Here is a 144,179-nt window from a genome sequence, read left to right as displayed (position 1 = left end):
GTGTTTGAAAGTATAACATGGATTATTAGCACTGTTCCTCCCAATGTCTAAAGAAATTCACATAACATTTTTCAAAACTACCTTAACAACTCCACCCAAAATATATACACTTGAACCCTCTATTTTTGTAATCTACTGCTACGGCATCAGCGTTATTTTCTTTTTCAAAGCCTTTGAATACATGGTTGCCTCCTAAATCCTACCTGCAACTCCATATTTGAATTTCTCCAATCAGGTTTGCACTCACGGCACTGCAACCACATTAATCAAAATCACTGATGACATTCACTAATGGCAACCAAAAACATCCCTCTTAAGACTCGTACAGTCTTTCAGAATCAACCAAGCACCCTCCTTCAATATCTATCCAGCATGTTCCAGCTAAGTGAGACTGCCCTTGATTGTATCAGTGCTTACCTATCAAAATTATAGCTGTAGAACTTACAGCAATGCCTTTACTTCCTATTACCAATTGTTACTTCTGGACTTGCCCAAGGTCCAGAAGTAGCAGTTCTTTCCCCAAAGGTTGTGCCTTGATGATCTCATCCAGAAACTCAGGTCCAAGTATTCATAGGGAAGCAGGACAGAGGTGTTGGTGGTTGGCATGGTCAAATAATCTGTCAAGGCCAGGGCAACAAAGATCCTGCCCTTTTAGTACGTACTTTCTGCTTAGCAGGTGGCCAAAAAGTCAGCACAAAGGAGAGCCAGCAACAGGAGGCAACAACCATGGCAATAGTTCCTGGTAATCAAAAGAGGCTCTGATTGGAACTGGAGAAGGAGGTGGCCAATCAGGAATACCAGGTGAAATGCTGATCTTGGAGGCAAAGATGGACACATGTCCCTACAAAGGTACCAGCCTTGCTCCTTCTTGCTCACTCATTCCATCTTATAGATTCAACAGTTTCTACTTCCCTTTAAGTGCTGCTATTCATAACTCCAAGAGACCTTAGAGCCCAGTTAGCTTTAAAACAGCTCTCAACAGCACTGTTAATTAGAAGTCTCACCTCTCCCTGGCAGCACCACACAAATCTACCTCTCTAGCACTTTTTCTACCTGTATTAAATCCTTTTATGTAGCTTTCGATGTTGCTGAGGGACTATATGAAAGCATTTCTTCTGTATTGTCAGCTTGCTTTCTTGACCCAACGCTAGCTGAGAAAGTTCCTCTCACCAAATGTTCAGAAGATCAAGATCCTTATCTAAAAATAGACTGAAGAGAGGTCTGATCTTGCCATTAAGGGATCATTTAACTGAATGTGATATCAAAGTTTGGTAATAAAATTTAAGTTAATGGGAATGAAGACATAAAACTCTCCATTGCCAGGAGTCATACTTAACATAAACAAAACCGGCTGCAGTTATTGAAGGCCAATTCCAAGTATCTCAGCCCCAGAGCCTTGCTATGTTAGGTTCCTCAGACCAGTGTTTGAGCTCCAACAGTTTCATCAATAAGCTGTCCTCCCATCACAGGGTCAGATGCCTTGGATAACAAAGCAATCTCTCCCTGCATGCTGCAAGGGTTCGGCAAGATTCCAGCTTGAGATGAGAAATGGCTGGTAACACTTGCAACACTTAAGTATCATACAATTAATGAATAGAGAGCCTTGGTCAGCCCCTTTAAGCAACAGTATGCTGCAAATTGGAAGGTCTTGCTAATGACTGCAGCTCCTGCCTAGCAATAAGGACCACTGTGATCTTAACAGCCACAGGCAAAGGTCTGTGAATGCAACTGTGTTGCAGCTCTGCCAACAGCATGGAGATAATCTCCATGATCATCTCCTGAACTCACAAATTATAACCAAAAATGAAGCAAATTCACTCTTATAATGCTGAAATAAATGGTGCCGTGGAGCCCCTTTTCACGATCTGCATGCAAACTGAGAGATGGTTGTTTGGAAAAAAGCTAACCACTGCGTACTTGGGTCTTGACTCCTCTCAGAAACTTATCTCAATCAGTCTTGAAGGTCAAGATACTCATCAAGTGCATTATTTTACCCCTCAAGCAATGATACAACTGTTTGGTAGATCTGACAGCTTCCTGCAATAAAGTCTGAAATAATGTCCCATGAAATAATGTTTTGCTATTTACTACAAATGGACCACCATGATGAAAGAGAGGACAACCAATGGGCACAGAAAATGGAAGGCTCTAACAACCAACCAATAAGTCCTTTCGGCAGCTACTTATTGAAGACTTCCTCATTTAAATTATAGCTGACTCCCTTCCTGTTGAATATATCTGTATCAAACTGTCCACCCTCAGATAACCTGCACATAAGAAAGAGCAACATTTGTATTCAATGCAACTATCAAAGCAGGATTATAAATTATTACAAAAACAAAACATCTCATAAAGGTTTGTCATCCTCACTCTGGTGTTTGCTCATTGTGCCTAATCTCATATCAGCTCTAATCCTTGTACAATCCATTTCCACAATTCAATTCCACATGTGGTGTGGAAGGCTGATATAGTTTAGTCAAAGGCAGTTAATTCCTAGAAGCTCTGGCCTGGCTGCAGGCTGTAACTGGTTAATCAGTTATTGGGTTACTGTGTGCTGTGTGTGTTGTTTTCTGGGGGAGAAGACATGGATGCTGGACTATGGTGGTGCCAAACTGTGCAGACTATAGAAGGGAGAATGAGGGGTATATTTTTCCTGGCATCCTAGTATGGATTCCTTCACTTAAGGTAAATCATTGGAATAATGCTATTGGCAATTACCTACACAGGCACCTCTCTCCATTACTGCTGGCTAATTTGACAAGGCAGCCAGGTTCTGCAGGAGAGGAGGAGGACCTCCTTATAGTTCGTTGTTTACACCAACAGCACTTTCACAAATGAACTGGAGAATGGAGGACAACATCATTGTTGTACACTACTTAAATAATTTACACTCCCATTGATGTAAGACCAAAAGTACAGACAGTGACTATGTTGGTTTATGAACCACTCTTTGTCCTGCAGACCTCGTTAAAATATACAATGACCCCACTGTTAACTTAGGGACATGCTGAGAGCTGCTGAGGATTTGATGTCATGACAGAAACTCGGCTTTTACCTTCTTATTGTTTAACTTCAGGGTTTTGTGCTAATTGCACAGCATTAGGTATGATGAGGAATTGCATGACATGATTGCAGGTCGAGTACTTTAAGGGCCATTCCAAAAATTGAATTTGCAGGAGCTTGGAACTAGAAACAAAAGAAAAAAATACTCTCAATATGGAATCAGAACAAAAACTTACCTGCCTCACATAATGTGCTATAGAGGCCATGAGGGGCCAGAAATATATATTCTTCCCAAACCATGAGAGGAATAAACCTGTTAACACAAAGAAATAATGGCTGGAGGTGACCCAGGTCAACAGGAGGAGTGTTGTGCCATATTGTGGATTCAGCGCAGCAAGCTGCTTAATGACTAAACCAGGTGTGGAAAGTTAAGTGCAGTTGCAGATTCATGCTCATCTTGCTGTGTGCACCATCCCATCACTTCGGTCTACTTGCCAGGCATACTCGGTCATATCACTCTATACATTCCCTTACTTTGCTTGTGTACCTCTTCCTTCTTTTCCCATGTGTTTCTTCATATTTCCATCCACCGCTGCCACTTGTCTTCATCCTTATTCACTTTCATCCACCCCCCACCCCGTAGTCATCTTCCCCAAGTGGTCTGCATCAATCAATCTGGTTTATGAACCACTCTTTGTCATACAAACCTTGTCAAAATATGTGCCACTACCATCATTCCTAGGATTGTTCTTTCTTTGCAGCAGTGGTTGACGTGAACACTGAGTGAAACATGATCATAATAAGTTATGAAATTTTTACCTTGGGTGGACATAAGAGATGACAATTCCTCAGAGGAATTAATTCATTCTGTTAATGTATGACTCATGATTATCATGCACCAGCTCAGAGAATAGTAGGATCAGATGATTGGATTTTCACCTGGACAGTCACACTTCACAAGTGAGTAAGAGTAAGCGATGGTTGAAGGAAGACCAATCAAAGACAGCGTTAGAGGCTGCAGCCTTCTTTAAGCTTTCCACAGCTGAGACTGATATACAGACAGGCCCTACAGACACATTGACTACATATAACGAGATCACAACACATTACAATGAAGGTCTTTTGCATAAACACAGTAATCACTAGTGGATGGATGCCTACAGCATGCCAGTGCAATCTCTGGATGCTAACATATCTGCACACCTTAAGAATTATGACAGGCAACTCAGCCTCATACTTACTACAGTGCAACACTGATTTGGCCAAATTACTCTCATACTAAGAGGAGCTAGGCCACAAGAAGGATGGTAGTGAAAGAAGATTCTATTCAAGGTATACCACTTTTCACCAATTGTTCCTCTGAACACCAAAGTCAGTACCTGACATCCTGCCTTATGTCCTACTAACTGAGTCAGCCCTTACACAGGGGCAAGTGGAAGAGCCTTTAGCAAAGTATTCATAGGCCCAAAATATTTGCTAGCCAAGGCTGTATCGGCAGCTTGTGCATGGATTCAGCAGGTTGCCTCAGTATCTGCAGAAACCAAAGAATTGCACAACATAGAAATAAGAGGGAAAGGACTGGGCAAAAAGCATTTGTTAGACACAACCTACCTCTCCCAAGAGAATTGTGCACAAGCAGCCTAACAAATGGCAGTTAAATGCTAAAACTAGCTTCTTGATAGACACGTGCTTTCCAAGTTTTCATCCCTTGCCCACACTTCTTTCCGTGTGCTCCTTAAGGTTTAAATTCCACCAGTGCTCTTAGCTCCAAAAATGACTTACAAAATTGTCACTGTATAGCTTGAATATGAAGCAGCAAATAGTAACATTTCACTCAAAATTTGAGGATTATAAATTGAAATATCATGACACTATATCTCCTTGCATTTCTTTTCTGCATGGTGCTCCAAACAGAGCACTGTGTCTCAAAGTGGAAGAACAACTGGCACAAACTGCTCATCCTTTCCAAATCATTGCTCCTGCCAGGTAAACATGTTTATGACGTATGCGCGGTCATCGTGCAATAGTATTCCAGCTACTGGTTAAATGTGGGAAGCAACACTGGTAGGAAGAACAACAAGAGCAAAAAAATTTAAAACATGCTGCGCATTTAGTTACGACTCAGTTTTCGGCTGTATTAATTTTTGTGCTATCAGAAAATGAAAATCATAATTTAATCTTTATCGTAAAAGCATATTATACATGGTTTGACTATCAAAAATCAGAAAAACAATAGCCATAAGAGTCCAAATGAACTTTTACAGTGAATAGGTGTTGCAAATGAATATTCTCCTTTGCGGTCCTAAGATCTAAAACGTATTACTATCCCTCCTAGGTCCTCGTACAGCTGGCTGTTTTATACAGCCAGATGGAGGTAGATACATTTCCCAAGTGAACAATTGTTTTCATTCTCCTCCTGTGCCACCAGAAATTATAAGTGGAAACTAAAACGCAACTAAATACCTTCAATCTACTCTTGTGATCAGTGATAAATGCAGCTCTACATGCTAAAGGTCACTGGAAGACTGCACTACAATAGACTACAGTCTGATCGTAACAGAATGTGGTTATACTGCCACCAAGAGTCATAAAATAATATTAGCAAGAGGTTTTTCAGCAACAGCACACACAGTCCAAAATTTTTAGTAACATGCAACACAGGTCTAATAATGAGAAAAAAAACGATCTCTTTTCAACACACTGGCTGATTGTATGCATGTATGTACTGTTTGAATATTAACCAGTCAGATATGTATCTATTATCCAAATGCTGAGCTATAATGCAGCCATTTTCAATTTTTGCTCCATCTAATTAATATACAAATCATTAAAATGAAACATCAACATTCAATCCCATCAGTTACACAAAAAATACATTCTATTGTGGATAAAAATAAGTGATGCTTACTTGTATAGTTTCACAACTCATTCAATGAAATGCCAAAATTAATCAACAAATATAATGATGTCCAATGTCCCTCTAACCTATTCATTAGTTCAGTGCGTCGAGCAGCATCTGTGGCGGAAAAGGAACTGCCAACGTTTCAACCCAAAATGAGGTCAGAATGTGGCAAAAATCAAGATAATCCAGCATCCAGAGATTAGATGGTGAGTTTTTTTTCCCCACTTAGTAGAGGTGTCTATAGCCAAAGGGCATATGTTTAAGGTGAGGAGTAGATTTAAATAGGATTTGAGAAAGGATTTTTTCATCCAGAGAGTGGTTGAAATCTGGATCATGCTCCCTGTGGGGGTGGTGGAGGCAGGTACTAACACAATATTTAAGAAGTATTTAAATGAGTACTTGAAACAATATGGCATAGAAGCCTATGGACTGAATGGTAAAAAATGGGATTAGTATGGATAGGTACTTCTTGGCCAACGCAGGAACTGCGGGCCAATGGTTTTTTTCTGTTCTATGTGACTCTATTACTCCCTGACTCTAAAATCCTTTTACCAACTGTTCCCATCCTTAAGTGACAGTCCCAATTTTAACAGATTTATGGATTCCATTCTGACTGTCACTTGTGATTTCTGATCAGTGCCTAATGAAATTATTAACATCAGAATTTGATGTTGTTAATTTCATTGGGAGCTTGACGTAATTTTACCTCAGTGGGAAATTTCACACAGTGGCCAACTCACAAATGATATTGGCTTCAATATAGCATGACTTATGGATTTAAATTTTACGAAGAACTCACCTCCATTAATATCGATCAATATGATTTCCATTTTTTTCTGACAATTGAATGCCAGAACTAGTTGGATCTTCAATGAGTTCTGGCATTCAACAACAGTCTCTTGCACATTTCCCATGTACCTTGATCCCCTTGGTATCCAAACATCTTTCACTTCTGAGTTCATTGCAATAGTGGTTCTGAGGAAGGGTCACTGGTCAGAAACATTGACTGGTTTCTATTTCTACAGATACTACTTCACTAGGTGAGTTCCTCCTGTGTTCTGCTTTTGTTTCAGATTTCCAGCATTTGCAGTTTTATTTGTTATCTTTCATTTCTGACTGGAATATACATGGTGAGTATGTAACCAAAGCCCTCCAGGGTAGAGAATTCCAATGATTCAAAAATATTTAAGTTTTCCTCATTTCAAAGGGCATCTTCTTATTCTGCAGCTATTCATTCTGTAACCATAAGTCCCAGTCAAGGAACACATCATCCCAGCAATTATATATAACTATAATATATATAATTGCTAGGATGATGTGTTCCTTGTTGGTGGTCGGGGCCAACATGATAGGGTCATTTAAGAGACTCTTAGAGAGGCACATGGATGAAAGAAAATAGATGGTTATGGGAGGTGAAGTAGAGGGGGGAGAGATTGAATGTGGATAAGGTTTATAATAGGTTGGCACAACATTGTGGGCCGAAGGGCCTGTACTGTGCTGTACTGTTCTACTATCTATGTAATCAGATCACTTTTGTATGCCCTGTTTAAAACATTGACCAAATTTATTTAATCTTTCTTCATAGAACAATCTACAGCCCATTTCAGGAATCAGCTCACTAAATCCCTTGCTGTAACCCCTCAAACTCAAATATATCCATTCTCATGAAGAACAAAATTGTACACAATACTCCAGGTGTGGTCAGTAAAATTTACGGATCTGTAAAGACATGTTAAATGGGGTTTCCCTCCAAATTACACTCCAGCTTGCAGCTTGGAAATATAACTGTCAATGTCACTACACCTAAATCCTGGAGCTCCTTCCCAACAATACAGTGGGAGTACCTTCACTAGAACAGGTCATGCTGTTAGGAAGGCAGCTCACTACTTCTCTCCCGAGGGTTATTGAGGATGAGCACTAATTGCTGGCCTTGCCAGTGACACCTTCATTTCACAAATAAATTTTAAGAAATCTGTGGTGCATAGCAAACTAACATGTCTTCTCAAGAACCCATCACTGCAAGAGATTTTACACATTAATACACTGCAAAACCCTTCCTCCATACATTCTGTGATGGTAGAGTGCACAAAGTATGATATGTTTGTCATGAATGCAGTTCAGTGGTCAGTAATGGTCTGGGGGAGACTGCCCTGGGTGGGGGTGGGAGAGGAGCAGGCAGTCAGTCTGAGGGGGAAATAGGACTGGTGTGGGTTAAGCACTATACAGAGATTCACAATCAGCTCCAAGGGGCATATTGAGACTGAAATCAGGTTCAGGGAGTCGGAGACACGACCAGGTGCATCAGGTGGAGGACTCAGAGAGAGCCATCACAATAGTTATGCTTTTAACTTGACAGGAATGTTGGTGACTTGCCAGTGCTTAACTCAATGGCCTGACACCTACTCAGGAGGCTTCCCTTTATCTGACAATAAGCCAGGCTATACATGCTGAAAGACCTGCTTCTGCATGAGTAGGTCACATGTGTTTGCAGGTTGTGTGCACCTGGATGAAAATCACTGAAGTGGCATCTGGTGTGCACCACAAGCCGCTGGATGCCATGCCACATGCCTGAACACCTCTTGTGCATTTACAAATGAAATACATGAGGGATGCAGGAGGAAAATCAGGAACCTCAATCACACACAATGTCTATGATTTTCTGAACATTTCCTTCAAAAATTCAGTTGCATGGCACACATAAATATTGAGTTATGTTCCAGAATTCTTAAGTCTATATATTTATTCTTATTCTTCAATCCTCTTATAATAAAGGATGGCATACCTTTCATTGTTGCTTGGTGTAACTGGATGCTAACATACTGTGATTCATACTCAAGGACATCAAATCTCTCAACATCAAAATTTCCCAGTCTGTCACCATTTAGAGAATATTCTGCTTTTCTCTTTCTCCTACTAGTGTGGATAACTTCATTTTTCTTCACATTATATTCTGCCTGTCTCATTCTTGCCTCATCATTTGGTCTGTCTCCAGCACTCTGTAGTCTATGCTTCCTTCTGCAGATCATTTCCCACTAAGCTTTGTATCACAAAGAAATTGTACATGTTCTGAAGTAAGGTTTAGGTCTGAATCATTAGCTCTGTTTTTCTTTCCAAATATGCTTCCTAACCTGCTGAGTGTTTCCAGCATTTTTGTTTTTACTTCAGATTTCCAGCATCTGCAATTCTTTTGATTCTCATTTTTATATATGCCTTACTTGATTCTTAATTAAGTCACTGATTCAATTGTAAGTAATTGAGGCACGAGCAATGTTTCTTGCATTCCAAATATACCACAGAACTTCCAATTCCTTTTCATTGTCATTTCTTTGTCTTACTCATAGAATAAGCAATCTCAACTCATTATGGATACTGTTTTTGCCTCTTCATTCAGGAAAGAGGAAAAGCTGCAAGATCTGCAGCCTCAGCAACACAGAAAGACGCAGTTGAGATGTGGTGAGGAAGTTTGATCATTGAAGGCCTTAGCCAGCATGCTTTCTGCAAACCATGTGAACTAGAACTCTGTTGCAAAAGCAAACTCACAAAGTCATTGTCGGTGGCAATACTCAGGATGCAGAATGCTTACGTCATACAAGAATGCAACACTCAGGCTGAAAACAGATTTTGTTATACTTAAATAAAAACATAAAATGCTGGAAACACTCAGCAGGACAGGCAGCAGAGCTTCCAGTAGTTTCTGATTTTATTTCAGATTTCCAGCATCTGCAGATTTTTTGTTGAGTTTCCCCATACTTAGCAGAAACGTTATGTAAAATTATCAATACACACATACAGCTACTTGAGCTACTTGATGGTAGTATTTTGGAGTGATGGAACATCTATCTATGCTGGCCTCAACTCCTCTTTCCCAATACCTCTCTATTCCTCTATCTATCAAATATTTATCCATCTCCACTTCAAAAACTCATAATGATCCAGCTTCCATCATCAGCCAAGGCAAAGAATTCCAGAGATTCACCACATTCTGCAAGAAGATACTTCTACATACCTCAGTTTTAAATACCAGTCCCCTATCTTGTAGTTACGTCTCCTTGTTTGAGACTCTCCCACTAATGAAAACATCCCACCATCTACCCTGTCAAGTTTACTTAGGATCGTATATGATTAAGTGCCATCCCTCATTCATCTAAAGTCCAAGGAATACAGGCCCAAACTACTTAGTTTCTCTTGGTAGGACAACCCTCTCATCCTATTAATTAGCCTGGTGAATCTCTTTTCTACTGCCTCCAATGTTACTATGTTTTGTTTAGGTAAGGGGACCAAAACTGTATTCCAGGTGAGGCCTCACCAACATCCTGAACAATGGTAACAAAACTTCTCTATTTTTAAACTCCAACCCCTTTGCAACAAAGGCCAGGATGCCATTTGCTTTCTTAACTGCTCATTGGACCTGCCTGTTAGTTTTTTGTGATTCATGCATTAGAACACCTACAGTGTGTCCCTCTGTACTTCACTCATTTGCAATCTCTCTCCACTTAGATAATAATTTTCCTTTTCATTTCTCTTACTGAAGTTCATGACCTCACACTTCCCCGCATTAAACTCTATTTGCAGTCTTGCTCAATCTATCTGCATCCTATTGCAGAATTACAGTATCCTCATCAAAACATACTCTTCCACCTATTTTCATATCAGCAGCAAACTTGGAAATCTTACATACTGTTCCATCCTCCAGGTCATTAATGTGGGTTAAAAGTTGATCTCTGGAGTATTCCACTAGTTAATCCTTCCAGTCTCAAGAGGACTCATTTATTCCAAATGTCTGTTTTCTATGAGACAGCCAGTTTTTAATCAATTCTAACACATTTCCTCCAATAGCATTGGCTTATAATTTATACACTAGTCTCTTATGTGGCACTTTGTCAAATGCTTTGTCAAAGAGGATCAAGTCAGAATTCTTCTAGCATAACATTCAGCCTCCTACCATGAGGGCTTCTCCAACCAATTAGAAGAGGAAGGGTGGAAACCAGGTATTGTTACAGTTGCAGTAACAGCTAATGTGAGTCCTCCAGCAGGATTCCAACTAAGCATTATAAAGATGATTCCAATTATACAGAATCATAACCATGCAATGTAAAAAGAAACCATGAGAGCACAAAACAAAAATAAAGACAAACCAATCCATTGCACAATAAAATAGTTTCTACAATGGATAAAATAGATTCATTGGAAAATTAAAGATTTAAACTAAGCAAAAAGGGTTAAATGCCACAGAGAAACTTTCCATAACCAAAAATTTATTTCTGTTAGCTCAAAGCTCTCAATCAATGCTCTGAAAAACTCTGCTCAACATTCTGATGGCAATGTTCCTAAACCTATATGAGTATACATGTATCCTGAGGGATTTTAGAAAAAACGGTTTTTGCAGCTTAGGCCACATACAGTTATTAGGATTGGCTCAGAAATATAATAACATTGGAAAAAAAACAAACAGCATTGGGAAAATGTTGTCATAATACTAAATTATTATATAAATATAAAAGGAACTATATCCGTGAAATATTTGCTTCCAGAACATCCCTAGATGATAACTTTACTGTATTGTTCTTATTCCTGAGAGATCCATAACAAAATCAGATACGTCACATCAACACATGAATCAAACTGTAAATGCATGTACATGTTAGAAGCAAAGCTATGTTCCTGGGAAAATGTACTGCAGGATCATAGAAGTGCAGTTTTCACTCATAAGCTGTAATTGGTTGTGTAAATTGTTTTCTGGAAAATAAACATCAAAATTACATTTATTTGATGAGGCTAGCTTTTTATATTTTGTACTTGAAACATTTACTGAGAACTACTATATTTCTATTTCATGCTGTGCTGTAGCTTCTATTAGAGGTACTTGGTCAATCTACATGATTGCTATTAAAAGCAATTAGTAACAAGTCACTATCATGTTCAAAAGCAAAATATTATTTGAAAGGAAATTGCCTGACACCATGATTAACTCTCTTTATTATTTTGGTCTCAAATGTTTTTTTTCCAAACATAAAACATTTTATTGAACATTTTGTGTTATTTTAATATTTAGAAGACATTTTTAAATAATCACCCACAATAATAACATTGGATTGCAGTGTAAAATAATTCAATTAACTATGCCCTTATGTGAAACCTTTTACAAGCTATTTTGAGGAAATGTTCTTGTTAAAAGCAGATTGTTACCAAGCACTTGATATTCCAGATATTGCAATTTTCAATAACTGCAAAAAGTTGTAATTTATTGTAAGTATAGTTTCAATCAATTCAAAGAAAACATAGTTTTCACATGATTTGACTAATTCACAAGGTCCTGCACATTTATGGAGATGTCTTAAATATGATATGTTAGCATATACAGCTATTGATGTATATGAAAGAACTAGAAAATAGTGTCTAACCTTCTATCAAAAGATGCAAGGGCAATTTCTCAGAGGAGAGTGAAAACGAGAACTTCTCAGACTTGCTACATGATAAATTGAATGTCAGATGCAGCAATACCATGAGCAATGTGTGTAACAAATTATGATATACATCCTATATTAGAATTTTGCATACATCAGTTATCATTATAGGAGCAGGAGTAGGCCATATAAGCCTTAAAGCCCATCCCACCTTCAATAAAATCAGAAATGATCCACTATTTCAAGTCAATATTTCAATCCATCCCCAAATTTCTCTATTCCTTTATCATTCAAAACTCTTTCAATCTAATTTTTGAATATAATCAATGACTGAGAATCTGCAGCCCTCTGCAGTACAAAATTCTACAGATTGACAACCCTCCGCCCTCATCTTCCTCCTACTTAATCCCTTAGTTTGAGACAATGATGAGAATTAGAAGGCATAAGTAATTTGCCCTTGCTTGTCAATGGCTTTTAAATCCACTCTTTACCATCTGGATTGTTGCAATTTACAGAGGAAAACCAACTGGAACCCTTGCAACAAGGTTCTGTCTGCTAAAATGCCTTTTGCAACATAATAATGTTGTGTCAGACACCCAAATAAGCTTCAACAAAAATATAAGCAGAGAAAGCACCTGATGCCTGGCCAAGTCACACCCACTGCCCTGATGCAGGGATTCGACCTGAAATGTCAGCAATTCCTTTCTCCCCACGGATGCTGCTCAACCTGCTGAGTTCTTCCAGCAGTTTGTTTTTTACTCTGGATTCCAGCATCTCTTGTGTTTCCACTGCCTTAGTTGGAATTGTGATATCTGTCAGTCTAAACGCTTCTGGCATCCAAAAGCATACAAAATGTAATTGATTTTAAAATCCCAAAATGAAAACACTTAAAACATTAAAAATTTTAATTAACAATTACTTAACTTAATCTCACAGAAGTGTTCCCTTCCATCAAAACTAATAATAAAACAAACCTTGTACCTCGACCAATCTAGCACAAAATCTTTGTGCAGTTTGCTCTCAATGAGTGAGGAATTATCACATTCGCATATTCCCACACTGCAGTGTCAAATCAAGCCTGAAGATATCTATGTCCACACCAAAATCCTAAAGTTGTTCATAGTTAAATGGGGAAATGTCAGCAGCCACATTGGAAAACCCCAATATTTACCCATATCTCCTGGTTCCAGATTCTTCAAACACCCACCCCAAGATCATATACATTTCAAAAAGGTCACCTTTCATTCTTCTAAACTACAGTGAATATTGCTCCATCATACTTCATTTCTTCTTCCAGGGTAGAATTCTTGAACAAATTACCATTCAAAATGAGGAGGCATTAGATGTCTTAGCAGGCTTAGAGGTGCCTAGATCACAAGATCACAAGACAGGAGCAGAAGTAGGCCTTTCAGCCCATTGAGTCTGCTCCATGAGCTAAATTAATACTATTCCTATCTAGCCCTAATTTCCGTCCCTTTCCCCATATCCCTTGATACCTTGACTAATTAGATACCTATTAATCAATACCTATAAATCCCCAATATCTGATGAGACGTATCCCAGGATGCTTTGGAAGGCAAAGGGGAAGAGTGGTGCAGTTCTGACAAAAATTTTCAAATCTTCTTTCTCCATAGAAGAGGTGCCAGATGACTGGAGGACAACAAATGTGGTACCCTTTTTCAAGAAGGGCAGCAGAAATAAACCAGGTAATTATAGGCCAGTGAATCTAACACCAGTGGAAGACCAATTATTGGAAAAAAAATCTTTTTGGAAGGACAGGATTATTTGCACTCAGAGAGATTAATTAAAATAGTCAAAATGGCTTGGTGAAGGGAGATCCTGTATGGCTAATTTGAGGTAGCTCAGTGTGTTGGTGGGGGTAGTGCGGTGGTGTAATTAGTATTCCTGCATATTGATGTAGTCTACATGGACTTCTGCAAGGCCTTTGACAAGTTCCTACCTGACAGACTGGTACAAAAGGTAAAAACCCAAGGGATGCAGCACACATTAGCAAATTGCATTCACATATCGGTTGGTGATAGGAGGCAGAAGTGACGTTAAGAGATATTTTTGCAATTGGGAGCCTGTGACCAAATGCTAAGAAAATGTGTGTTGTTGATAGTGAAGAGGATAGTCTCTGACTGTAGAAGGATATTGATGAATTGTTAGATGGGAGGAGCAATGGCAGGTGAAATTTAATCCTTAAAAATATGAGATGATATATTTTGGGAAGACTAATTAGGGTAGGATATACATAATGAAGGATAGGATATGTCCAAGAATCCCTGAAGACAGCAGCACAAGTAGGTAAGGTGTTTCAGAAGGCATACAGGATACGTGCCTTCATTGGTCAGGGCAAAGACTAAAGGAGCAGGGAGATGACAACAACTATGTAAACCATTAGTTAGTCCACATATGGACCACCGTATGCAGTTCTGGTCACCACACTACAGGTAAGATGTAATGGCACTGGAGAGGGCATTCACCGGGATATTGCCTGGGGTGGGGTTTCTAAGCATAGTCTTGGTTTGTTTTCCTTGAATAAAAAAAGGCTGATCGGGATCAATAACCAGAAAGCATGGGTTTAAGGTAAGGGATAAGAGATTAAGGGGGGATTTGAGGATGATTTATTTTTCCCAAAGGGTGATTGAAATCTGAAACACACTGCCTGAGGAGGTGATGGAGGGAGATACTCTCACAACACTTATGAAGTATTTAGATGAACATTTGAAACACCATGGCAGAGAAGGCTATGGGCCATGTGCTGGAAAATAGGATTAGTATAGTCACTATTTGATGACCGGGATGGGCGTAGTGAGCTTAAGTTAAAAATTATACTTGTCTGCTGTTCTTCCTACCAAAATAAACAGTATCACATTTTCACATATCTTATTCCATTTGCCAACTTAATACCCACTCATTTAACTCATTTGATATCCCTTTGCAAACTCTTAATGACCCCTCAAAGTTCCCTTTCCCACATAACTTTGTATTATAAGCAAGACTGGATACACTTCAAATTTTATATTCATCTAAGTCATTGGGATGGGCAATGCTGATGGCTAGTAAATTATTTCACAGAGAACCAGTGCCTTGGTGTGCTACTCACATAAGTACATTCCCAACTAAAGTGCAGAGGTACAGAATGCACTGGAGGCCTGATGCAAGTGTATGTGACTTCTACTCAGCTCTGAGACTTACCACTCTGAATCTAGGGGCAATTCATAACTCAGAGTGAAGGGGAGGGATATACTTCTAGCCCCTCAACAGCACAAAATTCATTGAAAAGATAAACAAAGTTAAGTGGTTTGTTTTTTTCTTAATTTATTCTAATTTAATGTTATAATTAATTGCATCAGTTAAATGGGTTGTCAAATAATTGATTTTTTTACATTTTTATTAATAATTTTTTAATAATTTAGAATTTTTCCAACTGTTTCTGAATGCCTTGGATCTTCAGAACAACCACAGCAGGGTGTTGAAAGCCATGCAACTGCAAATAATTAGCGCAACTACAGGACTAGTGGAGGGCAGGTGGTGGGAGGCAGGGGCTGACAGTTGACACAAAGTATAAGTCAGATTCAGTGCATACCTATTGATAGTGCATACTTATTGGTATAGATTGTAAATAGCTAAAGGTCCAGCACTGATGCTTGTCATATCCACCCTCCCAGTAGAAGTATACCAACTTGAACTTGATCCATTAATTCCCTATGTCTTCTGCTCTTTATCCTGTTTTCCAATTATGTTATCCCAAACTCCTTCCTTGAACTCTTATTTTAGTTAGCTACGTTTTATGCAATAGCTAATCAAATGCCTTTAGAAAATCTAGATAGATTTCACATACCTTCTCATCTTTACCTACCATGCTAGTTATAATTTTGAAAATGTAGTAGATTAATTCACTTCACATAAAACCACATGATAATTCTCTAGGTGTGTTACGTATCAAGAATATTCATCTTAATGCATAGCATATGCACATTCCTAATTTTGGTAGTAGAGAAATCATACTAACAAGAATTTCTCAATGAGAACAAGCCTAGATAAATATATTATCACAAAAACTTAAAGAAACTGCAACAAAGATCCCTTAAGACTTATGTTGCAAACATAACTGAATGACTCCCACAATTTTGTAAACAATTAGAAATGAGACATGGGAAAATAAGCCTCACTATACCTACCAAGTTCTCCTTGTGGTTCTAAGTTTTAGAAACTCATGATAGGTGGAGGTGTGGCACATTTAGTATAGGTGTCTGAGATGAGGGATAAATCTGATAACCCCTAATACAGCCACTGCAATCACAAAACATGGTTGACCTGTATCCATTCAACCCAATGCAGGCAGCTCACAAAATTCATGTTGCAAGCTCATCAAGATGCTTTTAGAATCCAGCTGTCACTAACCCTCCACTATTAATTGCATTAGAGTTGGAATGGGTGATAATTCTATGTGTGGCCTGCATTGGCTAAGCCAAGCCTGTATCGCCTCAAGCCAGAATGAACATCTTAAAGGGGAATTACATTTCAGCTGGAGGTGATAGTGGAAGTTGAAGTGATGATTGCAATGTGCTGAAAGACACCTAACAAAACATTGGAGAGAGCTGACCACCATCCCCCTGCTCCGCCCCCCTCATTTCCAAAGTTGTGCTGGGCTGGATGTCTTGGTAAGCAAGGTGATAAAGAGGAAATATGCTCTATATTCAGAGGAAACCACCTGCAGCCACACACTCAAAAAGAAATGAGAGGAAAAAGCTGTGAAGGACAATATCAAGAGTCAAGCCCTGAGGACTTGGATGCAATGTCACAATAAATTCAACAAGTGCACCCACATAGATAAGGTCTGTGAATGAGTCTTCAAAGTTCATATCCACCAACTCCACCACTGGTCTCAGACACAACTGAATGTGCTATACCTCCATCAGTCTTGTATCATGAGCCTCAAGCAATTAGTATCCACACCCAGCTTTCATATGCTCCACCTCAATCTTCCTTCTACATCTTAAAAGCTTTTACACACTGCAGGATTTGCATTTGGTGAGTCACCAGGAAAGAGTGACCTGCAGCCAAGGCTAGGAAAAAGGATAGCCCAAGTGCCAAGGGTTGAAGTTACAAGCTTGACCCCCTTTTGGATATTAAAGCTGTAAGTGTTTTAAATATCTCTGAGTGTCTCTGGCATTCAGGAGGAGTCCCGCAGTGGAGTGCAGATTTTCCAAGACTGGCAACCTGCTGAAAAGTTCAGGACTTTCAGTTTCACTTCAGAGTTCCAAACTTCCCCATGGTTAATAACTAAAAGCTTGTACTTCTGAAGGGACCTGCTGGCTTTTAAGTAGAAGAGCTAAGCCATTGTGTTAGCTGAAGAATTTATCTCCAATATGGAAGCAATAATATCACATCAACTTTGAGTACTCATTAGTTCCATAATCTGCTGATTCACATACATTTGACAGGCATTAACACCATATTTGCTAATATCCCTGCCAATGTAATTTATGTTATGAAAATAAAAATCAGAATATTTTAGTAATCATGTCTCCCAAAGAATGGGTATGGCTGGTGCCAAGTCTTTTGTGTGTTAGTTTGAATAATTAAGCATAAAAAAATGTTATATTTGGATACAACTCTATAATTACAAATTCCAATTTTACATTTATATTGAACAAGCCTATGAAAACTATTCAAACTTAATCTTACTCTTCTCCAGTGGAGGCAATGAATTGTCAAAACTGAACAGATGTAACATAAAAGTGAACACTGCAATCAGAATGGAAATATCAAAATAATTACAAAATGTGTGACTTTAAAATAGAGGATGATTTAACAACCACTTACCTTCACCTTCACACCCCCCCCCACCCAATTATCTCTTGTTATTTAACCCTAGACACCTATACGTATGTACACCGCCATAAAATATTAACTTGTAGAAATATAAGAAACAAGATAAACCAATTTTTTTCAAACCCCAACCTTTCACCTTTTGGTGTGCAATGCGAAGGAGATCTACTAATATATTACAAATGCACAAATAACAAAAAACTAAAACTGATATAACCAACAAAGATGAGAAAGTTTTGTTTAGGGTAGCACAGTAGCACAGTTGTTAGTGCTGCTGACTCTCAGCTCCAGGGACACAGTTCGGCCCTGAACTCAGATGCTATCTGTGAGGACTTTAAACATTCTCTTTGTGATCTGCAAATTCTCCCATTTCGTCCCACAGCCCAAAGACATAATGGCAGATTAATTGACTTTTGAAAATTACGCATTCGTAGTTTCATGGTAAAAGGAACCCAAGAGGAATTGATGGGCATGTATGAGAGAAAATAAGTTGCAGAGAAATAAGTGGAGCAGAAATGGGACCAATGGGATCATTCTTTAGGAGCTGGCATGGACCCAAAGGGCCAAATGGTCTCTTTCTGTGTCATTGTAGGTATAAGAAAACAAAAAAATTACTAATGCTGCATGCTATTCCTCTTTTGTTATTCATATTTCAAAATCTGGACATCACTGGCAAGGCCAACATTTATAGTCTCCATCTTTAATTGCCCTTGAAATGAGTGGCTTGCTGGGTGAATTTCACAGTGCATTTAGAGACAATCATGTAGGGTAGGTCTGGAGTCACATATAGGTGAGACCTAGTAAGGGTGGCAGATATCCTCCCCTGAGGGACATCAGGACAATCCAGTGGTTTTTGCAACAATTATTATTAAGCTGAATTGAATTTTTCCCCAAATTTCAGGTTATGAACCAAATTTAGATTTCACAGTCAACATAAGGGATTTGAACTCAGGTTTCTGGATTGTTGAATCCAAGTTTCTATATAAGTATCTGATAATTTAACTGCTGCACCATCAACATAGCTGATGTATCTGCTGTAAAATTCTGTGCCATAAAACCCATCGTCACCATACTTCTAAATGCCTTGTGGCTAAAATAATCTTGACAGTGGTTCATAGTGTTCTCTTAGTCTATATCATCTTACTTTCTTAAATCAAGGGGTGAAATACACTATCAGTTCAAGGCACAATTTGATCTTAGAAACCAGCCATCCATTGCTACTTGCTATGTCAACTGATACCAGCAAGGACATAACACATTTCTATGCTGAAAGTTCTGCCCTCACAATTCATTCTGTCTTTCTGTGCTACCGACAATCCTCAGATCAAATTTACTGAGAGATTGCTCCTCATCACAGTGTTTCTTGCTAAAATCTGTCATTAGTTATAAAATCATATATATAAATGCTCATGGCATGCTGATATACCTGCATCCTTGTATTCTACATGGGACTAAATGTATTTTTCCAGATAATGCATTGATAAATAGAACGTAAAGAATTTAATATATGGTTAGCAGCTCACTGGTGTTTAGTAGAAGTCTCAACAGTCAACTCATTTTATTTCATAAGAAATTCTGAAAACAGCATGTTGAACAGGCATCAGAGCTGCAAGGAAGAACCAAATAGGATTTGCATATGGGAACAATGAATACAAAAGCAAGGAGGTGATGATAAATCTGTACAAGATATTGAAAATTTTGTGGTTTTGGACACCCTTGATGGAAAGAATATTGCAGCCATAGAAACCATGCAATATAGTTCCACTAGAATAATATAAAAGATGAAAAGATATATAGATTCACTAAAAGAGAAAAGTTTATGTGGAGAATCTAATACAGATATTCAAAGTTCTAAAGTGGTAGACACTAAAAGTTTGGTTCAACTGGTTGATAAATTAGTAAAAAGGTGCGGATTTCAGGTTTAATATTTTAAAAACCAACAGCAAGAAAGATTAAAGGAACATTTTTCATACATAATGTTGTTAGTTTTCAAGATTCATTATCAGAAGCAATTATTTAGGCCAAGTTACCCACTAACAGGGCACCACATAAACACATTAAAAGAAGAGAATTATTAAAAAAGTGGGCAGACAGCAAAATGTGAGATGAATACAGTTAACTCCAATGTGCATGATGGCTTCATGCTGAAATCTTTAGAAATTGTTTTCTGGCAGTGATCTCAGATTGCAAAAATATATCCATCACTAACATCATAACAAAATTAGTTTTCAATATCCTAAATTTTAAAAACAGTACCATGTCAATTTTTGAAGCAAATAAACTGCAGATGCTGGAAATCAAAACAGAAACTGTCTGAAATACTTAATGAGTCAGATAGAGTCTGTGGAGAAAGAAACAGAGTCATCTGTAGCCCGTCACCAAAAATGGAAAAATGAGAAAAGAAGCATGTTTTAAATGGTACGGGGGGGGGGGGGGGGTGGGCGCAGGTGGCATGGGAAGAGAGAGGGAGAACACAGGAAATATCTGTGATAGGGTCGAGACCAAGAATGTCCAGGTAACAATTATTTTTGGTGCTGGCAGTTAAAGAGAGAAAAGAAACAAAAGAACATTTTGGAACTGTCAGATATAGAGCTGATCATTGACATGACCTTGTTTCTCTCTCCACAGATGCTGTCTGTGTGTATTTCAGTTATTTTCTGTTTTTACTTCATCATACAATTTTGTTCATGTGTTAAGTAATAAAATTCTGTTACATCCAGAATTAAAGAATCATTACAGCACAGAAGGAAGGCACTCAGCACATTAAACCCATAACATCATTTTTAAGACTAATCTAGTCTGTCCTATTCTATGGCTCTTAAACTTGTTGCCATATGATGCACTGGAATAAAATACATATTTGTTAGAATGAGTTGGGTAATGTGGTTGTTGTCCTGTAGAATGGTATAAGAAGTAATAATAAAAATCAAAAATTTCAAAAATATTAAGTATCAGAAAATTAATTGAACCAGCTACATAAATATTGAGGCTAAAGGATCAAGTCAGAGGCTAGATATTTGATGTTAAGTAAGTCATCTCCTGATTTCCCAAAGCTGTTCTCCATTTACAAGGCAAATGAGGAGTGTGATCCTGTGTGAATGCACCTTCAACAAAATACAAGTTAAGCATTGTCCAGAACAAAGTAGCCACTAGATTGGCACCATTCATCACCCCAAACATTAATTCCCTCTATTACCAGTATACCCTGGCTATATTATGACTAAATATGCACTGTGTTAACTTGTCGATACTTATTCAAAGGAACCTTCCAAATCCTCAATATCCACTACATTGAAAGGAATAGGTACATAGGACACCAAAACCTACAAGTATTCCTCCAGGTCAACTACCATGGTGATTTGAAAATATCCAACCTTTCCAGCACTGGACTAAATCAAACTCCTGGGCCTCCCTGCCTAACAGCACTGTGGAAGTAACATACACTACATGAAATACTTTGGTTCAAGATGGCAGCTCACCAGCTCTTTCTTATAAGCAATTAAGAATGGGCATGTAATGCTGAACTTGCAAGGATGCCCATATCTCATCTGGAGGAATAAAAAAGAGTCATAATCCCTTAACCTTATTTTACTTGTAATGTGGACTGATAACAAATAATTGCATCTATTTGCACAACAGACCTTCATAATTTTATTTTTTCATCATGATTAGAATGGAATAGCAAGTTACATTTCCAATTTGCAGATGACCAAAATTACGAGTTAGAGAGTGCAGGACACTATGTAGATGGAAGCAGGAAATTACAAAAGGGATGTAGGGAGTCTCAGTAGATAAAAAAATGGCAGGCGGAGTTCAATGTGAGAAGTGTAAGGTCATCTGCTTTGGAAATATCTATTTTCTTAATGGTGAGAGATTAGGAGCTAGATAATTAAAGGGATTTCAGTATCATTAATAATTGGTTCACAGATTAATAAAACATAATCATTTATTGCCAGTGGAATTTAATACAAAAGAAAGGCATGCCTGGAACTAGGCATCACTGTTTAAAAGCAAATGGTTGCCCAAATAGAACAGAGATAAGGTAAAATTATTTTTCTCAGGGGATCATAAGTCTTTGGATCTCTCTTCCTCAAAGGATTGTGGAAGCAGAGTCTATGAATATTTTTAAGACAGAGGTGGATAGATACTTGATAAGCAAGGGGGTAAAAGGTTACCAATGGGAGACAGGGATGCGGAGCTGAGCTTACAATCAGAGCAGCCATGATCTTACTAAATAGTGGAGCAAGCTTGAGAGGTCAATTGGCCTAGTCCTGCTCCTAATTTGAATGTTTGTATGTAGAATAATAGAATTAGAACTTAAGATTGAGGATATAAAATTTCAGTTACATAAAACTTTAATTAAAATACATAGGGTTTAGTTTAGCTTTAGGCACAAAACCTGAGGAAGGTTGTACAAATTTACCTTGCATTCTTTTCTGTTTTGAAGATTACTGGGTGATCTAATCAATGGACTTGGTAAACTAAATATAGAGATACAATTTCCGCTTGTGGGTAAACTGACATAAGGAGCCCAATATTAAAAACAAGAAGTCCACTGAGAGTTAAATCAGAAATCACATTGTCAAAGACAGGTTTAGGTAACTCCTTCTCAAAAAACGTTCTCTGAAACTAAGTGAATATTTAAACTTTCAAACAGGGATTGATACTTTTCTTAGATTAGAGTTTCATCCAATACAGAACAAAGAAGGATAAATAGTGTGGAGGTACAGATCAGCAAAGATCAATTTGAATAGTGAAACAGACTCAAAAGGAAAATGACCTATTCCTGTTTCTATTAGGTAGGCTTTGCTTTAAAGGCTATTTTCTGTGCCATGTAGCAGCAACAGAATAACACAATATTTTACATTAGGTTAATCTTGTGCTAAATCACATAATAGAAAATCTCAATTCATCCACCACTTTCTTTCTCTCAGATTCTTAGGCAGTCCAATAGTAAGAGCCTACTATAACTAAAAAGGAAAGGGAATTCACTATAACATGAATTTAACCATAGAAATACAAAAATAACTCATAATAATCCAATAATCAAATAATTCAATGGCTTCATTCCTGTTATCAGCCAAGAAGATAAAAAAAGAAATATCATAAAGTATACCAACATGCTTCACTACAGTCTATTAATTCCTGGTTATTTTTCAATGGTCCAAAATCAGTTTCAAAAAATCTATCAGTAAGCAATAGTCTCCATTAGGTAATCTAAAATTAAGTTCAAGATTCCATTTTTTACATAGAACTAGAGAAATAATAGCAAAACCTGTGGAATTTACATCTTACAACATAACTGGTCTTTGGAATTTAAAACACATTTTTCAAGAAAAGCACATTAAAAATAACCCAAGAATAACTGAAAAATTACTTTAATACCTCAATAAAAATAACACAATTCAAAATGTTCTCAGGGAACAGGGTTCTTAGCTCTAGGCGATTGGATAATGGCTAAAGAAAGTATATAGGTTGTCACTTCAGATTAGAGACCTGTGCCTCTGTGTTTCACTGAATGAAAGACATGTCTGGTAATATCAGGTACAAATATGAATTTAATAAAAAATATAGAATAAGACATGTGCACATTATACATTATACTGTATATATCCTGAATAAAGGACAAAATACCCATACAGAGCAACAAAATAACATGGTTCAGTTACTACTGTTGTTATCACCTATATTTTATATTTTAATCATATTCTTGAAGGACTCCTGTACAAAGCAAACCTCTAGGGTATGCAATAATTCCAGTGTAAGAACCCTGACCATTTGTGCTTTATTTTACATCGAGACAAATTAGCAGTAAAATAAAACTGAAGCACCGCACTCATTTTCCTTCTTCAGTTTTGGATTCTTCATTAAACAAAATTGAAGGTTTTTGTATTCCTTCCTTGCTCTTAATGGCTTCAGTCTTAATGAGTCACCATTAAATTGACTAGTTCCACAATTTCATTGTGAATGGTTTCATAGATTGACAATACTCATTCAAATTGCTCAATAAAATAGTACAGATCTCATTCTTCACATACCTTAGCTCCTTTTGGAGCCTTGGTAGCATCCATATGACCCCAGTAATGGATTTAAAAGCAATCATTTGAGCTCAATTCAACGTGTAAAAATTACATAAAGTTCTTCTTAGTCAATTTGTTTTTCCCACCCTTCCAATATTTTGAATTTTTGCAGATGACATTATTTTTTCAATAAAAACAACTGATTTCAAAATGCTGCTCTGAACAAAACACCATAAACTGTTTATGACTAACTGTCATGTTCTTAATTAAAACAATAAATCCAGAACACAATATTTGTGCAGCCTCTCATTTGATCTTTGCCACTTGCTGTCCTCTACTTAAGTTGCTATGTTACCACTGAAAACTATCAGGCACTCAGCAAAAGAGGAGCTTCTGTAACACTGTTAGATTTTAAAGCATATGAAATAGCATTTAAAATAAAATGACAAAAATATGACACTATCCTTTTTGGTCATGATTAATTCAGTTTAAGTGTTAACATTTGTCATGAAATAATGTTGATCTAAATAACTGCCTCAGTTATTTTTCAATGGAAGGATTTAGCATTGATTAATTTGCCTCTGTCAATAGAACATAATTGATAAAATGTCATCTAAAATACATTGACAACTATAGCCACAGGATTATTATATGTGATATAAACACAATCATCCAAAATGACTGCAATGGGGCTATTGTACAATATCCTAGAAGATAAACACAGCATTTAAAAATATTTGTTTTATTTAAAAAAAACTAATAGGAATAGAATAGGCATAATTCCAGGACATCAAAATAACATCAAATAAAATAAAATAAAATTCTTTAACACTTTGGATATACCTTTGCATTTATTTGTTGAGTGTAGCAATTGCCATATTTACTGCATCTGAATTAGACTTCACTGGATTGTAATATGTAAAATGGACGAAGCATATTTGCCCAGAAATTCAATAGATAAAGCTGCTATTTTAGCATTATGCAATTGAAAATTATTTCATGCCCCCCACACACCCCTCAACTCTCTCTCCACAGTGAAATTCATTAACAACTACTCCTGGTCACTCCACATCACTCCAGAAATTTCACCATGCTCTGCCAGCTGTGAGTTATCATTGTGCCCAAGTCATATGCTCTGCATTAGAAATGCAGGGGATGACAACATTTCACACACAATGTCCTTGGATAGCCCAATATCATGCAGTCCTGGGACAACCACAGCCTACCACAGCCTAAATTTAACATAGAGCATAGAACAACACAGTGCAGCACAGGAATAGGCCCTTCAGCCCACTATGTTGTGCTGAACTAAATAAGCTAATGACACCTAATACCTTCTGCCTGCACATGGTCCATATCCCTCCATTCTCTGCATATTCATGTGCCTATCTAAGAACCTTTCAGACACCTCTATTGTATCTGACTCCACCACTACCCCAGCAGTGCATTCCAGGCACCCACCACTCTCTGTGTAAAAATCTATGCCTCTCACAATGTTATAAACTTCTACCAGGTCTCCCCTCAGCCTTCCCCACTCCAGAGAAAACAACCCTAGCTTGTCCAACCTCTCTTTATAGCACATGCCTTCTAATCCAGGCAGTATCCTGGCAAACCCTCTCCATAGCTTCTATGTCTTTCCTATAATGGGGCAACCAAAATTGAATGCAATATTTCAGATGCAGTGTAACCAGATTTTTATACAGCTACAACATAACTTCCCGAATCTTGTACTCAATGCCTTGACTAATAAAGGCAAGCATGCCATGCTCCTTCTTTATCATCCTATCGATTCGTGTGGCCACTTTCAGGGAGCTATGGACTTGGACCTCAAGATCCTTCTGTACATCAGTGTTGTTAAGGGTCCTGCCATTAACTGTGTACTTCCCTTTTAATTTGATCTCCCAAAGTGCAACACCTCACACTTCCCAGATTAAACTCCACTTTGAGCCCCCATTCTGCACCCCATTGACTGCAGTGCAAATCCTGATTTCTAAGCAGGCTACCCAGTATCCCCAGCCCCTGAACCTCTGATTCCACAACACTGTAGTGCCACACAACACATTTTTAGTTCCAAGAACATGTACCACCCTGCATATGGTCTTGGACCTAGTGCAGAGACGGAGCTTTCAGCAAAAAGTCAACAATGGAAATGATTATAGAGTCATACAGCACAGAAACAGATCCATTGGCCCACTGTGTCCATGGTGGCCATCAAGTACCCATTTATACGAATCCCATTTTCTAGCCCTTGCTCTGTAGTCTTTGATACCTCAGTGAATCAAGTGCTCATCTGAATAGTTCTTAAATGTGATGAGAGTGCCTGTCTGCACTATTCCCTCAAGCAGCACATTCCAGATACCAATCATCCTCTGGATGAAAAAAATTCTTCCCATATTGTATCTAAATTACCTATTCCTTACCTTAAACCTACACCCTCTGGTCATAGACACCTCTGTTGAGAGGAAAAGTTTCTTACAATCTACCCTATCTATGCCTCTCATAATTTTGTATACCTTTATCAGTTTCCCCCCTCAGCCACTTCCACTCCAAGGAAAACAAACCCAACCTATCCAGTCTCTCCTCATAACAGAGATGCTCCATCCCAGGCAACATCTTGGTGGACCTCCTCTGCACCCTCTCCAGTTCAATCTCAGTCTTCCTGAAGTGTGGTGACCAGAAATACACATAATTTTCCAGCTACAGCTACTAATATTTTGTATAGCTGTATCATAACCTCCTTGCTCTTATATTCTATGCCCATATGCCTTCTTAACTACCTGGATGACACAGTAGAACAGCAGTTAGTGCTACAGTTGCACAGCTCCAGTGACCCGGGTTCAATCCTGACCTTGGGTACTATCTCTGTGGAGTTTGTATGTTCTCCCTGTGACCCACGTGGGTTTCCTTTGGGTGCTCCCACTTCCTCCCACATCCCAAAGACAAATGATTATTTAATTGGTGTCTGTAAATTGTAAATGATTATTTAATTGGTGACAGTATAGGTGTGTGGCAGGAGAATTGGCGGGAATTGATGAGCATATGAGAGAGAATAGGTCACAGGGAAATAAGTGGGGGAATAGAATCAATAGAAATGCTTTAAGGGCTGGCAAAGACTTGCTGGCTTCCTTCTGTGTTATAAGAAAATATCAAAATATCAAATATCACCTTATCTATCTGTACTGCCACTTTCAGGGACACTTAAACTAGTATACCATGGTCTCTCTGCTCCTCAATACTCCACAGGGCACTACCATTCATTGTGTATGTCCTACCTTTATTAATCCTTTCAAAATGTATCATCTCACACTTATCTGGATTAAATTCCATTTGCCATTGCTCTGGCTATCTTACCAATTCATCAATATTACCCAAAAGCCTAGGACTATCCTTCTCACTATTAACAACACAACCAATTTTCATGTCAACTGTGAATTTAATAATTGTGGTACACCACTGCTCACAGGCTTCCATCACACCATCATCCTCTACTTCTTATTTCTAAGCCAATTTTGAATCCATTTAGGCACCTTGCCTCTAATCTTTTGATGCTCCACTGCAACACCCATCTGGCACACTCTTTGGGGTATACCAATAGTATTGGGCAATTCTTTCTTCAGTAAAACTATTAGTTTCCTTTCTATTAAAATTTAGAAGAGCCTACAATACCATCTTTAGTTTGTTAGGCTGTTTAAGATACTCATGTGATGTCTTTCAAGTCATTTGTACACATTGACATAAAATATCTCTCTTAGATATATAGGCATTTGACAGGATGAAAATCAACAGGATGGAGAGATAATTCAATGATGCGTAAAGATATGTGGCATATTCCACTAGTGCTAAGGTTTCAACTTCAATAAACTGGATATGTCAGTTATAAGAAAATATACATCCTGCCATCTTTATAACTTTATAGATAGCTCCAGAAAATTCTTCAACTCTTTTCATCTGGCATTGCTAGTATTACAGTCTGAATGATCAACATATTTGCCATCTCTCAGGTGAACATCAGGAGCTGGACAGTAAGCACTTAATACAAAAAGCATAATCCAAATACTGCCAATGTAAGGTCTGTATTTGAAAATTTTAGTAAGCTATTAAATCAATTCAGTGTTGAAAATAAAAAAAAATTAGAAAGGGTAATTTGGTCACGTTAAGTAGCAGCCAGGTGTAAAGATGTATGTTATTTTATTTGTTCTCTTCACCATACTCCATGAATTGGAGATGAGCTCTTCCTTTTAAATAAGTTATATTAAAGCTAATGGCACTTCCTATTTTAATGCTTTGATCATAAAAGAATATACTTAAGTTACAATTTATTTCAATAAGGATTATTATAACTATGCCCATTACCAAAGTCCAGATTTATTGTAATTGGTGAAGGAGCACTGGGCAACTTGACCTATCCCATTTCATTTTGGAGAGCAATCCTCTGAAAAGCAATCCATATCCCTACATTTATTTTCTTCAAGTATTTATCTCCAGGGCCTCATTTCCATGCTTTTATTCTTTTGCCTTGCTGAAAATGGAAGGTGGCTTTGCATTCTATACTTTCAAATGCACAGATTCCATTTGTTTATTTTATGCTTGTACCATGTATCTGCATACTACATTTAAAGTATCTGTTGACCTTATTTGATGAAATAATTAATGTTTGTTTTATTCATCTAGAGGTACACTGAAAGTATCATGTTGCTTACATTCAGTGAAGTTGATATGATCTTTGAAACTGTGTGTCATCTCATTCCAAACTCAAAATATTCCACTGGATGACTGCACAATCTTAGGTTGCATTTCCTCAGTATATGAAGCAGACTGTGCCTAAATGCAGTAAGACTTAGACAATATTCAGGCATAAATTGATAAGTGACAAGACAATTGGACTAAGACCTCCTTCCGATTGGAAACAAGGTGATGACAAACAAGCAGAGCCCAGAAATCCTTCTACACAATTTTGAAAAAGTCCAGTACAGTTGAAAACAGGCTTTCCCTGGCATTGTGGCATATTGTTCTCCTTCCTGGACATCTTTAGCTCCCGACTCTTCAATAGAAACCTTCCTTCTGCCTTAACACCCTTCTTCCAATGTCAAATTCACACAAATGATCTCAATGATAGTGCTTTCACTTCCAATGTGATTTTCAAACTCAATGGAATGAAAAACTTCAATCGTTATTTAAACACAGAGCCACCAGATTTTACTGAGCCCGTTTCCCATGAGATCAAAAAGAGCTAATGTTCAGATGGCAATCTTTGTCCCCACTGAAATCTGGATCTCCTGCAACCTCAAATACAACATGTATGCCTTGACTGATTTCCCCATGGAAGTCAAGGCCACAGCCACTCTTAGCTTCCCACCTGCCGACCTGTACGACATCTCACTGATTGTTGTTTGCTGCTGAATTAAGGGATCCCCTAAACTCCATACTCAAAGATAGGAGGCTTCATTTACTTTTCCTTCTGACCATAGGAGCTACCTTGCTCAGAGTGAGCAAGGAAAGTTGCCTGCATTCAGACTTCCTCAAAGTGCAGGCATTTAGAGACTGTACTCATGTTCTTTTGAAGATCTCCCTGGCTACCTCCAACCAGAAATCCCATGTTGTAGTTCCAGAATGTCTTATGTCCCAGCATTCTGCAGGGATTATTTTTCACCAGCCCATCCAGATCCATCTGACCCCCTCTCATCATTCCAGTGTGCATTCATTCAAAAGTAATATTACCTTGTAACTAAAAGGGTGTTGCTTCTATTGCAGTATGCCTGTTTAAAAGCCGATTGGAGATATTGCATCTGCAAAGCTATGTCAGAATCAGAATCAGGTTTATTATCACTGACGTATGTCATGAAATTTGTTGTTTTGCGGCAGCAGTATAGTGCAAGACATAAAAATTACTATAAGTTACAAAACTAAATTAAATAGTGCAGAAGAGGAATAATGAAGTAGTATTCATGGGTTCATGGACCGTTAAGAAATCTGATGGCAGAGAGGAAGAAGTTGTTCCTGAAACGTTGAGTGTGGGTCTTCAGTTGTGGGCCAACAGTTGTGAAAACTAGCTGTGCTGAAAATGAAAATTATTCAGGGAAACCCAACATTACAGATCTGTGATCCTCACAATTGAAAATCTTGATCTTTATGAACTTTCACAAACAACATTTGGATAGTTGCTGCTGCTGAGGCAACAAAATTCAATTCCATTTGCTACTCCTTGGCAAATGAAACAACCCATGACTGCCTGCAGCAAGACTTAGTAAGCATATAGGCATGAGCCGATAAGTAACAAATAACATTCACACCCCAAAAGTGCCAGGCAATAACCATCTCCAATAAGAGAGAGCCTAACCACCTACCACTGACATTCAATGACATTACTATTATCAAGACCCCACCTTCAACATTGACTAGAAATATAATTGGCCTGCCACATAAATACTGGACTACAAGAGCAGGTCAGAGGCTGGGTATCCTGCAGCAAGTGACTCCTCACACCCCAAAATCTTTCCACTATATTAAAGGCATAAGTTCAGGATCATGATGGAATAGTCTCTACTCATCTGGATGAGTGCAGCTCCAACAACTCTCAAAAAGCTTGACACCATTCTGGACAAAGCAGCACACTTTATTGTCTCCCTATCAACCATCCTAATTAATCATTCCCTTCACCACCTACACAGTGGCTGCAATACATACCATCTACAAAATGCACTGCAGTTACTCACCTATATTTCTCCAACAGCAGGCCTAACCTCAAGATCTTTACCACCAAGAGGGACAAGGGCCTCAGGTACATGGGAACACCACCAAGTCCCAAGGTTCCTCTCCAAGTCACACACTGTGCTGCTCTAGAAACATATCACTGGTCTTCATCTTTGCTCCTTACTCAACAAACACTGGGAGTACCTTCACCAAAAGGACTGCAGTGGTTGAAGAAGATGGTTCAATGCTACATTCTCAATGACAATTAGGGACGAACAATAATTGCTGCCCTGGCCAGAAATGCCCAAATCATGATAAAAATATGAAAAAAGAACAAGTACAAGGTAGGAAATATTAACATTATCAAAAAGGTGGACTTCCTGATATCAGTAGTAGTAAATTATTGGAAGGTGTTCTGAGAGATCAGGTGTACAAGTATTTGGACAGCCAAGGGCTGATTAAGGATAGTCAGCATGGCTTTGTGTGTGTAGATCGTGTTTAACGAATCTTGTAGACTTTTTCAAGGAGGTTACCAAGAAAGTAGATGAAGGAAAGGCTGTAGATGTTGTATACATGGACTTCAGTAAGGCCTTTGACAAGATCCCACATGGGAGGTTAGTTCAGAAGGTTCAGACACTAGGTATTCATGGAGACGTTGTAAACCGGATTTGAAATTGGCTGTGTGGAAGAAGACAGAGAGTGGTAGTGGATAACTGTTTCTCAGACTGGAGGCCTGTGACTAGTGATGTGCCTCAGGGATCTGTGCTGGGTCCATTGTTGTTTGTTGTCTATATCAATGATCTAGATGATAATGTGGTAAATTGGATCAGCAAGTTTGCTGATGACACTAAGATTGGAGGCATTGTGGACAGCGAGGAAGAATTTCAAAGCTTGCAGAGAGATCTGGACCAACTGGAAAAATGGGCCAGAAAATGGCAGATGGAATTTAATGCAGACAAGTGTGAGGTGTTACATTTTGGAAGGACAAATCAAGGCAGGACCTACACAGTAAATGGTAGGGCACTGAGGAGTGCGGAGGAACAAAGGGATCTGGGAGTTCAGATATATAATTCCCTAAAAGTGGCGTTACAGGTAGACAGGGTTGTAAAGAAGGCTTTTGGCATCCTGGCATTCATAAATCAAAGTATTGAATATAGGAGTTGGGATGTTATGGTGAGGTTGTATAAGACATTGGTGAGGCCAAATTTGGAGTATTGTGTGCAGTTCTGGTCACTTAACTATAGGAAGGATATCAGTAAGATTGAAAGAGTGCAGAGAAGATTTACTACAATGTTGCCGGGTCTTCAAGAGTTGAGTTACAGGGAAAGCTTGACCAGGTTGGAACTTTATTCCTTGGAGCGCAGAAGAATAAGGGGAGCTTTGACAGAGGTTTACAAAATTATGAGGGGTATAGACAGAGTAAATGCGAGTAGGCTCTTTCCACATAGATTAGGAGAGATAAGTACGAGAGGACATGGCTTTAGGGTGAAAGGGGAAAGATTTAGAGGGAACATTAAGGGGAACTTCTTCACTCAGAGAGTAGTGGGAGTATGGAACGAGCTGCCATCTGACGTGATAAGTGTGGGCTCATTCTTAAGTTTTAAGAATAAATTGGATAGATACATGGATGGAAGAGGTCTGGAGGGTTATGGACTGGGTGCAGGTCAATGGGACTAACGGAATAAAGTTTCAGCACAGACGAGAAGGACTGAATGGCCTGTTTTCTGTGCTGTAGTGTTCTATGGTTCTATGGTTCTATGGATGTAATTCATAGCAGCTGTTACATGGACAAGTGACAATTACTACCTGCAATCTCATTATTGTTCTCATCACAAAAGCCAGAATGACTCAACCTGCAGTTACTTTTAGTGTCAGTGTCATTTTCAGCAGAAAGGGACAAAGCCTCCTTTCCCCTTACCAAGTTTCTGGGAACCCCAAAATGAGTGAAATTGGCAGCTCACAGACATCAGTAAAGATGTAAAATTTGGATGTTACAATTAGCTTCAGCATCAAAGACATAATAATCCAGATTTAATATATGTTCTGAATTATCATTTGAAAAATTATACATTCTGCTTTTGTGGTTACTGTTTGTATCATTCACTGAAAAAGCAGCTTTCTCTACAATTTATGTCATAATGAAAGGGAATGAACCCCAGTAGGAACTGACTGATTTGCATTATACTGTATATGCCAACTTCATGACGACAAATAAGTTTTAAAGTTTATTTTGTGAATTAAGAACTCAACTAATTTTTTTCAACATTTTTTCTACTATCCCACAAATTTGCAGTCTAAGAATCCATCAACATTGTTAGGTTTTGTTTAACATTTTGTGACATTACAAATTAAAAATATTTACTAATACCTAATCCTTAACTGCTTTTTTCCATCTGTTCTAACATTGTAAATCCAGCAAGTATTCCCCTGAGTAATTCTGTGTAAGTAAAATTACTAACAGTTCTTCATGATGTGTGGAACAGCAATACCTTAACCTGAACTTACCCCCATGCCCTGCAACTTTATATTAAAACATCACCATTTTAAAAACCTAGTGTCTGAAGAAGATTGCCACAAGAATCTTTCAGATTCAATAAGACTCCGCTAATCTGCCCATTAACATCTGTCTACAATCCAAGAAAAGTCAGAGAATAAGCTCTTATATGAACAAATGCTATTAACAAAATGGCCTTAATCTTAGTCAACATTAAGTATTTCACATAAATAAATAGGTTTATTTATCAGAATTGTGATTACATGGCAATTTATTGGTTTTGATATTGTTTGTTTGTTGAATGAGCACTAAACATAATAATTTGAAAAATTAAATATATTAACAAAATACATGTATTGTCATGGTGTGACATTCCACTGTTCCAGAAACATTTACAAGAAATATGTGCCATTGAACTGTGACTTTTATTAAAATAAAACACAAAATCAGTGAGTAGTACAAGCCTGTTTCTACCCTTCTCTTTGGTCACTGTACTTCTGAGTTTCATATCATCATGCCCAGGTCCAGGATATCAACTTGCATCAAAAGAGCATCGGTCCTAATTCCAGCCCCTGATAACTGTCTTCCATTCTGATAAACAACCATTCACATTATTCCCTACTTTCTGTTCCTTAGCCAATTTTGTATCCATGCTGCTACTGTCCTTTCAATCCCATGATCTTCATTTGAGCTAAGAGCTCTGTTATGTGTCAAACCCCTTTTTAAAATCCATGCACACAACATCAATCACACAATTCTCATTAGCACTCTCCACAATTTCACCAAAGATTTCAATTATTAGTCTAACAAAATTTGTTTTTTTAATAAATCCATGATGTCTTTCATTGATGAGCCTTTTTTTTTACAGATGTTAAATAATATCTTCCCATTTTATTGTCCGTTAGTAAGTCAAAGGTTGTCACTGATTGATGCACAATTCATACATTAGCCAAGTCCACCTGCCTTGGCTAACTTCCATTTTCACTTATGCATTAGAGCAGTGGTTTTCAACCTTTTTCATGCTGTGGCCCCCCAGAACATGTCCTTGTTAGATGGTGGACCCCCAAAGCCCACAGAATCAAACAATCAATAATTCATGCATACATCACTTAAATTACTGCACATAGGCCCTATTGAAATAGTGACTATTTCAATCACCGATAATTACCAGCAGTGTCTTTCAGTGTTCAGTTCAATGTGAAGGTTGTGCCTGTTTTGCGCTGCAGAGTTCGTCCAAACGTGGTGGTATGTGTGACAAACATACATGTATGTCATCCTCAATATTCAGTCTTAATCTGTATTTGGTTTTCATGGCAGTGACTTCAGAAAATGCTATTTTGCACAAGTAAGTGGTTGCAAATGGTAACAGAACATTGACGGCTTTGCCGGACAGCAGTGGATACTCCTGGGAACATGCTATCCAGAATGACAACAGTGACATTCGGTTGAACTGCAAGCACAAAGTCCTGTCAGATGACAGTTCAGCCAATTCTTCTTGTTCACGTCCAGTTAAATCAGTAAGCATGCATTCAAACGGATTTCGAATCCAATCAAACATGCTCATGTCATAGTCGCCGAAATATTCATGGAAATAATGTGACAGCTGTTGAATATGGTTCAAAACGGTGCTCGCAATGGCCTCTGTCTTAGTCTTGTTCACTGTCAGAAAGTCAGCCAGCAACAGAAACATATCATAGACGCCTTGCTCGTATCTCCCCTTCCAGATACGGAGTTTTTTCTGGAAGGCATTGATTTTGTCATGCGTTTTCAGAACATTTGAGCCAGGTCCTTGCAACAATAGATTCAAGCTGTTCAAAATGTTGAAAATATCTGCAAGATAAGCTAATCTGGCAACCCATATCTCATCTGTCAAGAACTGTGCCAATGATCCGTTATGCCCATTTAGAAAAATGAGCATTTCATCTTGCAATTCATATACACGGTGCACAACGTGGCCTCATGACAGCCATCTGACTTCTGTATGTAGCAACAAATGCTTATGCTCGGCTTCCATTTCACGGCATATGTTTTCAAACGAACGATGATTGAGCGGCCTGGCTTTGATAAAGTTAATGATTTTAATGCACATGGAAAACACATTTGCAAGATTTTCATCCATATCCTTTGCAGCCAAAGCCTCACAGTGAATCATGCAGTGGGTTGCAGCTACATGTGGAGCTACTTCTTTCACTCGTGCAACTAGACCCGACTTCCGTCCCATCATTGCAGCAGCACCATCTGTGCATACTCCAATACACTGCATTCACACCAATGCACAAAAAAGCGTCAAACACACGGAAAAGTTCTTCACCGGTTGTACACCCTGGGAGCACCTTGCAAAACAAAAAGTCTTCCAAAGCCTCTCCTTCCCAGCAATATTGAACATAAACCAACAACTGCGCAGCAATGGCAACATCAGTACTTTCATCAAGCTGAATCGCAAATCTGACTTGCTGAAGACGTGCTATCAGCTGGCTCTGTATATCTTCCACCATATCGTCAATTCTTCTGCTTACTGTGTTATCAGACAGTGGAATGGCTTTCAGTTTTTGACTGGATTCTTTTCCCAGTACAACTTCACACATATCTACTGCTGCAAGCAGTATAAGCTCTTCTCCAATTGTGTGAGGCTTTCTGGAACGTGCTATTCATAATGCTACCAAATATGATGCATGAAGAGCCTTCACATTGACAGTGGTGCAGGCTGTCATTTTGCCTTTCTGCTTGAGGTACAGCTCTTTTTGCCACTCAAAATATTCCTTCGGCTTACTGGCAATATCTGCATGCACTGTTGTTAAATGGCGCTTCGATTTCACTGGTTTCATTGCATCGTTGGACAGTGTTTGCAAACACACAACACAGAGAGGTTGGTCCGCATTTGTCCCCACTGCGATGAAGCCATATGAAATGTATTCTGGATCGTACTTGCGTTGTTTTCTCTTTTGGTCACCCTTATCCCCTTCGTCATCAGAATCTTCTGGTTTCTGGTCAGCTTTTCTCTTCAGAAATTCCTCCATACTCAGCAATACACGCTGGATGGTTTAATTACTATTACTGATAAACAAAATTATCAAAACTAATCTAAAATTTACACACTTGCGCACTTTTCATTTAACAGTGACATCACTGTTGCGTAAATGCATGGTAAGTAAGCAATATTATTAAGGCACACCAACAATGTCACTCAGTCTCGCTAACACTACAGTGCACAACAGAATAGTAGTGAGTAGTGAACACTACTGACTACTCTGACTACACAAATCGAATATTAAGCAGCAGCTTACCAGAAAGGAACACTGTCTAAGTCTCTAAGATTGTCACCTATAACAGGTAGAATAGATATGGCCGATTTTCTGAATAGTGGAAAACTGGAGCAAGCAAGTAAGCTACGTCTTTGTAACAAGTTGCTTTTCCATTTTTTTCTTGGCTTGCTCGTGGACCCCCTGGCAACCCACCGCAGACCCCCAGGGGTCCGCAGACCACGGGTTGAAAACCTCTGCATTAGAGGATACATTTTCTGGTAATTAAGACTGTCAGTTTTCATATGATTCAAGTTGATAGCTAGCATTTTGTGGCTTCCATTTTTTGAGCCATTTGCCATTTGTAATGCTGTATAAGTTTACCTTTTTGCCTTCTCCTTTCATATCCTTTTCCAGAACATGAAAGCATTGTAAAAGTGTTGAACCAGGCTGATGGCCACATGGTGCTGCTCCTCCTTGGGCAGGTATCTTGGTGTCAAACAGGGAAATCATCTCATTCAGCAGCTCCTCCACTTCTCGAACCACCAAATGGATTTTGGTGCTGTGCTGTTTCATCCTTTGGCCACTGATTCGTTCTCCAGCTTTCAAATTTATTTTGTTTTCTCTGATTTTATTGAGTAATTTTTAACCCTAATAATTTATGGCTGTAACTCTTCAAGCATGGTGGCATAAAGCATGGTGGTATAATGACTAAATTCCTGTATCGATATCCCCTATACACTCACGACTGTGTGGCCAGATCCTGCTCTAACTCCATCTACAAGTTTGCAGATGATACCACCGTTGTAGGCCGTATCTCAAACAGCAATGAGTTGGAGTACAGGAAGGAGATAGAGAGCTGAGTGGAATGGTGTCATGACAACAATCCTGCCCTCAATGTCAACAAAGCAAAAGAGCTAGTCATTGACTTCAGGAAAGGGGGCGGTGTACATGCATCAATGGTGCTGAGGTCAAGAGGGTTGAGAGCTTCAGGTTCCTGGGAGTTAACATCACCAACAGCCTGTCCTGGTCAAATCACGTAGAAGCCACGGCCAGTGCCTCTACTTCCTCAGGAGGCTAAAGAAATTTGGTTTGTCCCCTTTGACTCTCACCAACATTTACCGATGCACCATAGAAAGCATCCTATCTGGATGTATCACAGCTTGGTACGGCAACTGCTCTGCCCAGGACCGCAAGAAACTGCAGAGAGTTGTGGACACAGCCCAACACATTACAGACACCAGCCTCCCCTCCTTGGACTCTGTCTTTACCTCTCGCTGTCTTGGTGAAGCAGCCAGCATAATCAAAGACCCCACCCACCCGGGACATTCTCTCTTCTCTCCTCTTCCATCGGATAGAAGATACAGGAGCCTGAAGGCACGTACCACCAGACTTAAGGACAGCTTCTACCCCACTGTGATAAGACTATTGAACAGTTCCCTCATACAATGAGATGGACTATGACCTCATGATCTACCTTGTTGTGACCTCGCACCTTATTGCACTGCACTTTCTCTGTAGCTGTGACACTCTACTCTGTACTGTTACTGTTTTTACCTGTACTACATCAATGCACTCTGTACTGACTCAATGTAACTGCACTGTGTAATGAATTGACCTATACGATCGGTTTGTAAGACAAGCTTTTCACTGTACCTCAGTACAAGTGACAATAATAAATCAATACCAATACCAATACTAAATAAATCTAGAATGTATCAATGCTTATACCGAGAATTAGTAATGATAACCATAAAACCATTGGTTCACTTGTGTCCTTCAAAGAAGGAAATCTGCCAACCCATGCATGAATAAATAACAGAAGAAAGCCATTTATGCTTTCAATTTCCATATTCACCCTTTTCCACACTACTGTATCAGGCATGAATAGAAATGCATTGTCAACTTCACTGTCAATAAATCATTACTAGTCATAAAGTTCACAGCTCCAAATAAGCAGCCAAATAAGAAAATTAATTTTCTTATGATTCACTGGACAATCTTTCCTAAATGCCTCTTAACTACCATATTATTAATTAAGCTGCAATCTTACTGAATCTTATTGAGAAACATACATTGTTTATCATGGACATTCAAAATGTGACTCTTCACAGCTGCTTGTGGAACCGCAACTAATCTTAATTATAAAGAAATATAATGCTTGAGAGTCATACCTTCTCAGGTGAAGGAGATGCTGAAAAGATTCACAAGGATGTTGCCTGGACTGGAGAGCTTGAGCTATAAGGAGAGAGTGGATAGGCTGGGACTGTTTTCCCTGGAGCAAAGGAGGCTGAGGGGTGACCTTACAGAGGTTTATAAAATTATGAGGGCCATAGATAGGGTAGATAGTCACAGTCTTTTTCCCAGGTAGGGAGACCCAAAACTAGAGGGTGTAGGTTTAAAATGAGAGGGGAAAGATTTAAAGGGGATCTGAGGAGCAAGGTTTTCACACAGAGGGTGGTGGGTATATGGAACAAGCTGCCAGAGGAAGTGGTAGAGGCGGGTACAATTAAAACATTTTAAAAAAACATTTGGACAGATATATGAATAGAAAAGGTTTAGAGGGTTATGGGCCAAACACAGGCAAATGGGATTAGTTTAGATAGGCATCTTGGTCAGCATGGGCAAGTTGGGCCGAAGAGCCTGTTTCCATGTCCATAACTCTATGAACCTAAGGTGAAGGAAGTTATGAATATGCAAGTGCCTTGTGAGAAGATAAAAGCCAGCCAATGAAAAGTTATTTGTTTCAAACAAAAGTCACAATTAATGACCCATTAAAGGAAGATTCTCAGCTGATATTCCTGTCAACAGCTGTTTTAATTGATGGAAAAGTATCACAAATTTAGATGATGAGCAGAAGAAACCCCTTTCTAGGCTATTGATTTTTGATTTTTAGCTTTTAGGAGCTTCAAAGCCAAAAGCACATTACACAAGCTCTCCTTCTTTAATAAAATTACTAGCATTTATCAACAAGTATAGCAATAAATTCCAAACAGGTAGGTGTCTGGAGTCAAGAAGCAGTTTGGATTCTGTAATATCCTGTGCCGCTCAGTAGTGCAGGTTAAAATGTTAGATAGGTGAATACAATTGGGATGACCCTTGTAAACTATTTGAGATATTGCATCAGCAATTTGCTTTAAAGTAGTACCAACATGTGGCTTTTTCTGTTAAAGTTTACAGTCTGAAGAGCTGCATCAGCAAAATAGATTCACTTATTTTAGGTAAACTACTCAATTGTTACTGGGTATTAGATGTAAGCTTTACCATTACACAATAACTAGGAATGAAAAATGCTGATAGGATAAAGCTTTCAAATATAAACTTTATTCACACCAGTTGAAGTCAGTATCAAAGAAAACAAATCCCAGAGAGCCTCTGTCACACTCACAAAATATGCACTGCAGCAGCATCTACAAATGAATCTCCACCTGCAAATTTTGTTTCCATTTCAATAGAAACATTTTGGAAAGCAAGTTCAGCATGTATATGCCACAAAATGAAATAATTAGCTCATGCAATCAAAGATTAATTTCATATGAACATAATAAATAGGATCAGAAATAGACCATATAGTCCCTCGAGCTGGCTCCACCATTCAATAAAATGCTTAATTAATAATATGGTAATTAAAAGGCCTTTAGGGAAGAGTCATCATAATACAGTAGAATTTTATATAGAGATTGTAAGTGATTTTGTTCAATTCGAAGTTCAATCTCAACTCGTAGCAGATAAAACAACAAAGCGATGAGGTAGGGACACAAGAGACTGCAGATGCTGGAATATGGAGCAAAAAACAAACTGCTGGAGGAACTCAGCAAGTCAGACAGCATCTGTGGAGGAAAATGGACAGTCTACGTCTCGGGTCGAGACCCTTCGGCTGGATTGAAAGAGTAGAGGGGAGATAGCCAGTATAAAGAGGTGAGGGGAAGGAGTGGAGCAAGGGCTGGCAAGCAATAGGTCAATGCAGGTGAGGAGGGATGATAGGCAGATGGGGGAGGGAAGGGTGGAAATTGTGACAGAGGCTGGGAGGTAATAGACAGAGGCAACAAAGGGCTGTTGATGACGGAATCTGATAGGAAAGGAAGGTGGAGCATGGAATCAAATAAGGGAGGTGAGATGAGCAGATGGGAACAGTAGAGGGAGAGAACCCAATGGGAGAAGTGTGTGTGTGATGGGCAGATGGCGTAGGTGGAGTAAATGAAAGAAACAGGGTGATCATGGGCTGGGGGTTGGGTGAGTGTAGGAAGAACTGGGTAGTTTAGAAGGAGAGAGAAAAGGTACAGAGGGGGAGCAGGTTATCTGAAATTTGAAAATTCAATGTTCATACCACCTGGTTATAGAATACCCAGGTGGAATATGAGGTGCTGTTTCTCTAGTTTGCATTTGGCCTCACCCTGGCAGTGGAAGAGTCTGAGGACACACAGGGGTCAGTGGGGGAATGGGGAATGGGGAGGGGAAATAAAGTGGCTTGCAACCAAGAGCTCCAGATGGCCATAGCAGACAGAGCACAGGAGCTCGGCAAAATGGTCGCCTAGTCGGCGCTTGGTTTCACCAGTGTATTGGTATGATAGATAGGTAAACCACATGAAAAGGTATTACAGTGTTAGCAGGCCACCCAGATCCTATAGTCTCCCTCATCACCACCTGTTTGATGTAATGGAAGCTTCCCACCCCCCACCACCACCCCCCCCCCCCCCCACCCCGAGCAAAGGTTCTCAGCTCAACAGCACATGTTAGCAGAGAATGCAGGTGTTCCAGATTCCCTGCACGGTAGCATGGTCAATAACACATTTAAATATATGTATAATGCTAATAATGACCCCTTTTAACACTGATTCCACTGATGCTCTTTTTCCTGAGAGATATGGTTTCATGATAATGGCTTGGCAATTTAGAACAGAATTGAAGAGAAAATTCAGCACTCAAAGACTGAGGAACTTTGGATTTATCAACAGCAGAGGGCTGGAATGCATGGTCTCTTCCCATCAATAGCCCAAATTAATACGACTTTTGAACATGAAAGGAATTCAGAGTTATGGGGAACAGTTGAGAAAGAGGACTTGAAGCTAAGGATCATCCATAATCTTGTTGAACAACCAAACAAGCTTGAGGTTGTATGGTCTGTTCCTCCTGTTTCTTACATTCTTATGCACTTCTCCCAAAACATTCAGTAAAGTGGGAGGGGGAGTGGTTCCGCATTTTGAGCAAAACTACCAGCTTGATTTTAAGTTACAAATTCTGTGATTGGTAAAGGTGGTACTGACAATTCTGCCTTTGTCATCATGTATGATGGCTATGATCAAGCCTCCTTGTTGCATCCTCAATATTTTCAGTCTTCTCTTTATAAGAAAAAAAAGCAAATTCTCTAAACCCATTAGCACCAAAAATGGTCTTTCTCTGTATAGCCTACAAATTTCAGTTTCTGACTTAAAGGGGTGAAAATGTCAAATTATGGCCCAGTGAAGGTAACAGGGGTGCTTATATGCTCTAACTTTAAAATCCTAATTTTTATCTCGATAGTATTATTGCATAATGTGATAACATTGGAATGTTGGTCTGCTGGAAGCCTCTGACATTCAATCTCTGATAAACAAGCCCCAAATACAATTTACCATGCTGTCACAATCCCTCAACTTTGCTGAGTTTGCAGAATTAACAAGATGGAAACAGGATCACCAGAAGGAGGGAAGAGGAGAGCACTGTGGACAATGTTTCACTATAGAATTGTTAGTTGAGCTGATGATGTGAAGGGATGGGGGGATGGTCAGCTGAATAGTTGCAGGGGAAGAGAATAACAAACTAGCCATAAACAATCTATTCAAAATCATGATAATCCCCCAACAGTATCAGTGAGCAAAGGGACTGTATTAGTATTGGACTACCTGAAACCTAGGAAGTCCCAAGAGGCACCATTCAACTTTCCCTCCTTTTAACTGGTGAATTAACTAAGCCCTGGGGAAACCCTGTTTTAGAAACATAATGCAAATCCTTGTTTGATTCAAAATCAACCCATAACAACGTTCTAATGAAGTAATTGACTGTAGTAATTACCAAGTCAACCGTCCTAATAGTCATTTTCCCTCCAGCAAACTGATTACTCATAAACAACAAACAGACCTATGTTAAACTTGGGGAGGGTAACAACTTGCAGACTGCTTGCAATTTCAAACTTCTCTGGTTTTTACTCCCCATCTGTCCCAAAATCACAAGCTACTGGAGTTTAAATTATTCTTATTATTTCCATGTATTTGTTTCTACATAACAACCCAAGGATTCCCTTATTCTTAAACAGATCTCAACGTGTTCTATCACTATTGAAGTCCTGTATTCATACACCCCCTTTAAATTTGTATCATTTAGTTACATTGTCTCTCCTCATTTATCCCATCATTATACATAATTCACATGATGTCAACAAACCTGTCATCAACCTATCTAAAATTTAACAAAATTGAGTTGAAGATAAACCTTTCTCATATTAGAATTTTCATCTATAGTTTTATTACAATATGCCTATCTGCACTGCCAAAACATTGTTAATCTATAGATCAGTTGATTGTTTTTAATTGTATTTAATGTAGTATCATATGATCATAGCCCTACCTTTCAGAGATTTACCTCCTTCTTCATACTGAGGACACTATGCATAGTGATATGTAGCAATACTGCCATGCTAAGCAGTGTAGATTCAGAACTGATCAAGCATTTCAACACTGGGCATCCCTAAGTGCTCTGGGCCATTAGCAGCAAGAAAATTGTATTCTGCCACAATCTGTAAATTCACAGCTCTGCACATCCCTCGTTTTAACAGTACCGCAAGGCAAGGCAACCAATTCTGCTTCAACAGGGAGTGTTGAATAAATGCCAGGAGAAGCAACTAAAAAAGAATGCTAACTTTGTGAAACTACAACATAAGATAGAATAAATCATAAATAGTGAAGCAACATGCTATAGACAAAGATAAGTGATCTCACGACCATTAGCAGATCACAGCACTGCTATCCTACCATATCTGTCATGAATGGAGGCTGACAATTAAACAACCAAGTGGAAGATCCATGATATAACCCTATCTATCCACAGTGACTGCAGAGCCCAGCATGCAAGTGCAAAAGACAAAGTCAAATGATTGCAAGCTTTTTCAACAAAATGTTCTGATTGACTGATTCATCATGGCATCCTCCTGTTCCCACTATCACAAAGTCACTCTTCAGCTAACTGAATTAAGTCCACAGTGTAAGGAAGGCCATGAGGTTCAATAATCCAACTGTATTGCTAAAGACCCATATTCCATAACTACCTGAATTTCCTGCAATAAGTTAGAAAAAAACTAGTAGTTCTGACTTTGTTTCTAGACAGAATGACTTTTAAACATACACTGTTCCTGTACTTCTAACAAACTCGTTGTGTTAAATCTCTGCAAAATCTTTGCTAAACAGTTGCCGAGACATAGGCAAAACCCATTGCCTAACAGGCCTCTTTTCCATTCAGTGTTGGAGGACATAAGAGTCATACATCATGGAAACAGGCCATTCAGCACACCACATCCAGGACAACCAATCGGCACCCATCTGTATTAATCCTATCTTCCAGCACCTGCCTTCACCACTCCCTCTGGCAGTGCCTTCCAGGTACTCACCACTCTCTGCGTGAAAAAGGTCTCCCACAGATCCCCTGTAAATCTCTTACCCCTTACCCTAAACCTGTGTTCTCTAGTTTATTCAGTTCTGATAAGGGGATAAGATACCTTCAGTCATAATTTTATATTTCTCAAGCCATATCCCCTCTTAACCTCCTCCACTCCAGGAAAAACAAACCTGGCCTCTCTAGTTTCTCCTCATAACTGAAATGCTCCACCGCAGGTATCATGCTGGTGGATCTCCTCTGCACCTTCTCCAGCACTATTATATCTTTCCTATAATGTGGTGACCAGAACTGCATGCAGTACTCCAGCTGAGGTCTGACCGATGTTTCATAAATTTGGTGCTTAACCTCCCTCACCTTGTATTCAATGCCCTGATTAATGAAGACCAGCATCCCATTTGCCTTCTTAACCACAGGGCCACCTACATCCACATTATTCATGTATCTTACAAGCAGCATGGCTCCCAGCACTGACCCCTGTGGAATACCACTAATCACAGGCATCCCGTCAAAAAACCAACTCTCTACTATCACCTTCTGCCTCCTCTTGTCAAGCCAATTTTGGATCCAATTTGTCAATTTGCCCTGAATCCCATGGACCTCAAACTTTTGGATCAGTTAGATGGCATCTGTGAAGAGATAAACAAAGTAATAACAGACATGCAATGCAGAAGGTTGTGCTGCTGCCTCACAGCTCCAGCGACCTAGGTTTGACGCTGATCTTCGATGCAGTCAATATGGAGTTTGCACATTCTCTCTGTGACTGCTGGAGGTTTCCCCCAGTGTTCTGATGCCTTTCCAAAGACATGTTGGATGATAAATTAATGGGCTACTGTAAATTACCCCTACTGTAGGTGCATAGTAGGATAATCATGGTGGAGTTACTGGGCATGTGAGATGATAGATTACAGGGAAATAAATGAGGAAGGGAACTGATGGGATTGCTCTCAGAGCCAGCTTATGCTCGATGGGCTGAATAGCTTCTTTCTAAGGATGGAAATATGTACCATATGGCAACAAAGAGTGTTTATACATTATGTTGACTCAAAATTTAAAAAGGTTGGCAGTTTTTGAGCCACTAAATATTTGCATGTGTTCTAGTCTTTATGCTTGCTCAAACATATTTTAAATTTTAAAGATTGTCCTTTTAAATTCTTAGTCAGCTATCTGGCCAGCCAGCTTGAAGACAACACTGTTACTCAATCCCTTACGACTAATGCTTGACATTAATCATGTCAAAAAAGAGGAAGTCCAAGTCACTGATCTTTAAGGTGCGGTTTCTTCAATGTCAGAAATGAGCTAGGTTACTTCACTGCTGACCACAAAATCCAGGCCTTCATTCTTTCCTGTGGTTAATATGTTTAAAAATACAGAAACATAGAACCAGGTTCAATTCTGAAATGCATTTTAAGTTGTACATCAGGGAAAAAAATAGTTTGCATATCAGGCTCCAGTTCTCTGAAAAAAACACAGAAATTTATAGAAGGAAGCCATTCCAACCAATGCACCCATCCTAGTTCTTTACTATGTTCCCACTGTCTTGTTGTCTTCCTGAAACCCTGAATATTTCAAATCCATGTCCATTTTCTTCTTTAAAGATGCAGTGGTCTCTACATCAAACATTCCCTTTGGCAAAGAATTCTAGTATTCAATAATTTCTGTTTAACAAAATACTTCTCCTTTAGGTATGGGGTGTATGATATCTCATCATTGATGCCCTAACCTTTCAAGCACAACTTCCTACTGGGAATGTAGGATTACTAATGTGGTGCTGACATCAAGAAGGTTGAGAGCTTCAAGTTCCTAGGAGCAAACATCACCAATAACCTGTCCTGTTCCAACCATGTAGACACCATGGCCAAAAAAGCTCACCAGCACCTCTACTTCCTCAGAAGGTGAAAGAAATTTGACACTCAACAACTTTTATCGATGCACCATAGAAAGCATCCTATCTGGATGCATTGCAGCTTGGTATGGCAACTGCTCTGCCTGAGACCACAAGAAACTGCAGAGATTTATGGGCACAGCCCAGCACATCACGGAAACCAGCCTCCCCTCCATGGACTCTGTCTATACCTCTTGCCTTGGTGAAGCAGCCAGCATAATCAAAGACCCCACCCGCCCGGGTCATTCTCTCTTCTCCCCTCTCCCATCAGGCAGAAGATACAGGAGCCTGAGGGCACATACCACCAGCCTCAAGGACAGCTTCTATCCCACTGTGATAAGACTATTGAATGGTTCCTTTATACAATGAAATGGACTCTTTTCCTCACAATCTACCTTGTTATGACCTTGCACCTTATTGTCTACCTGCAATGCACTTCCCTGTAGCTGTGACACTTTACTCTGTATTCTGTTATTGTTTTTACCTTGTACTACCTCAATGCACTGTGTAATGAATTGATCTGTACGAACCCTATGCAAAACAAGTTTTTCACTGTACTTCAGTACAAGTGACAATAATAAACCAATACCAATAAATTTACTTTTGTATTAATGACCTGAGTTATTTTGAAAAATGCCGACAAACACAGAATTCTAAGACTTCCTAAGAAGCGTTTATTGAAGATATTTCAACTGCACTCCAACTCCTCATGAAATTCAGCAGTGTATCGCCTAATTCCTGCATATTCCCAGCAATTACACATCGGAATCTCCCCACTGAATGTGTGATAAGTTAAATCTGACATAGATTCAGTAATTCTATTAATTTCAATGGAGAAGTTTGGCTATGAGGAAGATGGGTATATTTCAGATTATTTACATTTACTTTGGGTTTACTTAAATGTATTCAATAATTTTAAAATACTTTACTTTTATTTGTTAATCAGTGGCATCATTAAATTTTAAGTTTTTAAATGCTTGTGAATGTAGGAGACATTCATAAACGTTCAAACTATTTGACAATTTGGATAGCTAGCAAAACCTGGAACATGATTAGTTGGCTATTAAAGTTTTTTCAGTATATCTGTGAGAATGGCTTATTCAGATTCCACCATGTGACACCAGGTATGACACTAGAAGGCCCTCAGCTAGTTTTGCCAACCTGCAGCTGGTTTGTGATGGAAGCTGCACTCAAAGATCTGTTGAAGGAAAGCATGGACCAAACAGACGAGTAGGCAGCAGGCCAGAGTGGCTACTGCTACCCTGGAAATTCTCGGCCATTATTGAATTGCAACAATGGCGCAAAGAACATCTGAAAGATGCATAATGTCATCCATCTTGTTGACTACAAAAGCTCAGAAAGATGTAAATAATAGGGGAAAAGGAAGATACTGCAAACTAATAAAATAGAAAATGCAAGCAAAACAAAACTGTCAGCATCTGTTAAAAACTGAGATATTTCATACAAAGGCAATGAGATAGTTCATACAAAATCCCTCAAAATATGGATGTTTTCCCTTTATGAGAATTAATTTGTTTACTTCCAGCATTTTCTATTTTGGTTCAAGCACCAGAAGGTATATGGCAGATTCCAAGGTGTCAACAAAAGAGACACAGTAGAGCTATAGTGTGCTGTGAGGTATGTTACACAAAATGAACAACATGATTTATGGGAGAGATCTGGTCATGTTCCAGCTAGTATCAAAGCAAGATTGCCAAGAGCAGAAATTACATCAGTTCTCAACTCAATGTTAACAACTTTTCCCACCATAATGGCTGCTCAGTGAAATATCTTGTGGCCTCTTTCACTTAAGGAAGTGTTTCTTAATGGGGATGAAAATAAACATAATGAATACTAAAAGAGCTATTGTATGTATTCTCCACTCCTTCCCGATGTGTTCAGATTTGAATAATGGGATATTTGCTGGAGAAAAAAAAGGTGGGAAGGGTACAGCATTATCTCCTACACTCCTACAAACTGTTTATGAAATAAGAGCAAGGCAGTTTGATGTCGCAAGATGTTTTATTGTTAATGCTGAAGAGGTTAATAGCATTATAGTTAAATAACATTTTTCTTCTATATATTACTGGCAATTACATTCACAACTTCAACATATAAGCTTCAAACTTTTTTGCCAGAAATGTTTGTTTTACTGTTGAATTGCAATATCAAGTATTGAAGGTAATGTGACATTTGCAATCTCAAGAACAACTCATATGGATTTAATCAGAATAACTATTGATAATTATTAATACTGGAGTTTCTCAATCCACTATTTATAGATAATTTTCTTGAACTGTAATCCCAGAAAAAGAAACTGTCAACTGCACAAAAACCTAATTTTCAGATTTTGCTGCATCTCATCCCAAAGAACTAGTGTTTTAATCACTACTGAGTCCTGTTCTATATCTTCAGAATTGGTGGCAAACCCTTCTAACATTCCAGCAGCTGTACACCCGAGTACCTAAATCATAAATAACAACTTCACTCATAAGTTTATTAACATCAAGAAAATGTGATTTTGCACCAGAACAACCCGTACACTACTTTTACATTACATAATTCAATTCTTCTTCAGTGAAGTTTGTGTATTGTTGTAAAAAAAGAACTAATTTATGTTAAATGTAATTGTTGTCTGACATACTTTAATGATTAAAAAAAAGCCATGTTTGTGATATGGTAACTGCATCTTAATGTTATGGTGATCTTAAAGTTACCAGTCCTGTTTCTGGTGCAATTAATAATTTCATCAGGTTACACTTTTTTATGTCTGACTGGCACCCATCAAAATATGATCTAATAGAGAATTACTACTAAAACTTCCTTACCTTGATGACACTGACTACGACACCTTAAGCTACAAATGCTATGAAAGTTTTTTTGTAGTTAATGTACAATACACAAGAAGTGCTGGATGAACTCAGCAGGTCAGGCAGCATCTATGGAGGGAAATAAACAATTGACGCTTTGGGCCCAGAGGCTTCATCAAGACGGGAAAGGAAGACGGCAGGGAAGCCAGATAAGAAGGTGGGGGGAGGGGGAGGAACTCATGCAGGCAGGTGATAGATGAGTTCAGGTGATAGGCAAGTCCAGGTAAGGGGGGGGAAGGTAGGTGGGTGGGGGAGGGGGAGAAGATGTAATAAGCTGAGAGGTGATAGGTAGAAGAGGCATAGGCCTGAAGAAGAAGAAATCCGTTAGAAGAGGGCAGTGGACGATAGAATGGGCAAGTCATCAAGGTGGGGCAAGGGAGCCACAGGAATAAGGGAAGACAAAGGAGTTGGGGGGGGGGAGATAAAGGAGTTGGGGGGGAGATAGAGGAGTGGGGTGGGGTGGGGTGGGGTGGGGGGAGCCAAAGAAGGGGTGGGGTTACCTGAAGTTAGAGAAATCGATGTTGAGGCCATCAGGTTGGCGACTCCCAAGGCAGAATATGAGGTGTTGTTCCTCCAACCTGCGTCTGGCCTCAACGTGACAGTAGAGGAGGCCATGGATAGACATGTCAGTATGGGAGTGGGATTGAAGTGTTTGGCTGGCGGCGTCCGAGTGGCCGCCCTGACTGTTGTAGTCAATGTACTTATTTTGCCACAAGATGGAGACTGTGAACCAACCCCAGTACTGTGCTATCACTTACAGTGTAAACTATGATATCAGGCATTTTACAATCTGAAGAACTCTAATTATCGTTGTTTCAGGGGAATCGCTCGGGCCGAGGGAAGGCAAGGACTGGGGGGAGCGACCAGACTAACTCTCAATTAACAGGCATATTTGATTAGAGACTTTTTTTTTGCTCCGGCATATTGATTAACCGGCACAGGTCCGATAGCAGAGTTTTTATGTTATTCCAGCTGGTTGCATTTTTATTTAACTCGAGATATCTTTCCTAGATTCAGACCACTTCCATCGGTGAATGTTTGGTGCTTACAATCCAGAAGTTTTCTTTAGATTCCCCATTACCTCAGATAAATGTGAGCCCAGCGATTGGACAAAAAGTCTGTCATCTAGGTAGGGGCAAGCTTGTACTTACTTTCGAAACGTAATGCAATACTTAAGTAGACTTCTTTCTGCCCGAGCCGTGAATCTGTACCTTCCTCTCGTTTCTTTCCCGTTTACCCTCAGCCCCACTCCAAGTTCGCATTTAAAAGATACACTTCCCCGTTCCCACTAATATGTAAACAACCTAATTTTACTTCCTAACTTCATCCAAGAATTGCCTTCCTCCCCATTTTAACCCTACTGTTATCAACTCTTCCAAAAAAAATCTGCAATGGATCTTCTTTAAACCCTCAACCTTGCAACCCCTCCAATTTTCTCAACAGTGCATTTCTTCTCCTATCACCGCACCTATGGTGGTTTATCGATCATTCTGTCTCTTTGGCCAAATTTTTTAATTCCCACCATTAATCCCAGGAGCTCTCTGCCCCTTTAATCCTTTAAAAACATTTCCATTCGCTGCTTTGATTAAACTGAAAGATTCCAAACTTTTTGGTCAACCCCCTTAATCTCTTTTATTGGTTCGGAGTCCATTCTTTTCTTGCAAATCTGGTTGTTTCTCCGGATGAAAGTCCTTCTCTCACGTTTAAAAATGATGCAGTATGTGAGCACTTTAGTTGATGCACCTTATTGAATTATACATTATTCAATAAGCTGCAATGCTGAGAAAGATTTTTCAGGCCGTTGAGCTCAGATTCAAACTGACAGGTGTAATAAGCAATAGGATTTCAGAGAGAGGCGTCATTGCAATAGGGTTATAATAGTAGGGTGTTTCAACTTCCCCAGTATTAACTGGGATCATATTAGTGTGAAAGGATTAGACAGGGTGGAATTTTAAAAGTACTTCTTGTGCCAGTCCATTATTAGTACAAGGGATGGAGCAGTGCTTGACCTAATCCTGAGGAATGAAGTTGGGCAAGTGTTGAAGCATCAGTGGGCAAGCATTTTGGAGACGGAGACCATAACTCTGTAAATTTCAAAGTAATTATGCAAAGGAATAAGGATGGGTCATATATTGAGATTATGAATTGGGGGAAGGCCAATTTCAATGTCATTAGACACATCCTGGCAAAGGTTGACTGGGAATAGCTACTTGCGGGTATATCTACATCTGACAAGTAGGAGTCTTTTAAGTGTGAAATTGTGAGAAGTTAGGGCCAACATGTTCCCATAAGGGTGAAAGGTAAGAATGGGAAGTGCAGGGAACCCTGGATGTCAAGGGATATCAAGGGTTTGATTGAGGAAAAAAAGGAATGCAAATGGTAGGTTTTGAATGCTGAAAATAATTCATGAGTTTAGAGACTGTAAAGGGATGCTTAAAGAAATTAAGAGGGCAAAGAGGAGCCATGAAATGTCACTGGCAGATAAAAGAAAATCCCAAGGCAAAAACAAGAGGGTAGCCAGGAAAGAGTGGGGCTTATTAGGGACAAAGGGGCAATAGGAAGTAGGAAAGGTCCAAAATGAATACTTATCCTTTTTATTCGCTGAGGAGAAAGACATTGGATCTGGAGATTTCAGGGAGGGAGAAGGTGATATCCTAGAGCATATTGTCATTAAAAAGGTGTATTAGATATCTTAGCGAACATAGAGGTGGATAAATCCACTGGGCCTTATTAGATGTATCCCAGACTGCTATGGGATGCAAGGGAAGAGTTAGCTGGGGCCATCACAGAGGTTTTCACATCTTTATTGATCACTGGTAAAGTGCCAGAAGACTGGAGGGCAGCAAATCTGGTTCCTTAATTCAAGAAGGAAAGCATGGATAAGTCAAGTAATTATAGGTCAGTGATGGGAAAGTTATTGGAAAAAATTGTGAGGAACAGGATCAATCCATATTTAGACAGAGATTGATCAGCATGGCTTTTTGTTGGGGGATCCTGTTTGACTATTTTGATTGAGTTTTTTAATGATGTAACGTTATATAGATTGAGGGCAGTGTGGTGAATATATTCTACATGGACTTTAATAAAGCATTTGACAAGGTCCATATACAAGGCTGATTCAAAAGGTTAGAACCCATGGGATCCAAGGAAAATTGGATCCAAATTGACTTTGTAACATGAGACAGATGGTGCAGTGTTGGTTTGTGAATACTGTGAAGCCTGTGACTACTGGTGTACCACAGGGATTAGTACATGGACTCAATAAGTTTGTCATATACATTAAAGACTTAGATGTTAATATGGGAAGTATCATTAGTAAGTTTGCAGATGACACAAAAATTAATGGGATTGTGGGTAGCGAGGAAGATACAGAAGAATATTGATCATCTTGTAAGTTAGGCAGAACAAATGGCAAATGGAATTTAATTCTGATAGGTGCAAAGTGATCAATTTTAGGAGGTCAATTAAGGGTGGGATATACACAATGAAGTGTAGAGTCCTAGGGAGTTTTGATGAACAGACTACATTGAATTGCTACATACTCTGCAGGCTGAGTCAGGTCATGTGTAAAAATTTAAGGCAGAGTATGTAGGCACCTCAGTATGCAAGTCCAAAGATCCCTAAAGCTGGCAGCACAGGTAGATAGAGTGGTAAAGAAGGCATACAGGATGCTATATAAAAGCACGTAAGTAATGGTAAGTTTTATAAAACATCTGTGAGACCACATCTGGAATATTATGTATGCTGTTAGTCGACACAGAATGCAAAGGCGGTTATTGTTCTGGAGAGGGTGCAGAGGAGATTCACCAGGATTTTGCCTGAGATGGAGTATCTCAGTTATGAGGAGAGACTGGATAGGCTGGGTTTGTTTTCCTTGGAGTGGAGAAGGCTCAGGGGGACCTGATAGAGGTATACAAAATTATGAGGGGAATAGATAGGGTAGACAATAGTAAACTTTTCTCCATAGCAGAGATGTCTGTAACCAGAGAGCATAGGTTTAAGGTGAGAAGTGATAGGCTTAGAGGGAATATGAGGAAGAATTTTTCACCCAGAGGGCAGTTGGAGTTTGGAATACACTACCTGAGAGGGTAGTAGAGGCAGCCACTCTCACAAAATTTAATGAAGTATCAAGAAGAGCACTTGAATTGCCAAGGCATAGAAGGCTATGGACCAAATGCTGGTAAATAGGATTTAGTATAGCTGGGTATTTAATGTTTGGCAAGGGCATGTTGAGCTGAAGGGCTTGTTTCTGTGTTGTATGACTCTATGACTCTAAAAGTTTTGTAGAACTTAAATACTATTGAATATTCCAATAGCCTCTCTTATGATGACTATGTTAAAGGGAGGACACAATAGCCTTGAAGAGTATTAAAGCAAATCAACCAACAATGTATTTATATCAGGCTGAGTCAGGTCATGTGTAAAAAATTAAAGCAAAAAAAAAAGCAACACTGGTGAAAATGGTTATGTAGCATCATAAAATATGTGAAGTCAAATTAAAATTCATACAATTTTATGCTGTAACATTACTACAAAGTTCAATGTTTGATTTATGATGTTATTGCTGAATCTGACACAGTAAGACTGTGCAGTAAAGTATATGGTTGCTTAAAGTGTAAATAAATATTTTAGTCATAACTAACTACAACAAATTACTGCAATATCTTACTCCTTTGGGTTTTTAATTCAGATTATAGACAAGATAATTCTTCAGCATTACAGAAAACAAAGTCCATTTTTAGGAATTGTGATTAAATTATCAAGAACAATCAGCTTCACAAAAGCCCATGAACCATATCACATAAACTAAATAAGGAATGAAACACTGTCTAAATTGTGGATAGGCTCCTGGCTTTAGATATTTTATCAAGCCTTCACATTGTAGTAAGTCAATATATTTAAATGCTGAAAGTCAGGTGGTATGAGAATATAATTGGCAACAAGTTCTAACAAATTCCATAACAGCTGCTTCATTCCCTACTTCAATTACATTCCAGTTTATAAACTGCCATATTTCAATTGGTCAGAGCAAGCCAAGGTCTTTTTTTAGTTTACTCCTTTTTTCCCTTTCAAAGACAACACTTTTAGTCATCTCACTTCATACAGTGAACAGGAAGGTAGATTAAATCTGAGTGAAAGAAAACCTGAAAAGGAAAATAAAGTTGTAGTTAATTTTAGTATCTCCTGTAAATAAAGTTGCAGCAGAATTTACTTGGACTGTTGTGAACAAATATGGTTTGAACTGCTGAAAGTTTATTTGTAGCAGCCAGAGTCATGAGTAATTGTTTTTGGGTTACTTTGTTAGATTTTAAAGGCTGGTCAATTTAAGCTATGAGGAGATGAGACATTCACTATGTTTCCAAATATTATTTAACATCTAAATATACCTGCTCAATAAGTGTTCTGGAACACATACACATTTGAGGACATACAAAATAATAATAGTATAATTATTGAAAGTTTCTGTCAATATATTTAACATTAAATTAATTTTGTAAGATATTGGCCTGACCTAGGGCTGAATTATACAGACAAAAGCATTTAAATGTTGAAAAATTACCAAAACAGAAATTCCAGTCCCAAAAACCTGGGAGCTGAGAATTCAACATAGTTAATTCGGGATCACATTCATCACTGCATTCCAGCACTAGCCTAACAAAGTTCTTATGGTCAATTCAATGGTAACTCATTGCATAGAATAAACATCTGTGAGAAGATACTAGTTTGAGTGCAAGGACACCTCCCTTTACCACAGTCATTTTTATCTTTTTAAAGATATTTACTTTAGGATCTAAACTACCCATTTCACCAGAGATCATTAAGGAGATTCACCAGGAAATAGTATGTCTCAACTCTCTCAACATACTGGTCTCCAGTAACATGGAATGTCCTTTCTAAACTAATTGACCTGAAACATTAACTTTATTCAACTCCCCACCAATGCTGCTGTAACTGTGTAATATTTCCAGCATTTTCTGCTTTTATTTCAGATTTCCACCATCCATTGTGTCACTATTTGCAATGACAAGCAGAAGAAGACAAGCACTTCTATAGTGGTTTTCTTCCATCAACAAAGTGACATTGACAATTAGATAAGGCCACATCAGCAAATGAGGCACATCAGTCTCTGTATTTCACAACACACTGACATTACTGTCATTTTTCTTGTTAAAAATTAGGGGTGTATTCATGAAAAACACCTAAAATTATGAGCAAATCATTCATCAAGTTTAACCAAAGAAGCTATGTTCTGAGTTCCACACTGCCGTTTACCTTGCACACATAAAAGATCAGCTTGAATTTTTCAATTATTTTCAAAAATAGCGAGTATTTCCACATTAAACAGCACAGAAAATTAAAGTTGGTACTTAACAAAATACCTTTGTAATAATGATAGTGGTTATGCAATACAAATTGACTTATCCAGCTCAGAAGAGGGCCACAAGTGAGCTATTTCATTTCTGCTTTCACTAAGTTCTTGGAGATTTAAAAAAATAAATTTAAAAAAAATCTTTGTGTTGCAAAACAACTTGTACTTAAAAAGCTCCCATAAATGCAGCAACATGGCCAAAGACAGTTTGCGGATACATAATCATGAAATGTAATTCCAAACTATATTGGAATGTTTGAGCAGAAGAAAAGGCATGATCAAAGAGATAGGCTTTAAGGATCTTAAGAGGTTTAATGAGGAAATTCTGGAGTTTAGGGCCTTGGCAGCTGATGCCACAGCCACTTATGGTGAAGTGGTTAAACAGGATGTTGAAGATATGAGGGTTAGAGGAACAGATGTATCTCTTTAGAAATAGAAATGCATCCCAAAGAGGCAAAGACACAGAAGCACATCTCTTCCATATTTTAATTTACACTTGAAGAAACAGGGAAATAATTTCCTAATGTAAAGCAGAAGAAGATAAGCTCTTTTAATAACCAATCCAAGACTTATGAAAAATCTTTCCATTTAGTGACCTTCACATCCTCATGACATTTTTAAGTCTCTTTGAAGTGAGGTCATTGTTGTAAAGTAAGAAATGTGACAGCCAATTTGCACACAGAAAGTTCTCATAAGCAATAATGAGGAAATGACTGAATTATCTGTTTCACTGACATAGGGAGTCACAGCTCAGCATGTAAAATCTTAACAGAAAATACATTGGCATTTATAACAGCTACCAATTATGTAAACAAGTGTTTCTAAAGAGCAACTGAGGTTTTAACAAAGGCTGCCCTCGAGGAAATTCAAATTCATCTGTGCCTATCATGGCAAAGGACTGCCCAAAAATTGCCCCAATGACATAGTTGAGACCAAGATCAATTTGTCAGCTTAATTCAATACAAAAGCTACAATGTTGTATTTAATTGTTTCCAGACAGCTTTGGGGAAGAAATCAAATTATATTCATTCAAAAATGAACTGTTATTTAATCAAAACAAAGCACCACAAAATTACTGTAAATTCAAAATAAAAATTGAAAATACTCTGGTCAGGCAACATCTATAGAAACAGTAACAGACTTAATTTCTCAGCACTCATTGTCCTGTAACATTAACTGTTTCCCTCTTCACAGCTTCTCCTAAACTGCTGAGTATTTCTGGTACTTTCTGCTTATATTAGGAATTAATCTATTTATAAATGGCAATTCATTTTTAATTAAACTACATTATTTAAATAAAATGTCCCAGCAGCTATGTGAGGGAACATTTAAGTTAGTAAAGATATTCAAATCATTCAGTACTGTAGCATTGGTTACATAAGTACAATAGAAATAGTTGTGAAAGGGTTATTGTGGATTTAAGATTGATACCTCTAAGTACAATGTAAGGTAGTCAAATGCTCTTTATGTTACAATATTGCTTGTAAAAGCTTCCAGATTCAGCCTGGAGGAGCCTTTGGAACAAAGCCATGTACCTTTGAGCTTCTGGGTCTTGCTGAGTTTGTCCAATACTTCAAACTATAGTCAAAGGAAGAACCCAGATACTACATACAGAATTGAGATAGAAAACAACCAGTATAGAAGTACAATTGCTGTGGAACAATGTGAATGCAAGCTGGAAATCAAATTCACAGGTCAGACATCACAACCTTTATAGAACTTTCTAACCTGTTTATCTTGCTTACATAGTGTAGTTTAATGACTGTGATACATTTCTGATAATCAACACTTTCTTTAATAAGAACAAAATCACTTCACAAGTCAGACAGTATCTGGGCAGGAGCGTTGGGATGTGATGCAAGGCAAATGTTGGCTGTGCTTTTTTTCATATCATCATGTAATTTATCAAGTTGATTCTCTTGAACCTTCTCAATGAAACAGCAGATGAAGATTTCAAATTAAGCAGGGAGGCAACATCTGTAAATTCACTTTTGTTATGTGCCTTAATAATCAATAAAGCTCTTTCCAACAATGCAGGGCATCACCTCTAATGTAAATATATCAACTCAGTCGCATTCTGTTTGTTCTGGTCCTGTAGTTTCAAGCCGGTCATCGATGAACTAACTCTATCAAATGCACAACACAAAATAATTGTGCATCCATGCAGGGAAGGGATTCCTGGGGATTTTGTTCAAGATTCGCAGATCATATGGGGACCTATACTCCTTCACCGTGGCAGGTAGGATTTTATATCGCCAGAGAATCTATCTAAATGGGATTAAATTTCTAACAGAGTGGCGCAGCTGGTAGAATTGCTGCCTCACAGTAACCCAGATTTGATCCTGACCTCCAGTACTGTCTGTGTGGAGTTTGCACATTCTCCCTATAACAGTTGGGTTTCCTCTTCCATCAAAGACGTGCAGATTGGTAGGTGAATTGGCCACTGTAAATAGCCCCTAGAATGTGTAGGTGAGTGCTAGAATCTGGGGAAGATTTGATGGGAATGTGAGTATAAAAATGCGTTAGGGTAGAATATAAATATGGGTGCTAATGTAAATGATGATCAGTGTGGACTAGGTGGGCAGAAGGGCCTGTCTCTGTGCTGTGTCTATGCCTCTAACCACATAGAAATCAAAGGAAGATTGCAGCGGTTAGCGTAACGTTATTACAGCGCCAGTGACCCGGGTTCAATTCCCGCCACTGTCTGTAAGGAGTTCATACGTTCTCCCCGTGTCTGCGTGGCTTTCCTCTGGGTGCTCCGGTTTCCTCCCACATTCCAAAGATGTATGGGTTAGGAAGTTGGGGGCATGCTAGGTTGGCACCAGAAGCGTGGCGACACTTGTGGGCTGACACCCGAACACTCTACACAAAAAGATGTGTTTCACTGTGTGTTTCGATGTACATGTGACCAATAAAGCGATCTTATCTCATCCTTATAGGATGGGGAACCTGGAGCAGGTGGGGTAACACCTTCCACTTCGAGAGCGGACTCCTGAACTAACTGCGAGAAACGTTACTTGTGAGAAAAGCAGCATTTGCTTCACGGGTCAAGTACCTGGACGAGTTGGGGGCCTAGCATCCTGGAAGCTGCCCTTCGTCCGGGATCACAGACAACCGACAAACCCCGACCTCCCACATCTGCCCCTCCATGCACGCGTTGCCAGGGCAACTACCCCCCCCCCCCCCACCCCGCGCTCCATGACGTGTCCCCGGGGCTCGTGGCGAACGCGGTATCGCGAGATTTGGGCTCGGTGCATGCGCGGACGAGGCAAGTGGTGGCATTTTGTTCAAAGTGACGCGAGCGTGGAGTTGGAGATGGGGGTTTCCAGGTAAAGGAAAAGCTCACCTTCTGTCTTAGTCTTAGGAATGGCGACAGTAAGGCACGTCTTTACATTACACGTGATACATTGAGAGGATGAACCCCACAATTCTCTCACCCACCCTGCTCGGGGCACCGGGACCCCCCCCCCCCCCGTACTCGACCGCGGCCTTTAGTAGAAAGTGATTGACGTGCAGTGTGTGGGGGTGGGGGAGTGGCAGGGTCGGCGGTGCACCGGACGGTGACACACCACTACACCGCACCAGCGCACAGCATCAACAGCAACCTTTGCAGAAGTTATAGAGGTGCAGCAATGTGAGAGCGGTCGAGTCCTTGCATTGTGTTGCACGGTTTTTCTTTTTGGAGTTTACTTTTTTTTATCGGAAGTTGGTTTAACGCAAGTTTGATGGAAGCACATCTTGCCGTGCTGGCAGCCAGTAATTGTGTTTCATTCAGTGCATATCCTCTAAACTAAGAAATGTGGAAATCAGAAATTTAAGGATGCTGGCCCACTGCATTTACTTTTGAAAAGAAACTAAATCCAGTGTTGTTCCTATTGGAAAAAATATAGTTTAAGGGGTCATCTTTGGCTCAGTGATTGTGCTCTTGCCTTTGAGTCAGAAGATCAGAATCAGGTTTATTATCACTGACATATGTTGTAAAATTTGTTGTTTTGCGGCAGCAGTACAGTGCAAGACATAAAAGTTGCTATAAGTTACCAAAGAATAAATAAGTAAAATAATGCAAAAGAGCAAGAACGATGTAGAGTTCATGGGTTTATGGACCATTCAGAAATCTGATGGCAGAGGGAAAGAAGCTGTTCCTGAAACATTGAGTGTGGATGTTGAAGCCAAATTCTCAAAACCTGAGCACAGTCTTGGCCTACACTTTGATGCAGTGCTGCACAGTTGTGGATGTCAAAATTCAAATTAAACTTTCAACCCAGGGCCCATCTGCTTTCTGAGTCTTTGTAAAAGGATCAATGATAACCTCATTATTCAGAAAAGTAGAAAGAAAGAAAACTGACATTAGTTTTGAGAGAATGCTGGAAATTATTATTAAAGCTGTGGTAGGAATCACAACATTTAGAATATCATAAAGTAGAGTTGAAATAATTTTATGAATGTAAGAAATCATGTTTGATGTAAGAAATAGGAGCTAGAGGAGCCTGCTCTGATACTCAACATGATCATGGCTGATCATCTACCTTAAATACAGCATATCCCTTGATTCCTTTACTATCCAGAAATCTTGCACTCTATTTTAAATACAATTTATGACTGACCTCCACAGCATTCTAGGCTAGAAAATTCCAAAGATTCACCACCCTCTGAGTGAAGAAATTTATCCTCATTTCAATTTTAAATTGACTACCCTTATTTTGAGACTGTGACCTTTGGAACATTCCTAGTGCCAGGCCTTGGAGCCCACTCAATACAGGTGGGTCCTGGTTTGTCACTGTATAATATTGGAGTACAGTATTGGTAGACAGTTATGTCACACCATACAGTACTGGTGGGTACAGATCTGACAAGTTGCAAAGGAACACTGGAGATAATGGTGAGTGAATCAGGACAGGACAGTAACTGTTGCAGCAAGGTGGCAGCAAAGCTGTATGGAGCATGACTGACCCTTGGAAGTAACTTGGATTGTTAACCTGGTGTACTCTATGGTATTGCTGTACACTACTAAGATGAAAGTACAAGTTTGCTAATGGTTTTACTATCTGGAACAATGAACAGGTGGAAGAGAGTCTGTAAAAGAACATAAACAGGTTAGGTGGGTAGGCAAGAAGTGGCAGCTGGAGTAAAATGTGAGAAATGTGTGGTGATTTGTTTTGGAAGGTGGAATAGAAATCTATTTTGATGTGGTGAGAAAATGGTGAACAGTGAAATCAGTGTGCTATTGCACAAAGCATGAAGTTAATCTGCAGGCTCAGCAAGTAATTACTGGGCAAATGGTATGTTTGCTTTTATTGCTCAGTAATTGGTGTATAACAGTAAGAATGGTTTACTGATCTTGCATCAGAGTTTGATGAAACCAGACCTGAAATGCAGTGTAGTTGTAGTCAAAGTAATCAAAGAGGTGATTTCATAGGAAAAATTAGATTCTAAGACAATTGAGTTGCTGGATGCCATTTCCTCTAATTGGAGAGATCGGATGTATCCTTGGGATAAAAAGTTGGCCATTTCACATGGAGGAATGACTTCTTCAATCTTCTGGTTGTGAGTCAGTGGAATCTTAAAGTGGCTACAAGATAAGATTGGAAAAGGTGAGGTTGTTGTCCTTGGAGAAGAGGGTTTGGACAAAATTGTCGACAGGTTTAGATCGAGAGGGAAGCTGTTTTCATTAGCAGATGGTTCAAGGACTTCGGGTCACAAATGTAAAGTGTTATGCAAAAAATACACAAGAGATGGAAGGAAAAACTTTCTTGTTCAAAGTGTGGTTATGATCTGCAACTCACTACATGTAAGTTGGTGAAAATAAAGGCAGAACTTTCAAAATCCTGACCAACACTTGAGAGGAAAATAATTTTTGGGCCTTTGGGGAAAGAGCAGGGGAATGGTACCAACTGGATTTCTCCCCAAGGAATTTGTGTACACTTGATGGACCAAATAGCCATCACTTTTGCTGTGATAATCCCATGTTTCAGGCTAATGTCAATAGAGTTTTGGACATATGGGAACCAAAGGTCATGATAATCAATTTGGAACTAGATGTAGCAGATCACCTCTGAATGGAGGGGCAGTTATGAGTGACCATTGGGCCTAATGCTCTTCCTAATTCTTAAAAGATTCCATAGTTGTATTTTGAAGGTCATCAAGGGAGTTTTCTCCTGTGTCCTGGTTAATATTTATACCTCAGTTAATATATAAAAGAAATAATCTAGTCACTTATCAATTTGCTGTGTGTGAATTGCCTGCTGCATTTCCGACATAACCAATTGAGTAGTTTTGAATTGCAATTGTGTTATAAAGCACTTTAGGGCTTCCTGAGAAGCATTACAAGTGCAAGTCTTTTTTTTAAACTTTCCTGCTGCAGTCCCAAGCCCCAATACCTCCAGATAAACCTGCAGCTTCTTTTGCATCTGTTGGGTATCTCCCATGGGGCTCAGAGAAGCACTCGTTCCTAGTTACAAACAGAAACTCCAACTACTATCTGTTGGGGACTAATCCTGCTAATTTATTTCCCATCCAGTTGACCTGACCCAGTCAATCAGCTGTCACCACTCCTCTCTGTGATTACTCTAGAATGTTGTTTCTAGGTCAGTGTAATCTTTGTCGTATGTATGATTGATCTTATGCTGGAGAAATATAGTATTTGACATTGCATTTCAACAAATATGTAATTATTTTGTCTGATGGGCCCAGATTTTCTTTTCAGTGGCAAGTAACCTACACTTATCGCTGACTTACCAGCAATGTCCACACATTTTTCCAGATCTCCAAGCAGCTGTTTTCTTGACAAAGTCAACAACAATCACAATGGTGAGACTCTGTACCACACTTAAATATAAATCCAGGCCACAAAGAACTGAAGGACAAACTTTTATAGGATGGTCAGTCACGTCCCCTGGCCTAAATGGCTGCCAAAGATGGCAAAATGTTGCAAAAGTGGTTTGAATATTTCATTCATTCAAAAACATGCATAGAATGAAAAATGAATGGAACAATTGTAACTTATGTACTATTTAATCCCTTGCAGCCATTACTCTCCACTGAAATTAATATAGACACTTGACCTGGTGTATATTCTGCAGCTGAATTTCCCAGCATAATTGCAGGTGTATAGTACTCTCTCATTGGACTCCATAGTAGCCCAGCAGTGGAGGGTAGTTGGAATGACAAAGGTACATGCCTGCATGGAAATCTTGGACTTGCTAGCTATTCCATCAAAATTAGGACAATATATTAATGTTACAGGTCCTCTCCCAAAATCTCTTTCTCCCCTCAACATCAACAGGAATTGTGAGGAGCCCATGTCGTTAAGACTGAGACTATTTGTTCAGCTTACTTGTACAATCAACCCCTCATTTCCCATCCCACTAAACTTTCTGTCATTTCGCTTGCCCTACACACAGATGCAAATTTCTCCTACCTTTTCTCCTGTTTACTCAGAGACCCTTTTTGATTTATCTTGCCTGTGAGACTCCCCTCCTACTCCCACAAACCTCACTACATTGTTGGCCACCCATCTTGCAGTTCTGTCCTGCATGCTAGCTAACGATGTAATTTGTTCCCTCACCTTGTATATTCTTCCCATTTCAAAACTGCTGTCAAGTCTTCCTCTTAATACCCATTCCCATCTCTTCAATCTTAAATTATTATCTCCCAGACTCTTTAAAAACTTTTGAGTTTGGAGCCAATATTATCATTTATTCCAGCTTCTGCCCTCTTCCAGTCCTGATGAAGCATCTTGGCTAAAATGTCAACTGTTTATTTCCCTCCATGGATGTTGCCTGACCTGCTGAGTTCCTCCAGCACTTTTTGTGTATTGCTCCAGATTCCAGCATCTGCAGAGTTTTTTTGTGTCTCCATATTCTTTTATCTCTTTGTTGCAGCCTTGAACTTGGCCCCCACCAATGAGAATTCTATCATACCACACTACAGAAATTGGACTTATGATACCTCTGGCCGTGGCCATGATACACTAATCTTCCTTATTCTTCTTGACCTCTGCCTGTAACATTATTGAACATATCATCTTCCAGCACCACTTCCATTTTCCACTAAGTGGGTCTGCCCTCATGCGATTCCACTCATGCTTATTCAGTCATTGTCAAAGCAACATTTCTGTCAGCAACCACATTCGTACTGTGAAGTCCTCTAAGAGTCCAGTGGTCTCCTCTTCCTCACCTTCACACTGTCCTTTGGTGGCATCATCCAGGGACATAATGTTAGGTTTCTCAAATATACTGACAGCACTTGGCTCTACTTCTTCAACAACACCCTTGATCCAATGTCTCTTGTGTTGTCACCATGTTTATTTAATGTTGAAAAACCTGAACTAAAGCCTGAAATTTCACCATACGTTGCCTCCATTTCCATATCTCCCATATAACTACTGCCTTAACAACAGTGTCAAACTGATTCTTGGTTGAGCTTTCTTTCTTCTATTTAGAATTTTGGCTAAGGTAGCGTAAGTGTATATCTATTTTAGATTAGTTTCCTATATTGCTATAATAATCTGAGTAAAGAATAGAGATTGCAATCTTAATATCCTGAGAGACTTTATTTCCACTCTAATATAGTTAGGGAATTTCAGATCATAACTACTCTCTGCATTTATAAAAGTTTTTCTTCACATCCTCTTATGTATTATGTCCAAAACTTTGAATCTCTGTCCCCTGGTCCTTGAACCATTGGATTATTGGAACAGTTTCCCTCTGTTTATCCTGTGTAATCCTCTGTCATACTTCCTCCTGACCTTCAAATTTAAATGTCCCAGTGCTACCAATGCCTTTACTCACCAAAAAATATGGACTCAAGGCACCAAGAGGAAAAAGAGTGAAATAGTCCATTATACAGGTTAAAATATTTTGAAATATTTTCTGAAAAATTTTTATAAAAGTGACTTGTGCTTTCTGTCCTCACAGTAGAAGGCTCTTTTGAAAGCATTGGCTCAGAAAACCTATTATTTGGAAACCTGAAAATAGAAATATAATGTAGAAATATAAAATATTGTAGTGCAGCTACAGTTTTTCCCAATACTATAGTTTCTTCTGTGAATTTCAGAAGCCAAGCTTTGCTTATGTTTTAAAACAGAAAATTCAGGAAATACTCAACAGGTCAGACATCACCTGCGGAGAGAAAATCAGCTAACATTTCAGTTTGATAATCCTTGAACATCCCACTGAGTATTTTCTGTTTTTTTTAGTTTTTATACTTGCAGAATTTTGAATTTGGCCACAGTTGCTGCCTGAACCGAGTACTTTCAACATTTTCAAATTAGTTTTAGATTTCCAGTATCTACAATGTTTTGATTTTGGATTTTTGCATTTGTTAATTTTGTTTTATCATTCCCAGGTTATGGACAGCAGTAGAGCAGCCAGTATGATGACTATCCATTATCACCCTTAAGAAGGTAATGTTGAACCTTCTCCTTGAATAGCTGCAATCCTTCCTTAATGGTTCCCACTATCACCTTTTTTACTATCAGATTCCAGCCTTTGTGTTCCCACATCATCCCCCCAGCAGCTGTCTCCACCTTCACCTTCCCCTCCCCCCGTCTAGCACCAACTATCTTCTTTTTCTCTGCTTCCACCTATCATCGACCTGCCTCAGTCTCCCAACCTCGCCTTTTTCCATCCCACCTCCCAACCTGCTTCCATCTGTCTGTCACCCTTCGCCCCTCCTCAATCCCCTATCATCTCCTCCCCCTCTCCTCTTTATACTGGCTATCTTCCCTTTCCATTCTGAGTCCTGATGCAAGGTTTCGACTTGAAACCTCAACAATTCCTTTCCCCCACGACAGATACTTCTCGACCTGGTGAGTTCCTCCAGCAGTTTGTTTTTTTTGCTTTGCTAAACTGATGTCTGATGACAACAGGGATGATAAAGAGGAAGTTCTTGCCACAAAAGTTACTAGATCTTTGTTTGGGTATTCTTGAGGTCAGCAGCAAGCTTCCACACTGACCACAAATACCATATACTATTTCTGTCTTCTAGACATATTTGAAATCCAGCTCAGAAAGGAACAAGAGAAGATCCATTACGTCTGCAGCTGCCAACCTGAATTCTTCCCAGAAGAGATCTTATAGCATTGAATTAAAAGGAGAAATTCCAATTTGGCACTACTGTCTAATTAGGATCTGTGATTAACTAGTATAGAATTCTGGGAGAATTCTTAATCACTGGTCATAAAGGAAAATATTAGTCAAGAATTTCCAATTCTACTCCAAAACTAAATCAAGCACTTACTTGCGTTTCCCTGGAATTCAAGAGGGCAGCACGAACTTCTGCAGGCTTCTCAGCTCTCAGGCTGGGAGGTTTGTCTGCTCAGTCTGCAACAGGTTAAAGCTGGCACAAGCACACCATTCCCAATCAAATTACAAATATGTACTTGCAATGGTCAGCTTCCACATGTGTGCTGATTACATGCAGCTCTACCTTTTGCTTTACCTGTACTGCACCTTTCCCATCTAGACTGCTTGAGCAATGTCCAGACCTCGACGAACCACAGTTTTGTCCAGCTAAACTGAGTAGACCATATTGACTAAACTCTGGGTAGACAATATGAATCATCTTCAGCCCTGAATAATGATTATTGGCCCAACATTGAAAAGAGCCTTTAATGATCCTCAGTTCAAGCTTCAAACCTCGTACACACTTCATTACAAAGGTTGCCTACTTTTGTCATATTGTTCATTTAGTCCTTAACTTAGTACTTCTGTCACTGAAACCATCATCCAGTTGTTTTGTCATCTCCAAACTATTCTAATGTTCTTCCAGCTGACCTCTCATATTGCATCCTCTGTAAACTTCAGCTCATCTAAAACAATGCTGTATATACCCTGCTTCAGGATCTGCTAACCCAACACCATTTTCCACCGTACCATCTGAATATTAAAATTTTTATTAACGTCTTTCAATACTTCTATCTTATCTTACTACTAATTTCTAACATATGCTTCACTACAACCACCCAAATCTTTACCTCTCCTACATGCTCTGCTCATCTGAATGCAGTACTGCACATTCTGCAGTCGCTTCAGCCAGCATTACCAGTTGGATTTTAATCCAGCTGGACCCTCATTGTGGATTCCAGTCTTACCTCACTCTTCCTTAAGGCTGACATGTAACTTTTTAAACTTCAGGGTGCTTTTCTCTGTTAAAGAGAATTGTATATATTGTATAAATACAACATTTCTGCATGGAGTTTGATGTGTAACTATGAAGTTTGACATTGGCAGCTAAAATTCTAAAAACATTTGTTTCAAAAATGAGGTACCCAGAATTTGTTCTTTGTTAGAATTTGGATCTGGTGAAATGTTAAATTTTTACTTGCCAGCATTTTAAAAACTGAATTCTACAGAAGTTAATAATAGGAGAATATGTTATTAGGAATGTTAATTCTCATATGAACTTTTAAAAGTGGATTTTTTTCTGCTTTTGTAGGTATAATGAAAAACTACAGCAATATTGCACTGGACAGGACAATATGATTTCAGATGCCATAACAGAAACTGAAGCCCAAGGCCATGGCTGTACGACAAAGCATAAGTGTGATGGACATCTCTTGAAACAGATAGCAGCTCATTCATTTGTGGATACTAAAATTGTGTCGAAAATGGAAAAACCAGGCTCATTAATTCACGTTATTGAAAAATTGAGCAAGATCGTGGAGAAAGGAAGATCAAAGCAGTGTTCTCTAGTTGGTCAAAAGAGGCCTTATATTAGTACTTCTGATACAAAAAGTGCAATGATTGAGCAGACAGACAGCTATGAGAGCACAGCCAAAAAACTTATGAATTCAAACCAGGAAATAAAGGATAACATCTCAATTATTCAGACTTATTTTAAAACAGAAGATCTGCCTCAGGGTTGTAACAGACTAGATCTGAGGACTCTTGATTCTGCAGATAAATCTAAAGCTTCAAAAAGCTTCTGTTGTACCCTCTGTAACTTTGTAACTGTAGTGCCATCTGTCTATTATACACATGTACGTAGCCATAACAACATTGAGAGCTACGCATGTGATCAGTGCAAACTTTGCAACCACGGTTTCTAAAGATTTTGTGGCACACAAATACTTGCACAGGAAACTCACCCGTTATCAGTGCAATTTATGCAAATTCAATTCGTTGACTTTTTCACAGTTAAAGGAGCACTTTGAGCTACATGGAAAATCAGGTGAAGTTGTATTGATGTGTTCTGAGTGTTGCTTTGTTTCCAAAAAGCAAGAGGAACTTGAAGCTCATATGTGGATGCACCTTGAGGATGCCCAGATACAAAGAAAACAGCTTTTGCCGCAGCAATTAAGGCCAAATGCCATAGATGGTGTGGACAGCAAAAATACAAAATCAACAAATATTGGTTTTGACACTGAACCAGGCCCAAGAAAGTGGTACACATATGACCAGTATGGCATGTACAGGTGTTTGATTTGCAGTTATGCTTGTGATCGTCAGAGGATGTTAAAAACCCATGCATGGAAACATGCAGGTGAAGTAGATTGTTCTTATCCAATTTTTGAGGAATGTGAGCCAGCTACCTCAGCAATTCCTTCCACTGGTCTCACAGCTCATGAGGATGAATCAATAATTGTTTTCTCACCAGCTCACAAATCAGAAAGTGGGCACTGTGTTGGTTCAAATCCATTGCAATTTTGTACTCCAGCTCCAATCACTGTAATGGACTCAGTGGACTCCAAGGCCTCATTATCTGACACTGCTGTGAAAAATTCTGATCTTAGCCAGTCAAAAGCACCTACTCGTACTGTAGTGGAAATTGTTGAAGAGGCACCTCTGATGCTTGATTGTGAACAAGAAAGTACAATTTCAGATAGCCTTCTTTCCTCTGCTCAGAAGATCATTAATTGCAGTTCTAACAAGGCGGGACATGTCAATGTCATAGTAGAGCGTGTCCCTGGAGCTGGGGAGAGTGTTCCAGAAAAGCACTTTCTGATGACACCAGACATTGAAGTTGAAAAGAGGCTTATCTCTGAAAAATCTCACATGATCTATTGTGAAGATTCTTCAGACATATATCAACAAGCTACCAGTGCAGCTGAACTGGAAACAGCTGTCTTAAGGTGGAATCCAGAAGAAAGTAATAATGCTTTAAAATCTACTGAACCTGCAGCAGTTGATGAAAATGTTCCCCCAGCAAGAAGGAGAACCAATTCTGAATCTTTGAGACTTCATTCATTGGCTGCTGAAGCTCTTGTTGCAATGCCAATGAGAGCACCAGAATTTACCAGAGCAAGTGTCAAAAATCCTGAACCTGATGCAGGACAGAGAAACATGGAAGTCAATTCTTCTATTGCTCCAGCTCACAGTTATTCTGAAGATGGTACTAGTAATGACTTGCAACTTGATGAGACTAAATCAGGCTTTTCCGAAGTACCAATCAGAATGGGCATCAGCATGTCACTACTCACTGTGATTGAAAAATTGAGAGAAAGAACAGACCAAAATGCTTCTGATGAAGATATCCTGAAAGAATTGCAGGATAATGCACAATATCAACCTTCAAGTGATCTGAGTTCACCAGGCAACCTAGTGGAGTATATACCAAACACAGAACGGCCTTACCGTTGTCGCTTATGTCATTATAGCAGTGGCAACAAGGGATATATTAAGCAGCATTTAAGAGTGCATCGGCAAAGGCAGCCTTATCAGTGTCCAATCTGTGATCACATAGCTGCTGATAGCAATAATCTGGAGAGTCATATGATAAACCATTGCAAGACCAGGATGTATCACTGCAAAAGATGCAATGCTGCATTTTATTATAAGGTAAACTTTTAGTACAATACTATTACTGTTTAAATATAACATATTTCTGTGCAGAAACTAAAATGAAACCACAATCATTTTGCTAAAATGGCTTTGCAAATTATTCTACTGCGATTATAGTAAAATATTTTCAAAAATGTACAATTTTTAAAGTCCAGTTTTTATTCTAATCATTTGTAAATTTGGGATGACTTTCAAAGGTCACTGTTCTTTTAAATTTAAAGAATGACTGTAATAAACAGAATTTTAGATACTTTTGAATTAAATGGGTTAATCGGGCTTTCTGAAGGCTAACTTGTTGACTATTATGTAGAAGATTCTGGATTTAATTAACATTGTAAAGTAACCATAAGGCTTTTTAAACATAAGAAGTTAAGGTTTGCTGACTTAAAATGTTTATTTTCATTTGGACTAAAAATTTTAAGCATCTTGTTGATGATTCCTTGCATTCTGGCCAAATGCACACATTTCAAGGCATTTTCTTTGTCTTCTGATTATAAACCATTATAATACCTTCAGAGTTACTGAAATGATGGATTACCACTTTTAATTTTGTCGCCTTGTAGGTAGGTGTTTTTTTTTAATGTACATGTATAGTTGATTGTTTTTACTATTCTGATCAACTTTCTGACAGAGTCAGCTACGGAACCATGAACGCGAACAACATAGTCTTTCTGATATTTCCTCAACTGTGGACACAAATGATGAAAATACTGACTTTAGTGGAGAACGGAAAACAGGAAACACACAAGAAGGTAATGTGAATATTTTCGTGTTTTTCTTTAATTTGCAAAAATACAATTAACTTAATTATGGTGAAGTTAATCAAGCTTAAACAAGGTTACTCTGTGTATGACATAGATTCAGTATGCAGAATCAGTTTTCATTTTGAAATTAGATTTGTATGTTAGAATCTAGGCAAGAAAGTTATTTTAAATAAGCAATTTACAGAGAATGAGTGTCCAACTGTTACAGCAGTCCACTGTTGATGCCTCAAAGTGTTCCACTTTTCAGAGGTGCCAGCTTGGCTTGGATAATTATTCTCTTGAACCAGAAGGTGAATTAACAGGCTTTATTTTGGAAGACAGCTGACTTAATTTCTAATACTTTCTGTAAATAATGAATGCTTAAATAAGACCTACATATATCTAAAGTGGAAGACAGGTTATGCTTACAAATTTCTTATCTAGGGATTGTTTAAAATAATGTCAGACTTTCATGGTTTATTTCAACACCAGCTCTTTCCCTTTTAACATTTATGTGTAATTAAACCATCTCAAGGTGTTGTCCAGACATCGTCCACTAAAACAAATGTGGGGTACTTTAGCACTCAGACATTGGTTCGTGGGGTGAGCTTTGAGCAGGGTTCTCGATACTGGGGAAAAACTGACAGCTGGGGGGGAGCTGGGAACTGCTACAACTAACAGTAAGATACCTTACTAACATTCCTTATGGGTCAGAAAGAACCAAAATGCTTACCCCACACAGCCCTTCAAACCAGGCTTTTCCACTTATCTGTTTTCACCCCTTGCACTTGACTGGTGCTCTCCACACTACCCTGCACAGACACACCAGAGCAATCAATGGACCACCTATTGGCTTGGCATAGTCAGTACACTTGCCACCACCCACTGCCCCCACAAGGCCTCTAATTTTTGATCCGCAGCCTCTAACTGTTCCAGCTGCAATTTCACATTCTGACAATTTATGTAATTTGTGGCACCAAAAGCAAAAAAAATTTTGCTGCAGGAATTTCTGTACTCTGCAATGATCATTATCCTCTGAATAACTTTGATTAGTTGCCAGTTAATATTAAGTTCTCTTTTCACTTCATGCACTGTACATTTAAAAATTATCAAATCCCATATTGACTGCACTTAAGTATTGACTCAACTTTTTCAAAACAAATTTCCTAAACTTAGTATATTTGAGAGAGCAAAATGTCTTCCTACTCTTGTAAAGTTCAGGAAGCAGGGTGGAGTACACGGTCCTGTTTGTATCAATGGTGTAGGTGTAAATATCATCAACAATTTGTCTTGAGCCAAGAAAACACACCAGCGCCTCTACTTCCTCAGAAGGTTAAGGAAATTCAGCATGTCTCCGATGACTCTCACCAATTTTTACTGATGCATCATAGAAAGCATCCTAGCTTGGTACAGCAACTGCTCTGCCCAAGACCGCAAGAAATTGCAGAGCATTTTGAATGCTCCCTTCCATTGCTTTTGTCTACACTTCCTGCTGCCTCAGGAAAGCAGCCAACATAAACAAGGACCCCTCCCACCTGGGTCATTTGCTTTTCTCCTCCCTCCCATCTGGTAGATGATATAAAAACTTGAGAACATGACCACCAGGGTCTAGGATAGCTTCTATCCCGCTGTTACAACACTCATGAATGGACCTCTTATGTGATAAAGATGAACTCTTGATCTCTCAGTCTACCTCGTCACAATCCTTGCATTTTATTTGTCTACCTGCACTACACTTTTTCTGTAACTGTAACACTATATGCTCCATTATTTTTCTTTTTTTCCTTTTGTACTACCTCGATGTACTCGCATATGGAATGGTCTGTCTGGACTGCATGCAAACAAAAACTTTTCACTGTATCTCAGTACATGTGACAATAATAAACCAATTACCAATTAAGTATCCTTTAAAATGGGCACTCAGTGCAAGGACAGATAAGGATGGGCGAGAAATGCTAGCTTTGCCTGCCATACCCACGTTCTGAAAAATAAATGAATGAGAAATCAGAAGCAATGAAGAATGCTTTAAAATGAGTGTCAGTTACGCACATCAGAATCATATGACAATACTACTCCAGACAAATGGGCAGCAGTGAACTACAGCCACTGAGGCAGCAGTGACTTCAATATTTTGACAATCTGATAATAAACCCATCTCTATTTACATAAACAGGATTGAAACCCTTTTCAGATAATTTGAAAGAGCATTGGTTTCTTGGGCTTCTTCAGTACATGTGGATTTTATTGATTGATATGTTTAATGGTTCCACTGAGATTGTTCACAGTGCATGAGCCATTCAAGTTTTGTATGTTGTTGACAGTTTTCTATATTTCCTCTATATTTATTGTTTGTCTGAATGTTGGAAAAGACCAGATGTTTGGCTTTATGACTAAGGGTTGAGATATTTTATACCAACAATTGAAGTTCACAAAATCAACAAGCAACTAAATTGTTATTTACATTTATTTGTTTTCTAATGCTTACCAATTAGTCCTAACTGACCATTGAAGAATTATATGAAGATAGACATTTAAGACATTGTCCTTGCTGCCATGAACCTCTGAACATTGCAACACAAAATGTACTCTGCCATTGAGAAAGACTAATGGTCCACTACTTATTCTGTGGCCAGGGATAGATTGATAACCCAAAATAGTTCTGAGAGCTAGTAATGTGAGCACAGAAATCCCAAACTTGCTGTCATTTGGAGTGTAGTCCTGCATTGGAGTCTTCATGGAATCCAGAGATGGTGCAATTTCCCAGAGTTTCTTAACAGTTACGTTGATAAATCTGCTGAACCCAAACCAAGTTAGACCTGCCACAGGTTCAACTACTCCAATCATTTCAATGGATAGTAAAGGCTCCAAGAGTAATGATAAATATAAGGGAATTTGTATTTTTAAATCAATTGAGTTGGTATAAATTTATTTAATTGTTTTTAAGTTATTGCTTTTTTTCTGGCAGTGTGATTAGTACTTAATGGGCTCTGAATGTTTGTGAGTGGCAGATGTTCATAGGCTGCTGTTTAACAGTTTTGACATGCCATGGGGGTAAAGTTTAACTGACTGATGAAAGCATTTCTGGGGTACAGGCAGGTTCTTTTGGAGTATGAATATAGTGATCATGGACTGACTTTAAAGATCAAGTTGCCTTGCAGATAGGGCAGCTGACTGAAGTAGGTTGAACAGAACTACAGAGACAGGTGAACTCTTTTCTGTAGCTACACCATTTATTAGCACCTCCATAACATGGTGCACAGGTAATAACTGTGTGTCCTCTGTAATTTCTATTATATTTGCATTAGATAACTAAAATACCTATCTCAAGTTGTGGCAAATCTGAGGTAATGTCTTAAACAATTACTTAATATCTTAATTACTAATACTAATATTCTCTAACCCCTACCTAGAAATACTTTCACCTCAGAAATTATACAAGTGCGATGTCTGTGATTACACAAGTTCGACCTATGTTGGTGTACGAAACCACAGAAGAATCCACAACACTGATAAACCCTACAGGTGTGTGTACTCTAACTTGAAAAATCTGTAAACATTCATCAGACCATCATCAAACTAGATTTTCAAAGAATGTTGCAGCATGTTATGGAGACCTTTCAGTTCACTGAATCTGTACTCGCTGTTTGGTAAAGCAAGTCAATAATTCCACTCAACCCCTCTTCTTCACAGCCCAATTTTCTTCCCTTCAAGTCTTTACCTAATTCTTTTTAGAAGCTAACCATTGTATTTCCGTTCACTATTTCCACCATCATTCAGGATCACAACAATCTGCTGTGTAAAAACAAAAGTTTGTGATGCTATCTTTAGTTCTTCAGTCTGTGTCCTCTGATTACTGGCTATTCTCCCGCTGGGAAAGATAAATCTATTTTACTCTATAAAAGCAGTTCATGGTTCAAATATCTGAATCCTTTCTGCTGTAGGGTGTACAGATCACCACATTACAGGAAGGATGTGATATTCCAGAGAGGGTGCAAAGGAGATTCAAAGTTATGCAAAGATGGGAAATTTTAATTTTCTAGATTGAGATTGTTTTCTTTGGAATGAAAGAGGTTGAAGAGAGATTTATAAAAGTTTGGGAGCTCTAGACAAGTGACTAAGAAGGGCCTGTTAACATTAGCAGAGAGGTGAACAACAAAAGGACAGAGATTAAAGTGAATGTTAAAAGAATTAAAGGAGAATTGAAAAGAACCCAAAGAAAGATGGGGGTGGGAAATTCAAGGCCTGAAAGAGGTAGAAGCAGAATCTTCCATGCATTTAAAACTGTATGAGCACTTGAAGTACAATAACATACATGGCTCTGGGCCAAGAGCTCATATGTAGAATTAGATTAAATAGCTGTTTTTGCTTTCTTGTTGGTGTGGTACAGGTTTCTGTGATTCAAGAGTCGGCATAAATTGTTGGCAAGTTTGTCCTGATCTGCTGTTAATTTGCCACCACACCATCTTAATGTTAACCTTCCTGCAATTTTCATGAAATTGGAGCAATTGTACGTTAATTGCCCATTAAATTCACCACAAGTTGTTTAGCAGTAACAGCATAGGTACCCAATTAACAATTTAATAATTGTTAAACAATCTCTCTTACACAATAAGTAAACAGTGTGAAGTGGACATTCCTTCAGGGTATGAATTGTTTTACATTATTTTAAAAATATCTAATCTTTTTTTTAAATTATGTTCTTTTTTCCCCTCTGTGTGTCTCTTTTCCCTCTCACTTTTTCCTACCAATTCTATTTTTCTTTATGTGTCTGATTAGATGCTGAAATCACACAGTCTAATTCACTTACCTTTATCCATTCTCTGTTTATTTCTCAGTCCTTAGAACTCATTGTTATGGAGACACCATTTGCCTCATTGTACACAAAGGTCCTAGGTGCTCTATTGCCCTGACTTGCTGTTATCCTCTTGGACTTCCCAGTGATTTTGTGGGCAAAAGCATTGTGAACAAGTTTTGTTGTACAGCCCTCTCCTCACCTCCCTCAGTAAAATCTGGCCTATCATACTGCTATGTATGATTCAGTAAATGGTATATAATTCTATTTTATCCTTACCTGCAGAAGTAAAATAGAACTTGGTTTTAATTTTTGTCCAAGCTAGCAAAGCTTCAGGCCCAATGTAGTTTTTAATATTTTGTACATAAAACTCACAAACAGAACTGTACCTAATCATGTATTAAGCCAGAATCTTTCATAAAAGGATTTAAGACAAGTTAAAAATGGCTCATAAATGTGTATTGGTATCCATTTCCTACTCTGTCATGCTTATGCTCAATTCCATCCAACTCCATCAGGGTAAAATCAGGAATGAAGCATACCCTGAGAAAGATGCAACATATTCACTTGATCAGTGTATGGATCCACTGCTGAAGAAGATCCTAAAGTAATTTTTTATATCAATTTAACTATAGTCTGTATATGTATATCAAGCTTAGTTTACAATGTCATGAGTGCTTCACAAACATAAGTGCAGTGACCATCATAAATAAGTATGTTCTATAATATAGAAATATTGCATATAGAAGGGAAGAGTTTGCTAAAGGATCCATGAAAAATATTTTCTGGAATGCCAACCTGCTTGCCACTGGTTCAAATCACAAAACTGAAAATATGTTAGTAAATATTTTGATAATGAGAGAGTTCAGATTTACTTTGTATCAGATTTTTTAGTAGATTATCTATCTGCCAATTTAAGTATGATTTATTTATAAGTTGTGTTTGTCTAGGAAACTGAAAAAACAACTTGTTTTTAACTGATAAAATATGAAAATCAGATAATGTGTCCATGGAGCCCATTGACAGACTAATGAGCCTTTTAATAGAGTGTTTGCTATGTCAGGATGCTTATATTTTGAAACATTCTAAGATTTCTGAGTGTAAAATGAAATTGTCTATGGTGGATTAAACCCAATATGCTATTTATTTGTTACCTGCATACTAAATGCATACACAAAAACATTTAGATCCCTCTGTACTCTGGTCACCTACAGTCTCCATTTAAAAAATGGTATGCTTTATGGTTTCCCCCTCCCAAAGTGCATGATGATGCATTTTCCCACTATCTCCATGCCGATCATCAAATGTCCATTTATGCTAATCCCATTTATCAGCCCTTAGCTCAAATCCTTCCATACCTTAAGAGTTCAAGTGCATATCTGGATACTTAAATGTTGTGAGAGTATCCAACCCTGTCTCCCCCTCAGGCAGTGCATTCCAGATTCCAACCAACTGCTGGGTGAAAATGTTTATCCTCAGATCCCCTCAAAACCACCTACTTCTTACCTTAAACTTGTGCCCTCTGGTTGTAGGCACCCTTGCTAAGGGACAAGTTTCCCACTATCTGCCCTATCTGTGGCCCTTGCGATTTTGTATACCACTATTAGGCTTCCCCTCAGCCTCTTCTGCTGTCAGGGAATCAAACTCAGTCTATCCAGTCTCTCCTTAAAACTGAAATGCTCCAATCCAGGCACCCTCTCCAGTGCAATTACATTCTTCCTGTAGTGTGGTAACCAGAACTCCACACAGTACTTCAGCTGTAGCCAGTGTTTTATAATTTTTTTTTACCAGAACCTCCTTACTGTTACAATTTGTGTCCCAGCTAATGAAGGCAATTATCCATATGCCTTCTTCAGCACATTATCTACCTGTGTTGCCACCTTCAGAGATTTTTGAACTCTTAAGGACCCTCTGTTCCTCAATATTCACTGGGACTCTACTATTCATTGTGCATATCCTAGCCTTATTAGTCCTCCCAGAGTGCATCATCTCAGCCTTTCAGGATTAAGTTCCATTTGCCATTGCTCTGCCATTTTAACAAAACATCAGTATCATCCTGTATCCTACGATCACCCTTCTCGCAATCAACACTGCCACCAATTTCCGTGTCATCTGCAAACTTACTAAACGTATCTCCTATATTCACATCAAAATCATTAATGTACCTAACAAACAGTACGAGTCCCAATGCAATCACTGCACCATCACCATCTGCCTCCTATTACAAGCCAACTTTGGATCCAATTTGCCAACATATAGAGTCGTACAGCATAGAAACAGGCCACTTGGCCCACTATTTCCAGGCTGACCAGTTGGCACACATCAGTATTGATACTATCTTCCAGCACTTGGCACATACCCTTCATTGCCTACGCAGTTGAAGTGCTCATCAGGACGTCTCTTAAGTGCTACTAGCGACTGCTTTTACCACTTTCTCTGGCAGTGCCTTCCAGGTCCTCAACACTCTGGGTGAAGTAGGTGCCCCTCAATTCTCCTCTAAGTCTCTTACCCCTTACCCTTAATCTACGTCTTCTAGTTTTATTCACCTCTGATAAGGGGAAAAGATTCCCTGCACTTTACCTTATCTATACCCCTCATAATTTTATATATCTCAATCATGTCTCCTCTTACCCACCTCCTCTCCAGAGAAAACAGACCTAGCCTCTACAGACTCTCCTCATATTCCATCCAGACAACATCCTTGTGAATCTTCTCTGCACTCTCTCCAACACTATCCCATCTTTCCTATATTGTGGAGACCAGAACTGCATGCAGTCCTTCAGCTGAGGTCTGATCAACATTTTATAAATGGAGATACAAGAGACTGCAGATTCTTTGGTCTGGAGCAATAAACAATCTGGACTGATGCAGGGTTCGATCCAAAACTTCGATACATCCTTTCCCGCCCACAGATGTTGCTCTACCTGCTGAGTTCCTCCAGCAGAATGTTTTATAAATTTGGAGCATAACCTCTCTGCTCTTGTAGTCAATGACCTGACTAATGAAAGCCAGCACCCCATATGCCTTCTTAACCACATCATCTACCTGTACTGCCACCTTCAAGAATCTTTGGACTTGTGTAGCAAAGTCACTATGTTCCTCAATATTCTCTAGGATCTTAACATTCATGGTGTATGTCCTAGCCTCATTAGTACTCCCAAAATGCATCACCTCACACTTATCTGGATTAAACTCCATTTGCCATTTCTCAGCCCATTTCACCAACACATCAATGTCACCTTGTAGCCCAAAACTACTCTCCACACTGTCAACAACTCCACCAATCTTCATGTCATCTGTGATCAAATTAATCATGCCATCCATATCCATATCATTCATGTATATCATAAACAACCAGCAGCAATCCTTGTGGAACGTCACAGGCATCCAATCACATAAACAACTGTCTACTATCACCCCCTCTCTCCTATTGCCAAGCCAATTTTGGAACCAATTTGCCCTGGATCCCTGACCTTTTGGACCAGTCTCCTTGTTGACAGCCTTACTGAAATCCAGGCAAACCACATTGACTGCATAGCGCTCATCAATACATTTTGCTACCTCCTCAAAGATTTCATTCAGATTGGTTAGACAAGATTTGCTCTTGATAAAGCCATGCTGGCTATCTGACTAATCCCTGTCTTTCCAAGTAATTACTAATCCTTTCCCTCAGAATTTTTTCCAATAACTTCCACTATACAGATGTAGACTTACCTGCAAGTAGATGCTCCCAATATTCCTTTGCCAGGTACTGTTGTATTTTAATGAAATTAGCCTTACCCCAATTTAAGATCTTTAATCCTGGTCTAACCTCTTTCCATAACCACTTTGTAATATATGGAGTTATGGTAACTATCTTAACTATCTCCAAAATGATTCCCTCCACTTGACCAGCTACATTCCCCGTTATCGAGTCCAGTAATGCTCCATCCCTCGTTGGTCTATCTACATAGTCAAAAAGTTCCCCTGGACACACCTCAAAAGTTCTACTTCTGAGCCTTTTACGCTAAGGTAATTCTGTTAACATTTGGGAACCTGAAATCCGCTAGTATTATAACCCTATTTTTATCACATCTCTCTACTGTTTGCCTACATATCTGTTCCTCTATCTCCTGTGACTGTTAGGAGGTCTATTGGAAGGTCTACAGCCTCAGCAAAGTGATGACACCCTTTTTTGTTCCTAATCTCTACCCATGTGGCCTCATTTAAGGAGCTTTCTCTGATATCCTCCCTCAATACTGAATTGATGTAATCTTTGACTGACAGTGCAATGCCAACTCTCTTTTACACTCCCCTCTGTCTTGCCTGAAAATTCTGTACCCTGGGATACAAGTTGCCAGTCCTGCCTGTCTTTCCGCCATGTCTCAGTGATGGCAACAATATTCTATTCCTACATGTTAATTAAAGCTTTGAGTTCATCTACCTTATTCGTTAGACTCCTTGCATTAAAATAGATGCAATTTAGCTTTGTATTCCCCTCATGTTCATTTACTCTCCTGCTCTGCCTACTGGACTTACTGAATTTTTCTCCTGTAGATCGCTGTACTTCATCTGAACATCTTCTCTGAACCCCATTCCCCTGCCAATTCAGTTTGAACCTTCCCCAATAGCACTAGCAAACCTCCCTACGAGGATGTTGGTCCCTTTCTGGTTTCAGTGCATCCTGTCCCTCTTGTAAAGGCCCTACCTTGAACAGAAGCAGTTCCAATGATCTAAGACCCCAACGTCCATCTCCTTGCACCATCCATTTAGCCATGCATTCATCTGACCTATCCTTCTATTCCTAGACTCACTAGCTTATGTCATCCGAAGCAATCCAAAGATTACAACCTTTGAGGTCCTGCTCTTTAAACGGTTACCTAGCTCCCTAAACTCAGGTTGCAAGACCTCATCGTTTCTCTAACCAATGTCATTGCTGCCAATGTGTACCACGACCGCTGGCTGTTCACCCTTCCCTTTCAGAATGTCCTGCAGCTATCTGAGACCGTCTCTGGTGCTAGGGCCAAGGATGTCCCACGTTCCTGACTTGCCCTGGACCTGGTGAGCTCTAACTTTTTGGACCAGTCTCCCATACAGGACCTTACTGAAGTCGATGTAGATTGTATCAACTGCACTGCAACCTGAAAATGTTGCACTGTTTTTCATCTAAGTCATTAATATAAATTATGAATAACTGAGGGCCCTATTCTGATCCCTGTGATACCCTACTAATAAGAGAATGCCAACTTGAAAATGACCCATTTGTCCCTGTTCTCTGTCCATCCAATTATCTACCCAAGCTCCCAAACCATGAGCACCTGTTTTGTATAATGAGTATGCGGATATTTATAAAGTACAGCTTGAAAGTGTAGATGCATCACACCCACTGATTTACTCCTTATCTATCCTGCTCGTTACATCTTCAAGACACAATTATGCTTCTGATATCTCTGCAACCACTTTTTTAAGAACCTCAGTCTGAAGCTATCTGGTTCATGGAATGTATTGGGTTTTAATTCCCATGGTTTCTTCAGAATTTTCTTTGATGTTAATTTGTTTTTAAGTGCTTCATTGAAATTAGACCCTTGGTTCTCCTCCATTTTAGCTACCCTTATTGCATCTTCAGCAATAGGAGCATAGGAGGCTGAGGGATGACCTTATAGGGGTATATGAAATCATGAGGACCATAGATGAGATGAATGGTGGCAGTCTTTTTCCCAGGTGGGGAATCTAAAACTACAGGGCAATAAGTTTAAGACGAGAGGAGAAAGATTTAAAGGGGACCTGAGGGGCAAGTTTTTCACACAGGTTGGTGGGTATATGGAACGAGCTGCTGGGGAAGTGGTAGAGGTGGGTACAGTTACAAAAATTTTAAAGACATTTAGACAGGATGGGAAAGGTTCAGAGGGATATGGGCCAAACACAGGCAAACAGGACTAGCTCGGGTAAGTAACTTGGCCAGTATGGACAAGTTGGTCTGAAGGGCCTGTATAACTTTTAAAAATGGCTGAGACATTAAAAAAAACTCTTGGGATTTCTGCTGCGTTTGTCTCTGCAGTAACCACATTTTTGCTGATCTATTCCATTTTCCAGAATTGTATAATCTCTTACACGTCTTTAAAAAAAATACATATTTTGGTAGTTTACTCAAATTATCTACCTTTTCCATATGTATAAAATTTTGATTATTTATTGCTGATTAATAAAACTCCCCAGTCTCAGATTTACTGCTTTTCTTGGTAAGATTGCAAGTCTTTTCTATTTATCTTATATTTCCTTTTATCTCCTTAATCATCTGCTTTTCTGGTGGACTTCATATTTTTAAAGGAAATGCATTTATATGATTGAAATTTTTTTCAATGATTGCCATTGTCCATATTCTAGCAAACATTTTAATCTATTTTAGGCAATTCACACCTTGTGCTGAGATTTTTTTTGTTCAACATTCTAGTTTTAAATCTACATCTCCATCAAACGACATTAAAAAACCTTTCATATTTCAGTCATTTTTCCCTAGAGTATCCCTTACTATATAATTACAAATTGGCACTGTTTCATCCACAAATGCAAGGTCTAAAATAGACTGTTCCCTCGTTGATTCCATGATGCATTGTTTTATCAAAGTGCCCCAAGTGGATTTTGAGCTTAATCTCCAAGCTACTTTTGCTTATTTGAATTACCTAGTCTATATAAAGATTAAAGTCCTCCATGATTATCTTTGCAACACATTTTTTCATGTTTCTTGATTAATTCTTTCTCCAGTGATGCTGTTAGGAGGCCAATGATAAACACTAAGCAGTGCTTTTTGACCTCGTTGTCACCCAAACGGATTTGTGTTCTTCCAGGCATAATTGTTACTGCCTTTATGTCATTGTTTATTATCAGGGCTACCCCTTTCCTTTTACACTTTGTGCGTACTTTCTGAACATAAAAATCCATGGAATATTTAATTCAAAACTTAGGTCATCATGCAACAATGTCACTGTGGTAGCTATTGGAACAAACCCATTTGCCTCTCTTTTGTGCCATCATATTCATCTGTTTAATGCAAGTATAATCTTTTAATTTTCTTGAATTGACTTTGTTTACTGATGTAAAATTACTTTTAGAATCCCTGTCCTTTGTTTATCATTTGATAAGCCACTTTGCTAATCATTAACTAAATTGTTGCCTGACTTTTTCCATTACATCCTTTTCCTCGCCTGAATCTTCTTAAGTATCTCCTCACTACCACCCCCTGCCTTGTTACTTCAAAACGCTGCTTGTTGTAGTCCTTGCTATCCTATTGTCAGCCCAGTTTAAGAAGAACCTTTCCAAATGCACAAACACTCTTCCCTCAACATTGGTCAGTGTCCGTCTGAGATTCTCACCAACTACAACACTCTTTTAAACACCCATTTTATTCTGTTAACCATTCAAAGCTGTGCTAATTTGCACATGTCTCTGTTAACAATCCTGAGATTAAATCGCTGGAGATCTGTAATTAATTTAGACTTTAGCCCCTCAAAGACTCAGCAGAACCTCATTCCAAGTTAGTACCCACTTGAGCCATGATTGGATCATTCCTCTCCCATTCCAGGTTCTTCTCCAACCTTCAAGGGGTGACTTAATTCTTGTACTGGGAAGGCAACATAATCTTTGGGACTTGCACTCACAGCTACAGAAAACAACATCTAATCACTGAATATACTGTCCCCTACTACTACATTCCTTATCATTGTCCTTGCTTGAATGTTCTCCTTTAGCATAGTACTCTACTAGGTGTTTCCAACCTCACTGACCTTTCTTTACATCTGTAAAAGCAGGAAGTGCTTTGTACTTGTTGGAGAAGCTCAAAAGCTGGGGTCCTGCAACATCACCAGCACCACCACTTTGCAGATTCCCCCATCATGGCTTGGAAATATGTTACTGCCCTTCATCACCAGGTTTAATTCCTGACACTCCCTCCCTGGTGGGAGTACCTTCATCAGAACTACAATGGTTCAAGAAGGTTCAAGTCAAGTCGAGTTTATTGTCATATGCACAAGTACGGTAAGGTACAGGTACAATGAAAATCTTGCTTGCAGCAGCATCACAGGCTCGTAGGTTCAGACAACACACACAATATATGTTATACATAAATTGTACAAGACAGTGAAGAGGGAAAAAGACTGCAAAACAAGACATTCATGCATAAAAGCACAATCAAAGACAAGTCCATGGTAGTGCAAGCGGTGGTCCGTAGTGTTCCCTTGCTGATGTGGGGTTAGGGTTATGCAGGTCAGTTCAAGAACCTGATGGTTGTAGGAAAGTAGCTGTTCCTGAACCTGGTGGTGTGGGATTTAGAGCCCCTGTACCCCCTGCCTGACAATAGATGTGGGGGGGGTAGAAATCCTTGATAGATGCCACCTTCTTGAGGCAGCGCCTACTGTAGGTGCTGTCGAGGGGGGGGGGGGGGGGGGGTTGGTTGCTGTGCCCTGTGATGGACTGGGCTGTGTCCACTACTTCCTGCAGCCTCTTGAATTCTGTGCATTGGAATCGCCATACCAGACCATGATGCCACCACCTCAAGGGCAGTTGGAGGTTGGCATAAATACCGATCTTGCTATTGAGAAACAGACCTCAAAAAATGAATAATGATTAAAAATTATCAACATCCTGGGTCTCCATACCTGTAGTACGCCATCAGATTCTTCTGCCACTGACCTGTGCCAAATCCAAACCACTGCCTACATCTTAGGGGTTTGACTGCCTCCAGGATCAAACTGTCCAGGTAGCTCTGTCCTTCTCTCTAATACATTCTGCAACTCATTCTTCAACTCTTGAGACACTGGCAATCTTGCAGGTCTCCATCTCCCACATGTTGTAGCTACACCACGTCACATCACTTCTGCCATCTCTAACATTTTACATGTTCAACTAAATGATGTTTAGTTTTGATTTTGCTAATGTTTATCCACTAAAACATAAATATATTGTTACTGCCTTGTGCTTTGTTTAAATCAACAAACCAACATGCACTAAACATTAGATAAGATGCAAATACCTTCTGCCTGAAGCTTATATGAATTGCCACAGATACTGGTGATGCAACACAGCACCTCCTTACACCTCTGCACTGACTTCTCACGTTACATTGGAAACAATACTCCTAGCCTCTACACATCTTACATTAATAATCAGTCGCCAGGCTAAATCTATCACAGAGCTCTGGGACTTGAAATAAAGCACAGCCAGCTATGTCAAAGGACAGATTGTTCGTGCTCTAGAATTCAGTGGTCACCTTCTCCAGTGTCATGCTGTGCTGGGAACCAATCTCCCAGTACTTTGGTGCAGCCCTGTGCAGCCTAGGAGCTGTCTTACAGCAAGTAGCCTGCTGGACTCTCAAAGCCACTTCAACAGTCAGCGAGTCTGTGCCACATTCAGAAACATTCAGTGACACAGGATACATTAGAAAGATTTTGTTACATTTAGAACATTAAAAAGCACAGAAAAACATTAAATCATTAAAATTAACTCAAATAAATTATTTCTTAAAAATCTGTTTTTCTCCCATTCTTAAAAAGCTGGTTTTTCCATTTATTTGAATTGGGATTGCTGTGTTTGTTTAACCCGAGCAAACTCATTGGGAATATTTCCAGTTGGAGAAGTGGGAAGCCTGCAGAGGATCAAACTGCTCCATTAGGCAGCACGGGCAGCAGCAGCTGATGACAGCAGGGTGGAATACTTCCCCACCGGCTTAGGCCGACACCACAGCTGGAAAGAGTGAGCTCCGCTGAGATATCTGGGTTAGTCACAGATTGAGCTAACACCAGAGTTAAATATCTGCCCAGTATGTCACAATGCAGAATACAGATAGTAAGTTTAAAATAGTATCTGCAGATAATTGCTTCCTTCGTTTATCCTATGGGTGTTTGTCCCTTGTAGCCATTTCCTGAGATCAACCTGAAGTTGACCAGATAGCTTAAAGTTAGTCTAGACTCACAGAGCAGCACAACACAGAACTCCTTCATAAGATTATTATTCATGCAATGTCCCAGACCTGAAACATTTTCTGTTTCTCTTTCCACAAATGCTGCTTGATCTACTGTGTGTTTCCAGCATTTCTGATTTTATTTTGGATTTCTAGTATCTGCACTTTTTAAAAATATACTTCAATCTTTTGTGTTTGCTGTTTGTCTGTGAAATGGTTCCTCCTTACTCCTGTGTGAATTGGTCTGTTGTCCTCTCAAGGGAATGTCATCCTGTTTGATGTTTTGATAATTACCATACCAAGGCATTCTGATGGTTTCACTTCAACAACAATTTGAGCATTAATAAAGGCTTTGATGTTGAGTCCAGATCTGGTGGAAGAGAAATGAGGATTTGGAGGTCTTGTAGACAGCAGGACCACAAGGGCTCAGAGAAGGAAATAGACAATTCATTTCCTCCAGCTCATAGCCTGTTTTAAAAGTTCATTTATAAGCCCCTTGGTTCCTCACGATATACTGATCAACTTTTTAGTCAATGTTAGTTTATCATGAGTTGAATATGTTTTTACACAGGTTTGGCTGAGGCATACCAATGCAGTTTACACTGGAGCATTTAGTAGTTCAAAATGAACAAACTAAGGACAAATTTGTACCAGCTTTTGTTCTTTGTCTTCTTATCTTTGTTTATGTTACTTTGGTTGCTCTTGCATATTGTTGTCTCCAACACAGTCCTGACATGGTTTACTTTTGTATCGATGATCAAATAAGCTCTTCACAATTTTTTTTGATTGAATAAAATCATTGGGAACTACATGGACTTTTGTAATGAAATTCCATAGGTTTGCAATTTATATGCATGAAGTGTATTAAGGTTTGGACTCCTGTTGTTATTGCAGGAATTTGTCTTGTTCTTTTCAGTAGTTCTGTTAAAGACTTCTGCATGTTTCTTAATTTCAAGCTGAATTGCACACCTAGTATGATGGTGTCAGTAGTTATATGTAACAAGGATAGATGATTTAGAATCGTAAAGAAAAAGACAGGAGAAGATAATGAAAATATGGTGGTTCAAAATTGAAGGAGAATCAAGAAGGAGGTTGGCATGCAAATATAACTGAAGTTTGGAGTTCTAGCTGCCTGACATAAGTTTTTTGTTAATGCATTGAAACAGCAGTGGATGCTGTGTATGGTCATGGAGTCATACAGCACAGAAACAGGCCCTTCAGCCCAACTGGTTCATGCCGAGCAAGATTCCCATTTGTCCACATTTGACCCATATCCCTCTAAACCTTTTCTATCTATTTACTTGTCCAAGTACCTTTTCAATGTTGTTAATGTAGCTGCCTCAACCACATCCTCTGGCAGCTCATTCCATATACTGACCACCCTATGGGTGAAAACGTTGCCCCTCGAGTTCCTATTAAATTTCTCCCCTCTCACCTTAAACCTCTGCCCTCTAGTTCTTGATTCCCTAACCCAGGGAAAAAAACTGCACATTAACTCGATCTGTGCCCCTCATAATTGTATACGCCTCTATAGGATCACCCTTCATTTTCCTACGCTCCAAAGAAAAAACTCCCAACCTCTTCCTCTCTCCATAAGTCAGTCCTTTGAGTCCCGGCAACATCCTCGTAAATCTCCTCTGCACTCTTTCCAGCTTAATGGCACCTTTCCTATAGCAGGGTGACCAAAATTGAACATAATATTCTAACATTCCAACTTCTTTACTCAGTGTCCTGACAGATGAAAGCCAGTGTGTCAATAGACTTCTTCACCACCCTGTTTACCTGTGGTGCCACTTTCAGGGAACCATGTACTTGTACTCTGAAGTCCCTCTGTTCTACAACACTCCCCAGGGCCCTGCCATTCACTATGAAAGTCCTACCCTGCTTTGTCTTCCCAAAATGCAACAACTCGCACTTAACAGAATTAAACTCCTTTTGCCATTCCTTGGCCCACTTACCCAGTTGATCAAGATCCCTGTGTAAATCCTGATAGCCATCTTCACCATCAACGACACCACCTATTTTGGTGTCATCTGCAAACTTACTAACCATGCCTTACTCTGGAGCATTAAATATTATGGAGGTTTTATTAAGTATGAATCTGAACTAGAATCCAGATCTAAGTTGAAACGGGAGGTGGGTGCTAAAATGAGATGTGGCTGCTGAAACAGGCCTTAGTAAGGATGTGAGGAAAATCAAGACCGGAAAAACATTTAGATGAATTGGACAAAAAAGACACATTGCTTCAGAGGGAAATGGACCTTTAGGGGGCCAGTACTGGAATGTTAGTGGTAATGATTAAGCAGTGTAAACAGAAGGTAAAAAAAAGAATGCAGATCTTGAAATTGGGAACTAAATCAGAAATTGATGGAAACTCTGAGCATATCAGATAACATCTGTGGAAAGAAGAGTTAACATTTTCAAATTTGGGACCTTCGATTCACAGACTTATACAGCACAGAAACAGACCCTTCGGCACAACTCATCCATGCTGACCAAGATGCCTAGCTACACTAATCACATTTGCCTACATTTGGCCCATATCCCTCTGAACCTTTTCCATTCATGTGCCTATCCAAATGTCCTCTAAGCATTGTAATTGTACCTGTCTCTACCACCACCTCTGGTCGCTCATTCCATATATCCACCAACCTCTGTGTGAAAAACTTGCTCCACAGACCCCCTTTAAGTCTCACCTTAAACCTATGCCGTCTAGTTTTAGACTCCCTGGGAAAAAGATTGTGGCTGTCTACCCTATCTGTGCCCCTCGTGATCTTATAAACCATCAGGTCACCCCTCAGCCTTCTTCGCTCCAGGGAAAACAGTCCCAGCTGATCCAATCTCTCTAACTCAAGCCTACCAGTCGAGGCAACGTCCTTGTGAATCTTTTCTACACCCTCTCTGGCTTAATCACGTTTTTTCCTGTGGCGTGGCAACCAGAACTGCACATGATACTCCAAGTACACACTGACCAATAATTTGTACAACTGTAATATGATAGCCCAGCTCCTATACTCAATGCTCAATTCTTCACTACTCTGTCTACCTGTGTCGCCACTTTTAGTGAATAATGTACTAATACCCCAAGGTGTTGCTTTCAGTAACACTCCTCGCTTTCAGTAACACTCCTCACTTTCAGTAATGCTGTGTATGTCCTGGCCTGGTTTAACTTCCCAAAATGCATCACTTCACACTGGTCTGAATTAAATTCCATCTGCCATTCCCTTGCCCACTTTCCAAGTTGATCTAGATCCTGTTGTAACCTTATACAACCTTCTTCACTGTCCACTATACCACCAATTTTGAGTCATCTACAAACTTACTAATCATGCCATCTACATCCTTAATTAATATATATGACAAACAGTAAAGGACCAAACACCAATCCTTGCAGCGCACCACTGGTTACAGGATTCTAACCTGAAAAGCAAGCCTCTACTCCATCCTCTGCCTCCTACCATTTGAGTAGGCTGAACTGATCTTAAACCTTTGTTCGTGAAACACAGTTTAGCAGAATGTTTAGAAACATTGTGCAAGTTTTCCTCTGTAGCAAAATATAACCACATTTACAATGTTATCATAAGCAAATTTTTTTCTGCACAAATAAAGAATTATTTTCAAGCATTTGGTTTTTGAAAGTCTTGTATGTATTATGCTTGAGAATTTGTAGGTAATAAGTAATTCCGATTATTTTGTTTAATTAAGATATCTTTTTTAGTCACGTGTGCATCGAAACACACAGTGAAATGCACCTTTTGCGTAGAGTATTCTGGGAGCAGCCCGCAAGTGTTGCCACACTTCCAGCGCCAAGATAGCATGCCCACATGTGGGAGGATCCTATACTCTATAAAAATTGGATCCTATACACTATAAAAACTGGAAGCATCTTTCCCTTAGTTCTGGCATCCTCATCTTGATAAATACAAATTATATGTGCTCCCAGTACATAAAACAGACAAATTACGTTCCTGAGAGAACTGTTGTGGAGTAAATCTCATTTCTAAAATATTACAATGAAGGTCTGTATTAAATTACATTATGAATTTAAAAATGCCTGCTTATGTTCAGTCCCTCATCGATTTACAGGTGCAGTAGTTGTGACTTTGCAACAACAAATATAAACAGCTTAAAGTGTCATATGAAGCGCCATCCGCAGGAGCAACAAACTGTTCAGTTGCTGGAACAGTACAAGTAAGTAAATGCCAAACCACCAGTTTAGTGGTTGCTGGTGAGTGAATTAAATATTTATATTATCTGTGGAAAAAAGTAGGTTTAAATAAGAAGTTTGTTAAAACTGTGGCAAAATTGAATATAACTTAAAAATGTATTCATTAACTTAGGCAGCCCAGTGGCAGCATAAGAGGTTTGTTTTAATAGGTTTCCTCATGGAGTAGACCTGTTCTACAAATTGAGAGAGGGGAAATTTTGACTTCACCAATTTGTCAATCAGGCTTCATGATCTATCTCAAAATCTCAGCTGTTTGCAGATTTAAAGATGATCTCTATTCATGATACTAATCTGTTGATGCTCACTCCAGCTTTTGAACGGAGAGGCAAAGAACCATAGCAATAGTAACCAATACTGCTGTTTAAATGGAGGTATCTAAAAAGTTGAGATACTTTTTTATATTGGCTTCATACAGTTCAAATTTAGTCTAAACCAATGCCTTAATATTATTCTGTGGTTATCATTTAAATACGAATCTGAAGAATATTTTAGTGAAGTAATGTATTGTTACTCAATGAATTTATTTAATTTTTTAAAATTTGTTGTATGTGCAAATACTGTATTGTTTAAAGATTCTGTAATCTGGCACAGCTAATTGTTTTGTGTTAATTATTTAGATGGATCTTTTTATCTAAATAGTGGTGTGGAAAACAACTGGAAAATGCCTGCCTGAGTGATTATCTCACTTATTTTAAGGACAATCCTCTGACACCTCAATACTCTAATAAAGTGTTGGCATATTTACCTGCAGGCCACCCCGGGTTATGAATGTCTGACTTACGAATGAGCCCCCATAATTTTGAATTCAAAAGTCCGACATACAGTTCGTTCCTACGAATGGCAGAACTAGTTTACTCTCTCTCTCTCTCTCTCTCCCCACTTTTAGTAATTGTTCTTTCTTATCAGTCATGTGTTTTTAGTCCAATAGATTCCAATAGATTACAATACTGTGGAGGTACGGTGACCATATCGAGTGATTTTTCTGTATTTCCCAACTTACGGACAAAATTGACTTAGGGACGTCTGTAAAAATGGAACCTGTTTGTTACCTAGGATGCCTGTAAATGCTAGCTTTTAAGTTCCAATAAATTAACTTAGACTTTTTCTCCAAATTGTCTGAATGAAAAGTGTTTTAAACTTCATAACATTTAAATATGATAACCAAGGAACATAAACAAAGCTGCATTATTTTGACAGTCAAGATTATTGAAGAATTTCTTTACAAACAAGGTGAGAGGGGGTAGGTTCAGAACAGATGTGAGGGGTACGTTTTTTAGTCAGAGAGTGGTGGATGCCTGGAATGCGTTACCTGATAGGTTGGTGGAGGCAAATTCATTGGGGGCTTTTAAGAGGGGCTTGGATGGGCACATGAATGAGAGGAAAATGGAGGGATATGGGCATTCTGTAGGTAGGAGGGATGAGCTGTGTCGGCACAACATTGTGGGCCAAAGGGCCTGTTCTGTGCTGTACTGTTCTATGTTCTAAGCCATCAACATGGACCTGCAATTTATCCTGTTATATAATCTCTATACAGTCAGAATATGGGTTTATACTTGTTGCCAGATGTTTAAAGAGTGCTTGTGGTATAAAATGAGGAAACAATTATCCTTGTATTGCTTACTCTTCATATTTGATTATCACCACAATCCACAGCCAAGCACACAAGCTGGTCTTGTCACCAATTTTGCTTCCATTATTGTTTATGCCTCTCTCATGACTAGCAATGCATCATGCCCTAAAACATGAAATGTAGGTAGATGCTACAGACCTGGTTGAAATTTAAACAAGATTGTAATTCAGAGTTTTATCTCATAATTAAAGGTGCAGTCTTGTTGTTTTGAGTCTATATGTTAAGAATTTTTACTGAGATAAAAACAAAAAAATGCAAATTGATTTGTCTGATTTTGTTTCTTGATAGGTGTTCTCTGTGTGGTTATGAGTGTAGCCATCCACCCTCGTTGAAGTCACATATGTGGAAACATGCAAGTGACCAAAATTATAACTATGAGCAGGTGAATAAGGCCATAAATGAAGCAATTTCTCAAAGCAACAGGTGAGAATCAATGCATTTGATAGTTCAATTTCTCATGGACTCTGTGGTGAGAATTTTTTTATTCACTCAAGGGATGTGGGCTTCGCAGGCTGAGCCAGCATTTACTTGCCCATTTGTAATTGCCCTTGAGAGGGTGATGGTGAGCTGCCTTCTTGAATCACTGAAATCCTGAGGAGTGGGTATACCCAAAATACTGTTAGGGAGAGAGTTCCAGGATTCTGACCCAGTGAAAGTGAAGGAATGGAAATATATTTCCAAGTCAGATTTTATGTGGCTTGGAGAGCAACTTCCAAGTGGTGGTATACCCGTGCTTTTGCTGCCCTCATCCTTTTAGCTATTAGAAGTCATGGGTTTGGAAGGTGTAATCTGAGGAATGTTGGTGAGTTGCTACAGTGTATCCTGTAGACAGTACATACTGCTTCTACTGTGCGTCAGTGGTGGTGTGAGTGAATGCTTGTGGATCAGGTGCCTATCAAGTGGACTGATATGTCCTGTATGGTGCAGAGCTTCTTGAGTGTTGTTGAAGCTGCACTCATCTAGACAATATTAAGATCTTTAAGAAAAAATGGAATACTCTCCACTTGTCTAGATAGCACTATCAGTTAGCCCTTCATCACTTTGCTGATGATCAAGGGTAGACCAATGAGGCAATAATTGGCCAGGTTGGATTTGTCCTGCTCATTGTGGACAGAACATTGTCAGGTAAGTGCCAGTGTTGTAGCTGTATTGGAACAGCTTGACCAAAGGCACAGCAAGGTCTGGAGCTGAAATCTTAAGTATGTTACTGGAATGTTGTCAGGGCCCGTAGCCTTTGCTGTATCCAGTGCTTTTCGCCACTTCTTGATATCACTTGGGACCACTGAAGGAGGCCAAGATGGATCATCCACTCGGCACTTCTGACTGAAGATGCTTCAGCTTTCTCTTTTGCACTGGTGCGCTGGGCTGCTACATCATTGAGAATGGGGCTATTTGTGCGGCCTCCTCCAGTGAGTTGTTTAATTGTTCACCGCCATTCACAACTGGATGTGGCAGGGCTGCAGAGCTTAGATCTGACCTGTTCATTGTTACATTGTTTAGCTCTATCTATTGCGTACTGACAAGTAGTCCTGTCTTATAGCCTCACCGAGTTAATTCTCATGGTGGTAGTACCCCACAGCACAATGAAGTGTATTTACACTGTGAAGATGGGACTTCGCCTCCGCAATGACTGTGCCATTGTCTCTCCCACTGATACTATTATGGACAGATGCATCTGTGACAGGTAGATTAGTGAGGATGAGATCAGGTAAGTTTTTCCCTCTTTTTGGTTCCTTCACCACCTGCTGCATACCCAGTCTAGCAGCAATGTCATTTAGAACTTGGCCAGCTCAGTCAGAAGTGGTGCTACTGAGCCACTCTCGGTGATGGACATTGAAGTACATTTTGTGCCTTTGCCACTCTCAGTGCTTCCTCCAAGTAGTGTTCAACATGGAGTTTCGTTGATTCATCAGCCGAAGGGAAACGGTAAATGGTAATCAGCAGAGCGTTTCCTTACCCAAGTTTAACCTGATGTCATGAGATTGATTGATCAATTATTTTAAATCTTTGTGGTGCTTGGTTACAGTATATTTGTACAGGTGCCAATTTTGATTATAAAACTGAGATTTTATGTAGGAGAGATGTGCCATGTTTTTCTTGTTGGGTGGGCAAGGAGATAATTCACTTTTCTAATATCAATTTTTTATTATGGGTAGGTACAATGAAACTCCGAGAAACCACCATCAGACTATTCAGAAATCTGATGGTATAGTATAATCTCACTGGGTGCTGATTCCCACGATCCCTTTAACACACCAAAGCCTGGTTCCCACGCTCCCTTTCATTCACCAGGATCCTGGTTCCTGCACTCCCCTTCAATCACCAGGTCCTGGTTCCTGAGCTCTCCTTCATTCACCAGAGCCTTAATTCCTATACTCCCTTTAACTCGCTGGAGTTTGGTTTCTGCTTTTCCTTGAAATTCACTTGGTTTTGTTTGCCACGCTGCCTTTAAACTTACCAAGTTCACTTGAAAAATTATTGTTCTACTGTGTAACATCTTAAAGAGAAAAGTGAATTGAAGGTGTTCTGGAGTATTAATCAGAATAACATCAATTGTCTGGAAAACCTACCAGTCTGTCTCCACCAGGTCCTGAGCATGCAAAGTTACAGGAGTAATTAAGAAGGCAGACTCCCTTCTCACAATCTTTAAATTCCCAAAGGGTGGAGCTGCAACTGCAGTGTCACAAGGCAATCATATTTAGAAATGGAAACAGAATTAATATGGAAGAAAGTTATGTGTGAAATGGTGTGGGGAAGTATTTCCTTAATACTTTTTTAGTAAACTTGCTTTCTCTGTTTATGTATTTTATAACAAATCCTTAAATTGTTTTAGGTCTCAGGAGCCCCAAAGAAAACTTTCAGCTGAAGAAGTTGAAGAAATATCACCACCACCGTCTGTTCTTCATCCTCTAAATTCTGATAAACTTGTGGCTACTCCAGAAACTATGAGCCACGTTACTGATGGAAACAGAAGCCCTGAAAAATATCAGAAGTTGAATTCAGATGTAAATGTGAACAATTCACCAGTAAAAAGTGAAAGTCAGACTCGTTCTGGCACAGAGTACTGTGTTTTACTATTCTGTTGCTGTATCTGTGGATTTGAATCCACCAGTAAAGAGCTGTTGATGGATCATATGAAGGAGCACGAAGGCGAGATTATTAACATCATCCTTAACAAGGACCACTGTTCTCAGTCTGAATAGGGCAGATCGGACTAAAAAAGCCTGTGAAATCTCTATTTTATTCTTTGTGGATGAAGGCATGAAATAAGCTTGTTTTAGTGTGAACAGAAAATGAATGTTAACATTTCAAAGAATGATTTCTGTCTTTTTTAAATGTTGTCAGCATTGCAGTTTTCACATTCACAAAATTAGTGCAAGTAATAAGAACTGTAAATAACCTAGAAGCAAAATGCTCAAGGATTATTTTAATGTTTCAGTTTCTCTACACTTCTCCACCTCGTGTTCTTAATACTGACATTTTTGATACAGATTGTATTTCTGTATTTATTTAACTTTTTTATATTTATGCATGTAGTTTTCAGCTGTTACAAAGAGTGAGCTGTTACAAGGCAGTCAAGTTGTATTCACAATGCACTTTGGTCATGGTGCTATTTTATAATTGTATCACTGAACAAATCTCTAAAGGGCAACAGTAGGGGAAGGAGATGTTGATGAAAGCTTTGTCCTTGTTAGTAGTAATATAAATATAGATGGAATAAAGATTTTATTTAAAGCTTCGCTTATTCATGTCTATCCAGGGAACTATTCTTGTCTAAGTCTATACAGGTTTTACTCATAAATTACAGCAGACCTACTTCAAACGCACATAGACTTTACAGTTCACTGTGAATGGAAAGGTGGGAGGATAAAATCTTATCTGGGTAGTTTGTCTCCTAATAACAGTTTTTGTACATCTTTAAAATGGATGTCATGCTTTCATCTGCTTGTCATGTTTTTTGTTCACAAGTACATTTTACTACAGACAAATTACCTTTGAAATTCCATACTGTACTGCTGAGTTATTTCAAAGGAATTGAAAGATCACATCTGTTTCAGCCATAAAATACACTTGACATTTTAAAACAAACATTCTTCGGAATGGGTATTTGCTAACTTATTGTATTTAGTTCAGATCAATATTTAAGGTTTGGAAACATTCATGAGGCTTAAATGCTTCAAACTGAACATATTGAGATCTATATTAAAAGTGAGTTTTCAGGGTCTGCATTTTGCTATGCTTTTATCATGAGTGAAAATTATTCAAAGGCATCTTTAAAGGATTAATATTTATAGAACCATTAACTCCTCAGAGGTTTGTCCTGGGCTTTTGTTGTCATAACGTAGTCTCTGGCGACAAGAAATTGCCATTAGTATTGTAAGAAAAGTTAGCATTTTGATTTGTAATGAGTCCTTGAAAAGTTGCCATGTTTGATTTTACTGTTTAATGTTATGATAAGCCCTCATTTTGTAAGAAATATTGCACTGAATCATATGAGCTGAATAAGCACTGTAAGGTATCTTGCTAAGATTCAATTTACAACAAATGAAATAGTCCATTTGAGACAGGAATTCACCTAAAATTTGTAATTGCAGGTATAAACAATTTGAAATTTATGCTGAATTTACATTTAAAGATAAAAGAGTAATTTGATGTTAATTTTAAAACAATGTTTTACTTTTCATGCAGTTATTGTGATTAAATAATCATTAAGTAACTTACAGTTTTACCTTCTGAATTGTTCATTTATGAAATGTATTGTTCAGTTTTGAAAACACTGAAATTTTAACTATTTGGTTTGAGCAGTGAAGTGATCTTATAAATAGAAATTAAAAGTCTAAAATCTATGTAAATTCCTAATAATTATGAGGAAGTAGACCCAATAACAGCCAATGTAAAGATATGGTCTTTGACAAATATGAAGGCAGCTCTGTCTTCAGCAAATATGTGGCAAAATTGGTATTTGTGATTTTATAAAAAGCCAAAACAGACAATGAATCATTTCAATTCATGCTCTTATCATACTACTTGTTTTTCAACAGATGACGTTAGCCGAACATTTTCACTTGAATTTGGTGTCTCTTTAAAATGTGAAGATTGTGTTTGACTGAGAACATCCTTGTCCATTGCGAGGTAAACTTGTACTATATACTTAGTGGCAAATGCATTTACTCGTACCCAGAGAAACTTGCTCCAAGTACTGAAGTGGGTCACTTTGTTTTTAAAAGGAAATGCAAAAATTCTTGTGTTGAACTTTGGTTGACTTTTCATATTTTCAGAACATTGAATATTGACCATCATTTTCACCATGGATTGTGGAAGTGTATGAATCATTTCGTAAATATCAGCTTGTGCCAATTTCCATTGCCTAAAATGGGTAAAAGCAAGGCTTGGGTTATAATAGCCATATAAGTTAACATTCTGTCAGGGAGTATAACTGGAACCTGTTTAGACTGGTTTGAATGTTCACTTGAAAGCCAGCTGTTCAGTCCAATCTTTTAAATGTTTGTTATAATTGACAGTCGAGCAGTTCGTTGAAAAGCGTAGGAATTGAGCACATGATTCTCTTTGATTAGACTCGTGCAAGTTACCTCTCCTAGGATACCATGTACTGTCTTTAAATTTACCTAACATTTACTTCAGCATTCTGGATCGTTGGCAGTTAGTAGCATGGAAAAGTATGACTATTAAGGGCCCAAAGTGTTAAGTCAAAAACTAACCATATTTTTCATTTTGCTGGTTACATACATACTTTTAGCATTTATTTTCTGGCAATCGTTTGTTAGAAATGCATAACCAAAAAAAACTATCAGCATAGAAAATATTAAGTTCTTAAAACTAGAATTGCCAGTACAAAATACTATTTTCAGTAAAGTGTTTGCCAGGGCATACATCTGGACTTGCAACAAAGACAATTGTACAGTGAAGTCATTTTATTCAAAACAATGTTTTTAGAGAGCAGAGTAAACAGAAATTATAAAATGGACTGCTCCCAATAAAACAGCTTTTTCTCTAGAAATAGAAGCAGTGAGCAGATCATTGTAGCACACAGATTATGTGTATAAAATCAATCTCAGTCACTCATAGCCACTCACAGCAGTGTTGTAACCTGACATGATTTTCAAGGGAAAAATCACCCAATAACCTCCACTCTGGCTGAGAATAATACAATCACTATATGCAAGTGATAAAATATCTTCTTCCCTTCATATTAAAGGCAGAAATAAAACAATAAAAATAACATTATATTTGTTCTTACTTATGGATTTATCCTAAGTAGGATTATTTGTTAATAATCCCTAATATATCTCCTAAAATTTAGCAATAGTTGGAAAAACCATGTGAGGTCTTCGTGGATCAGCAGATATTTGAAAGGTACTAGAAAGCAATATTGATATAAACGAAGGGATTTGATCAAGTAGGCTGCTAATGTACCAGCTGCTGATACTTGGTAATTCAAACAGAAGTGAGTCATAGAATCATACAGCATGGAAACAGGCCCCTCAGCCCACCATGTCCAGGCTGACCATCAAGTATTCTTCTATATTAATCCCATTTACTAGCACTCGGTTCATAGCCCTCAACGTTGTGGTGATTCAAGTGCTCCTCTAGCTACTTCTAAATATTGTGTGAGTACCTGCACAATATTTGGAAGTAGCTAGAGGAGCACTTGAAACCAATAGTTTCAAATTGAAATATAAATGGGACTAAGATTTTGAGAAATTGATTGCTGCTTTGTAGCCAACTTACATGGAAGAAAATATCCTATTCATAAAAAATGATTGTGTTCAATTTGGTAGAATCTCAAATTCTTGCAAGTTCTACAACGGACAAAATAATCGAAGTCCATTATAAGCCAACATTATTAACCTGCTTTGCATTCAATAATAAGTCAAGGTGTCTGACACTGAAGTAGGGGACATTCTATGATGGGATTTTTTTTTAAATAGTTAAAGGCTGTTTTCAAATGGTTATTGGCAGTGATGTTTCCATGGACTGAAAGAATACCAATTTCCATTTCTAAATGTCAGTGCTTGAAGGATTTTTCTTTATGCTACATTTAGGTTGGTCTGTGTGATCTTACAAGTGCACTGAATCCTGAGTCATGAAATAGACTATATTAGATTAACTACTATGTATGCAGTGCATCACTGGTAGAGAGAAACTGTGAACTCCTACACAAGTGTGATATGTATGATCTTTCTGCACCAAAATGACATGTGCCCATTTGGTTTACAGGACATCATTAAAAGGTTTACCTGAAGCCTTTAGATCCTACATGCTTTATTTTCATTCCTGTTGTTTTATGACCTATTCACAACAGATGCTACATTTCACATTTATATTGCTAAATGCTTACATTTCCAGTAATAGAGATACTAAAAATAAATTCATGAAAAATATTAAACAAAAGCCTAAAAAGATATCCCATCTATATTCTTAAGTATTTTAAAAGCACTTAGTTAAAATGTAATATACAGTTGTTAATGATCCATAAGTGTATAGCAAGAAATTTTAAAAATTGATATAAGGTGGATATTACAACTGTATAAGTAAGGTAACATACAGGCCATTTGATATTGAAGAATTATTTTGAATACATGTAATTTTCTTCACAAATATCACAACAACACTAAAACATTTTGTTCACCAAAGCATAGCTTTCAAGAAAGCTGGCGTGTGTGTTACTGTGTGTGTGTGTGTGTGTGTGTTGCTGTGTGGAAATGTGTGTTCAGGCTCAGTCTACATATTGAGCTCCATGCCTTACTGCGAAAACCTGTATGGATTATTTACGATTGAACAAATCAAGTTCTTTCTGTGTTAGTTAAACTATGCTTGTAGTTCCTTTGTAATTATTGTATGTCTTATTGAAATGTCCTTGTAACAGAATAATTTATTTTATTTGTAATATTTGTCATCTGTTATATTTTATTCAGTATACCTGTTGAAATTTGGTAATAAACCTTTGTCTTAAAAAAAAAGCAAGATACATTTGATGTAATAGATAACCTATTTTTCCGCCATTTAGGCTTTCCTCAAATGTAGTTTTGCTTTCAGGCAAGGAACAATTCTGTGTTCTGAATTCTTGCCTTGTGTCCAAACGATATATACAGCACAGAAGTAGAGCACACGATCAGATCCCACCAACCCATGTTAATGTTTATTCTGGATGAATAGTGTTCCTAATCTCATTTTCCCACTCCATTCCCATATTTCTTTGCACTCTAACCACCAACCTAGTCTATTCCTAAATGTTGACCTGTGAGGTGAACTTCAGTTGTAACACATCAAAGTTTTATTTTGCTTTGCAAAGATTTGGTGCTAGATCTTAATAAGACTGAGACTATTTTTTCAGCTTATAGTACAAGGGTGGAAATTTATCCAAGTTTGAACATTTACTTCTGTCAACATCAGCATACACTGAAAAGTATACCACATGAATCTAAAAAATTCATTGTTAAAAATGGGAAGTTAATATTTATTGCAGTATCTGAACAAGGTTTGTCAATTTTAACCTCTTAATTCTTTCAACTGAAAACTTTCTTTGCAGCTGAATACTTTTTTATTGCTGGGTTTGAAGTGTTTCCTACACCTTGGCAAACTGAGTATCATATATATGAATTTTATATGCTGAAGCAGTGAGCAGTTTGCAATTGCAAATTCAGAGTAAATGACAATGTGACCAGAGTCTTTAAGCTTAAGGTTTGAAACACAAAATATCAATAATTTTAATAATGCATATTAAGTGTACAGAAGTTCAGTATTCCACATATGTCCATCTAAGTATACTTTAAAAAAAAATCATAACCACTATTAAAGAACATCTTGAACGCTTTACAGAAACCTTAAAGACTAAATTGGATAGCCTCATTGCAGTTGACCGGACCTCCAATCCAGGTAGACAGCATATTAACTTTTTGCAGTCTGCCCATTCACATGATTGCTGTGTGCAGCCAGCACCAACTCCACTATACATGGGCTGATCACATCAGTAAAAGATTTAGTTTCATGAACCAACATCACTTTAAGTTAGCCTTCACTGCTTATAGGGTCTGCAGTTTTGAAAGAAGATGAGACTTACAGCTGCGGTAGCTATCATCAGGCATCCTGGAGCTCATTCCAAGCTGGGAAACATCCAAAAACAACACAAAGCAGATTCTCTGACACTGCATTGGATAGTTTGGAGATGGAGAAAATAGCAATTCTTCTTCCCATGGCCTGTCAGGGAGCTTTCCAGACATATGCTGAAAACAGTGGAAGGAGATAGCCAAACCCTGATAACAGCCTGGATGTAGTGCCATTAAAAATTTTATGACTTTATGTGGTTAAGCCTTTAAATGACATGCACCACCCAAATTTCCTCTCCTACCACCAATTTCAGCCAGGACTCATGTAATCTACATGTACAGCACACTTACATTGCTGCAAAGTTCCTATTCATCTCACAACCTGATGACAGTGCCAGCAGTTGCATTCCATTATCCCTCATTTCTACTGATGTACAAGTTGCAGATGGTGCAATTATGTAACTCTTACTCTGTGTACCTTCTTGCACCCTACCATCAACGCCTTTTCAATACTCCTACAGTTGTATGTTTCTCCTTTCAGACATCTAAGAACTTAAACTTAACCAGACAATGCTCTCTTAGGATGAAGGCATTTTGAAACCACCACTGTTACTTTTCTATTGCTCCAGCAGTTAGCTAAAAGCCTGTAAATGCAGACTATTACAAGTGTTCAGAGACTGGCATGGTGTCAAAGCCATCCTGCAATCTGTCCTCCAACAAATGACCGGAGTGTTGACATGCATTACTGTGTAATGGCAGTGGTTCCGTGCAGCATAAACCTGTTTTCTCATGAAGGTGGTACTGTTATAGCCAATCTGCGAGCCCCATTGCAGTTGTCTTGTCAGCCAGCCTGCAGCCACTCACTCTGAAAAGGTACATTCTGGTGATGTATCTACTGTGCCCAGAAGTACTCAAGTTGTCCTGCAAAGTCTTCAGTGACTTCTTCCATTATATGCAGTTTGTCAGCAACCTTCCATCAACCGTGCTGCAGTCATTGGGATAGTACTGTGGAGGAGCAGGTAAACTGGCAAAGGTAGATGGAGGTCAGGCACTTAAGTGATTTGTTGTCACTTTTATGTAATTTGGAATGTTTTGATTGTGAATGTTTATGCTGGCTTTAATTTTTGTGGTGTGGCCAAGCAGACACTGATGGTCAGGAAAAAAGTAAGGCAAGCTGAATAGTGGAACTGTTGTAAATGTGAAAGTTGGTTTGTTTTGATTGATAACAGGGTCAGATGGGTTCATGGGCAGATTGATTGGAAAAGGGTTGTCTACGTTGCCATCTGCCTCGTTTATCTTTTCTTCGTCCTCATTTTCTTGCTCTATATTTGCCCACTGTGGCATCAGTGGCATGGGCTGAACTCCCATGGAGATGACAATACAACATAAAGGAGATCAACACAAATCTTGATTTCAGCTCAGGACATGTGCAGAGCAACCCACACATCAGTTGATATCTCAGCATACAAATGGTCCATGCAACGCAGCATGACATTAAATGTATGCACATTGCCCAAGTGTGCTGGAGCTGCATGCAGTTCAGAGTCATCCCTTATTATGGTTTATTGTGGTCACTTAAGTATAGAAGGTACAGTGGACTGTTGCAGAATGAAAGCATCAGTTTCTTGTGGAGGATGGAAAGTCTCTGGAACTCTCCATCTCAGAGCACTGTGACCTCTGAATTGAGTGAGAGTAGCTGCAAAATGAGAAAGTAGAAATCTTTCTCTGATTGTGGTTCATCGACAAGTTAATATCTGATATCAAGTTAATATGCCTACAAAATGACCAATGACCCCCTACACCATGACATACCCTACAATGCTTGTTCTGCCTGTTGCTGTCTGGCAGGAGAGGATAAAATGTACTATGCTAACTTTGAATTAAGGGTGGTAAAGATCTGTGGGCAACAGTGGAGAGTAAATTGTGAGATGTTGCCAGATGCCTAAATGGGAGGATCCCAAAGCATAAAAATTCATGGCCATGATGACCCTGACAGTCATTGACAAAGCAATCCTCATCCTGTTCTAAGGTTGTGTTGTTGGAATTGATGCTCCATCCATTGGAAGCAACACCCAAATAAGGAGAATATGGAGAAGATTTTTGTAGCCCTCATCATCTTATTTCTTCATCAATTGCCACAAAGGTATATGGAAAATCTTTTGTAAATTTTAGGTTTCCTTTTATTAAAAAAAAATCATGTCATAAAGAATGGATCAAAATAATATCAATGTCAAGGACAAGAAATGCTTTCTGAAAGATAGCAGAGAGTTTTAAAAACACAATTCTATAAAGGCACATATATCAATTGAATTTCCTGTCTCAAATTACATCAAAAATAGCCTGGTTTTCCATTCTTATCAAAAAGTCTGTTGCACCTCACTTATCTTTTGATATTAAAAAAATATTGGCAGGATGTCCTGTTGAATTCATCCTTCCCCAATTGTTTAAAAGCATAAAAAACTGTTTCCTGCAATGGAAAAGCATTGTTTAAAAATCTTGACATATTAGCAGACAGTTCAAATGGCGAGAAGCACATTGTAGCTTTGAGAAACATTATAAGTCCCGTAGAGGTGATACTAGAATCTTGGGATATGTTATTGATACTTCTAATGCAGTGTTTTGTAAAGTACACAACTATGCTTTCTTTTCGTCAAAAAGCTGAGAATTTAATGAAAAGTACTGCATTGATTGATGGGTGAGTAAATTAGATTAATTATGTCAAGCCTGAATATCATACTTTTTGCTTTATTGTTTTATTCAATGCATTGGAAAATTTCTAGAATGTCTTCAAACTCGTGTATAAACTAATGTAAATTATAATATTTGGATGAATATTGGACCCTGTGGTGGACTTGAAATGAATCTAGATCAACAGTACGTTGTTGATGCATCTACTCAACTGTATTACAAGCCAGTACTTTTCAGGCTGGTTTGTGCAGAATGCTGCTGATAGTTCCATGTACTAGTTCTGGCTAGTTATAGCATGCATCAGCACAGTCCATACTTCCACATCTGTGTACCTTAGTACAGAAGCACATAACACACAGAATGTTAAATGTGGTGCATCTGAGTTCTTGTTATTCCCTGGACTAGCCACTAAATCAAGGATAGTTGTATAAGGTACTGAACTGAGAGGCTGGCACAGCTAGCGTCCAGCACAGCCCTATTCATTTCAATGGGAGCATTGATCTGTGTAGAAAAGGTAAGTGAAACCAAGAGTTTTTATTAATAATTAATATTAATGTTTTATTGTCTTTACTACTTTATAAGTTGAATGTTTTAAATAAATGTATTGTTTTAATAAATTATAACTTATTTCAACTGTTTCTGAACATCTTTGAACATCACATTCTTTTAAAAATAGTGGAAAAGGGTTTTTGACAGTATGAGGTATTGGAGTGGTGCAGGGCAGGGCTTCAGCTTGTGCTACCTGAGGCTCAGCGGCAACCTGCAGACCAGCCACTTATGTGGAATGGCTGCAGTAAAGAGGCCTGGAGGATGTTGGGAGCTACGTGGCTCCAAATGGCATCAAGTTTGGGTTTCAGACAAAGGCGGTTTAATTCCCTAATGTTGATTCAATGTTCAAACATTAGCCCTGTTGTATCAAGACTTAGTTGATACGACAGTATAACAGTATAACAAGAATTATTTGATACCTTGTGCAACAAGTCTGAAAACTTGTTGCACAAGGTATCAAATCCACCATCTTAGATAATTCAAAATACTTGGCCAGATCAAGGAAATAATTTCAAATGTCACAGAGTGATAATGGCTGGGGTGATCGCATAAATTGTTCCAACATCAGTGAGAATGCCAGTAGTTCTTAGTATCTTTGTGGTAAGGTTTCTGTTCACATTTATTTGAAGTGGCCTAACCCTGGCTAATTGGCCTGTAGTTGGCATAGTTGTGGCCATTGAATTGTCACAATGTTTAAAAGATATGCAGCACAGAATGTCAATAGCAGTGCTTGTGCTCCACATGAGTATTTTCTCATTCTTCATCTGACTGCATCAACGTTTCATTCTATTACTTTTTACCTCATGTTTGTCTAGATTTCTAGAAAGCATTGTCTAGAAAACATATGTGCATTTTACCTTGGAAACATCTTCTCTCCATGTATCCTATATAACCCTTCATATTTTTTAAAGATCTCTTTGCAGGGAAATGTACCACAGCCTATTGAATATTTTGTAATAGGTATAACCACTTGATTCTATTATCATTCTAGCTTGTATTTTTACAACTTCATTGGTACTTGTATGTTCTTTTTTTAATATAAAGGAGGAACAATTCACAGTATTTGAAACGTAGTATACTGAGATTCTATTTAAGTTTTCATGTAATTTATCTTCCTTTCAATTTTGTTGTAGAAATATTTTGTTATGGCATTATTAATCTATGCCATTACTTTTTGTGATTTGTGTACCCATAAATACAATTGTCTCAGATCCTCTCCCTTATCTTCACACTTCTACGAAGAGTATGTGAACTTCTTTTGTCCAATCAAAGTGTACAACTTCATATGTGTATATACTGAAGTGCATTTGCAAATACATATCCATTTGAGAAGGGCTATATGTTTCATGTGAGCAAGAGAAAACAGTTCGTGCAATTACTGTAATATAGTTTGTAATAAAAATTGCTGTCCATTTACCTCTGTTGGTTTCAAGGCTTGGTCTAATAAAATACATAAGAATTACATATTACCATCTGGTGCTTTTCAGTACAGCAGATTGCAGCCACAACAGATTTTTCCTTTTGTTGAGCCTTATATTGTTTATCTGTATATCAGGTAGATTTTGGTTTTTAAGGGATGCAAAATCTGCTTGCAGGATTAGTTGGTGATGTTGAACCCAATTAAAACCAAAAATGTAATTTTGGAGTTCAGAGATCCTCCATCTGAACTGGGAAAGAGAGGGGCAGAAAATAATTTTCAAGTGCAGAGGGCTTGGGGGAGAAATGGTAGGATGGAGGGAACATCTCTGATAGCAAGAGGCCAGGGTTGTGTTGATGATAAGCTGCTGATGAACCATCTGATTGAAGGCAGTTGGAAAGAAAGAAAACAAACAAATCAACATGTAAAAATCTGTGGCATGTAGGTCAGAGCTTAAGGAAGTGCCCACTGGTTCATACAGTGTCAGTGGAGAAGGAAAAACTGAGTTAATGTTACGGATATTACTGTTGTTGCTTTTACTTTACAGCAGCAGAACTGGCTAGTTCTGATACAACCAGAGAAGGCAAGTTACCTGAAATTGTTGAATTCAATATTGAGTCCAGAAGGCAGCAACATGCCCATATGGAAGATGAGGCCCTGTTCCTTAAACTTACATTGGGCATCATTAGTACAGTCCAGGAAACAAAAGGCACATAACTCAATTCAGAATGGAAGTGGGATGGAATCACTTTAATTCTCCATCCTCTTCCTCAGTCTCAGTCTCGTTCTCACTCTCTGTACTAGCATTGCTTGGTATTTCCTCTATCTCTGATCTGCTATTAACATGTTCCTTTGTTTTCTTTCTGTCTAATTGCCCTCATTAACCTATCAACCAGATGGCTTTATCAATGGTTTATCACCATGGCAACTCTGAAGGAGTGCCCTCTCCAACCTCAACCCACCCTACTCTCTCTGTAACTTAAAATTACTGGTCTTGCTTGTATGGGGATTCTTTCCATGCTGCTCTCTTAATCCACAAGTATTGAGCATGTGTGCTGACCTATTATATATATAAGAATTCAGTCACTTTTTAAAAATGTTAACTTTCCTTATTTCAGGCACAATGACATGCCCTGGCAGCTAAGGAAGAGGGTACACAATGATCTTTCTGCAGTCGACCTTAAGACCTGGAATGTTACTCAGACCAATATCAAGAAGCTCCGGGCTGGTTTGGTTGGTGCTCAGGTACACTTTTTCCCATTCTAATTCTCACCTCCTCTTTCTTTTTGTCTAATTTATGTTTATGGAGTGGGAAAATTAGTTACGAAATAATCTGTGCCATTAATAAGTTTAGAACAGGGTAATGATGCCTGGATACAAAGCCTCATTATGAATCAGGCCTTCAATTCTTTATTGCCCATGACATTGTTAGAAATCCCCCACATACAAAAGGAAAAGCTTTGCTGTTAATATGTTGAAGTCCTTTGCTCATGTACCATCGTTCCTTTCAGAGGCTGAAGACTATGTAGGTGTGCAATGGAATGAAAGTGAGGGTAAGAATGCATTATCATTCCTACCCTGCTATGGAAGTTCTAAACATTTTGCAGGACTGGTAAAGATAATCCCAAAAAGCTATTGGATAGTGAGTTCTAGGGTTTAGACTCAGCAATGATGAAGGAATATCAATAGAATAGTCAGATTCCTCTTTCTTGGTGGTAGATGTCATGAATTTGTGATATGCTGTGAATTGTCTATCACGGTCCTGACTTGTAGATGATGGAAAGGCTTTGGAGTGTCTGGTGAGTCACACTGCAGGATATCCAACTTCTGACGTGCTCTTGTTACCATGGTATTTATGTGGTAACCTGCAGGATGTTGAAGGTGAGAGGACAATGGAAGTGCCATTGAAGATATCTCCACAAGTTCTGTGCAGCATTCACTTCTTCAAGTGCTGTCCTGCAATGTCTCTGTTTCTGGTAGATTGGTGAAGATGAAGTCAAATAAGGTTATTCCTCATGTTGTTTTGTTCACTTTCTCAGTCTGGCAGCTGTGTCCTTCATGCTGGAAATATTCAGTAGGTCAGGTCGCATCTGTGGGAAGTTCTGATGAAAGGTCTTTGACCTGAAACGTTGGTTCTGTTTCTTTTCCCACAGTTACAGCCTGACCTGCTGATTATTTTCTGTTTTTATTATGGTCATTGGTGGTGGTGATCCCACAAGGCACCCTTGGTGATGTTACGGACTAGGTTACTATTGGTGAATGTCCCTTTAAGATAGAGCATAGTGGTATATGTGTGTGTGTATGTTGGTGTGGTTACGACAACAGAAGATAAAGGACGTAATGACGTTTTTGAAGCAGTCAGTCGGAATCAGTCAGAGGAGAGAGGGAGGGAGACCAACCTGCTAGTCTCTATCGATGGATGAAAAACAGTAACTGTGTCTGTCACTACAGTCCACGTATGGATTTTTGGAGTAATCTGGTGGAGTCCACTTTGTCGTCAACCTGTAGAGGGAAACAGGTATTTGTGTGGACGGCCACATCTCGGATGCGTTTCGGGGTGGCAGATACTTCGGAACAAAGCAGTGGAGTTCACTTTGTTGTTGACCTGTAGAGGGAAACAGGTATTTGTGTGGACGGCCACATCTTGGATGCTTTTCGGGGTGGCAGATACTTCGGAACAAAGCCGTGGAGTTCACTTTGTTGTTGACCTGTAGAAGGAAACAGGTATTTGTGTGGACGGCCACGATTCGAGAGCCTTTTGGGGTGAGGAAGATGCGGTGGAGTGGTCACTGCTGAGTAGACACTGAGGTGTCGTTTGGGTTCTATCGTGGAACATTTGGATTTCGTAATTACTCTATTTTCTCTCTACATCTATGTCTTCAGTCAACAGTGGTTTTGAAGAAGCCTTTGCTCACGTTTCACCTTATGGCTTGCTGAACTGAACTTTGAAAACTATTTCTAGACTTGGAGGTTGGGAATTTGCCACACACACTACGAATTTAGTTTTTGGGGTTAATGTTTAAGATTTAACATTTTTACTTCTAACATTCTAACATTTTTACTTTTATTTTTCTTATTATCATAAGTAGTTATTAATAAAGTAGTTTTTAACACTGATACATGACTCGGTGTGTTTCTTTTGTTGCTGGTTTGTAACAGTGATAACCACTGAAGTCCCCCACCTGGAGTACATTCTGTGCCCTCTGCTGTACTTTCAGTACTCCATCCAAGTATCGTTTGATTCATCAGTTGAGGGAGTGCTGTAGATGGTAATTGGGAGGGGGTTTCCCTGCCTATGTTGTATTAATGCCATGAGACTTCCTAAAGTCTGGAATCAACTTTGAGGACTCTCAATGTCACTCCTCCTGCTGGTATGGCATTGGGGCCATCCAAACTCCCCTCCCAAGTATGTCTATCCTTCCAGCGGCACAAGACATACCCAGGGGCTGTGATGGGGGACTGGCACATTGTCTGTAAAGTATGATTTATGAGGATTCCTGCGGGTCAATTCTCCCATTACCTGACATCTGTGAGGAGAACTTTGTTTGGGCCCAATTTTTTTTCTTGTCTGAAGTCAGTCCCTAGGTCAGTGCTGGTTGGGCTGTCTGTTGTATTGAAAAGCAGATCATGGAAATCTGAAATAAAAGCAGGTAAATCTGAAAATACCTAGCTGTTCAGTCTGCATACGTGAACAGAGAAACAGAGTTAACGTTTAAGGCCAGTGACCTTCCATCAGAACCAGCTTTATTCTTTTTCTACTTTAATGTAGCAGTTATGGTTAAACAGTGGCATACTGGTGACTTCAGGGCAGTTAAGTGTCAACCTCAAAGTTGCATGCCAGGAGTCACATTGTCCAGACCAGCTAAGGATGGCAGATTTCTTCCCACAAAGGGCATTAATGAACCAAATCATTTCTTTCAACAAAAGGTAATTTATGTTCATCATTACTCACACCTCTTGTGTTGAAATTCCAGATAATGAACTAAATTTAATTTCTGTAACTTGCCAAGGTGGGATTTGAACTCTCATCTGTGCATTGTGAATCTGAGGCCTCTGGGTTACTAATCCAGTAACTTAAATGCACTTCCATCATAGTATGTTTTTTATTGCATGTATACCACACATCTGTTGTGCATGGGTTGTGAAGCGGAGTCAGGATCCTTATCGTCAGCAAATAGTGCTTGTCATGCAGTCACTGCCCTTTTGATTGCCATGGTGGCTGCAATACAGCTGACACAGCACACTGTCACAGAATGAAGGCATCATGAATTCTATTTGGCACGAGATTCCATGATCCACTGCCTATAAACGATTACCAGTAAAACTTTAAGGAATTAAAATTTTGCTCCAGGTACATAGCAGACCTGATGTATAGTGCCCACTAAACAATATACAAAATCTGAAGCAACACAAAAAGCGCTGGAGGAACTCAGCAGCTCAGACAGCATCTATGGCGGGAAATGGTCAGTCGATATTTCAGGTCAAGACCCTTCTGGACTGAGACCAGTCAGATGAAGGGTCTCGGTTCCTTCATCTGGACTGACCTGAGTTCCTCCAGCGCTTTTTGTGTTGCTTCAAATTCCAGCATCTGCAGTCCCTTGTGTCTCCAGTATACAAAGTCTTCCAAGCAGAATGAGCACAAGTGTTTGTAAGGTTGCCATGGTGAAACATGCACAGACCAGTTGCTCACAGACACTGGTGCACTAGAATTCAATCCCCTTTAAATACAGTATGACTAGAAGAATGTGACTCACACTGTATTCCATGGAGAATAACTAGTGTACTGATGTCAATGAGCAACTGGTTTGTACAAAGACCTTAAAATCAGTGAGTGTTTTCAGTGCCTATCACACAAATGCTGCAGATCTTTAAAATTTAAAACAATTATGAAAACTACCAAAAACATGTAGAACTGTAGCACCAACAAGAAGAAATCAGCCAGTTACAAATCTGTAAATAGTACATGATCCCATTAAGCAGCATTAATGTTTCCTGGGGGTTAATGTGCATTCAGCTATGTGAACCTAAGAGCAGGTTTTGACTGGTGCTTGGAGTTCCAAAATGGCAGCACTAATGTCAAATCAGTGATGCATGTTGATTCCCATAGGCCTTAACTGTGTGTTCCGATGCTTCTACCAAATGACACCCAACATTTGAATCAGAAATAAGTGTGGCACATTTGTTGTTCTTTTATCCCTAAACAGCACTTCTAATATCTAAAAGCCAGCCACTATAAAGTCCACTTTTTCCCAAACTATAAGTATGTCTGTTTACTTCTATAGACCTTATGTAGGTAGGTTCATAAAATTGTGGGTGCTGCTCTTATGTCCAGGCACCATGCATTGTTGCTTGGTTTGGTGCCTGTTTCATAACTTCAACCGTCAGATGCCCTTCAGCCTTATCAATGTTCCAAAAATTTAACAATAGTAAGTTATATCACTAGCTGTTAATCTAAACATTTATTAATAAAATGAAATTTAATTAGAAATGTTTCCTATTAAACAGATGTGGGGAAAGGCATGCATAATTTTTTTTAAATAATGGAAACAAGGACTGATTGGTGGAGAATACAGCCACCAATAATTAAATATTTCTGATTAATTTGCTAGTTCAGTTTCATGTGTGTTTCTGTTTCACTGCATTAGTTCTGGGTTGCTTACGTGCCTTGCAATGCACAGAACAAAGATGCAGTCCGTCATACCTTGGAACAAATAGATGTGATAAAAAGGATGATAGAGATGTTCCCAGAAGATTTCCAACTGGCAACAACAGCAGATGGTATGTGAAGTAAAAATGCTTTATATCCTTATATAACCAAGGTGGTTGTAAATTCAAAGAAATTGGTGCACGAGTCCACTTTGCCTATAATCTGAGGAGCTGACAGATGATGGGAAAATATATGACTGGCATATAGTTGAATCATTGAACAGTACAAAATAATAGGATGCTCACACACCTTTCATAGAACAATCCATTTAGCCCCAATCAACAGCTTATTCCCCTGCAATACCTTTCTTTCAAGAACTCATGTTCCATTTTGAAGGCTGCTCTCGAAGTGGTACTGATCACTCTGGCAGGCAAATCCCATTCAATCATGCAGGAAAAATTTCTTTCTAATGTAGCCATTGGTTCCTTTTCTGATCACTTTAAATCTCCACCTTTGCCGCTCAAACCATTGGAAATAGTTTATGATTTAATCTATCTACCAATTATGATTTGAAACACCTCAACCAACTTTTCTCTTCTCCAAATAAACCAAACCTCCCTGCTATTTATCTTCGTTGCTGTAATGCCTTATCACTGGGACCATTATAGTAAATCTCTTGTGTGTCTTTTCCCAAGCCCTCACATCCTTCCTAGAGCGTGGAGGTCAGAATTGGCTACAATACTCCAGGTGGAGTCGAGTTAGTGTTTTATTTAAATTTATCATAACTTTTCTGGCATTTGTACATTACTTCCATTAATCAAAAAGCCCAGGATCCAATACTTTATAGTGTCACGAACCAGCAACAAAAGAAACACACTGAGCATGATTCAGTGTTAAAAACTATTTTATTAATCACTACTTATGATAATACGTAAAATAAAAGTAAAAATGTTAGTATGTTAGAATTCAAAAATGTTAAACCTTGAACGTTAACCCCAAAACTAAACTCTTCGTGTGTGTGTGTGTGTGTGTGTGGCAAAGTCCAAAACTCCCAGTTCCGGAATGGTTCTTAAAGTTCAGTTCCGCAAGCCATAAGGTGAAACATGAGCAAGGGCTTCTTCAACAACCACCGTTGTCAGAAGATAAGACGTAGATGTAGAAAAACAGAGAGAGAGTAAATACGAAATCCAGATGTTCCACGATGGAACCCCAGCGACACTTCAGTGTTTACTCGGTATCCGAATCGTGGTCATCCACACACACAAATACCTGTTTCCTTCTACAGGTCAGCAACAAAGTGAACTCCACTGGATTACTTCCAACTTCCATACATGGACTTCAGTGGCAGACACAGTTATTGTTTCTCATCCATCGATAGAGAAAACTAGCAGGCTGGTGTCTCTCTCCCTTCTCTCTCTCTCTCTTCTCTCTCTCTCTCTCTCCTTCTTCTTCTAACTTCTTCAACAATGTCATTACATCCTTTATCTTCTATTGACGTAAGCACGCCCCACACACACATACACACACACTCTCTATCTTAAAGGGACATTCACTGAGTCCGTAACAATAGTTATATTTAAACCTTTCCTGCCATATTCAAAGTTCTGTGCACAAACATTAACAAGTCTCTCTATTCTCACACTCACTTTAAAATTATGTTAGCACAAGTTTCTCTTCTCATTTTTCTGATGGAAGTGTATCATCTCAAACTTCATTATGTTGACTTTCACCTGCCATCAGACTCTATCTTCATGAAGTCTATTCAGATCTTCCTAAAAATTTGCAAGTTTTATGTCATCAGTAATTCCAAAATTCTGACTCCAAGTCCATTGACATTTATCAATAACAGCCAAGGTACTAGTTAAGCTTGGAAAACGTCACTATTTACCACCTTTTGGTCTGAAAAACAGCCATTCCCACAAGTCCTTATTTTCTGTCCCTTAATCAATTTTGTTCCCTTGCTGCTACTGCTGCCTTCAAATTTGTTAATAAGCCAACAGGAGAACAAACAAAGATATGATTTGTGATTTTGGAATGTTACGGACTCAGTGAAAGTCCCTTTAAGATAGAGAGTGTGTGTGTATGTGTGTGTGGGGCGTGCTTACGTCAATAGAAGATAAAGGACGTAATGACGTTGTTGAAGAAGTTAGAAGAAGAAGAAGGAGAGAGAGAGAAGGGAGAGAGACACCAGCCTGCTAGTTTTCTCTATCGATGGATGAGAAACAATAACTGTGTCTGCCACTGAAATCCATGTATGGAAGTTGGAAGTAATCCGGTGGAGTTCACTTTGTTGCTGACCTGTAGAAGGAAACAGGTATTTGTGTGTGTGGACGACCACGATTCGGATGCTTTTCGGGGTGAGGAAGTCACTACCGAGTAAACACTGAAGTGTCGTTTGGGTTCCATCGTGGAACATTTGGATTTCGTATGTACTCTCTCTCTGTTTTTCTACATCTACGTCTTATCTTCTGACAACGGTGGTTGTTGAAGAAGCCCTTGCTCATGTTTCACCTTATGGCTTGCGGAACTGAACTTTAAGAACCATTCCGGAACTGGGAGTTTTGGACTTTGCCACACACACACACGACGAGTTTAGTTTTGGGGTTAACGTTCAAGGTTTAACATTTTTGAATTCTAACATACTAACATTTTTACTTTTATTTTACGTATTATCATAAGTAGTGATTAACAAAATAGTTTTTAACACTGAATCATGCTCAGTGTGGTTCTTTTGTTGCTGGTTCGTGACAGGAAAGAGAATTAAGCAATTCTTTGTGATATTGATGCTGGATAAAGATGATTATATCTTTGAAAAAAAATTACCATGTCCCACATGGTAGAGCCTTGAACAAAATTTCACTGTGAAGTATAATGATGTTGATTAATTTTGTTAAAGGAATCATGCAAGTATTTAAAAGTGGTAAAATAGCCAGCCTCATTGGTGTGGAAGGCGGACATGGAATCGACAGCAGTCTAGCAGCTTTGAGAATGTTCTATGACCTTGGAGTCCGTTACCTGACATTAACACATGTCTGTAATACACCATGGTAAGAAAATGTTTAATCATATTTAAGTATAACTATTCATAAGTAGATAGTAAACATGAGCTCAGATTTTCACCTTCACACAGTACTGAAGATTTCTTTTCATGCAATTTGAAGTAAAGGGCTTGATACTAGCAAAGGTGGGTTGTACTGCAAATTCAGCATTCAGATCAGTCCACTGTGGAGCATGTAGCCTTCTCAGTGCTTTGTGTCACACCTCCAACCTCATTTTTACTAACAAATGTAGAATGCAGCTCATATAAAGGTCCCATTTATTTTCACTTTTCTCATTTTGCAGGGCAGATACCAGCAGAGTGGACAGTGGCCTTGTGAAGCCTGGTGTCAAAGGATTGTCAGATTTTGGAAAAGTGAGTAAAGTTTATCTAAAGCTATGATAAGCTGTTTTAGTTTACTCCATGTACTCTAATGGTCTCTTGCATGATGATATTTGTCAGAATTGATGGACTTTAGATCAGAGGTTATTGCAGTGATATGTATGTGCAATAGAACTTTTGTTGTTATGTGCTGCATCTTTATGAAGCCTTCAAACACTTTCCAAGTGACTAAGATTGCCATTAAAATTTAAAGATTACCTGATCAGGAGGAGAATTAGAATTATCTATTCATGAAAATTTTGCAGCAAAACTGACAGCAAGCTTTCAGTCCTTTTTGGATATACAAATGATGCCAGACAACTGCAGGGTTGTATGTTATCACTTCTGTTCAAAAAATGAAAGGGATAAACCTGATAAATACAGGCTTCTTAGTGAAATGTAAATTGTGGAAACACTACTCTGAAGACTGTTGTCAATGTTTAAAATTAATTCTCATATGGAGGCAGCCAACAAGGATTGTTGAAGTTAGACATATCTTAATAATTGATAAAGTAACATGGTGGGTTGATAAAAGTAGTGCAATAGGTGTTGCATATATGGAATTTCTAAAGGCATTTGAGAAAGTAACCCATAATAAACTAGATAATAGAAGCACACAGTTTAAAGGGTGCATAAATGATAGGAATCAGATGTGGTGAATAGATGATTTTCTGCATTAGAATAATTGTTCTTCTTGTTACAGTAAAGTTTGTTATCGGCATTTTACAACCCGTCGCTCTCTATAATCAGCATCCCAGAGGAAGCAGCCAGGCTAACGGAGGGACTGACTCTTTACTAACCAGCATATTTGATTAACTTGCACCTATCAAGTCCAACATGTGCCAGATAACAGAGCTTAAATGGCCTGAATATTGATGGAGTAGAATTTAGGAATTCACAAATGATACAAAACTTGGCAACACAGTAAGTGGCAGGCAAGATTTTAGAAAGAGGTAGATTGGTGAAATAGTCGCACACTAGGCTTATGCAAATTAATGCACAGTATGTAGTAATTCACTTTCGGAGAAACAGCAGGGAAAGGCAATGACTGCTGAGGAATTGAAAGATTAGAAGGACCAGGAGTGCAAATTCACAAAGGCAGCAGGATAAGCTGCAATAGAATATGTAATGTTGTAAACAGGGGAATTGTGTGTCAACTAGGAAATCATCCTAAAGCTTGACAAAGGTTCAGCTGAAGTAAAATGTGCACATTTGTGCACCACACTTTAGGAAGGATAAAGAGTTCACAGAAGATGTTTACTAGGATGATACTAGTTTATGAACATAAATATAACATCACTACCAAAATGTCTTAAGTGACTTCCTCAATTTGAGCTCGTCTACTGCACCCACCATATTTCAGACACCACATTGGCAGCTGGATGAATCATGGGAGATGCTGTTCTCTGAATCCATGTCTCCTCACCCCTGTGCAATCTCCTGCAGTGTGTTTATAGGTAGAGCCACTAGAAAAATCATGGAATCTGCCTGTAGAATCCACCAAATGAGATTTCCTTGCTTAGATGGGTCCAGTGCATTCCAGAAGGTTCTCCTGCATCATCGTCACCTATGTCTCTAAAAAAACAACATAGAAATAGGTTCCAGCCTTTGCTTGCTGCACAGTAGCAATTGTAGCAAAAAAGAACAAGACTGAGGCCTCTGAAGAGGGCTGTCCAGGCCTGTTGTCAGCATGGTGTTATTATTGGCAGGTGATTCAACTGAGGACCCTAATCCATAGAATAAGCACTCAGCCCAAGCTTAGCCTGACCTTGATAACATTCAGATTTGGGCTAATATGCAGCGTTATTATTACCTAGCAATGGTCAATTGAATGATCATCTCCAACAAAAGGAAGCCTGATCAAGATTGAGGACTTCCAGGTCCACTTCCAATTGGCTGTATGCTTGTGCTGCTACCACCAGTTGGTCAGTCCTTCTGTTAAGATAGAACATACTCAGAGATGGTAATGGAGGAGTTTGGGACATTGAATGAGCAAGATAATTCTGTGAGTTTGATTATGTTTGATTTGTTAATTAAGGAATCCTTAGAACAATTTTCTCAAATTACCCAAGCCCCCAAAGGTTAGTGAGGAGGAATTTGCAGAGCTGACAGGAAATGGTGTGTCCATGTCATGTCCCATCCCCATATCCATTGCTGGCGATCCTTCTGGTATTCTTATTGATTTTTGTAATTATTTACAAAGTCATTTCTGAAGGCAGCTAAGAGTCACTTTCTCTGTAGTAGGTCAAGAGTTACGTAAGTCAGATCATTAAAGGGCAGCAGATTACTTCTCTAAAGGACATTGGTAAACAAGCTGGGTTTATGCAATAATATGGTTGTTTTACAGCTTGCTTTTATTCAAGATTTTATTTTGATAACTTAGTTTAAATTCCCCCAGCAACTGTAGTGTGATTTGAACTTGTTTCTCATGATTGTTTCTCCATTCACATAACTTTTACCCATACTTGAGCTTCCAAATGTTTCTATTAATATCTATTAATATCTGAAGTCTTTTATGATTTGCCAATATTAACTGTGAAGAAACTTTAGTCTAATTCCATCTCCTGTTCCTGCCATTTCTGCCATTCTCTTTTAAAGCTCATTTCATCTGGCTGACTTGATTCTATTCCCAGTGAACTTCTGACCAGCCAACTTTCTTTCATGGTCCGACATCTAGTTGACTTTGTAAATAGTTCCTTCCGCACCCACATATTCAGAAATCCACAGTCCATCTCTTTGATTGTCCCATCTCTAATTTCCCGTTTGTTTCCTTCTGCCACCAAGTCCTTGCACACTGGCAATTCCATTCCTAAACTCCTCCGACTCACTATCTCCCACTCCTTGCATCCTAACTTTTTCATCAAGGTCTTGGTTTTTTTTCCTGATACTTGTATGTGACAGATGATGGTGGGCCTAAGTATTAATTTACACTTCTGCAAAACACCTTAAGATGTTTTTCTCCACTAAATGTGATACATAAATGCAAGTAATTATTTTTCATGCTGAAAAGCAAGGAAAAGCTAGACATATCAAATGTTTGCAGTGTTTGCCTTTCAGAAAGTTGTGAAAGAAATGAATCGTCTAGGAATGTTGGTTGACCTCTCCCACGTCTCTGAAGATACAATGTTGGCTGCACTTGAAGTATCAGATGCTCCTGTCATCTTCAGTCATTCCTCTGCATTTGCTGTGTGCCAAAACTACAGAAATGTCCAGGATAATGTTCTTCGTAAACTGGTATGAGTAATCATGTGGATGCTTTAAATGTATTATAATGTTACTATCCAAAATAAATACATTGGGCCAGAACTTTCTGGAAAAAATAATGACAAGTAAACAATACCAACTATTATAAATGTAAAAATCAGACAGCAACATAATGGGAGCCAAATGCCCACTTGATCCTGTTCTATATTCAGTGAGATCATGGTTGATCTAATCTTGGGCTTCAACTCTGCTTTCTTGTCTATTCCCCATAATCCTTGATTCATCATTTGGTTCAAAATTCTCTGCCTTGTATATACTTAACCTGGGTAGAGATTTACAAATGGTTACATTCTTTGAGAGAAGATATTTCTCCCCACTTTAATTTAAATGGCAAATCCCTTATCCTGACACCATGACCCCTACTTCTAGATTTCACCTGTGGAAACATCTTTGCAGCATCAAATCTGCAGGTCCCCTCATAATCTAATGTTTCAGTGAAAATGTATCCCATTCCTCTAATCTCCAGAAAGTAGAGGCTCTGTGCTCAATCTAATGAGCCTACAGTGCCTCTAAGGCAAATATACCCTACCTTTAATAAGGAGACTAAAACTGTAAGCAGCACTCTGGGTGTTATCTCCTGATAAAAGCAAGACTTCCTTACTTTCTTATAGCATGCCTCTCTGTAATTAAAGCCAATATTCAATTTGCCTTTTAATTACCTGTTTTGCCTGCATGCAACTTTCTCTGTTTCTGGTGCATGTAGTAGCCTCAAACCATTTCTAATCTTCCAAACAAAGTATGTAATCTCAACTCGCATTACCCCATAAGTCGTCTTTTTGCATATTTATTAAATCTGTGTATATACCTTTGCAGGCTCTTTGTGCTCTCCTCACAAATTTCACCTAACTTTGTTTAGAGGATTAAGACAACACCATGAGCTGTGGTCACTTATGTCTTTACACTATTGTATTTGCAAATGCAGTACTTTACATTTGGTTTCCCATTATTTCTACTGAATTTTCCCAGTAAATATCACAGAAAGTCATACTTTGTAATCGAGTTTTGTAAGTACACTTCTAACAATGTGATTGATGCTTGCTAATAACTTCAATCACAGACCCTAAGTCTCTAAAATTGAATAATTCAAACTTAATTTGACCAGATTATGAATAGTTGGAGATTTTATTTTTAAAATTACTATTCATTTATTTCTCCATTTTTTTTCTCTTAAACCAATCATTCTTTAAAATAAAACAAACAATGCTGTAAATACTCAGCAAGTCAGATTGAAGTGTTAAAAAAGAAACCAAGTTAATGCTTCAGGTCAATGACTTGGCAAATTAGAGTTAAAATCATTAACTTGAAACTTTAACTCTCCACAGTTACTACGACTTGTTGAGAATTTCCAGCATTTTCAGTTTTATTTCACATTTCCAGTATCTGCAGTATTTGACTTTTCAATCTTTCTCATCTCTCTTTAGTGTCTGCAATTGATTTCATTTTAATTTACTTTCCTCCTTCATACTTCTTTAGTTTATTTCTCAGTCCTGTACTGTTAGTCCTATTTCTCAGCAAGATCGCAGATGGTCTGTTGTCCTCACATACCATTTTCAACTCACATGCCACTAACTTACTGATCAAAAAGAGTACAGGAAATTGTTGAAATTTATTTATCTATTTGAAGTCAATTTTTTATCTAGTTATCCACAAAAGAAAATGAAGACAATATTATTTGGTCGTAAGATTTCTCATTATCCTGCAGAAAATTCAATCCAATATGTGGTGGATGTGGATTTTTACCACTTTCTTGTATGTAGTTAAGGTGGATACAACATGAAAACGTTCTCTTCCAACTGTGAGATTTCAAATGTGGTGATCTGACATTAGGACTCCACTCCTCAAATGATGTCATGAATTACAACTGACACAAATATAACATCTCACCAGAAGGACAGCTTCCAGTAATACACTCACTTAGTCTGTAGTGACATACTAATGTGCTTTACTTCCTAGAATGGGATTTGAATACTCTGCCTTCTAGTGTAGAGTTAAATGCTACCAACTGAGTCATGCTAACACACTCAAAGGCAAGTTAACTGTTCGCTTGGACCATTGTTACTGTTTAGTGAAGCTTTCATTTCTATTTGTTCATAAGAACTGAGAATATTTTTGTTGCTATGATACTTTCATGAAGTATGAGTTGTCAATAATTAATATAACTTAAGTATATAATTAAAAGCCACTGAATCCTTGGGGAAATAGCAATCTGTTACTAACCCTAACCCTCAGCCCATTAGGACTGTGCAGGCTCCCAACAGATCAATCCCTTCGGTTCCATTCCCACTCCTTATTTCCCTTTGATTCTTTTGCCACTGACTTACTCTAGGGGTGATTTACAGTCATCAATTCATCTACCAGCTCATCCTTGGGATGTGAGAAGAAACTGAAGCACCCAGTCACAAGGAGGTTATACAAAAACTCCACACAGACAGCACCCAAGGTCAGGATTGAACCTGGGTCTCTAACTATGTTGTAGCAAAATAAATCTAATTTTGTTTATATCCATGAAACAGTTTAGAAACAACTGATAATAAAATGTTTCCTATAGACCAATGATATTCTGCTGTGTGTTCTTGTCTGGTATCTCTTTATTCTCTCTTGTATTCTTACTCTTTTAATGTCATTTCAACAAATAATATTGCCTCAACAGGAAGAATAGTCAGACAACCTGCTTTCAGACTGGCGAGGTTTCAGTCAGACTAACCATGATTTTCTACTAAGATAATTAGCTTCACGTGAACAAGCAGCTAACCTTCATCTACCTAATCACTTTAATGCTGCACAAGGTATTGGGAAGTTATTTTGTGCAAAGTTCTCCATGGTGTGATTCATTGACTCACAGCAGAAAAAGCATCTTCCAAGTAACATCTGGTATCCTGTGGTTTTTCTGTTCAGATACCGTCTAATTGGACAAATTGCTTTATTTTTCAGGCAAACAATTCAGGGATTGTGATGGTAAATTTTTATCCCAACTTTATTTCTTGTAAAGAAACTGCTACGTTATCCCAAGTTGCAGGTTAGTATGGCAAGCAGCCATTTTAATAAAAGGCCTGATGAAATTCTCTGTGCATTCTCTAAACTCCTTTCTGTTGTAATTTTAGACCACCTTGACCACATTAGAAATGTCGCTGGTGCAGATCATGTGGGCATTGGCAGTGACTTTGATGGTTTTGGAAGGTACATAGCTGGCAATTGTTTCTGGTTTCTCATCTTAGAATTATTCACTTGTTGAAACAACAATAATGCCGATTTTTTTTTGTTTCGACAGGGGACCCATTGGTCTGGAAGATGTTTCAAAATATCCTGATTTGATTGCTGAGCTTCTTTTGCGTAACTGGACTGAAAATAATATTAAAAAGCTGCTTGGTTTAAACATTTTACAAGTCTTTAAGAAAGCTGAAGAAGTGAGTAACTTATTGCAAACATGTTCACAACATTAAACTTCATAATTACAAATGAGAATATACAGAATCTCCAATTTAAGCAGAAACTAAAAGTATAGTACAAGAATTGATTATGTTAATCAATGATATATCACTATGTTTACATTATTTCTACACCACACCCAAACCATGGTCTATTTGCTGCTTTATAAATTAGAGTGTTTTCAGATGGTCATTTTTACGTCTTTGGTGAAGTTGAGGCCGTTTTTGTTTACAGTGTAGTATATGAAATAAGGTAGATGAGCTTATAGCGCAGTTAGAAATTGGCAAGTATGACGTTGTGGGCATCACAGAGTCATGGTTGAAAGAAGATCACAGCTGGGAGCTAAACATCTAAGGATACACATCCTTTCGAAAAGACAGGCAGGTGGGCAGAGGGGGTGGGGTGGCCCTGTTGGTAAAAAATGAAATCAGAAAGAAATGACATAGGATCAGAAGATGTAGAATCCTTGTGGGGAGAGTTAAGAAACTGCAAGGGTAAAAAGACCCTGATGGGAATTATATACAGGCCTCCGAATAGTAGCCAAGATGTGGGGTACAAATTACAACAGGAGAAAGAAAAGGCATGTAAAAAGGGCAATGTTACGGTGGTCATGGGGGATTTCAATATGCAGGTAGCTTCAGAAAATCAGATTTGTACTGGATCCCAAGAGAATGAATTTGTAGAATGCCTACAAGATGGCTTTTTAGAACAGTTTGTGGTTGAGCCCATGAGGGAAAGGGCAATTCTGGATTTGATGTTGTGCAATGAACCAGATTTGATTAGGGAGCTTAAGGTAAAGGAACCCTTATGATAGAAATCCCCTTGCAGTTTGAGAGGGGGAAGCTAAAATAAGATGTATCGGTATTACAGTTGAGTAAAGGTAACTACAGAGGCATGAGAGCAGAGCTGGCCAAAGTTGATTGGAAGGGGACCCTCACAGGGATGACGGTAGAGCAGCAACAGCAGGAGTTTCTGGGAGTAATTCGGAAGATGCAGGATCATTTCATCCCAAAGAAGAAGAAGCATTCTAAAGGGAGGGTGAGGCAACTGTGGCTGACAAGGGAAGTCAAAGACAGCATAAAAGCAAAAGAGTACATTGCGTACAATATTGCAAAAATTAATGGGAAGCTGAAGGATTGGGAAGCTTTTAAAAACCAACAGAAGGCAACTAAAAAAGCAAATAAGAGGAGAAAAGATGAAGGTAAGCTAGCCAGTAACATAAAAGAGGATACCAGAAGTTTTTTCAGATATATGAAGAGTAAAAGAGAGGCAAGAATGGACATCAGACCGCTGGAAAATGACACTGGAGAGGTAGTAATGGGGAACAAAGAAACAGCAGACGAACTGAATGAGTATTTTGCACCAGTCTTCACTGTGGAAGACACCAGTAACATGCCAGAAATTTGAGAGAGTCAGGGGGAAGAAGTGAGTGCAGTCGCTATTACTGAGGAGAAGGTGCTTGGGAAGCTGAAAGGTCTGAAGTCACCTGGACCAGATGGACGACACCTCAGGGTAGCTGAAGAGATTGTGTAGGCATTAATTGTGATCTTTCAAGAATCACTAGATTCAGGAATGGTTCCAGAGGACTGGAAAATCGCAATGTCACTCCACTCTTTAAGAAGGGAGGGAGGCAAAAGACAGGAAATTATAGGCCAGTTAGCCTGACTTCAGTGTTTGGTAAGATGTTAGAGTCCATTATTGAGGATGAGGTTTCGGGGTACTTGGAAGCACATGATAAAATAGGCCAAAGTCAGCATGGTTTCCATAAGGGGAAATCTTGCCTGACAAATCTGTTGGAATACTTTGAGGAAGTAACAGGCAGGATAGACAAAGGAGAGTCAGTGGATGTTGTTTACTTGGATTTTCAGAAGACCTTTGACAAAGTGCTGCACATGAGGTTGCTAAACAAGATAGGAGCCCCTGGTATTACAGGAAAGGTACTAGCATGGGTAGAAGGTTGGCTGACTGGCAGAAGGCAAAGGGTGGGAATAAAGGGGGCCTTTTCTGGTAGGCTGCAGGTGACTAGTGGTGTTCTGCAGGGGTTGGTGTTGGGTCCACTACTTTTCACGTTATATGTTAATGATCTGGATGACGTAATTAATGGCTTTGTGGCCAAGCTTGCAGACGATACAAAGATAGGTGGAGGGGTAGGTAACATTGAGGAAGCAGGGAGTCCGCAGAAGGACTTGAACAGGTTGGGAGAATGGGCAAAGAAGTGGCAGATGGAATACAGTGTAAGGAAGTGTATGGTCATACACTTTGGTAGAAAGAATAAAGGTGTAGACTATTTTCTAAATGGGGAGAAAATTCAGAAATTGGAAGTGCAAAAGGACTTGGGAGTCCTCGTGCAGGATTCCCTAAAGGTTAACTTGCAGGTTGAGTCGGTAGTAAGGAAGGCAAATGCAATGTTAGCATTCATTTCGAGAGGATGAGAATATAAAAGCAAGAATGTAATGCTGAGGCTTTATAAGGCATTGGTCAGACCACATTTGGAGTATTGTGAGCAGTTTTGTGCCCCATATCTAAGGAATGATGTGCTGGCATTGGAGAGGGTCCAGAGGAGGTTTACAAGAATGATCCCGGGAATAAAGTGGTTAATGTATGAGGAGCATTTGATGGCTCTGGGCCTGTACTCACTGGAGCTTAGAAAGACGAGGGAGGATCTCATTGAAACCTACCAAATATTGAAAGGCCTGGATTGAGTGGATGTGGAGAGGATGTTTCCAGTTGGGGGTGAGTCTAGGACCAGAGGGCACAGCCTCAGAATAGAATGATATTCCTTTAGAACAGAGATGAGGAGGAATTTCTTTATCCAGGGGGTGGTGAATCTGTGGAATTCATTGCCACAGCTGACTGCGGAGGCCAAGTCATTGGGTATATTTAAAATGGAGGTTGATAGGTTCTTGATTATTAAGAGCGTCAAAGGTTACAGGGAGAAGGCAGGAGAATAGGGTTAAGGGGGAAAAATAAATCAGCCATGATGGAATGGCGGAGCAGACTCGATGGGCCGAATGGCCTAATTCTGCTCGTATGTCTTCTGGTAATTTCCACTTGTTTCACTCTATTGAGACTCTGGCATAGGATTTGGCATGAAAGATACCAATTTGTCTTCAATTAGTCACAATGATGTGCATAACAGCTACATAGGGTGGTTCCCTGATCATTCTCACACTAACACCGGGGGCTCGGATGTAGGCATAGCTATTGATTTTATGCAATAGTAAAATATTGTGAATGCTGGAAATCTGAAGTAAGAATAGAGAATGTTTCAGTGCTCAGCAGGTCAGGAAGCACAAGTGGAGAGACAAAGAAGGGTTAACACCAAAGGTTGATGATTTTATTAAAACATTAGGATAGATAGGTCCCAGGGGCCAGATTGGATATACCCCAGGTTACTACAGAAGCCGAGGGAAGAGATTGCTGGAGCATTGACGATGATATTTGGATTCTCCCTGGCCATGGGAGTGATATTAGAGGATTGGAGGATTACAAATGTTGTTCCCTTGTTCAAGAAAGGTAATAGGGATAATCCTGGGAACTACAGACCAGTGAGTCTTACATCAGTAGTGGGCAAGCTATTGGAGAAGATTCTTAGGGACAGGGCTTATGAGCATTTGGAGAAGCATAGTCTTATTAGGGATAGTCAGCATGGCTTTGTGAGGGGCAGGTTGTGCCTCACGAGCCTAATTGAGTTTCTTGAGTAAGTGACGAAACAAATTGATGAAGGTAGAGCAGTGGATGTGGTGTATATGGGCTTTAGTAAAGCGTTTGACAAGGTTCCCCATGGTAGGCTCATCCAGAAAGTCATGAGGATTGAGATCCATGGAGACTGGTGCGTAGATTCAGAATTGGCTTGCCCACAGAAGGCAGAGGCCTTCTGTGCCTTCTAGGCAGAATACTCTCCATTTAGTACCACCTTCTGCTGGCCTTCATTAGCCGGGGGATTGAGTTCAAGAGCCACGAGGTAATGTTGCAGCTCTATAAAACTCTGGTTAGACCACACAGAGTATTGTGTTCAGTTCTGGTCACCTCATTATAGGAAGGATATGGGAGCTTTAGAGAGGGTGCAGAGGAGATTTGCCAGGATGCTGCCTGGATTAGAGAACCTGTCTTATGAGGAAAGGTTGAGCGACCTTGGGCTTTCTCTTTGAAGTGACGCAGGATGAGAGGCAACTTGATAGACATGTATAAGATTATGAGGGTCATACATAGAGTGGACAGCCAGCGCCTTTTCCTCAGGGCGGCAATGGCCAATACCAGAGGATATTAGTTTAAGGTCAGAGGAGGAAATGTCAGAGGGGAGATGTCAGAGGTAGGTTTTTCACACAGAGAATGGTAGGTGCCTGAAACACACTGCCAGGGATGGTGGTAGAGGCTATACAATAGGGACATTTAAAACACTCTTAGATAGGCACATGAATATGAAAAAAATGCAGGGTTATTGGCTGTGTAGGAGGGAAGGGTTAGATTGATCATGGAGTAGGTGTTTGCATAGGTTGGAGGGCCTGTACTGTTCTATGTTCTAAATAAGAAATGGAAGAAGTTAGTGATATAACTATTTTTAAGCAGGTACAGAACAGAGAAAAGGTGGAGAAAAAAGAACAAGTGCTTCACTTTATGTGCTTGCACAAGAAAATGCCTTACAAACATATAAATGAGGAGCAGGCATTGGCCACTGGACTCTTCAAGCCTGCTCACTGATTTAACAAGATCATAGCTCATTTTTGTCCCCACTGGCTGAATGGTGATGTCTTATTTTTAAATAGTGACTCATAGGCCAAGATTTCCCCAAAAAGAGGAAACATCCTCTCCACAAGCACCGTGTCACCATCCTTCAAGTTCCCTCTCACTATTCTAAAATCAGCAGATACAAGCTTAGCCTGGGACAACATACCCATTCCAGGTATTAGTCCAGTAAACCTTCTCTGAACTGCTTACAATGCATAAAAAAATTCCTTAAATAAGTGACCTATAATGTGCACGGTATTCCAGATAAGGTTTCAACAGTGCCCTGTATAACTGAAGCAGAAATTTCAATTCTTCTAGCAATAAATAATAACATTCTGTTAGCATCCCTAATTATTTGCTGTACTGCATACAAGAATTTTTCAGATCCCTCTGTATCTTGGAGCTCTATAATCTCTCATCCTTTAGATAATGAGAAGGAAGGATGGCATCATAATAGAGGTAGCAGAAATGGTGGAAGATGATCACTCAAATAAAAGTTTCCCTAATTTTTACGGAAATTTCTTATAGAAGAACAATACTTTACATCACATGGGTTATAAATGCATGAGAGGAAATGGTAATGTAAGCCCATTTAAACATAACCCTTAGCAGGGTGACTATATCTGATTGCATAACACCTTACAGAAATATTATAAAACCATTGCTATTTTCACAATAAAAAATAACTTTATTAAAATAATTACTCAAATAAACAACAAAAGACAAAAAAATGTGACCACCAATGATTCTGACATCTTCAAGCGAAGGGACAGTTGTTTTGACTAAAGGTTACTGCAATCGATATGAGCTGTTTCTTTGTACTAGACTTTTTGGTGTGTTGATAACAAGAGAAAATGCATTCCCTCTATTTTGACTGGTGTTACTCCAAGTAGTCTCCTTGTTTATCTTGGGCTGGAAAATACCATAAAAATACATGGTAGAGTAATATAAATGGTACATTTTTTGGCTTCTAGCAGTTTTAACATCAGTGGCCCAGAATTTTCTGGAATGGGGCATCTCAAATGTGTCCTGCAATTTACTTCACCCTTCAACTCAATTTTTTTTTGTAAATATTGTGAATATGCAGGGTGATAATGGTGAAGTACTGTCAAATGCACAGCAATAGGACAAGCACCTACTTGAACAAAGAGATGTAAGGATTATGAGATAGAGGAAGTATCAACAAGGAGTGTGAATTAGAGTGGCTGAATTCAATCTCATGAATTTTGGATGAAATTCATTCTGGACGAGAGAGATTGATTAATAGTCATTGATAAATAACATGTTTTGAAGCATACTGCAGTTTCTATGGTTGGTATTAAAGTGCAGTGCAGCAACAATGAAGCTCACAGTGAAGTCAAATGCAAGTTATCCTTTCAATAGAAGTACCAATGGAAGTGAAAATCAGACAGCAACATACGACAATTTGCAAGTCACAGGCTATCTCCTCTGGCTACAAGTTGCTGATTGATTTGTATGTTAATAATATTACCCATGTGTTTGTGGTTAATAACTGAGGTTTACTAAATGTGAGTCCTGATGAAGGGTCTCAGCCTGAAACGTCGACTGTTCATTTCCCTCCATAGATGCTGCCTGACCTGCTGAGTGCCTCCAGAATTTTGTAGGTTGCTCCAGATTTCCAGCATCTGCAGTCGTTCTTGTGTCTCCAGGTTTACCAGACTGATACTTAGAACGGACAGATTATCATACGAGGGAAGGTTGGACAGCCTGTGGTTATATTCCTGGAGCTTAGAAGAGTGAGAAGTGACATAAATGAAACATGTAAGCTCCTGAGGTCTTAACAGGGTGGAAGGGAGAAGATATTTTGTCTTGTGGGAGAATCTAGAAATGGTAGTCATCTCTTTCAGGCAGGGATGGTGCAAAGTATTTTCTCTTAGTAGGTCGTGAGTCTTTGAAACATTCATTCTCAAAGAGTGGTAAATGCAGAATCTTTGGATATTTTCAAGGAAGAGTTAGACTTTTGATAAGGAAGTGAATGTTACCAGGGATAGACAGGAATATGGGATTGAGATTGCAATCAGATCAGCCATTATTTTACTAAATGGGCAGGTGGCCTAGTACTGCTCCTAATTATATGTTTGTATGGTTGCCAATCAAGCTCTTCGAACCAGAGAGTGAACAGTTATAAATGTAGTATCATTTCTTTTGCTTTTGAATTATTATTGAAAACTTTTTTTCTTTAACTGCCTGCGTTTTTTATTCAATCAATTTGATCTCTTACACCTTTAATTTTGTTGCATAATAACAAGGTTCCATTATTGGACTTAGCACAAAATTCATGAGAAGGATGGAAACAATGAGAGCTCTTGAACAGAAACTTGTGGATGATGGTTGGCCTGTGGTGTCTTTGGAATTGCTAAAATATTAACTAAATATATTATTGTGGGTGGGGAATTGACATTGTAATGACACAGTATGATGCTGTTTCACCCCAAAAAATTCTGTCCCATTGCACTTAAAAGATTCTATTAATTTGAACGATATCTGTGAGGTTAACCAGATAAAATTCTGCTTTACAGGTGAGCAAGCAGCTTCAGAAAACCAAAAAGCCGTCAAATGATGTCATTTCTCAGGATAAGGTGCAGAGTGTATGCAGAACATTTCTTGGCTATCCATCTGCAGCTCCTCCCCATCTCTGCACTGTTCATATTCTCAGCATGATCATGTTCATTGTTTCCTTAATAATCAGAACTTAATAGTATAAATAGATAGATAGCATTTAATGTACAGAGGACACACCTAAAGAAGATTAATGCGATAGTAGAGGAAATGAGTTGGGGGAGAAAAGAACAGATTTATTCATAACGTATGTCTTTGTAATTGTACACCTCCAAGCATCTGTACATTAACTACCCAATCCATACTTAGGTAGAAAGTGGAGATTTATTTTCATGGAATGCCTAAATATCTATTTGAAACTGCTATGTACACCTTGATTGAGCTTAAATCTTACAATAGGCTAGATCCTGTGGTCAGAGGCAAAATGATTGTGTTTATTGTGCCAGTGACTCATGGCCAATAAAATGAGAGCAAAAAGATTTTTTTTAAACCAACATCCTACAGAGTGCAGAATGAACATTGAAACATGACCCTGAGATTAGGATCAAAGCTAAGATAAGCAAACATGCAAGGAAAACATGCAAATTAATTTTAAAAACATGGAATTTTGAAATATTCTTTGAAATTCAACTGCAGAGATTAGTTTTTCAAGATTAAAGGTGTTTAGCAGTGAATGCGCAATTCAAGAATGATCTCTGCTACAGATAATTGATGAATCCTCAAGTGACTGGGTTATCAGATCCTAGATTATTCAAACTGTCCACAGAAATTGCAGATGCTTCCTTGTCAGAGAGCTGCCCACTGGTTGGGGTTTCCTTCCCTTTCATTTCCAAGCTTTTGGGTTTGAGACCATAGCATTCTTCTTTAAAGCAGGTTCTGGCTTCTTGGAGATATTAGAATCAGTCAGATCATCTGGCGGCCAGCTCTTCCTATTTGATGCCTGTTTTCCTGGGGAATGTCTTCAGGGTGTCTTTGTGGTATTTTCTTTGGCTGCCAGTGGATCATGGTTTGATTGAACTAAGTGTATAACCCTTATCTGGGGTCTGTAGGGAGGATCTTCAGGAAGATGTACATTTAACTCCTGATTGGCCAAGTCAACTGAAAATGGATAAAAAAAAGTCCTCCTGCATGCTATGAAAAACTGTAGGATGTTTTTAAAGCAAGTTTTAAAAGAAACTAGGCAATGAGCAGAAAAGTAGCAAGAAAAGTCTTTTTTCACTAACAAAGGAAATTTATCCAAGGACACAATTTACATGATTTATTTTCTCCCACAGAAACACTGCAGAATTGTAACAGAGTAAAAGCAGTTTCTCCTGAGGCAAGGACTTAAAGGATAAACTGGACATGGAGGGGTCAATCAGAAAGGACAGGGTTTGCCTCAATCATTTGTCATATTATAAAATGGGAGGTTTGGGGGCAAAGCTGGGCAATTTACAAAGAAGCCTCTCACAGTTCAGATTAATCTGTACAGATGGGAACCAACACTGGAGTGAGGTACATCCAGAATCAGAATTTGAGTTAATTACATGCGAGCTGGATCTACAGTTAAAAGTTGTGAAGATCATTAGAGCACAAAGGCAGCAGCAGGGCATGGTTCTTTATTATCATTTGTGGCATTTTCATATCAAAACCCTACATCATATAAATATTTTATAATTTCCTGTAATAATCTTGTTACACTATTTGTAATTTTTTCATTAAATTAGTTATAGTGTTACTTAGTTTTAATAAACTTTTTAACAGATTTCTAAGTGTGCTATTCTATGAATTTGGGGTAGCTTTACCCCACCCATATTGGATTCAGGGCCAAACATCAGATAATAAAAATTTGGAGAAGATTACGAGTAGGACCAAGGAGGTCGGCATCTCTACATAATGTCCAGTTCAGTGGAATTGGTGCCTAGAGCTGGAGGTTGAGTAGTCTTAGAACACTGACATCATTACAGGTCCGTAGGTTATAGCAGTGTTCTGTCCCTGTGAACTGTTCATAACCTGAACAGTTTGCAAGTCAGAAATGTGGCCACAAACTGGGTTCCCTGATGGCAGAAGATGTCTGCAGTCCTGCAGCAGGTAGCAAATCCATACTGCCGGTCTCCCAAATGCGTGCTCGCGCTCGTATATACAGGCTGTACAAAAGATGGGCATGCGTAAGCTGGGGAAGATCTGTACTATCTTTAAGAAGAGGGACAAGTCATTACGCTAAAATTATTAAGGTGTTTTCCTGCTTTTTACCACAGTGAAAATTCTCACTTGCAATCTTCTGAATTTATTCCTTTTGCCGATGAAGTCCTGCTAGCACCTCAGTGTAGTTTCAGATCATGTTGTGGGATAACTGACAGCATGATATAACATATTTTCTTATGAAATAGAAAGAGGTCATTCAGTCCACAGAGTCCACGTCAGCTCAATTGTCTTCACTGACCTGACAAACTCCTTTGAATCTATAAATTGCAAAGCCTTGGGGAAGTTACTGGCATAACTGGCTTATCTTGACCTAATTTCTGACCTTTTACCATCAAAACAAAAGGAAATTATCATCTAATTCTAATTAACTTTGCCAACTTTATTTAGTAGAAATTTAAATTTGATAATATTCCAAAATAATATCAAAATATCATTGTTTGATGTGCTAGCCTGGGACATTTGTTGTTACTCTGCATCCTCTTCAACATGCTCTTCAAAATTATTCCAGACCAAATTGCTAATATACACAGAACAGCATACTAGGATGAACATGAATACAAAACATGCAGTTTCAATCTTCTTATTCCAAGTATTTAAATGCAGCAGCCATTCACCTTCCCAGTGAGCAGTAAGGAATCTGAACATTATGATTTTGAGTGTTGGTAGATTAGGTTTGTAAAAGGTGTTGTTATTAAGGTAATAAACTATTCTGATTAGTTATTATTTACCCAAATGTCTTTGCTATCTGACATACTGGCCAGATTTTACTGGAGCAGGACATCTAGCTGCTTTCTCTGTTGTTCATATAACATTTCATTTTTTTTATAATTCCCACAAAGCCACTGGAAACGTGAGCAGACAGCAGCAGAGTGAGAACAAGGTTTCCTGGTGAACAGTGTATAAACATTGTACCTACTTAATCAGTGAGATAAGCACATTGAGATGCATGCAGTAAGGAGGGCAGGTTAAAGTGTTAAATCAGGCACAATAAATGGGAAATAAAAGACTAGATTATGTCTTTTATTTCCTCTTTTATTTGAAAATTTAAAACAAATTCATTTAAAATTCTACATTTTAGGATTGACAACCTCATGGAACAAAATGCCCCATTTATCTATTGCACAACAGAGGTTGATTTTGTAATTATTAATAATTATCAGGTCAATAAAAGGACACTTACACTTAATTATTAGACCTAATTCCTTGTGGCAAATTTAATGAATAATAAAATGCAAGTTTCTTCAGAAAAACATGAAGGTTAAAACCAAGAAATTTTCTTATGAGAAAGTTGCCAAAATCAAAGGCAATTCCCAATTCATGGGATATCTCTTCCTCACAACAAGTTGCTGACTGATTTGCATATTAACAACTGCATGTGTAATTCAGACATCATTATTGTCTCAACAAAATCATAATTAGCAGTTATTTTACTTTGGGGAATACTGAAGGGTGCCTCAGAAAATAGGTTTTCAACACCTATAATTTGGCAAAGTAACCAGCAACTTAATGTAGCACTCCAAATTCACTCCAACGGCTCAGCAAGCAGAGTGATCAACTGCCATGTGAAAAGCACAAATTTAAAATTAGTTTCAAAATATTCTTCTGCCTGTCTACTTTAAAACAATCTACTTCAGAAAATAAGAAGATATTTGCATCTAAAACAAACTCTGACTGATTTGATAAATAGAAAATATCTGGAACACATCCATTTTGCAATCAACAAAGCTTTAAATCATGATTCTCTAAGTAAACGTTTCAATTTATGTCAATTCTCAAAAGCCAGTATGCTGGAAAAAGTGTTCCATATCCCTGTCTCCTGGATTAAGTTGTTTATGTGTATAAACATTTCAGAAATGATTTATGAAATTTTGCTAACTGATAATGTAAAATATCAATGTATAGTTATATATATTTCATTCAAATTTATATACACTATGAAAGAAAACAAATATTTCTCATATGTTGAATTAAGCACCATTTTAATGACAGTAGTAATCAGTCAGTTCTTTGATTGCTGCAAGAGAGCCCTTTGTCAGTCCCATGTAACAAATCAATGCACTTTCCATTGTAGATCGCTTAAAAGGGCTTTGATATTTTAGAGAGTCCAGACCCAGGATGAAGAATAAGCTTCGGGTTGCAAAATAGTCACTTTTATTTTCTTCATCAAAATTATGTATTTTTTTCTTCAGTTTCATTGGCCTAAGTTGAAAGATTTAGAACTAGTTTTAAACCCTAATGGACTGTTCAGGATATTACATCTGGGGAATCGCCCAACCTTCTTACTCATGCTGGACAACCATTGAAAGTAATACAGTAATTAACTATTTTAGATCAAAATAAGAAAGAAAAATTATAGAATCGTAAAATGGTTACAGTAAGGGAGCAGACCATTAGCTTCTTGAGTCTGTACTGATCCTATGTACGAGCAAACCAGTTAGTCTCATTTCCATATCTTCTCCCCATTGGCCTGCAAGTTTATCCCTCTTGTATACTTATCCAGGTCCTGCTTGAATGCTGTGATTTGATCTGCCTCCAATGCTATCTGTAGAGCGCAATTCAGATCCTAAACACCCTCAGTAGTGAGATGTTTTCCTCATGTCATTTTTGTTTCTGTTGCTAATCACCTTCATTCTACCAGCCATCATTCTTAAACCACCGCCACCAGTGAGAACAGTTTCTCTCTGCTCTGTTCACACCCCTTCATGATTTTAAATATCTTTATCAAATCCCCTTGAAACCTTCTTTGTTCCAAGAAGAATAAATCCATCTTCTCCACTCTATCCACATAACTGAAGTCCATTGTCCCTGAAATTATTTTGTTAAATCTCTTCCACACCCCTTCTAAAGCCTTTAAATCTTTTCCAGAGCCATAGGTACCACTCCATTTATGGCCAGTGTTATATACAGGTTCATCATGATTTCTTTGCTTTTGTATTCAATGCCTCATTCCCATGTATATTTTTTAACCACCTTTACCACTTAACTTGCTACTTTCAACAAATTGTGTACATGTATACCTCAATCTCACTGTTCTTGTGCCCCTTTTAGAATAATGCCTGCTAATTTGTATTGCTTCTTCTCATTCTTCATAATTAAATTTCAACAACCTATATTTCAATAACGTCTGTTACTATCCTCCAGAAAGCTTAGTATCATCTGTAAATTTGGAAATTGTGCTATGTACATCCAATTGTAATTAATATATGTTCAGAAAAATCAAGGGTCCAGTATCAACTTCTGGAGAATCCTACTGTATACTAGCTTACCGTACGAAGAAAGAACCTTTCCCCACTACACTTTGTTTCCTGTTAGCCAAATTTCCATCCATGCAGCCAGTGCCCCTTTTAGTCAATGGCCTTCAGCCTTGACAACACCTATTATTTGGCAACTTATATGATGCCGCTTAGAAGTCCAATTATACCACACCAATCTCATTTATCCATTAATCCTCTCTGTTACTTCATTAGAAATTCTACAATTTAGTTGGATTCACTTTACATCTTTAACGAGTTAATACTGCCTTTTTCTAATTAATCCACACTTGTTCAAATAACTTCAAGTTCATATTGTTGTTTCTAAAGCTTCTCTGCATCTTTGAGGTTAAACCAGCAGATCTGAAGCTTCTGATTCTCACCATTTTTTAATTCCGTTCATTGCTACACCCCACATTGATGTCAGTGTCATTACCATTTAATAAATAACTTCAATTCTAGAGCCCCAGGGAATATTGAAGAACAGAGGGACTGTGGTGTACAGGTCCATAGATCCCTGTAGGCGGTAGCACAGGTGCATAAAATGGTGAAGAAGGCAGTTGGGATGCTGGCCTTCATTAGCCTTGGCATACAATACAAGAGCAGGGAAGTCATAGTACAACTTTATAAAGCATTGGTTAGGGCACAGCTGATGTATCATGTGCAGTTCTATTTGGCACATTATAAGAAGAATGTGAATGTACTGGAGAGGGTGCAGAGGAGATCTAACAAGGTATTGTTTGGGATGGAATGTTTCGGTTAAGAGGTTTGTTTTCCTTAGAGTGGAGAAGGCCAGGGAGGAATCTGATAGAGATGCACAAATTTATAGAGGGCATAATAGGTGGATAGAGAGAAACTTTCAAAACCTCTAAAACCTGTAGAGATAGGTTAAAGGCAAGGAATAAGAAGTTTAGAGGGGATATGAGGAAAATAGTTTTCATCCAGGCTATTATAGCAATTTGGAACGCACTACTTGAGAAGATGGTGGAGACAGGTAATCATACAACACTTAAAAAGTAAACAGATGAGCTCTTGAATTGCAAGGCATAGAAGATTACAGACTAAGTGCTGGTACGTAGCATTAATATTGATGGTTGGCATGGGCAGGGTGGGCCAAGGGCCCCTTTCTGTGTTCTTTGACTCTATTGATTTGTAACAGTGCAAAATTTGCAAAATCTAAAAATCAGGAGACAATTTCATTTGCTAGAATTGAATAATAAATTTCAGGTAGGTAAAACTTTAACTTGGAGCCAATTCACAGAAGAATTAACTGAAGAAAAAGGCATTAGGAGAAGTAGAAATGAGAGGAAGGAAGGAATATAAATTCCAAAGCACAGAGCTTAACCCTTGAAAAATGCTTGCCAATTGTGGAGGAAAAGGTAAGTTAAACACACAATGGCAACAGTATAAGGTGTAGAGTACTTGGCTATAACTGAAGGAATTTATATATAGGAATTCATGTGACCATGAAGAATATGATGTAGGATGATATGCAGGCAGCAAATTTTTGGATGAATTGATGTTTACAGAGGAAAAAAATCAAAGGGAAGTTGTTGGGTATGTAACAGACAATGTGTTGTACAGCTAAGGGAAATAGGAAAGGAGGTATTGCACTGATGGGATTGCTCTGCTAGGAGCTGCCAAGGATCTGATGGATCAAATGGCTTCCCTTTGTGTTGTAATTAGTTAGCAAGCAAGTCGGAAGGATAGGAGGGTGGCCAGCAGAATTTTGGAGCGGGTAGTAGGTTGCAGTGGTAGCTGAGGCAGGGCAATAGGTGTTTTGATGGAAGTAGATTGTCTATCAAAATGACTATGAGAGGTCAGGAGTTCCGCTTGGGTTCAGATAGGATGCCCGGTTTGTTAGAGATAAAATGGGAGATGAAATTGAAAGTAAGCATATGATGTTTAAGCAGAAGTTATTACACATGCTGGACTGGGTGAGGAGCAAGTGTTCTGAAAACAGAGGCAATAGAATGTATAGAGGGCTCAGGTAAAACTGGGTGTAGTGGTGCTATCATAGAAGCTAACTCAATGGCTATGGGTGATATTGTAAAGAAGCATAATGTAGATAACAAAGAGAAATAGGAGCAGAGGATAGATCCTCAAGAGACTGTAAGGGTGCAAAGGTGGAAAGAAAAATTAATGCTGGAGATGCTCGAGATGACATCAGGGGAAAAGTCAAGGTCAGTTTGGCGGTGGAGCAGAAGTGCTAAGGAGGACGGGAGGGAAAACATATTGCGTTCACAGTCAGAAAAAGTACTTGTTATTTTGGTTAAAAAGCAAAATCTTAGAAGTGTTCAAAATGTGAAATAAAAACAGAAAACATAGGAAATACTCAGCAGACCAGACAGCAACAGTGGTGAGAGAAATGGTGACAACATTTCAGGTCAATGATCTTTCAGTTGAACTGACAGAACTTAGAAATCAAACATGCTTCCAGTTTCAGGGAAGGAAGAGGGCTGAGAAGATGAAAGGGAACATCAATGATACGGTGGCGTAGAAGTATTTGCATTCACTTAATTTTCTTGGATACTTGAATGGAGGGACAGGAAAGAGGGATGTAAGGAGTCTAATGATAGTGGAGAACAGACAGGCTATTCATTCACTGGAAGCTGTTCTACCATTCATTACAAATAAGATTAATGAACACTCCATTCTATTTAATTGTCTTTGATCCATATTCCTTGATACTCCTATTAAACAAAATTCTATGGATCTCAATTTTGAAATTTAAAGAAACTGGGAGTTATCTTTATATGCCAGGGAGTCCTGGAGTAGTGGGTTTTGGAGGATAGTTCTGAAGATCAGTTGCACACATTATGGTCCATACCAATCATTTAATAGATGACAAAATTAATTGCATATCAGAAGGGAGCAAAAATTGAGGCCATATCAGGCGAACAACCACGACCAAAGACAAGGGCATAAAACGTGGAGATGAGGGAAGGATTGAGTGAACACTGATTGCAGAATTATGACAACGAGAATAGGCCGACTAGGTGGGTGTTTGACATGTTTTCTTTCAAGACACATATGAAGAAGAGAGAATTGTTGGGGATCAAAGATATAATGGTGATGAGGGATCAGATTAGTGGTTATTGATGGTATAGTGCATGATCAATAGCTGTGGTTAAGGAAGGAGTTTAGGAAGGAAAAGGAAGTAATGAATAGAGATGAGAGAAGCTGTGATGTAGATTGAAATCACCAGAAATACCTTGGGAAGGAAATTATTGGGTTTAATATGGTGATAAGTAATGACAATTTTAGGGAGAAAGAAGAGAAGTGGAACAAAGGATATGGTAGTAGAGAGCCAGAGAAAGAATTAAGGTGTGACCTATGATAAAGGTCACATCACCATCTGGGTGAGGTGAAACATAGCCAGACTGAAAAGCTTCAATCAGTGGCAAGACATTACCACCCTTGAGCCAAGTCAATTAAAGACATAACACCATGGCAATTGTTCACAATTAGATTTGTTAAGACAATGGCTTGCTCACAAATCGACAGATATCATGAAAGGGATTGATGAGCTGGTCATTCACTGTTGATTTGTTTTTGCATTGGGACCATTCTGAAGGAGGATCTGCACCCAAAACCTACAGACATAATCTTTTCCAACATGTTTTGGTTTTATTTCAGAATTGTGTATCTACTGTATTTTCTCATCAGCTCGGCCATGTACAAGTGCACGCAGAGGCAAAAGAAAATCCTCCCCCAGAACTAGTTAATAAAACCCTGCAGGAGTTTTTAATTCTTCGGTGAATACATAATATAGAAATATTTTGTAGCATGATGCAGGATTGAACCATGTTCAAAACAAACCACCAAATAGCTTTAAAACAGAAATATAATGTTACCTGGTCTCAGTTCCTTTACTTCCAGTTGAACGGCTGACTCGCGTATCAGTATGGATTTTGTCTCTCTTGTTCCTTGGGATGAAAAGAATGCTATGAATGGTTTGAAGGAATTTATACACAAAGAGCATTCTTCAATGTGATTGGAAAATTATGACCAGTAAATCAAGCTGGCATTTAAGTACACTTTAAGCCAGTTATTTAATGCAGTGGAAATGATTTCCTCACCAGTTTTTCAGTTGTTCTGTAAGAAGGTCTGGTATCATGCTGTTGCATAAAAGAGAGAATTGACAGTTAATTTACAAGCAACTACAGAGTCTAGTACACAGATATTGACTATTCTCTTCAATGGCAGCATTCAAGCTCCAACAAATCTCCTCCTTCTAACCCCCCCTTCCTCAATTTCCCCCCTCCCACAGGAACACAGTCTTTATTTTTTTATATCCTCTTGTATATTGAATTAATTTTTGTAATGTATTTGTGTAACAAATTGTAGAAGAACGTTCAAATATTCAGATTCCAGTGCTGCTGTTCAGCATTTCACATGTTCAACAATTCATTATTCATTCATATCCAGGACGTAGCCATCAATACCAAGGTGTGCATTTATTGCCCATCCCCAATTGCCACTCAAAGTCTAGTGGTGAGCCATCTTCTTGAAACTCTGCAGTCAGTGTCCCCACATTGTTTATTGGATGTGGAGTTCCAAAATTTAGAACCAACTAAACTGAAAGAATAATGACATATTTCCACATCAGGATAGTGTGCAAGTTGGAGTGCAGCTTTATTTGTGTCTTTGCCAAGTGCCGGCTACTGTTGGAATAGTGATGTTCATGCTGAACAGCAGCATCAGGAGGTGGCAAAGGTGTGGGAGGTACTGCAGTGACTCGTTTAGACAGTATAGCCTGCAGACTTGCTTGTGAAGGAGGTGAACAACTGAGGTACCAATAAAGCAGGCCACTTGGCTCTGGATGATGGTCAGCTTCTTCCATATTGAAAGAGCTGCAGTCATGTGGAGAGTTTCTAATCACATTCCTAACATGCCATTTAGAAAGGCACTGGAGAGTCAAGAAGTAAGCCACTTCCCACAGAATACCAGCCCTCTGTACAAATGTTATACATACTATATAATTTATTGATGTATCAAATAGAATTAATTTATCTCATATTAGAGCAGTATCAGACCCAGAAAACATTGTACTATACATGGAGAAATATGGGAGGCTTGGCAAAATACATATCTGAGGAAGATATTACTTTGAAAGCATTTATTATAAATAGTTGCACCCACGAATTTAAAAAATATAAATAAATTAAAATCTGTCTGCAAACCACAATGCTGATTCATTATGGACCTTCTAGTAGCCATAATCTAACTGAAAATAAAAAAAACTGCAGCAGCTGGAAATCTTAAATAAAAAATACTCAGTAGGTCAGACTGCATATGTGGGAAGGAAACAGAGTTAACATTTCAGGTCGAAGACCCTTCATCTTCCACCTGAAACATTAATTATGTTTCTCTTCCCAAGGATGCAACATGAGTAATATTGCTGAGTATTTCCTGCTTTTATTTTAGCCACAATCTAATTGCAGACAGACTCAAGTTGGGAAAACAATTTACTCAAACAAGACCAGCTTCCAGTACTCAAGGGTGCCCATTTCAATGCACACTTTAGGTTAAACTTGCTTTAAATCACAAGATTTGGCAATGGAAACTGATTAAAATAAATAAGTCCTGCTGTTCCAGGTTATTTTTCCCCAAGTCTCTCTACATAATATGTGGTATGTCAATAAATCAGGCACATACTTCTGTGTATCCAATTTTCTAGCTGCCACCAGCTGGGCTCTTGCTTTTAATATGGCCATGTACAATTAGCCCATAATCTCCATGTTTTTGTTAACAGGAAGAAAAAGTATTGCAGTTTCTTTCTAGCAGATTATGCCAAAATGTAGAAAGGGGAAGTGAAGATAATATGGAAATGAATACCTTTGTTTGACCTTGAGTGGATGAACATTCACTTTAGTATGGTTGGAAATTGATTCATAATGGATGGGGACACCATTATACACCATGTCCAATTTTATTTTCCATTTAAAATCAAAGGAAAATTGGGTAAGAGGTACAAAACTCACCAAAGTCAAATTTTGCCCTTTTTTCTCTATTGAAAGAAGAAATGTTATTGTTCTTTACTTGAACTTTATTTTTAGCTTTAACATATATATCATTCATATGCTGGGAACATAATAAAATTCTTTACTTACTGGTCCATTTTGTAGGAAATATGTGGTTCAACTATCTTATTGGCAGTAAGTCGACTCTTGTATTCATAATGAATTGTGAAGGGCTGCAACAAAAAGAATGGCAATAGAATGATAACCACAGTATAATGAATTTTAAATGTGCTAAGAGTAACAGTCTATAAGATAACTTTATAAAAGGAAGGTTGCTCATGATGAATACAAAATTCATTATATGTTAACAGATAACTTTCAAATTTAGAATATAACCCTCAAGAGTAGGCTATTCTAAACCAAATGTTATCCAGCAGCATTTGCTTCAGAATGGGAATCTTTTGAAAACCACATTCCAAATTCCTTGAGAACTCTTACTGCGGCTGAACCAAATTAAGATATTTTTAAAAAAGCAGAGCAAGTAATGTCCACCATTTAAATGCAATAGTGTAAATCTCCAGCATAACATTGGACATGTACAAAAATTACTTATTCATTTTTGAGATGAGAGCATCATTGGCAAGACTACCATTTAATATCCCACTGCTTTTGTGAAGGTGGCGAGCTGCTTTTTTTAACCACTGCAGTCCTTCTAGTTAAGATACTCTCAAAATGCTGCTCAATAAAGAAATCTAGGATTTTGACCTAGAGACCGTGATGGAACAGCTCTGTCTTTTCAAGACAGAATGGGTTATGATCTGGGGAGTGTCTGCAGCCAATACTGTGCCTATGCATCTGCTTCCCTGGCACTTCTTGTGGTAAAGGTCACAGGTTGAAGGATTGCTGTTGGAGACATCTAGGTCAGTAACCGCAGTACAGTTTGCACATGGCACACACTGCAACCTTTCTGCATTGGTGGTGGAAGAAATGAATGCTTAGGTTCTGAAGGATTGCCAATCATACAGGCTGGTGTCTAACTTCTTGAATGTTATTGAAATTGCACACATTCAGGCAAGTGCAGGGTATTCCATTATGCTCCTGACTTGTGCCTTGTAAATGGTGGAAATGCTTGGAGAGTCAAAAACTAAAGCACCCATCACAAGAATACTGAATACTATTCCAGTAACAGTTAAGGTAGCAAAATAGTTGTGATCAGTGATTCTGTATTGATTGCAGTTTTTCATCTTTATAAAGCTAAATTCATTTGAGAAAATAATTTTGCACAATGAGTATACCTTTGGATGAAGTATACTACCAATCTTTTAACTGTATTGAAAGATGCATCTTTGCCATGATGATACTGTAAAAATTCTTTCCTGTGGAAGTTTCAGTTGGATTGCAGAAATTAATAAAGCCATAAAACTAATTCCAACATTTTCTTTTTTAACCTTAATCTTCAGTCATTAGTTTGAGATATGAATTACCCAGAATGTGTATTTATGAAAGAAGAAATGAATTGTGTCCAGCTGAAAAATGTTATTAAAATTTTCTGAAGTTATTACTGTCAGCTTGTCATGAAATTCTCAATAATTAATGGAAGTGAGATTCAATGTTTAATATATTATAGCTTTTTTAGATAAAACAATAATATTTAAAATTAGCAGTCACAAAGAATCATTTGATAATTGTCTAGGAATATATTTCTCAGTAAGTCATTTTATTTAAATTTTATTGTGGTGTTCACAGCCACATTATAAACTTTAGTTGTATCTAATCCTGTGAACACACAGTACGAGCTGAGGCTAGAAGGAGCTGAGCACAACAGAATTTTTAATTTGATGGTGAGATAGACTTCTATGGGTTCCACCTTTTCCAGAACAGTTTTAAAAGCCCCTTGAACTTAAATCTCTCCTTCCTGCAGCCTCCTCCCATGCTTTCATTTGTACTGTCCCTATTTCTGTAGTCAGACACACATCACACAGGCATTAATGTGGAAAGTACCACCTTTGGGTTCCTACAATCCACATGGATCTCAGCCTTGCAGATGTATTGCACGACCACATCCTTCTCAATCAAAGGATAAATAGATGGTGGACACAAACAGAATTACAAATATTTTGTTGTAACTATGAGAATACTATGATTGTGAACATTATGACTTTGCAACTACCAAATCATATCTTTTTCTTGTAGATTGCAGTATCTTAATTTGTACAGTAAATGTTGTGAAAGAAACATCAATGAGGATTACTCTTCAGAGGCCCCATTTCTTTTCTAAGGATGTACTGTCACAATATATAAACCATTTACAAATACTGATAGATGTACCTTGATGAATCCAAGTAAGTAAGTTGGGTTTTAACTTGATGATTTGTAATTCATAATTAATCAAGGGCAGACATTGGTAATAGTGAGAGCTGTGGAGGGTCTGTATTGTTATGTAGGACCTGCTTCTTGATATTAGATTGCTCAGCCAGAACCTCTTTAGTAACAGAATTGGCTGAGTTAGGGCAAGGAGGGGTTTTATTTTTAAACCTCTGACCACTCCTCCTGACGTACTCCCTAATGGTAGGTTACATTTCCTCATACAACTTTAAATATTTGAAACAATGTGTCAAGAGTTAATTTTAACTTATGATGCAAACAAGGTCAAATTTAAATGAGAATCCATCTGGTTCCCACATTTATTGAATCTACCTAGTATGACTTCATTTTTTTGACTTAATTTTGACTTGCACTAAACCAAAAGTTTTGTACTGTCAGTACTCTCATTAACGAAAAATTAGCTGCAACTATCCACTTTATCACCTGCTCAATGCTTGTGAAGAGAACTACATAGACTTTGTAAGTTTCTTATTGGGTCCAAAAGGTATAAGGAGTGTTATTCCTGACTGTAGAAGAGCAATCAAAACTACATTGTTCGTGTTAAATTAATCATTTCCATTTGTTCTCAATAAGAAGAGAATTTAGTTACAAACACATACACAAACTTACCTTAGCTAAGAGACTTTTTAATTCACTTCTATCCAGATATGGTGACAACATTCCCCATTTCTCTTTTATTTTTGTATTTCTGTAGACCAGCAGAGCAAAAGTTAATTACATGAACAATAAGAGTACATATATGTACAGATATTTTAACACAGTTCCATTCCCTGATGTATGCTAATAATTAATGGTCATATTTTTACACTCAAAAGTATAGGTGAATAATGGGACACGTACATACACACATAGAAAGACTAATAGATGAAATCATCTTCCTGGTGTTAGAAATGATAGATGAACCGCAGATTCTGGTATTGACAGATCATGGCAGAAAGCCTGCTTACTGTTATCTTATTAGTGGCATTCCTATTGCACTTGTTTAATGCCAGCTTTCATCTTCTGTCACTGGCAATAAGCAACTTATGAAATTTCACTTCTACAAAAGTGGCAAAGTAGTTGTGTCGAAGGCAGTGTAAATTCAGGTGAGAAAATTTGTTATCAAAGATGTCAAAAGGATTGATCCTTGGAAATAGCAATTTTGGAATATTTGTTGAATCACCCCAAAACAGATTGTCTATTTGTGAAGCAAATAGTGAAACCATGTTCTCTATTACTGCTAGACATTGAGCAAAAAGATAAAGGGTTTGATGGAAGCACCAACGAAATGGAATTATTTGAACTACCATAACAAATTAAACAACAAAAACATATTTGCATGTTTTTTTTCTCATCAATTATAGTTAAAGACCCGTGAGCATCACTGGTCCCAAAGACCACAGAATCAACATATACCAATGAATTGTGCAGACAACATGTATCCAGACAGCCTCAGCTCTGGTGCCCATTCGAACAACATGCACGTCCATCTAAATATACCTGACGTTTATCCTGAGCAATCCGAAATGAGTTGATGTCCAGTTCCCTGACTCTGGACTTGGTATACCATTTGGACTGGATGGGATTCCATGTATCTTACATGTTAGTTCAAGCTTCACTTCTTGTACAAGGAGAGGCAGAAATGTTCCTTTATATTTTCATCAGAGACTTATCTGAAAAACTACAAACTTAAATATAGATGGTTCTTGAAGACTAGATTATATTACCATGTTAGGTAGGAACAATGCACAGCACAATGAGGGTAGGTTTGTGCCACTTTTCATTTGCAATAGTGCAAATACACAATGATGACTTGGAGTCAGAACTGAAAATTAATTTTGGAGCATTTTTTGTTGTTGTCTCATGTATGTTGGTGCATTATAAAAACTACTCAAGGGACAAGTGTGTTACTGGCAAGGCCAGCAGTTACCACCCATCTCTAATTGCACTTAAGAAGATAGCTATGAGCTGCCTTCTTGAACTACTGTAGTACTTCTGATGAATATACTCATGGAACGCTGTTGGGTAAGGAGTTTTAGGATTTAGCCCCAGTGAGAATAAATGAATGGTGATATACTTCCAAATATGGTATAATCTTCAAGCAATGGTATTCTCATTCATCTGCTCTCTTTGCCTTGCTTGGTGGTGAGGTTGTTGGTTTGGGAGGTATTATCAGAATAGCTTTAGTGAGTCACAGCAATTCCAATACAAACATTGCCACTAACAATGAATGGGAGAACTAAAGGTGATTCTCCAAAGCAGTTAAATTAGAATATCTTGAACAATTGTGGAAGAATTACAGCTGAAGAGGATTCAATATAAGTTCTGATTTAGATACAAACCCCTCCATGATCTTGTTCCAATGGACCACAGGTACAATCTCCTCACCCCATATGAGCACCCACGCTCTCTACTTGGAACTACTATGCATTTCTTTTTAGTCTGCTCCAGCAACATTAACTCAAGATTCCACACTATGGTATTCTCTTCCTAAACTCATTCAATTTGATCCATTCCTCCTCATTTTTACTAGCTTCCACTAAATGACTCTTTGATCTCAATTTGAGATTTTTCCCCCTAATACACCATTGTGAAAGCTCTCTGAACATTTCACTTATAAATTACTGCTTACACTTTTACTTAGTCCAGGGAACTGCATCCCAGCTGGATCCAGCATTTTCAGTAGGAAAATAGGAGCAAAAAAAAGCAAGAAGTTCAAGCAAAAGATGAATATTTAGAAATATTTGTACAACAACATGCATTCCGTTTAAAATGAAGTGTTTCCTTTGAATTTACGACTGCATCAATTACAACCGGCAAAGATTGGTGCTCAGAAACTAGAAGGAGAATTTACAATTCTTGCCCTGTCACTTGATCATGACAAATTACTGGATTATTTAGGTACTAATAATAGCAAATGCAGATGAAGTCCCAACATGTTCTCAGTCATGAGTTCAAAATTAATATTTACTCAAGAGCAATCAGAAATGGAATAAGGTTATTTGAAAAACGCATTGAAAATGGTAAACAAAATAATTATGAATGTATTCATAATACGTAAAGTATTGGCATCAGCTGAGAACAATAGTGAAAAGTAGCAGTGAACTTTAATTTCACTATCTGCCACATAGAGCCAACAAATGAAATAAATTAAAGTGTTAC

General features: G+C 38.5%; 2 protein-coding genes across 3 annotated transcripts; both read left to right on the top strand.

The window, feature by feature from the left end:
• The first annotated feature begins 58,591 nt into the window (after window positions 1–58,591).
• znf507 (zinc finger protein 507) lies at window positions 58,592–98,346 on the top strand. 2 transcript variants are annotated; one of them, XM_052028653.1, is made up of 8 exons: window positions 58,592–58,691; window positions 64,708–64,765; window positions 66,799–69,140; window positions 69,775–69,895; window positions 73,297–73,408; window positions 88,696–88,800; window positions 90,756–90,890; window positions 93,301–98,346. In XM_052028653.1, exons 3-8 carry the CDS (start codon window positions 67,341–67,343, stop codon window positions 93,668–93,670), a joined length of 2,643 nt encoding a protein of 880 aa, XP_051884613.1. In that variant the 5' UTR covers window positions 58,592–58,691; window positions 64,708–64,765; window positions 66,799–67,340; the 3' UTR covers window positions 93,671–98,346. The 2 variants fall into 2 exon arrangements, with proteins under 2 accessions (XP_051884613.1, XP_051884612.1); XM_052028652.1 differs by having other exon boundaries at window positions 58,624–58,691; window positions 88,678–88,800.
• A 3,709-nt stretch (window positions 98,347–102,055) lies between these two features.
• Window positions 102,056–128,990, top strand: LOC127577260 (dipeptidase 1-like). The gene is made up of 10 exons (XM_052028300.1): window positions 102,056–102,230; window positions 105,308–105,434; window positions 109,835–109,967; window positions 112,733–112,883; window positions 113,179–113,248; window positions 116,312–116,488; window positions 119,450–119,534; window positions 119,620–119,695; window positions 119,787–119,922; window positions 127,213–128,990. Exons 1-10 carry the CDS (start codon window positions 102,127–102,129, stop codon window positions 127,387–127,389), a joined length of 1,236 nt encoding a protein of 411 aa, XP_051884260.1. The 5' UTR covers window positions 102,056–102,126; the 3' UTR covers window positions 127,390–128,990.
• The last annotated feature ends 15,189 nt before the right edge of the window (window positions 128,991–144,179 follow it).

The sequence above is a fragment of the Pristis pectinata genome, chromosome 13, assembly GCF_009764475.1.
Source record: "Pristis pectinata isolate sPriPec2 chromosome 13, sPriPec2.1.pri, whole genome shotgun sequence".
NCBI lineage: Eukaryota > Metazoa > Chordata > Chondrichthyes > Rhinopristiformes > Pristidae > Pristis > Pristis pectinata.
Note: the sequence above shows the minus strand (reverse complement) of the source record. Positions and strands in the feature narration are given on the sequence as shown.

Coding starts and splice junctions, on each gene's coding strand:
- znf507 (XM_052028652.1), top strand. CDS start 67,341: ATGTACGTAGCCATAACAACATTGAGAGCTACGCATGTGATCAGTGCA. Junction 69,141..69,774: donor ATGCTGCATTTTATTATAAG/GTAAACTTTTAG, acceptor ACTTTCTGACAG/AGTCAGCTACGGAACCATGA. Junction 73,409..88,677: donor AACACTGATAAACCCTACAG/GTGTGTGTACTC, acceptor GCTTATGTTCAG/TCCCTCATCGATTTACAGGT.
- LOC127577260 (XM_052028300.1), top strand. CDS start 102,127: ATGTTATTGATACTTCTAATGCAGTGTTTTGTAAAGTACACAACTATG. Junction 116,489..119,449: donor ATAATGTTCTTCGTAAACTG/GTATGAGTAATC, acceptor TTTATTTTTCAG/GCAAACAATTCAGGGATTGT. Junction 119,696..119,786: donor GACTTTGATGGTTTTGGAAG/GTACATAGCTGG, acceptor TTGTTTCGACAG/GGGACCCATTGGTCTGGAAG.